The sequence below is a fragment of the Ischnura elegans genome, chromosome 11 (genome assembly GCF_921293095.1).
Source record: "Ischnura elegans chromosome 11, ioIscEleg1.1, whole genome shotgun sequence".
Lineage (NCBI taxonomy): Eukaryota > Metazoa > Arthropoda > Insecta > Odonata > Coenagrionidae > Ischnura > Ischnura elegans.
In genome coordinates this window covers 100,232,388-100,342,973 of record NC_060256.1, presented here as the reverse complement: position 1 = coordinate 100,342,973, position 110,586 = coordinate 100,232,388, and the positions used below count along the sequence as shown (strand labels likewise).

General features: G+C 38.0%; 4 protein-coding genes and 1 long non-coding RNA gene across 6 annotated transcripts; 2 read left to right on the top strand and 3 right to left on the bottom strand.

Moving 5' to 3' along the window:
* Positions 1–1,621: 1,621 nt before the first annotated feature.
* LOC124167548 (dolichol kinase-like) lies at positions 1,622–52,390 on the top strand. The gene is made up of 11 exons (XM_046545507.1): positions 1,622–1,778; positions 3,646–3,896; positions 4,030–4,250; positions 4,418–4,606; positions 17,037–17,246; positions 21,056–21,323; positions 26,101–26,178; positions 48,738–48,851; positions 48,936–49,057; positions 49,232–49,372; positions 52,129–52,390. The coding sequence occupies exons 1-11, from the start codon at positions 1,708–1,710 to the stop codon at positions 52,309–52,311; spliced, it is 1,848 nt and encodes a 615-aa protein (XP_046401463.1). The 5' UTR covers positions 1,622–1,707; the 3' UTR covers positions 52,312–52,390.
* Positions 52,391–59,149: 6,759 nt separating this feature from the next.
* LOC124167713 (mitochondrial intermembrane space import and assembly protein 40-B) lies at positions 59,150–60,227 on the bottom strand. Of its 2 annotated transcripts, none has more exons than XM_046545720.1 (2): positions 60,097–60,227; positions 59,150–60,020 (listed from the first exon to the last, which is right to left on the bottom strand). In XM_046545720.1, the coding sequence occupies exon 2, from the start codon at positions 59,852–59,854 to the stop codon at positions 59,396–59,398; it is 459 nt and encodes a 152-aa protein (XP_046401676.1). In that variant the 5' UTR covers positions 59,855–60,020; positions 60,097–60,227; the 3' UTR covers positions 59,150–59,395. The 2 variants fall into 2 exon arrangements, with proteins under 2 accessions (XP_046401676.1, XP_046401675.1); XM_046545719.1 differs by having other exon boundaries at positions 59,150–60,016; positions 60,097–60,211.
* Positions 60,228–60,371: 144 nt separating this feature from the next.
* LOC124167714 lies at positions 60,372–63,051 on the top strand. The gene is made up of 3 exons (XR_006866747.1): positions 60,372–60,673; positions 60,848–60,898; positions 62,197–63,051. It is a non-coding gene; the product is annotated as an uncharacterized LOC124167714 (long non-coding RNA).
* On the bottom strand, positions 62,792–91,049 carry LOC124167711 (abscission/NoCut checkpoint regulator). Its single transcript, XM_046545716.1, has 8 exons — positions 90,815–91,049; positions 90,543–90,715; positions 86,690–86,930; positions 84,979–85,146; positions 83,772–83,845; positions 78,554–78,644; positions 78,129–78,206; positions 62,792–63,420 (listed from the first exon to the last, which is right to left on the bottom strand). The coding sequence occupies exons 1-8, from the start codon at positions 90,860–90,862 to the stop codon at positions 63,247–63,249; spliced, it is 1,047 nt and encodes a 348-aa protein (XP_046401672.1). The 5' UTR covers positions 90,863–91,049; the 3' UTR covers positions 62,792–63,246.
* Positions 91,050–94,538: 3,489 nt separating this feature from the next.
* On the bottom strand, positions 94,539–96,256 carry LOC124167712 (testis-specific serine/threonine-protein kinase 3). Its single transcript, XM_046545718.1, has 2 exons — positions 96,147–96,256; positions 94,539–95,899 (listed from the first exon to the last, which is right to left on the bottom strand). The coding sequence occupies exon 2, from the start codon at positions 95,806–95,808 to the stop codon at positions 94,804–94,806; it is 1,005 nt and encodes a 334-aa protein (XP_046401674.1). The 5' UTR covers positions 95,809–95,899; positions 96,147–96,256; the 3' UTR covers positions 94,539–94,803.
* Positions 96,257–110,586: the final 14,330 nt, after the last annotated feature.

Genomic DNA, 110,586 nt, shown 5'->3' with positions numbered 1-110,586 from the left:
TCTAACGGATTTTTGGTATGTTCCTAAACTTGCGTGAATGTGTAACATAGTGAAAAAAAACCTCATTGTGGAGACTAATGCGGTATTGGCTTTCGATGGTGAATGATTCAGTGCATTATATTTCATCGTGTATGTTATTATACAGTATTGTATTGCAGTATCCCATGTAGCATCAAATATCTCAGAGGAATCTCACGAGATATGATCTCATAGGCATACAGACCTCATAGACAGAGTGGTCATATATGCCTCGTGAGATGTCTCTGGCATATTTGATGCTATAAGGGATACCATAATATAATAAAATACAATGATGAAAAGTAATGCATTGAATCTTTCCTCATCGAAAGCCAATTTATGTTATTACGGTTATTACATTATTTTCACGTAGTTCTCATGAATCTCGCGTGGCAGCGCAGCGATCGTACGCGAAACAGCTGCCACCTAGCGGCAATTGTACGGCGTAAGGATAGGCATATCTCCAAAAATGCGGAAGTGCATCTCCGATTTATCCCAAAAAACGGCGTGGATTATTCATACTTTATCTCTGCTTTCAGATAGGTTTCGTCACGGCATATATGTATAATATCCTCGTATTTAGGGATAAGGCAAAATCTGTGCTAGTTGGGTACAATTCAAGAAACTTTGACAGGTCTTCTTATGTCTTTCATTTTAAACTTTTGTGAATGGCTTAGTCATCAATGTATTGCTTAATTTATGGGGAATATGTTTCCTATATTTATATCATATGTTGAATAATTCTTTGAAAATGAAGTTTATTACACCTCTTCAATTATACATTTAGAAAGGGAGGATAGGTGAGGTGGTGGAGGAATTTGGATGGACTGGTAGATCCCAGGATTGGTTTATCAAATGCCTGATACTTGGTGCTGAAGCATTGTGCCATTTAAAACTAAAATACATACATTAAAACTTCCTTGCAATGAATCCAACAGGGCCGGGAAAATGATGACTTACAAGGGGAGACCACGAAACTTGCTCCTCCTTTTTCAATGCTGTATTTTTTATGGCCTTCGGAATGTTGAACACATCCCTGAACTAGTAGTGGTTCCGTTGAATGGGCCTTAGTTTGGCTGTAATTAATTAATTGTCATGCGGTACTTTTCACAAGCCGCGTATAGTTTCATGATATCGCACCACTTAGCAGAGGGGTCAGGTGGGGTGGTGGTAGCGTTTAAGGCTACCATCCAGGGGACCAGGGTTCGGGGCTTCGTAATGGCTGTATATTTTGCTGTCTTCAGTGTGATCATACGGCGTCATCTTTTTCATTAATCTTAATTGCGACAAGCATAGACTTGAGACTATTTTTTTATCATAATAACGGCGTTTAGGTATTTAAGCAGTGTCATAAGTATTTTTGGAAACAAATTCATGTTGAAATATTGACCATCGTTTATGCCACCCTTTTGAAGCCCATCCTGTAGGAAAAGGTATATCTTGACTGTAAAAAAGAGTATGGGGACGACAAGATATCCATGGTGATCCATACCAACTGAGAATGCATGAATTTGAAACGCCGCCATTATCATCAATGGCGACGTCTCGATATAATGCGATATTCGATTAAATCGATACTGGTTTGCGATTTAAATAGAAGAAGAATTTCAAATAGGGGTGTGTTTACAAGTTCCAAAGTTCGGTATTTGTATGTTATCAATGTGAGTGGTGATTGCTGAAGCACTTACTATGGGAAGAGCTCTGACCAAAATATGCCAGAATTTAGATTCATCTGTGAGGAAAAGTGGTCTTCATACCAGGTGAGATTATTGTTGATTTACAACATATGGCATTTTTTACGTTTTATATTTACCATCAGTATGAGACACCGCAACTAATTATTGAAGTTATTGGCCTTCGCACTTTGTCAGATCGCCTTTGTGGAAGATGAAGCTGTGATGCTTTAGTGTTTTGATTCTTATATCGTTGATCGACTTCGTCGTACCATAAATTCAATTACTGTTACTTGCGATATTGTTCATTAAGCCCACTATTATAACTTATTATTCCTCGTTTATAGTCATAATAATTTTCATCAAATATTCGAAGACTATTTGAGGCAATTCTGTCCTACAAGCTTGTCTCGATGTTTATTAATTTATTTCGTTCCAACTGCAAAAACGATTACATAAATTAAGCATGCAAAGATGGTTGCAGTAATTTAAAAAAAAATACATGTGCGTATAATAATCATTAATGCAAAAATTTCTATTTATATATTAAACAAAAGCATAACAGTTGTAATAATAACAAGTGCAAAAATACCTATAAATAAATATCCAATGCAAAAAGCTATAAATGAATAACATGAGTAAAAGATTTATAAATAATAGCAAGTATAAAAAGCTGCAAATAACAATAATAATTATAGACGAATGGGAACATACGTAATGATAACAAGTGCTAAAATTTATTATCGATTACAAGTGCCAAAACGCTAAAAATGAATAACAAGTGGAAAAAGATATGTAGGCAACAATGAATGCAAAATAAAACAGTAAATATTTGATTGATGCAAAAAACTGGACAAATTAATTACATGACTACATGCAAAGGAAAAATCATGTTCAAACTCATGCACAAGTCAATTAAAGAGACCACTACCCAACTATATGCTGGGGGCAGCAAGGACGTGTCTTCTAATAATTGCTGCACTGTCGTTGAAGATGTTGAACGTGTCGCAGAAACTATTTCTGAGCCTTATCATTCTTGTGAGTGGACCGTGGGAGTCATAGGGGTATTGGTAATGGCGCCTGCTGAACAAATCATGTGACCGAGTCCTTGATGGAATGCGGAAGTCCACTTGTGACGGGAGCATTGGACAATACAGCTGCCCATTTACCACCTTTGTCAGGAACAGAAGATCTGCTATACAGCGTCTCACTTGCAGATCAGGGATGAGAAACTTAGCCTGCAGTCCAGCAAGAGGGATTTCCCTGTAAGTAGTGCAGTCCTTTTTGAAGTCTCAGGAACTTCCTCTGCACAGCTTCAAGTTTCTCAATAAAACCCAGATGGTAGGGAGACAAGACAGGGCTAGCATACTCCAGGAGCTGACGAACAAAGGATGAGTATAGAGTTTTCGAGACAAGAGGATTTGCCATACCACAATTAGACCTAGTGATGAAACCCAGCATCCTTCGGCATAGGTCCTCAACATGTTCATAGAATGAGAAGTCAGAAGAGAATGTAATATCCAGGTTGCTTGGATTGCACCAGGATTGCCCCCTTTAGGGATAGGAACAATATTGCCCCCTTTAGGGATAGGAACAATATTGCCCCATTTGGAGAGTTTCAGGAAATATTCAGCAGTGTTGTAGAAAGAATAGAGCTACATTGTCTAGCCCACACCTTTCCTGACATCAATTTAAGACTTCCAAAACAGGGGAGTTGTTCATCGGCAGGGAAGAGTTGGCATTTAAGTTAAAAGATGGTGATGTTTGTCATCATGCTATTTTATCTGGTATTATGCTGCATGGTAGATCTCATTTAGTTCTGTATTAGTGAAGAACTACTACGGGAGGTCCGATTTTTCAGGATGTTAATTTCTTTGTGTCTGTAATTAGGGTGTACAGTGATTTGTGTCTTCATGTTTTACCTTTATGACTTAGGTGAACTGTTGTATTTCAGGCCTGGTGCAAGCAATGGAGCATGGCTTGCATTTCTGCTTCCATCAATTATCATTTTCACCGTATACAGGGAAAGCAATATTTCTCCATCACTCAGATTTGCAGCTGTCATTAGCTCAGGACTTTTTGGAGCCAGTGCAGTTTTCATCTCTTACCTAGCAACCACTGAGAAAAACGTCAGGAAGTTTTCTCCATTGTTTTATTTGCCTGCTGCTATCACGTCTTCTATGTTATTTTTCTTTCTGGAAGAAGGTGAGATATCGATACATATTTAAACAAATACTATATTACATTGTTGTAGTACTGTATTTATTGTCCATTGTCTACGCTTGTAAATTTATGTTATACTTTTCACTTTCATTATTTGCATGAAATTTAATTGCAGGAATCTCTGTCAGCCTTCTCTTCGGACTGGGTGCCACTTTTTCATATTTTATCGGTCTTCCAGTTTTACTGGAAAGGTTTCCTCACTCTTTCACATTTGGTGAAGCATCAATAGTTGCACAGGCAATAGTAATTTTTGTGTTGACATCAATCACCAACCTTGTGGGGTTTGTTGATGCTAAAAGTTTATCAGATTTGGAAAAGGCTACTATAATTCTTCAGGTGAGTGCCCTTGCTTTCATTATGTGATGATTGTGCTGACATCCAGTTGCCTGATTTGCAGGTTTCCTCCTCTTTGCATGCATTATGATGTTTAAACTTGTGAAGTTAAATTTATTTTCTTTAAATAAATTTTAGAATGGAACAATTTTTCTCTCGTCTTTCAATAGGTGGGACTTCTGGGCTGTGGGATCATTATTTTGGGAGCATCACATTTCAGCTTTTTAAAAGGAGCTCCAGGATTCTATGTAGCTGTTTTGGCTGTGTCATTTGGTCTCGTCGTCCCTGTCCTTCACTATCTCCTCCAAGAAAGCCCTATTCTATGGATAATTCAACTGTTATTTTCCAAACCAAAGACGGTATGTATAATTGTATGTATGGAGATATTCTTTCCTGGCATTTGTGAGTCCATTTTTCTCTAGATTCCTCTTAGGTCAAAATCTCCTTTGTCACCAACGTTTTGAGGAGCACATGGGTCATATTTTTTTTTCTGGGCAATCACACGACCGAGCTTAGATGCAATTGCCATCCAGGGGTCAAAGCAAATGTGATTGGTAGACTATGCATCTTATGATCGAGTTCCATGATTGACTGAGGTGGAACCCTAGGTCTCTGTTCAAACTATAACTTTTCATCATTTGAATTTCAATAGTTTCTTTCACCACCCTGTCTGAAAAGCCTCGGGTGTGGCAGTGCAGTTTCTTGTCTTCCCATGTAATGGCATGGTCATTCTTTTGTGGTCTAAGATGGACTGTCTTGATGTTGTATTAGGGTGCACTTAACGCGCACGAACCTGTATCTGAGCAGAAGGAGCCATCTCCACGCGACACACATTCCTCAATTCTTATCACTTTGAACTCAAACCCAAGTGTTGATCATCGCTGCCAATCTTTATGTCAGCCCTTTAATTTTGTTTATATTCTCCGCACGATGCCTGAGTGGTGCTAGGGCCGGTCACTTTCCCCCTTTGCTCAATGTGCAACGGCTGATCAGGCAAAGGGTACTGCAGCCCAAAAAGGTTGTTGTTTTTCTTCTACCTATTCAATTTCTGGATAGATTTAGTGTTATGATGCACATAATATTGATTTTTACTGGTAGGTCTGTTAAGGACCTTGGGTATTCTCTGGAATGAGACTCTCACCTTCACTTTGATGTCACTTTATTTATCACACACTTGTACAAATAAGACTTGAGCAGTCCCCGACTGCTCCAACACTCCCAGTGTTTCTCTCTAGACTCTCTCGACTCGACTCCTCCTCTGGCCCCTCGTCGTGACCCCTCGAGCTACCTCGATAGAGTTCACGCTTACTCTGGCAGGAGGCAGCATCTCCCCGGGGGGACATGCCGCCTGGCGGCGTGGCAGGTCCATTTTATGTAATTTTTACTGTTGGTGAGGCTAGATATTTATTATTATTTATTTATTATTACATATTGCTGCAAGTAGACTTTTTCCTGGTGGCAGCATTAGATGTATACACATGAATAACAAATGTACCTATCTAATACAAAGTTTAGAAACAGAATAGACACCCATGGTAAAAAATAATACATTAATTCTAATCTCATACCACTAAGAATTTAACATTGTCCCAATAAACCAATTTCAAACAATCCATTAAATACATTAATTCTAATATAATACAACTAACAAATGAACATTTACCCAATTAACCCAATTTCACACTTTCCCTTTTAAACCACTATGCAATTAACCAATAAGTGATGAGCACTTCTCCCTAAAAATTTTTGCATTTGCAGGGAAGATCTTAAAAATTACTTTATTCCTCTATGTAGGAAGGATTTTTTCAAAATGTCTGTTTTCTGTTTTTTTAACTTAATTTTAAATTTATGATCTTTCCTTCCTATGTAGCAGGGTGAGTCCAACTTCAGACCTATTTCTTTCCAACCCCGCTCATTTATAAAGGCTTTGTACACCCCGCATAGCCTATTTATGGTTCTTCTCACTTTTAGGGGTTCCCACCCTAAGCTCCCTAGCATAGCTGATACACTTTCCCCCCTTCTATTTTTCCCTAGAGTGTACCTGGCCACCTTTCGCTGAATTTTTTCAATCTTTGAAGATTCATTTTTACAGTAGGGATCCCACACCGAAGTTGCATATTCAATTATAGGTTGAACCATGGTCATGTAGGCTATTTCTTTGGTTTCCTTTTTGCTCTCTTTTATATTTCGCATGACCCAATGCAGAATTTTAAATGATTTCCCTACCACCTGACCAATATTGTGTGAGACTTCCTGGGACAAATTACTCAACATGAAGTGTATACAGGACATGTGCATGTATTTCATTAGTAATGTAAAGCTCATCTTTGAGGAATTCTTTCCCAGAAAATTAGTGCCAATGAAGTGTCATGAGAGTAACAAGGATTGGGTGACAGATGAAATAAGGGCTGCTAGCGTTAATTTTAGGGAATTATGTCAATTAAGAAAAGGGCAGAAGGGCTACGACCTCAATAGTAACTACTTTCAGAGTTACAAAAAAGCATACAGGGACCTTATAGTTCAAACCAAGAAAGCTTACTACAGCAGACTTATCAGTCAAGCTGAAAATGTGACCAAAACATCATGGCAAATAGTAAGAAAGGCAACAAACTCTAAGGTAAACAGGAGTGGAAATTTAACAATAAAAAATGGGGAAGGGATAAACTTGGCCGATCCTATGCAAGTGGCAGTTTTTGCCAATAAGTACCTCGCAACTGTACCCCTACAATTACATAGCTCAATAATAAGTAGTGACAGATTCAGTACGGGGCACTGTCAACACATGTGCTCCTCTATGGTCCTCTTTCCGGTAACAGAAAATGAGGTATTGAAGTGCATAAATAGCCTGAAAGACAAACCATCAGTTGGGATAGACGATATTCCTTCCTTCATCCTAAAAAAATGCTCTAAAGCTATAATTAAGCCCTTAGCTTTCATAATAAATGAGTCCTTTAATAAGGGTGAGTTTCCAAACTATTTAAAAATAGCTAAAATAAAACTGATCCACAAAAAAGGTGATGTGGACAACATAGGAAATTACCGGCCAGTATCCTTGCTGACTAATATATCTAAAATTTTTGAGCTAATGATGAGAGACAGGATTATGAACTTTGTCGTCCAATCCAAATTATTAAACATGGAACAGTTTGGATTCCAAAAGGGGAGAAGCACCAATGATGCGATTGCATGCTTTCTGAAAAAAATCATGACCTCATGGGACAGGAATGAATTCTCGGTGGGTATATTCAATGACCTTTCTCGTGCATTTGACACAGTAGATCACAAAATCCTTCTCATTAAATGTGAGCACTATGGGATCAGGGGAATCGTTCATAAATGGTTGCAATCATATCTAGAGGATAGGCCACAGATGGTAGAGGTTGAGGGTACAGGCATCAACAACATTGTTACAAACTACTTATCTCCCATAGAAATAATAAATGTAGGGGTACCACAGGGCAGTATTTTGGGGCCCCTCTTATTCTTACTATACATCAATGATTTGCCGAGGTTTATTAAAAACAATGATATAGTGTTATATGCTGATGATACATCTCTAGCAATGAGCCACAGGGATCCTAAGCTGCTGCAAACGAAGCTGGAGAGTTCACTACTACTCCTAGAAAAGTGGTTCAACCTTAATAAACTTTCTGTAAATGTTAAGAAAACGAATTACATTCAATTTAAAATAAAGAGGGAAGTGCCTCAGTTAGAGGTATTCTTAAATGGTCAGCCCATAGAGAGGGTAAATAGCACCAAGTTTCTAGGTCTAGCTATTGATGATTCCCTAAATTGGGAGACCCATACCAATGCCCTATGCTCAACCCTGGCTAAAAGTGGATATGTTCTGAGAAATCTGGTAGATATTGTTGATTTAAATGTTCTAAAAATGGTATATTATGGTTATTTTGAATCCCATTTGTCCTATGGAATTATTTTCTGGGGATCGTCGCCTGGATTTCGTAGAGTTTTCGCAACACAAAGAAAAAGTATAAGGTATATAGCAAAGATACCCCCGTGGAAATCTTGCAAACCCTATTTCAGGGAATTAAAACTCCTAACGTTACCATCTATGTATATATACCACTTGTGTATGCATGTCAAAGATAATATAAAAGATCTCACTACCAATGCTCAAGTGCACGGACACTCCACTCGCCATAGTGGGGATGTACACATGTACTGCCACTCCACGGCAATGTACAATAAGAGCCCTTTTCACATGGCTATCAAGGTTTATAATGCTCTGCCGTCAACCATAAAAAAAGCTTCTACAAGGGCAATTTTCAAATCTAATCTTAAACTCTTTCTAGTCAACAAAGGCTATTATAGCACAACTCAGTTTCTAGAGGAATCTGCCTACCACAGAAGTGTCTGATTCTGACTTTGATTGTGTATGTATTTATTTTTGTGTATGACGTGTCCTATATTTTACAATGTAAAGTCCTGGGACCAATAAAATTATTATTATTATTATTATTATTATATGCATTCCCCAATCAAGATTAGATGTGAAATCAACCCCCAAGTATTTTAAGTAGGGATGAGTCGATTCCAAATGTCGATTCTCGATTCCACCGATTCTCGGGCACGGAATCGGAATCGAGAATCGATCGCCTAAAGTCGATTCCGATTCCATCGATTCCAGGAAGATAAATGTTTTGAGCATAGACTATAAGTTTGGGGCATAAATGCTGCCACACACCTAAGCGGCCGCGGTGTCAGCCTTGCCCGCGCGGAGGATACGCCCCGCTCGCGGGTGCTGCGACGAACATACCTAAGTGGCCTCGGAAACATGAAAATGTCGGCAAGAGCGACAAACCGACGAACCCTGAAATACCTCGTGTTCATGAGCAACTCTCAAAGAAAAAAAAATGGAAACCACAGGATCGGGAAGCAACGCATGCGTTTTCCGTTCTTTTATTAACCTCTGGTCACGGCAAATCAAATTGTTACGATTATGAATCACATTCGGAGAATTCATCTGGACCACCAATTTTAAAGTATAATTGATCGAAATATATTTTTTTTACTTTCGAATGATATTTGAAGTCTGATGATAATAAAAACGTGCAGAGAGCGAGTTTTTCTGTGAATAAAGTTTCTTATAAATTCGCGCTGAGAGCAGGTTTTTTTACATACGTAACTTTTTTAGACTAACACGCGCCTGCGTCAATAATAAAAAAATTAGACACATTCGCGTTTGTATAGCCCAGTTTCATCAATGCAACCCTTGAGGAAGTTTATGCTTGCTTGGCATAAGCCGCCGCGGCCTCCGGGCGGACTCGACAGGTTGCGTTCGGCCGCCACCGCGCACCCCCCAGGCTGCTCTGGTATGTATCGACGCCATGAACGCAACATTACTGTTTAGTCACCGCGGCTATTGTTATTTTTAGGGATGGTCGGATCGGATACCTCGGATCCAAATACCCGCGGATATTGCCCTTCATCGGATCCAAAGTCGCGGAAGACATCGGATCTGGATCCGAAATTTTAAATAATAGCTTCAGTGAATGCAACGCCCCATAAGAGTGGAAAGATTTCCGATTCTCTCTTCGAATGCGCCGTCGCATGCGATTCTTGTCCTACTCATGGACTGTTTTGTTTGAAAGCTTTCGCAGAGGTTGCAAGTAGAATTTCAGCCGTGGCCAGGATATTCAGCATTTCAAAAGTAACTATGTCGCAGATTTCAGAAAACCACCCTCGGCCGTCCATCAGCCCGTGCCTCTGTTGTTTTTTTTTCGCATCCGAAATCACACGGACCAAAAATCATTGTCTTCTAAGGAAAATATCAAATCACACGAAAACAATTGAAGCGTGTTTCATCCCTACCTCGTCTCACCAACTGACCTTTTTTGGCCTACCTGCTTCAATTCTCCGTTTCTAGACTACAAATGCCAGGAGAGTTACTTTCTGGGAAAGTGTTAAAATTAGTTTAAAACCCATTATTTAGTGCCCGGTTTTTTCAACAATTTTCCCCCCTGGTTTTGGATCCCCCCCCCCCCCCAATTGAAATTCCTGGCTACGCCACTGCTCCTTCCCCTCCACCTCTCCTTTACACACATTTGATGCCCACTCCTTCCTCATGCTGAGCGGTTGAGCACCTCGTCGCACGTTACGTTAATACCGTTTTAAATACTTTTAATTGTGTTGCTGATTGCCCAGTTGCAATTTAATTTAATGATGCACCGATAAAAATGTCTTTCATTGTGTATAAACATTTCCATTAACAGGAGAACCAATGAATGCAGTGTGCGTGCACTATGGCGTAAATTATTGTGAGGATGTGCTAAATCCACCTCACCATACTGAAGCATTTTCGGGTGAAACACAAGTCGGTATGCAATGAGAAAGTAAAATTAGGGGGAAACGCGTGTGAGGAAAATTTGAATTCAGTCGATAGCAGGGGGGTAGCCAGGAATTTTGTTAAGGGGGGTCCAAAACCAGGGGGGAAAATTTTTAAACAACAGGGTACAAAGGAGAGGTTTTCAAACTAATTTTAATGCCCTTCATAAAAGAAAAAACTACATTTTTCAGAGATTCATTTTTTTTCATTTTTGTAAATTCATGATTTTTAATATTTTGTTTCCTTTTACGAAGGAAAGTAATTGTGTTTTTATATTTTGGGAGGTCCTATCGCTACGCTACTGGTCAGTGGTTCATCCTAAGATTTTTCCTATTTTCATTTCCAAACCTAAGCGTAACAGTTTAGGCCCTGAGTATGTAAAGATGTTTTTAAAAACAACTTGAAAGCCCATAAAATAATTTTTAATTTATAAAAATATTAAAATGTGTATGAAAATCTAAAAAGCATTCCATTGATTGTATGTACCCACAATAAACTTGAATAATGACTTTGTGAAATCGCAGGAATTTGAAAATGCATTTGGATTAGAAAATATCCGATTCAAAAGATCTGGCTCCAAAAATCCTGGATCTGTCCATCCCTAGTTATTTTATTCCATTCAATTCTTAAATTTTAATGACAGCAATACCACAGATAAATCAAAATCCCACCTGCTATAAGGAGTAAGAATCGATGGAATCGGAATCGAGAATCGGGAATCGATTTGAAGGAATCGAAATTGGAATCGGAATCGAAAAAAAGTGGAATCGACTCATCCCTAATTTTAAGTTGCTAACTTTGGAAATATTTTCCCTGAGCAAGCAGTGTGACAGATTATCCTTGTTTCTCCTTCTCGTGAATGTAATTTGCTTGCATTTTCCCGTATTCGCATCCATTTTGTTGAAGATTGTCCATGAAGATAATTTATTTAACCCGTCAACGCCCACGGGTGCCATATAGCACCCAGTGCAGTGCTGAGCCAATACTCCTGCAATGCATTTAATATGTGAATTTTAGTGTACATTTCGGTGCTCATACTTACAAGGAGACTTTGCCTAACTGATGTCAAGAAAGAAGATGAAACCTTTTTTATTCGAAAGTAGACACTTAGATAGGAATACAGTTGAAGGGTTTTGTCCAAATACGCCCGGGTTTGAGAGAAAAAAGCATTTAAAAATTGAAAAATATGGTCACGTTGAATTTAATTTTTAAAATTTCGCTAATTGTTTAAGAGCGACTTGGCCGAGTGGTAGCGTACCGCGCTTCTGATGTGAAAGTCTAGGGTTCGAGTCTCGGTGAGAGCAAATTTTTTCCAGTCTGCCACCTACTCCATTTTTTGTAATCCGTTCCATCCTCATCTAATTTGTTCATTTAGGACGTTTTACATTTTTTTACTTGACTGTTGTTTGAGAATAAGCCCTAAACTGACATTTTTGTCGCTAGCTAACCCTTACTTCGAATTAATCTTTCCGTGCCAAGATTCATGAAAGCAGGAGTGGTAAAACTGTGGTGCTGGCTTCGAAGTGAAGGGAACTCATTTCCAAAGCAAAATATTTTAAACATATTGTCTCCGGAGAGTTTCCCCGGTTACATACGGGAGAAATATATAAAATCAGGGGGAACGAAACTCGACAAGCCTGAAATGATCGACAGATGGCTATACGATCACTTTGTCGAAGCCAGGAACAGCAATGAGCCGCTGATGACTCGGACTTTACAAGAATAAGCTATTTATGCGTGATTTCAGCACATATCTCCAGGATTTGAATTCCCTGCTGGTGCTTCATGGGTTCCATCTTTTAAGAAGAGACACCGAATCGTGCAACGTAAATTAACAAAATACGTATCAGCGGGCGAGCAAGCGTGTTCTGAAGAAATATTGCAATCGGCAATGACGTTTCAGAAACAAACAAAAAGCCCAATCTCCAAATTTAATAGATTTCGTAATTAATACAGATCATACCGGGTGTCCGTAGAGGTGGATATAAAGAGAACGCGATCAAGAATGGGAGAATATTGTTCAGGTTGCTCTTTGGAGCGTGATCAGAGTAATACACTCATATACAGCGCAGGAAAGGTGCTTCCTAAAGTTTTTATTGTGCTTATCAGAACCTGGAGGTGATTTTGGTCCGCAAGTGAGCGAAGAAACTGAAGAGTGAATTTTTAAATGTTTCTGTTGTGTATTCTAAATTTGGAAAACTTACGACTGGGTTGTATTTCAAATTAAAAAAAAAATATTCTCCGGCCATGTGTTAAAAACAATACATTTTTATTGCTCATTGATTTGTGGGGGACAAAAAAATAGTGCCATTTATGATTTATCGACGAGGAATGAGAACTGATGTACAGCGTAAAAACTAAACCACCGAAGTGCACATCCGTAAGCCAACCGTGCGATGTATATTTTTACAAGAAAGTAAAGCAGTTTATTGCACGAAACTAGAACTGCACCTTCCTCCTTCAAGGGAAAAGAGAGATATTCTCACATGAGGATGGAATAAACATCCATTCAATCGTGCGTCATCAGTTGTCCTAACCAGCGTTCAATGATATGCTGAGGTATGCATGATATGCCTCAAAGTTAGTAGAGAATTGAATTGTTTAAAAAAGTTAAGGGGAATATGTTTCCTTGAAGATATAAAGAAACACAATGGCGAATGCTCAGGTAGCAGATTTATGGAAAGAGCTTGGTGCTTTTCAATCAATTGCTTTTCTTGTTTTATTACAATTATCATCCAAATTACTATAAAGAGGCGAAGTAATAAATAAATAATGAAAAATTGGAGATGGTAGTGGCAATTGCTGATTATTCAATTTTATATATTTGTGCTTTATATTACGGAGGTATTTCCTCCAATTCATGGTCCTTTACGCGACAGAGATTTCTCGTGGGCATAAAATCTAATGAAAGCAAGAGAAAACCGAATAATATCGTGCTACGGGAAAAAGCAAAAGAAGTGTAGGAAAATGGGAGTCTGGAGAGGCCATGAAAAAAGAAAAGGGAAGGGACGAGCCGACAAGCCAAACTAAAAACAGTACTATCATATCGACATCGACCTCAGCAGGTTCAGGCCATGAACCAATTTTAAGTTGGCCGAGTAGTATATTCCAGGTAATTACAAGTTCACATGTAACGACAATTCGTTCCCCAGCTTATACAGCTTGTTTAAAATCTCTAGGCACCTATATACGCGGAAATAAGGACTCTGACAATGAGAGGAGAGTAAGTTTGTGGGAGGAAAGCATACCTCGCACATCGATCGGTTAGGGCAAGAGGAGTAGGGAATAATGGTCGGCAGGGTGCCAAAAAATGGCTTTATGGAGACTTACTATTCCAACGAAAAATATAGATGGTACTTCAACCTCCTACCCAGGATACTATGTGTTGAAAAAACTTCGTTCTAATCGTCTAGCCCTTCAACTATTCAGGTGTTGAGGACAAAAATTCTTTCTTCCTTTCCAAAATCCTATTATACACAAAACTTTTAGCCTTTTAACTTTGAACTCAATATCTCCGGTAAATCAAATTCGCTTGAATAGGTTCTTGGCAACAAAATACATGCGACAAAAGTTATTTAGCAAAATAAATTAAGTTATAAGGGCATTTCCTGACGATTACCAAGGTAAAAAAAATAGACTACAGGAGAGCAACAACAGTCAGAAGAGCAATAGCGACGTTTAGCACTTGGAATACTCCAAAGTGATCATATAGGTAGGCGAGTGAAAATTGTTGTATATTCTAAATACTTCAACAGCAGGAACCTGGGAGACTCTCCGGAGACAATATGTTTAAAATATTTTGCTTTGGAAATGAGTTCCCTTCACTTCGAAGCCAGCACCACAGTTTTACCACTCCTGCTTTCATGAATCTTGGCACGGAAAGATTAATTCGAAGTAAGGGTTAGCTAGCGACAAAAATGTCAGTTTAGGGCTTATTCTCAAACAACAGTCAAGTAAAAAAATGTAAAACGTCCTAAATGAACAAATTAGATGAGGATGGAACGGATTACAAAAAATGGAGGAGGTGGCAGACTGGAAAAAATTTGCTCTCACCGAGACTCGAACCCTAGACTTCCACATCAGAAGCGCGGTACGCTACCACTCGGCCAAGTCGCTCTTAAACAATTAGCGAAATTTTAAAAATTAAATTCAACGTGACCATATTTTTCAATTTTTAAATGCTTTTTTCTCTCAAACCCGGGCGTATTTGGACAAAACCCTTCAACTGTATTTCTATCTAAGTGTCTACTTTCGAATAAAAAAGGTTTCATCTTCTTTCTTGACATCAGTTAGGCAAAGTCTCCTTGTTAGTAGAAGGTTTCCTCTATTATTCAGTCAGTTTGAATTGTGTTTATTGTGTTGAGCTCATATGTATCATATTTTTAAAAAGTGAAATATGTGTGAATTTAAAAACACTTTGGGCACTGACGGGTTAAGTCATTTTGAAGGGTACACCGGTCTTCACTGCTTTTGATCCTTCGGTAGATTATGCAATCATTCGCGAAAAGGCATATTTTTGAGTCAACTCCCTCATGGATGTCATTAATGTGTATTAAAAACAATAGCGGACCTAATACGCTTCCTTGCGGGACCTCTGATGTTACCGCTATCTCCATAGAATATCCTTCACCTACTCTTACCCTCTGAGATCTACCTTTCAAAAATTCCCTAATCCATACTTTAATCCTATCATCTATCTGTAGCTTACTTATTTTCTCTATCAATTGAACGTGTGGCACTGTATCAAAAGCTTTTTTTAAATCAATGATCACCGCATCAATTTCACTTCCTTGATCCAGGACTTCAGCAATGTCTTGCGATAACCGTAGTAATTGGTCTCACAAGAATAGCCCTTTCTGAACCTGTGTTGATATATGAATAACCAATCATTTGTGGCCCAAAATTCGCGCAAGTACCCTGCGATATTTTTTTCAATCAACTCACTCACAACTGACGTTAGTCTTACTGGTCTATAATTATCTACTTTAGTTTTATCACCCCCCTTAGAAATAGGTATGACAGTTGCCATATTCCATTCAAGGTAAGTCCCGATTATTTAGTGTGACGAAAACAAGTCCTCTAATGTAAGGAACTATTGCTTCATCCCCTAATTTCAATGCATCCATGGACACATTGATGTATTTCTCTGCTGTTTTATGTCTCTGCTGTTGCTCTGATATGGAGAGCATGGTAGCCTAGTGGGCAAATCACTTGGCTGCTGATGGAATGGTGCCAGGTGAAGCCTTGGCACACCCCCAAACTAAATCTTTGAGGTGCTTGGTGGCCCAGGGAAAGGAACTGGCCCCCTTGCCCTCTATGTGTGGAAGTCACTTACATGATTGTGGAATAAGTCTGGTGTGAACTCTACCCTCACCTATGCAAACTTCATCTTCATACTATCCCACGTGCCAACATCCTCAATAGGGGTGTGGTTCAGGAAGTCGGTGACAGAAAAGGCAAGATCGGTTCTGTCCATTGATTTCGTCACAACCCCTCCACCAGGCTCCTCCAACTTAATTACTGTCACATTGATAATAACTCTTGCTGTCTAAACCTAGGTCAGTGTAATATAGATATCTGTGGAACGTAAGGAAATGATTTTATATGTAATAACCGTCACACCTTATCCTTTCTGATATATTGTATCTTACTCCTCAGAGCAGACCCCCTCTATTACCACCTCCCAAATACCCTTTCATCGTCTCCTATATCTACTAACTGTCTTGTTAAGGACTCAATGCCATCAAAAAAAAAAATAAATATTTTTAAGTGATGATTAGGACTCGCTTTAAATGTAAGGGAGAAAGGATGTGAAAAAGGAATGATTCCTTAATTTCACGTCAGATCTCACATGGTATAGTTTCTGGAGTAGTCAGCCAACAGCTGAGGTCCTTTGCAATATTAGGGAAGCGTAGGGAAGGATGGTAGAGAGAAACGCACTGGCGACATTAGCTTGCTCTTAGTGAAAGGTGCCAAGTGGACCACGACTTAACGTCCCATCCGACGGACTGAGTGCTGTGCTTTAAGTGAACTAAGCACTCAAGCATGGAATGCCACTGCTGGGATCTAAATCATGAACCTTTGGGTGGGAAGCCATCACTCCAATGAAATTTAATTTGCTGAAATGAAATTTAAGCTCTTGCCTCAGTGTCAGCAATGAGACCCTTGCTCTTTGTTTAGAATTATTGTAATGGAGCTAAGTAGTGAAGTGTAGTCTCAGAATTCTTAGCCCAGTTGGGTGAAGTTTTTGTTCTTGAACACAAGATAGGCTTGAGAAAGTTCAAATTCTTGTAACATTTGCATGACTTATTACTGTAGATTGCAGAGAATGTATGCCTGTCTATGTCTTTAACTCTATGTTTGACTGTGTTACATAAGTTGTTGGTATGGTAATGATTTTTGTGGTCTAATTATGTTGAGAATATGTATGTATTTATTTTCAGGTAATCCTTTTTTTGTACTGGTTGATTTGTTCTGGGATTGCTGCGCTGGTTGTGAACCACCAGCTAAACATAAACGAGTCTGCTTCAACAGTGGTGAGGAAGAACTTCCACTACCTCATAGTGGCTGTTTTCATCCCTGGAATCATCACAGATATAACTGTGCTTTATTTATCGAGTGGAGTAATATTAGCACTTTTTATGATTCTTGAGGTGGGTATGTTTCTGGATGATAGCATATTTTCTAAAGTGTTTGCTGAGTATCATCTAATTGTGTAAGAACAAAAATGGAAAGGTGGCTCTGTTAAGTTATTGCTTCTAAAATAATGAACCTTATGTTGAAACAAACACATGTACACCAAACTCCACTCAATTTCAAAAAGAAGCAACCTAGGTTTGGCAACTAAGGCCCGAATTATTAGTAAATGTAGATGATGGCACAGCACCAGTTTTCCACTCTGGTTGCATTATGAGACCTAACTAAGAAAAGACGTCCGATAATTTTCGGGCGTATTGTTAGGGCAACGGCTCAAGGTAAATAAACAATCAATGTCGTCCTCCAGGTCGTGTTGGAACCTTTAATTATTGCTACAAATACTCTCATCTTGAGCCAAAAGAAGAATCATGTTGTCTTAAAATTACTTCAAAAGGGCTCTTTTCCAGGTATTGATAAGCATGGGGCAAATATGATCATTGACGTGAGAACGTACATTGCATCATCAAGGTTCGTCATTCGCTTTAACTTTGCATAGTTAAGTTCATTATGTGGCAAATGAAAATATGTTTTCTATTGTTTTACATGAACGATATTGGTTTCTCAAAAGCGTACCAAGTGCCAAAGGTGAAAAATATTGATATGCATATGTATATCCGCTGAAACAAGGTGATGTATGCCACTATATTGTACTTATTATGCTTCAGCCAATTTTATTATTTATTTCACTTGATGGGCATAATGTGGTAGCATTATTACCTTTCTGCTGTGCTACTGTACATTTTAAAATGGTTTGTGAGAGCTCGTCTCCCTTAATATCCATTGTAATGTAGATTCTTTTATAGAAGTGATCAGGAGACGAAATATGGCCGCCATGTTTTTGTAAGGTGTAGGGCTGGTTCGGGTACCCTGATTCAAATAGTGCCCGTTTAGTTTCAAAAACAGCCATATGAAGGGTGAGATCTGTTTACGTAGGGGCTGATGACGTATCCAGGGTCGGTTGGCCCTACAGGGTTGACTTAGAATACAGGCCGAAGGGTCATTCTCGCAGACTTGCATGGTGGTGTATTCATTAAAAGTTGGCAGAATAGTGAGGGCTTGTCTATAATGTGGCAAGGTTACGCAACCCGCAAAGCACAATTGTTGAATCATCCTTTTTGGCATGTGTTCTTCTCACGATTTAATCGAATACATAAATTATAATTGTTACCAGACTCAAGGCTGGTTATTGAAAAAATTGGAAAGATTAATTAATATAAATTAGATTATAGATTAGAGAATTAAATAATTATAAATCAATCATTCTTATGCAGAACTATTTTCAACAAACCGCTGCAAATAAGGTTTTGAAATTGAGTTGAGCTGTTTTGATGTCTTATCCGCAGTTTACTTCGCAATTCCACGTCCTATCCACATTATTTATCATTCCTGGGTGTCTCTTCCAGGATTCAGATTGTTAGACCTTACAAAAAACATTTGCAAGGGGTGTGAAAAAATTTGAATGCGACACTGTGTGCTCCAAAGTTTTATGCTGAATTTGCCATTAATTCAGATTGACCAAACTTGACCCTCATTCCGATGTCACCAGGTTCAGCGCTATTATTTTTCTAAGAACATTGCCATAGACTTATGGGCAGTGTAACATCATGCGAAGTGGTCTGTTTGAAGAATTTATTGCTAATTTTTTCTATAACCTGGTCTTTCTATTATCCATGAAATGGAAACAATGTTAATGCTTACCCCTTTCCTGCTGGTGCCGAACATAGGAAAACATTTTCTGTGCTGCAAGTCAATGGCAAAGCGAGGGGGGGAGTTGGGGGATGAAACCCCCCCCCTCCCAGAGCTCAGAGAAATTTCAACATTTAATCCATTTCACTTAACCGGATTAATATTACCTATAGAATAGTGTAGATATTAATAAAATATCCCTCAGAAGGCCATAAAACTCACCATTTTGAACCATTTATATGAAAAGTTTTCTAGGGGAGGGCCCCCGCACCTCCTGCTTACCCTGGTGGGTATTCCACACCCTCATACACCCCATTATCAGTTGTGCCTCAAACCCCCCATAGCCTTAATTCTTCCCTGCGCCCATGCTACAAGTAGCATAAGAGTGTTTGAAACCTCTCTTCGTGGAGTTCTTTTTTGGGGTGGCATTCTTGTCCCTCTGATTTGGGACCCAACTCAACCAGGGGTGCCAGGCTCTTACCCTGACTGCTGGACTAGACCCTCTTACCCTATCTTAGCACAAATGCACAGTCAACTTACATATTGTGATTTCAGCATTTTTTCCAACCAAATATTGCATTTGATTTTCAATAATTTACTCTTCTAAAAGAATTACTAATATTTTTATTTTTCATTGTGGAATTTTTATCAGATTTCTAGTATTAATAACAACAACGTTAGTGAACAGAAGGTACTAAGACAATAAGTCTGGAAGTCCTTCATTTTAAACACTAAAATTTTGCGTAAAAGTTGCTTACGCTCAGAACTACATGAAGAATTCATTTCAAAGTATAAAAAAATTGTAGTATGCAACAAAATATATCTTTGCAAAAACTAATGGCAATATGACCACTTTGCAATGGATTCCTGTGGTGAGGATGATCATAAATGAGTGGGAGGGTCGGGCTTAATTGCCGAGGATTGGCCCCTAGGTCTCGTAGCTGGGCCTCAGGCCGGGCCTGAATGCATCGGACAATTGCTACCTCAGCGGTCACTTCCCATCCCTTGTGACAGCTAGAGCCAACGTCCAGTTGTTTGTGTTGAAAAATCCATGACAGCTATATCCAACATCAGGTCTTCTGCATTTGAAAATGCCCGTCGGCTCTGCCCGACGTTTGGTGCAAAAGGGCTAAGGAAGAAAACTTTCTACTAATGATTTCCCAAAGCATGCTTTGCTGATTCAAAAGCAGTGGTGCTTTCTCTCTTGCATTGATTGGGGTTGCATTATCTCCACCCATGAGGGGAGAAATAGGCTTCTGCTGAGTGAGGAAGGGAACGAAATGGGAGCGTTAGGCCCTATAACCCTACTTACATTCACTTAGATAACAACCTGTTATTCCCAATTTTCAATGCAGTCATGCAATGTTGATCATGTGTCAGTATTTCGATACCATCTACGATTTTGGCACCCACAATCTTTACCTGTCTCTGTCCTTCTCTGTCTTTATCAGTGCAATTCAGATGTTCTTAGCTGGCAAATTATGTACTTTGTTGTGTTTTATTTTCTCCTTATGATTCTCTAGTGCATATTTCCTCTCTCAGAGCAAGTGCATCTTTATGCTCATTTAAGGTGTGAAAATTTGATAACATGCATTCAATTGTGCCCTTGTTTGACTACTTCTACGAGGCCCATAGAAGAGACATTAATGATACAGAACTCAGCAGACCTTCACCTGGACACCACTGTAAACTTCGGATTGTGCATTGGTGGTTAATCCGTGTTGTAGATTATACATAGTAGATTATAGAGTTCACTCTCCTTCGATGTTTTCCACGATCATTATTTAAAATAAAATAGGACACCAATACATCGATTACGGCATTTTAATGCCAGGATACACAATGCTTATTATTTCCAATAGAATTCCATAGGTAAAAATGTAATTATTTCCTTTACTTGCTGACAAGTAAAGTTTATTTGGATGTCTTTTATTGTCTCTGAAATCTTATTGTTTTGGAAGAAACAAATTTGGCATTCAAAAAAATAAGTTATTGTCATAATTAGTAGGTATCTGGAAATGTGTTACCATGTTCAGTTAATGCAGACGATCAAAATGTCGCCTTATTTTCTTTCCCTTAGACCATCAGAGTGTTAAAAGTTCCTCCCTTCAGCGACCATCTACAAAGCAGTGCCGCAATCTTCATTGATGAGAAGGACCAAGGCATATTGGTCCTCACTCCCATGTACCTGTTGGTGGGCTGTTCTCTCCCATTCTGGATTCATCCTCAGTGCTTCCAAGGCAGATCACAAGGCTTTTTGCTTGCTCTTGCTGGTATACTGAGTGTTGGAATTGGTGACACAGCTGCAAGTGTTGGTGGCGTTCGCTTTGGTAAACATAAGTGGCCAGGTAATAATTTATTTATAATTATTCAAACGATTAGACTTATGGTAATTTGGTATCAATAATTGAAAATTTATTAACTATTAATTATTCAATTAAATTATTCTAAAACAGCTGACTTGAATTTTTTTAAATTTGTCCACATGATACAATACACAAGTCACCTTCAAGGCAGGTATATATAGGACACGTTTAGATATCAAATATTAATTTAAAGTATGATTTAGACAAAGAATGTAAAATGTTATAATGTGAGACCTTACTAGTTACAGACTCAAATACTTATTAATACTATAGAAGCACTTTTCGACAAGGTAAGTAAAGACCATTTTTTTTTAACAGTGGGTTTCTGTCTTCACATTTTATACTGGCAGGCAATTGATTATATGTATAGTTTTGTTTAGTTTTGACTAGAGATGGACAGATCCAGGATTTTTTCAGATGCGGATTCGTATCGAATTTCATATCCTTGATTTTCGGAGCCGGATCTTTCGTATTGGATATTTTCGAATCCAAATGCATTTTCAAATTCCTGCTATTAAATGAAGTAATTATTCAAGTTTATTCTGGGTAATTACAATCAAAGGAATGCTTTTTAGATTTTCATACACATTTTAATATGTATTTTTATAAATTAAAAATCATTTTTATAGGCTTACAAATTGTTTTTTAATAACATCTTTACATGCTCAGGACCTAAACTGTTACGTTTGGGATTGAAAATGAAAATAGGGAAAATCTTCGGATACATCACTGACCAGTGGCGTAGAGAGAGGGGGAAGAAGAAGGGGGGTCCGTACCCCCCGAAATATAAAAATACAATTACTTTCCTTCCTAAAAGGAAACAACATATTGAAAAATCATGAATTTAGAATAGATTTCTTGGAAAAATGAAGTTTTTTTTTCGATTGTGAAGGGTGTTAAAATTAGTTTGAATCCCTCTACCTTGTACCCTGTTGTTTGAAAATTTTCCCCCCAGGTTTTGGACCCCCCTTATCAAAATTCCTGGCTACCCCACTGCCATCGACTGCATTCAAATTTTCCTCCCTCTTGTTTCCCCCGAATTTTGTCACTTTCCAATCGCAGACAGAGTTGTGTTTCACCCGAAAAGGCTTCAGTATGGTGAGATGCAATTGCTGTTTCCAATCCGTCTCTACTTGTTTGAGGGGTTAATGCTGCGCTTGTTTCTTTGAAAACTGTGCTGTTTGGACAATGTTGCATGTTAGTATAGTCTAATTGTAAATAGAAAACTTAGTGGCAATCAATTAGAGCGGAAAAATAAACAGAAATATCATCAGGAATTCGTGGCATTTGGTGTGATTCTTTTTCAAATCTCTTGCATGTCATCAAATTGTCGAAGCTATCGAGACTTCATGGGGCCCAGAAAGTCACTAACCTAGCATTTGTTGTCTAGAAACAGAGAATTGAAGCAGGTAGGCCAAAAAACGTCAGTTGGTGAGACGGGGTAGGGATGAAACACGCTTCAATTGTTCTCTTGTAATTTGATATTTTCCTTAGAAGACAATGATTTATGGTTTATGCAATTTCAGAAACAAAAAAAAAACAGAGGCACGGGCTGATGGATGGCCGAGGGTGGTTTTCTGAAATCTGCGACATAGTTACTTTTGACGTGGTTATTATCCTACGATGCTGAGATTCCCCCGATGATGGTTCAATCTCTTGGGAAGAGTCACAGTATGTGCCAGTCGTGTTTTGCCTTTTTTATTTTCCACTGCTGGAATTCTGCTACGTAACCTCTGCAAGAGCTTTCAAACACAATGGTTCTTGAGTCAGGCAATGATCCCATGCAACGGTGCATTTGAAGAGGCCCCCCCCACCTAGTTTTGATTCTGGGTACACCCATGCCTGCCCTTGTTCTTAAATGGCTTTAATCTCTAAAAATCAAGATTACTTTTTTTATCATATAACCTCTCTAGGATCATTTATCAATATAAGTTTGACAGTCATGTTTCAGTAGCCGTGAGAATGGGTAGCGAGTTGGTACCCGAAACGTCGGCGCTCTTACATAATCTTACATATTCATGTTTTAATTTATGATGATAATCTCTTTTCTTCGTTGTTATGTTATCAACAGTGTATGCTCAATATTTCTCAACAACATTATAAGTTTGTTTGCTTGCGAAATTGGCCTTGGATCTTTCATTTATAATTTTGCACAATATTTGGTGCAAGTAGAGAAAATTGATAAAAGAAACAAATATTCTCTTTGAAGCATTATTTTTCATAGTATTTAAATGTTCCATTTGTCCTAATAAATTTGTATTTCTATAAGTATGTACCTATATTTTTTGAAGGATTAGTATCCTTTACAAACTTCTACTGAGGAAAAATCATTTGAGCTACCAGGATTCAAACATGAATCTACCAAATTTGAGAGGTATGTGTTTGACTTCCGCCTAAATCATTTTTCCTCAGTGGTATATTTATGCTCTATGTGGACCTAAGGGTGAGTCTGCAGAGAAACGGCTGGGTTACTCTATATGTAGTTACAGTAGAATCCTGATTTAAGGTTTTTTATGGGGGACAAAATTTAAAACACTAAATGCGGAAAAACACTAAATGAGGACCTGCCATTTTTTTCAGGATTTAGGGTCTGCAATGATTGGAATGGCTTTTTATGAATAAAAAATATTATTTTAAGTAACTAATAGGTGCTGAATGCAGCAAAATTTTTTTTAATGAAATGTTCTCTGCCCTATGAAGTTTGGATAATACTTTTCAGGAATCAGCTAAAAAAAATGAGTAGTAAAAATAAGTAACGAGAGGATGACAATTGTTTTAATGAAATATTTTAAGATATATGTTCTCTGCCCTATGAAGGTTGGATAATACTTTTCAGGAATCAGCTAAAGAAATGGGTAGTAAAAATAAGTAATGAGAGGATGACAATTGTTTTAATGAAATATTTTAAGAAAATTCGAATAAACATCAACTTAAAAGCATTCCCACACATTATTATTATGGACATTAGTGATTCCATTCTTATGCATATTTCAGTGGTCTCGATGAAATTTAGAATTTTTTCTGTAAAAGTGACATGTAGGTGACTATAGCATTTCTAATATAATAAGAGAAGATGTAAGTAGGTACTCGAAAAATCATGAGGAATGAGTGAAATAAAGGGACAGCAGAAGATCGCTAATCCCGAATTCTCAACTACCGAATATCTAGTAAAAGTGAGGTTTTCTGGAATTTTGCCAACTTAACGTTTTCTGTTGCCTCGGCGAAACAAGGGATTTATGAGCCTTTAAAAAGCCTCCTATGCGCACATTTTAGATTTCGAGGTCATCCAAAAAAGTAGAATCATATTTTAGTATGCGTACAAGTCGACGGTGATTCAACTCGATGATAACACCAGATTCGTTGTCATGTATCCGCGGCCTTATGCAGGTTGAATGGAGCCGGGAGAAGTTGCTTACGCGGCGCGCTGATCACCTTGACTCCGGCTCGCCTTGTTTCTCGGCAGCTTTCAATAAAATTTGGTTGGACCTTGAATAACGATTAGCTTAACTCTGTTAAGTGAAAAGGTTTAATCTTCAACAGAACTGGATTTCATCCGAAAAATTGTCAGTGCCTCTGGAGTTTGGCAATTTCGTCAGGGTTATGATGTCGAAGTCAACCACCAAGGGATACCTGCCGGATTTTCGTATTTTTCCGCGCTCATCTATTCTACCTTGAGTATGCGGTGATTTTTTTTCCAGCATGAGCGATTTATTTAGAGTCATGGACCGTGATAGTTCGTCAAAACTCCGATTGTCATTCTCTTTTGACATTAATTAGCACCAGATAAATATTTTTGAATCGGCAGCGATATCAACCAGCCGCATGTCGATAAATTGGCTCCGGGATATCTAAATTACGATGTAAAATAATGTTGTTCCGTAGGGAAAGAATGCTCTCACTCACGGTCATGACAAGGGAAACACTTCCTCTGTTCTTTCGCTGTTCCTCCGTGGAAACTGACCTTGGAATGGATTACAGAAAGAATCTTCCAGTGAACTGCGCAATTGATATTGGGCCTCCTCTTTCGAACAGATAGAGTAGCCGACTGAAAAAATATTTGGCTAATAGTCGACTGCCCGTAGGGAGTAGAGTTGAAAGGGGCATAAGCCATCAATTGAAAACATAACGAGAAAACCATTATTGTAGCGGCCCTCGGAGGATAACTCGTGTCGTCAGTCGTCACGTATCATCGAAGTCAAGTTCAAGAAGTGAAGGATAAGGTAGTTCGAGGTTATTAAGGGATGACTTTGCTCCATTAGATCGGATCTGATACAAAAAGTGTCTGGTGTTTGGATCAGAAGGGGAGCGAAACGTTACGAGAAGACAAATCACCCAACTTGCGAGTTGAAGGTCGCAGCGCTGCGCTCGCGGAAGAAAGCAGTTGAAGAAGCGTTCCCCGGTAGATTCTATCGACTCTTGGTAAACTTTCATGAGACTGTACTTGTTGATGAGCATAAATTCGAAGTTTTGGATGAACCGTCATGAAAAAACGTTAAATCGGACAAAAAAATCTTGAGCGGGACAAATTTTTACGACCATAAATGCGGAAAAACGCAAAATGCGGAAACACTAAATACGGATAATTTTTACATTGTCTTAATAGGGAATGAATCGGGACCCAAAAAAATAAACGCTAAATGCAGAAAAACGTTAAATGCGAAGACCTTAAATCCGGATCCGACTGTATTTCTTTGAAAAATGACATTATTCACTAACAAGCATTTTGTATTGGTTGTAATTGATATAATTTTTATTCCAGGGAGTATTAAATCCATTGAAGGCACTGTGATAGCAATTTTCTGCCAAACACTCTGTATTGGCATTTTTGTTCTGTTTGGTGAGTATTGAGTGATTTTGTTGAGTAGAGAGCTAGTTTATTTGATATAATTATTGCCAGTCAATCATTAGACCTCATAAAAAGATGTATGCATATGATAAGGATGAGTTGGTTCTTAAATTGTTTTTGTTCTCGGTACTGGTCCGGTTTTCCCCATCCATTCTCGGTTCTCGATGCTAGTTTCCCAGGATGAACTCTTATTATCTGAATTAATCATAAATTTAAATGAGAAATCACAAGAAGTGAATGGGAAGAACTTCACTAAAGAAGTAAATTAGCATGAAAGCTCTGTAAAAAAACTTAAGATTGTCTCCACAATTTCACATATATGCGTAGTAAAAAAGTTTAAATAACACGTTGTTAAAGAATACGTACATGATTGACCAATATGTCACATTAAATCAGTACATCAGCCACTGATTCTCTCTCCAGGTTTTGATTGTAAAAAAATCCAACATTTTTACCCTATAACTTGTGAGTCAGTTCAAAATATATTCTGTATTCTGCGATGAAGCTTGAATTGTTACATTAATTGTCAACTTATTCGCATGCTTATATACTGTCATAGTTGTTATAACTTCAGCAATAAACTGCTCAACGCCATGGATAAACTGTGCAGCCATGAGCTAATGCAAAATTGTAATGCAGTGTTGCATTCTGCAGGATAACACTTTTCGATGCCGTGCATAGGTTTATCAACTTTCAGACGAGACGATTTTCCAACGGCCGCCTTTCACAGCATGGCACGGCACACGGCATTGCAGAGAGTCGTCTCGTATGAAAGCCACATTAATTTCACGTGAATGGCAGCCTCAATGTAGCATTGTCTGTATTCCACGCCTTGTATGGCGCATCGCCCAGGCCGGATTGAAATGGGTGCCGTGCCGTCAACGGCGCGATTCGACTCGTTTGACATGGTAAGTTGAAAGAACGGTGACATGCCATGGAAAGCGGCAGGAAAAAAGCCAGTTCATTTGAAAGTGGCCACGGTTACGGAAATGTTACAATGTTGGCAAGAGCGACAAAATGACGAACCCTTAAATGCGTGTGTTAGCGAGCAACTCTCAAAAGATAAAAACATGAGCACCAAGCTATTGGAAAGTAATACCTATGGTTTTTAATTATTATTTTTTTCTTTTTGACCTTGAATATGCTGCAGACCATTTCGGCTTTGGGCATCAAATTCAAATCCTTGCCACCATTCCAAGCCAGTTCCAAAGTATCGACTTTATGCGATCGGTTCTCGATACCAGTGCCACAGGCAAGAACGGGCAGTGCTGAGAACCGGGTACCCAAACCGACCCATCTCGATTGCATAACCATTCGGGCAGTTAAAGTGTGGAGTGCATTTTGACTAGCTTTTCCGTGTCGTCCAGCCTTGCATCAGCTCACCTTCCCATTCGTCGCTCCCTACTTTCCCTCCCACCATCAAGGAAAAATTCTTTAGAGTTCCTCAAAGCAGAGTGAAATTTTATTTTTGAGCCACCTTGAAACCTCAGAGAAATCGGTTGTCTGATTTCAATTCAGTATTTTAATGCCCAGCTCAATATTCTATATCCAGTACCACTTACTACATAGTAGCTTCCCGAGGATTTGATTTCAGTAATTAAAAAATAAAAATCACTAAATATTAATATCATTACTGTAATGAAAGTAATACTTTTTGTGATGCTAAAAATTGTGTAACACTGCCAAGTGTCTGGCTGGCAATTAAGTAAGAAATGCGATGTTATTTGATTTTTCTGATTATAAACGTTGGTACGTATTCAGTTTGTGTATTTGAAGCTTCAAATTTTTGGTCTAGAAAAATTCCTATTGAGTTACTGCTATATACATTAAGTGATGCCACTCAAGGTACTCTTCTTACATTTTATATTTGTGCACATGATTTTTGATTTTCTGGTAATTTTATTAAATTCCAACTTAATATTGGCAGACATGAAACAACTTTTTTTGAAATTCAAAGTTCTGCATATTATGAAACAAATGGAAATGTAATTACATATATATTTTCATGATTAAATGCTATCAAATGGTGACCCTGAGGCTATTTATGGAGAGGTTATGCATCCCAAAAAGCGCAATCAATTGATTGTTTGAGGTGTAACTTGGTGAAAGCGATTCATAATTAAATTAAAAAGAAGAACTTTGTGCTTTCACATTAATACTTATTCACGACCATGGTTTCAACGTTAGACGTCATCATCAGGTGAACTCTACAGAGGTCCATCACATCCTTTTATACCAGGCTAGGAGGGGCAGGGAGGAAGATAACTAGGTTGAATGGATTGGCCAACAGAGAAGAGGGAGGGGGAAAGTAAACTTGGTCATATGGTATGAAAGAAGTTAGGGGGAGGAGGCTCCCTTAGGGAGGGCATGGCAGGTGGTGGTCTCACCTGAACCATCCTGAATCAAGTATTGCACTGGTGCTCTCTATCTGGAAATGAACACATGAGGAGTGAAGAGAATTTTAACAGTCCAAATTTACACTAATCTCTCTTACTACTGTCCTAGATGGCCACACTGATGTTGACACCTGGTGGTTACCCCATACCAGCCCCCTACAACTCCGTATACCAGCCCATTTGAATACATGTTCCTTTTTTGAAGCCAGTTCATGCGTTCTCCACTTTGGTTTGGGGTTAGCGCCACCAGTAGAAGAGCCCAACCTCAAGAGCCCTAAGGATATGATTCAGCGTTAATTGCAATCGAGAGCACATGTGTAAAAAACTTCAATTTGAAGATTGAGCGAGCTACGGAGGCTATTTACCACAGCAATATAGTTCGTTTGTTATAGTGAACGTAGAAATCATTTTCTTTTTTTTTAATTCCGATTGTTTATCTCTTTTGGAGAGATGCCGTGGTCGTGTGTTGTGCCGAATTATTCCACCGGCTATGGCAGTTCCGAGACGGAATACTCTTTATTCAAAGTCCCGTCAAAGCCAGAAATACAGAATTTATGGCAAAAAGGTATTCCTCGAAAGGATTTTACCCTGAATTTATGTTTTGAAATTTGGCTGTTAAATAAATGTTTATGTTTGATCATGTTTTTCTTTGACAATCAAAATGTTTTGGATTTTTCGTATGGATTTTTTTCCAAGGATTTGGATTGTAAACATTTAATAATTTATACGGAAACACGGTGATTAATTAATTGTTCAGTCGTAGTTGAGTTCAGCGCTAACTTGCATTACAAGAGGTGGCATCGCTCATTTTCAGGGGCTTTGACAGTAGAAATGGATTCATATAAATTAAAGTGTTAAGGTATTTCCATGTAGTGCCATTGAAAAAATTATTTTAATTTGGAGTTTGGTCAATATTTATATCCTACAGGAGCAGTTCATGCCGAGTTCAGTGTCCCTTCCCCCTAAATAATCACACCACCAGAAATACCAAAATAACATAACGAAAAAACACACTAGAACTGAAATTTCCTGAAACACACTGGAGACAGCCAGTAGGCTGGGACTAGTGGCCACATCAAAACCAGAAATTCCGGCGAGGCGAGTTCAGTGGCGACAATCAAATTTGAATTATGTTCGGAGAAGAAATGAGGATTTCATAGCAGCATATTCAATCGATTTTTCATTTCCAGATTAAGACTCCGAAAGTTAAAATTGATGCAATTTTCGAATTGCCAGATATTGCTTTCCGAGTAACATTTGAGTCAAATATGTTTGACTGAACACCTCATCAGTCATTGTTAATTGTCTTCCTGTGGGTCACAACGGCTGTAATCCAGCATGAATTAATTTTTTGGCCATGTACTATTTAATTTCATCTCAACTGTCACGAAAAATGCCCAAAGTCTTTATTTTATGACTAAAGATCAGAAATTGGATGTTGCCTTGTAAGACGGTGTTATAGTGGGTCCCAGTAACATGGCTAATGCGAAATTTGGCCACACCCCCTTGGCTTCACTGGTAGAATTTTACTGGTTTCCTGAGCAATTGTCGCATTTCGACCTCAATTAAAGGTGGCACGTTTTCCTTCATTTATGTTGACTCCCAATTCCTTTCTTTCCTTAATTTATGTTGACTCCTAATTCCTTTCTTTCCTTAATTTAAGTTGACTCCTAATTCACCGCAGTGCTGAAGCGAACATAATAATTTCCTTCCCGGTTTCGTCGTCCTTACAACTATTCCTTTTCTCCGCTTGGTTAAATAATTGCATTCCTTAAGATACACCTTAACTCGAGCATTTAATTTGGATGTTATTTGCATAACAAATAACGTATTATATAGATGGTTTTCACCTTAAATTCAGTATCTATTGCCAACAAAATCCAATGCTTCACAATGCAACATAATGCTTCTGGTGGGCTCTTCGCCTAGTGGCACCTCTACTGGCCACAGCTCTGAACTGGCTTCAAAATGGGAACATGCCTAAAGCCCTAGTTCTGGTGGGCTGCCCCATACTTACTATACAAACCAAAATTAGAGAGATAAATAATTAAAATTACATACCTCTAAAAAAATAATTTCAATACTGGTTTCTCATGATATTCATTTGCTAATGTCGAAACAGGAGTTTAATCAATGTACTCTCTGTATGAAATAGGAATTTTTCAATTTATTTATTGTGTGAATTGTAAACAGATATCAGATTCTAAATTGAGATTTTTTCGTATTCTTCAGGGTTTATTTCTTCATCACCATTTACCCTTGCGCGGAATTTTGCTGCAATAATTGTAACATCAGTATTGGAAGCAAAGACTGATCAAGTGGATAATTTAGTGCTTCCTCTTGTTCAACTACTACTTATATTGTAAATATGCATGTCGTATTTCTATGCACTCCCTTATTTCCATGACCATTTCCATGTTTTTATTGTGAGGACTGGTTTCTCTTATTATTGGGGTTTTTTCATGTCTTTGGTTTGACATCATGTCAACTGAAATATGGTTTACCACTTCCCTCAGTGCCAAACCATATTGCATGTTGTCATTATTTAAGGCTATTATCTTGTGTAATGGTAAAAATGTCAAATAATATTTTATAGTATGAAAAATCCTAGCTATTAACACATGGACATGGGTACTGCACCAAATGACTGATATTTACCTAATGGTATATGAATATTTTATATCTTCTTTCTTTCCAGTTTGCAAGGTCAAGTAATTTTGTTTTTTTTTAATGCAAGTACTTACCATATATACTTTTGTAAGAGACACGCCTTTTTTCCCAGAATTTGCAGCCAAAAATGGGGGTGCATCTCCTACACGAATTTCTTATCTCCCTACCCCCTCACCTCGCGGTTGCAAGTCCAAAAGAGAACTGAGTGGCCTTGGTTTTCAGCTTGAGTCAGTTATATGAAAACTTAGGTGAAAAACAAGCAGGAGGCAGGAGAGTTTTTCCCTTAGTGACGTATTTTTACAATCTCCAGTTTGCGTTTCTTACTCAAAAGCATTGTGCCATTGCTTTGGTACCTCAGAAGTGAACGTGAAAAAGGTTGTGCAGGGTTTTTCACACCTAAGGGTGCGCTAAATTTACTTCCACAGGCATCCCTTGGCATTTATACTGCAAATAGTAATCGAATATCAAACGTAAAGAAACACATAGTTTTGCTGGACATTTGCTAGTTACTAGTCAACGTTTGTCTTGCCAAGTAATTTCCAATACACCAGGGGTCTGATTTTTCAACTGTCATCTTCAGATGTATTGTGAATATTACATTGAAAATTGAATTGGTGTTAAAACCTACGGTTTAAAAAATTCAAACGAATGTGTACATTGTTGGACTAAATGGCTGGTAGAAGAAATCAGAAATGCTTATAAGTTTTAAGTGGAGATGGGGATTCTTCCTGAATATTGGAACCTGTCTGCCTTTTGCTTATTTCTAATAATAATTTCTTTCTTCCTCCTCCGATACCAAATTTTAAGTTTCCAAAGCGGTATACAATTTCATTTTAGCTTTCTCAAAGGAGTCTGGAACATTATCAATTAATGTTGATTCAATTTCTTGCACTGTAGATCTTGAAGAATTTTAAATGAAAGTAATAATAATAATTTATTCGCTGGAGGCAATACAATTGCATAGTTTCGTCAAGTTACATTACATAAAGGATAAAACACAAACAAACAATGGCAATAGAACACAGTGTGTATGCAAATGACAATTAAAGATACATCAGGACAATATTTAATACATTAATTTACATTTAAGTTTTTCCTTACATACAACATAACTCATTTAAGTTTTTCTTTACATACAGCATAAAATTCATCAGTAGAATATAAAGGTTTTTGTATTAAAAATTTTTTTAGCTCAGTTTTGAATTTTAAAAAATTGTTGATTTTTTTAATATTTTGTGGAAGTGAATTGTGGAGTTTTGCTCCTTTGTGGTATGGACCCTCAGTATTTAGTGTGGTAGATCTAGTTTTGATGTGGATATCTAGGTTTGACCTGGTATGATGCTGGTGAATGTTGCAGTTTAACTCATATAAATTCATGTTATTTTTAACAAACAGAATGAGTTCAAAAATATACAAGGAGGGTAGGGGCATTATACTGGCCTTACTAAAATAAGGTCTACAGGACTCTCTATAAGATAGGTTGAAGAGAGTCCTTATGGCCTGCTTTTGCAATTTAAAAATTTTTGCACTGTGGCAGGAACTGCCCCATAAAATGAGGCCATATGCCAGTATGGATTGGAAGTTAGAAAAATATATTAGTATAAAATAAGTATTTGCCAATGTATTTATACACCATCATCAGGGATGAGGATGAATATGAGTGCATAATGTTGATTCATAAAAGGCATGAAAAGTTGTGAAAATTTTTTTTACAACTAAAAAAAAACAAGAATTTAGTCGTAAATTAATTATAAAGAAGAGACTAGACTTTAGACCTACCTTTTTTTGCAGTGAATTGGCATTATTTATTGATGATGACTGATACAAGTCAGAGTTACCTATCAATTTTGATCAATTAAATAATAATAAAATTTTGCTTAAATTGTCGATGTCTGCTAGTCTGTCACAATTATTTTTGTTTTTTGAAATATGTTACTTTTCTTTAAATAATCTTTTTGTTAAATTGCTTCCAATGTCTAAAATACTGGTATTTTTGAAGGCTAAGCAATAGTCGCACTTTCATAGAATTGACATAGTATTCTAGAAATCTAGTAGATATTTAAAAAACGAGTTTTTGTAACTTTAAATCGCTTTCATAGCCATTTTCCAGAAGAGTTGCATTTGCTTTTACAGTGCATGTGTATACAATTACTTCATCTATCCATCCACTAATTAGCATATCAGTTACACTTTTTTTCTAGATTCGTGTGTTTTTTTGGCTAATTGCACTGGGCGTATACAAAGAGAGTCGTCACTCAAAAAAGACCTATTCTAGACATCTAATAAATATTTTGTGCTAGGTGGAATCCTGCAGTGCTGAGATTCCCCTATTGTTGTTCATTCTTTTGGATCAAAATCTTCAATCACACTTTGTGACTGTCGTATTTTGGCTTAAAATTTTCCACCGCTAAAATTCTGTTGCGTAACTCATATAAGAGCTTTTGAACAAAATGGTTCATGATTAACCCTTTCAACGCTGAGGCTATTTTTTGTATGGCTTTTCCCTGACTGAATGCATTTTTTTGGGTTTTTCAGTAATACTGTACTTAAGAAACAATTATTCTTCAGGAATTAAAAAAAAAAAATTTTAATGCTAAAAATTTAAATTTTTTCAACGGACGTGAATTCACGTCCTCAGCCATATGCTTGAGGCCGCTCTGAGTTATGCAGGGTAGTATCAACGCCCCTTTACGACCATATATCTCTCCGAAGTTTTTAGCTATCCCTATTGCTGGGAAAAATGCAAAGCCTTTCAAATATAGTAATGCAATATGAAGTCTTATTTTTATTTTTATTTAAAATTCCATAGAGTCATAATTTATCAATTTTGTAATTATTTTGCAAATGCTGATATTTTTCTGCTAAAAACGCGATCTGCTAAAACTACAACGGCTAAATAGCCATTTCCCGCACTCGTTCTTATGTTCTGTGAAATAATAGAATGAAATATGTTGTATGCTATTTTGACATTTGAATCTAATATTTTTTTAAAATTTCGTTACGAAATTTGGCAGAAAGAACTAACACAGTTTCTAGCAGGATTTATAAATGAAAAAAAAAACTTTTAAAACAAGTATAATTTATTTTTACATAGCGCTAAACATATAAATAATATACACAAAATGCAATCGCACAAATTCCAAATAAACACAAAATCCTTTTACAATACTATTTACAAATTTAAAAACGTAAAAATAGAACAGAAATTACAACTTCATCAGACTGCAGAGCAAGAAAACATATTAATTATACACAAATAAAAAAATACAGTTTCCATCATTGAAATTATGTATTATGTACAAATATTTACAATCGCATATTTTCATGGAAGGCCATGAAACATGTGTCGACGCAGAGGGGAGGGTGTCCCTCGCAAGCAGGGCAAAAGAACTTTGTGTCTTTTCTTATCCCCTTCTTCTGGCATTCCTGGCACCTTCTTTGCACCGTTCTGTTCCTCTTGCTTTTTTCGTCAATTGGAAGGGTGTGAGGGAAATGCCTTGATAAGCCTACGCCTCTGGAAGGGACTGAAGGGGAAGGGCCTGAAGGGCGAGTGAAAGCAGGTGAAAGTAAAGATTTGATTGCCGAACGCCGAAAGTCATAAAATGAATATCTGGGATGTAATTTCTTATACAAATAATAGCTATTGAGGAGGAGAAGGTGGAAGATGTGAATGCCCAACTTCTTGTACCACTTGAGAGTTTTTCGCTCAATTGGATAAAGGACATCATCTGATCAGTGTGATCAATGCCCCCCATCGCCTCGTTGTATCTTGCAATTGCCTCAGGTTTGGGAATGGTTCCCCCTCCGCTTCGGCGGGGGACATCGATCATTTCGCCACTATACTGCAAACTGATCATCAGTACTTCTCTCTTGTCTTTCCACTTCATGACGCAGACACCGTCATCAGTGTAGGCATTCATAACTTCCCCCTTCTTTAATATTTTTGAATTAATTTGGGGAGGATTACCCTTCCGGTTAGTTCTCAAAGTTCCGGTACAATAGGTCTTCCGCTCCAGTAGTTGGTGGGCCAAATTGACACTGTTGTAATAATTATCCATAAATAATGAATGGCCAGCATCAAGGTGACCCTCCATTAGCTTATTCACAACAATGTCAACGTGGCCTCGGCCTCCTACATCAGCGTCACTAGATCCTGTGTAAACGATAAATCTGAGAACTAAACCGGAAGGTTCCGTTAGCATATAAATTTTGATTCCGTATTTATGTTTCTTCCCCTTCAAAAACATTCGGAAAACAAGTCGCCCCCTCCAGAGAAGCATAGACTCATCAACGCAGAGTTTTTGCGTCGGAGTCACGGCATTACTTACTGAGTCATGAAAGAGGTCTATTAGAGGGCAAATTTTATATAGTCGGTCATTTGGCTGAGGCTGACCAGGTTCTGGGTTTTTCGCAAAGTGCAAACATTGCAAAATACCCGAGAACCTGTCACGGCTCATGCATCCCCGAAATCAATCCTTGCTTTCGGGGCTACATTCTGCGCCTTCAGCTCGTCGGCAAATCTATTTGTCTCTCTCACAGTCAATTCGAGGATACTGTCAGTCAGTAAAAGATTAAAAAAGTCAGGGGGTTGGTCTCCTTGAGGTGAAGCAGTCATACCAGGGGTCTGGGTAAATGGAATGGGGTCTATTGTCGGTCTGTCAGAAGTCCAGGTGTAGGTGGTCTGTCTTAGTCTGGCAGTGGTGGCTTGTGAAGAGGTGCTTGGGAGGCCTGAATCTGGGGATAGTAAGTCATTACCCTGCGAGGGATCCTCTTCCTCCTCCGAATCATCGTCATCACTCCCGCTGTAATCCGTTTCACCGGAGAAGGTACTATCTTCTTCGTCACTATCATCTTCCTCTTCTAGCAGCCTCCGGAGTTCCTCCGTGGAGGTTATTACTCCGGAAGCTGTCATTCTCCTCGACTTCGGTGGAGGAATGTCCTCCGTAATATTCTGAGGATCAGGAGTACGCGGGGGACTGACTTGAGAAGTCGAGGGTTGAGGACTCTCCCTAAGGGTGGATTGCTCCACACCTCTTTTTTTTCCTCTCTGAGTTTTAACCATTCTGAAACATGATAAATGAAAGCATAGTATGATGGCATACTTTTATGGACTAAAAAAACATTTTGGATAATAATATAATTTTCCACTATTTATAAGATCTCGATTAAAAAAAGAAAGACCTGATTTTAGTTACATATTGGTTCAATGATGAATGAATAAATTAGCGAATATAGCAAAATGATCTTTGTTTATTTAAAAAAAACTATGGCGAGTTTGGTGTCGTTTTCCATCATTTTAAAAAAACTTTCTAAATATGGTATACATAGCATTCATTAGAAAACATTTAGCTTGTATCGCTATACTATTAAATGCCGAAGAATAACTCAGACTTACTCCACTCCCATAGTCATAGGCCTGGGTTGGGTGTTTGCCTGCGGAAGATTACAAGGGTCGGACCTACAGGTACCCGGAGACCAGCGGCCGTCCCGTTTTACACAGAGCATGGGCAGAGCTATTTACCGCCGGGAGATGACATGCATTCCGAAATATTCTCAGAGGGAATCCCCGAGCCAGTCGGTAGACCATTGAACTCTGCTTCATAATAAGAAAATAACCTCTGACGCCATCCTGCTTGAGGGTTCTTCTGCCCCAACACCCTCATCCCTAATGCTTTTCACGTGGCAATAAACCCTCTTTGTGTCTGCGAAACTTCCTAAAGCAGGGCCAAGAAGGTCGCGCGGCACCCCGGCAATTGATAAAACAAAAGAATATACGGAGAGAGTGAAAGGTATCTGAAAAGAGTGAAATGTCGAAGACTACTAAAGATATTGCTAGCGACCACTTCAACTCCAACTTTCAAAACATCCTTTCCTGAACAGCCAAATCTCTAACGGGAATGACAACACTTCCACGGATAATTCTTTTTCTTGATTTCCTGATTTCCTGATTATGCAGATACCAAGAACTCAAAGTTATTGTCATTCGTAATGAACAAAGATATTTTGTTACGCAGCAAGCGAGGACCGCAAAATTTTAACAAGAATACCAAAATGTTCTTTGATATTGTGTCTTTTTTTATGTTTCCAGCATTATGATAGTGGTAATTAATCACAAATAACAGCAACAGCACTTTCAACCTTCAGTAATGAAGGCATTATATGCTTATACTTACTAGTAATAGGTACAAGTTTACGAAGAAAAATTAACAATTTATGCATGAATTTGTAATGCACTGGTCCGAGGATTAAATATAAAAATTTAGGAGCGCATAACTGTCATTTGAAAAATAAAATAAATGAAAATGTTACTTGAGCAAAAATAGAAAATAGGTAGCTACGTTTCGCAAAAAAATATTTCGAAGCAAAAAAAGTATAACATAATTACTCATTGACTCACCCAAATTGAAGGGAGACGAAGGAAACAAAGAAGATCAAAACACAGGATCGGGATATTTACAGCTCCTGAATTCTGCAATCGATTATTTGCTGCTGCAGTATCTTGTGTAGGGAGTAATAAGAAGAAATAATGAATACACGGTACATGGGTGTTTAAAATAAAAATAGGATCTATGCACAATAAATGATAAAAAATGCATTCAATGCTTCATCGCCATATTTCATCGCTAGTTAGTGAAGAATATTCGAAGAACATTTTGGATAACGACAATTTATCACCGTAAAAGTAAAAAAAAAAAAAATTAACTGAAAATTTTCATTTTCTTTTAACTTGAAAAACATAAACCTAGTTACCAAAATACATATCTATAACACATATATCAACACACAATTAGGTAAATAAAAGGCAAATCACGCATATTTACAACAGAAAATGAAATAGAACAAGGAAAAAAAATGTTTACGTACCTCCAAGTGAAAGCGTCTTCGACCGTAATATTCACCCCAGCAAGAAGAACTGACCTTCCCCAAGCGATGGTAGGAGTGTAACTGACGGCTGTGAGCCCGCAAGAGCCCCTCCGAACGACTTGGACGCAGTGGTGCCGCTATTAAAGCCGCCGGGTATGGGACGTGAATTCACGTCGGGCCGCCATTAGCTAGGAATCACTGGACGTGAATTCACGTCCAGCCACGCGGAAAGGGTTAAGACAAGTATTGCAGTGCAATGGCGTATAAGAGGAGTGAATCGGATCTCTTTCTACATACTTTTATGGAATGTGATCCAAACATCCCCATTAAGCATCATAAGATTAGGACTACAAGTGAATATCTTATCATACTTATCTCCGAGTGCGTAAATTAAGCCGAAAACGCTGTGTAAATTTTTAGTATTGAAAGTGGAAATTTTGACAGTTGTCATAAGCCCAGGCATACATCTGCAACACCATGTGATGGGATAAAGAAACATACAGCAAAAATTATTTCTGTTGAACCGATGGTCAAAATAGAGATGCGTCTCTTACACGAGTTTATATGGTAATTGTATTGCCTTCAAGGGTGAACTCAATGGCATTCTATAAGTTATGAAACGTAGAGTATAATAGTTTTGAAACTTTCCTTCTGCAAATAGCTGACCAATGTTTTTTTATTTTTGTTGAATAATATTATTATCAAGTAATGTTATGTGGAAAAATTTGTTAATGCATAATTTTTTTCTTGTGATTCATTTGTATTTTTTGCCACATATTTTTCATCCATAACATGTATCATAGAATGAGGCTCTGTGTAATTATGCATTTCATTTTGTGATGGATTTATTTCCTATAACAATGGCTGTGATAACTTCATTGTGAATCAACTGATCACAATTAGCGTTTGACTGTGATGGTAATTATACTTCAGATGAACAATAAGAAAAAGAAACTATGTCAAGATTTGACTAATGATGATAATTTTTATTGGACATTAAACAAATTGAATTTGCTGTAGTCTTCAGCATAATCATTGGGAATACATTTGGAAAATAAACAAATAATGGAAAATGAAAAATTCATTATTTATTTCCATACCACCGAAAACAGCTCTATAAGACCTTTTATATCGGGGGTATTGACATGGTAAGAGTTTAATGTACACGTACAACCATGCCCTGGATAGGGGTGACTTACCATGGCGGGACTCTAATCCTAATGGGCAGGCAAGGACTTTACCCTGTCGCCATCGAGGCTGGCGTAAGTTCAGAAAGAGATGAAATGTATAATAATTACTCAAAAAAAATATTAAAACAACAGCAGAGTACATCATAGTGATATCGAGTTCAAGAAATTCATTTCAAGAGTGAAAAGAGTGGCTTTCAGGGTCTGTTCAATCAGTATCGGAACTGGTTCCAAAAGTCAAAATTTATTGCAGTTATCACAATAATTACTTCATAATTTTCAAAATACATTCCCCCTGCATCGATACTCTTAGTTCAGCGCATTTGCAACTCGTCAAAAGCCTGCTAGAAGTCGGTTTCCAGAATACTGTTTAGAGCCTTTGTCGTTGCCTCTTGAACCGCCTCGATGGAGTCGAATCGATGTTATAAAATATGTATGAAAATTTGAGATTTTTACAATTTGGAAGAAAATTTCTGTCAAATTTCATTGGCAACTATGAATGTATGGACCATGCAGAGTTTTAATATCTAAGTCAGAGAAAAGAGGTCCCATGGGTTTGAAAATGAAATTAATCTGACTGCCCTGTTTTGCTTCATAAATAAAATATTTGTGGATGACTAGTGGCACCATAGTTTGATGCCATGGTGAATGTGGTGTTGAAATAAGGCATATGTTGTGTGGGAATGTCAGGTAAGATGACGAACTCTGTTTTTCTCGTACGCAGTCAGTGTTAGTGGTATGATTCGTAGCTCTTCCTGGGACTCAGGCGATTTGCAACTAAGTTCACCGCAAAGCACGACGGGCCAAATTGTTTTGCGATTAGTAGCGAGCAAGATATATTTTCTTCTTTCATGATTGTAATTTTTGCAGCTTCCAAAGTAAGGAATATTTTGACTGACTTGTGTTTCGTCCGCAAATGCTTCAGTTGCGGTGAGGTGGATTTGGCACTTCCTCACGATAGTTTCACGTTGCAGGGTATGCACATGGTTCTCTTTATATCAATAAAAATGTTTCTACACAACGAAAGACATTTTTATCAGTATATCATGAAATTAAATTGCAACTGTGTAATCTGCAACACAATTAACAATGTTTAGAACAGCATTAGCATCACGCGTGACTAGTTGCGAGAACCAAACAAGACAACCACTCAGCAAGAGGAAGAGGTGGGCACCATAAGTGCATAAAGGATAGGTGGAGGGGAAGGAGCGTGCTCCCCCATCTTTCAAGCAATGAGGCTACCACATATGAGGGAGTCAAGGATGAACATGTCAGATCTTGCTATTTTTTGACGTCGTTGCCTTCAAAGCAAAGCTGGGCGACATATGTGATATTTGTACACAGTTGGTGTTTCCTGGCCGTACTGATGCCACGCCTGTTTCTTTGAAAACTGTGCTTTTTGAACAATGTTGAATATTGCTATAGTCTTGTTATAACTAGAAAAAACTTTGTTTCAATCAATTTGAGTCTCATTCTTTGGTTTGAGTTTGGTCTCATTTTTTTTAAATCTTGTGCATGTAATCCAATTGCCGAAAACTATCAAGACATCTTCGGGTCCAGTAAGTCACTCACCTAGCATTTGTTCTCCAGAAACAGAGAATAGGGTGGTTTCCTATTATTTTTTTATTGCCTTAATCGAAAGATTATTACTCCTGGAGTACGTATTTCACGCTTTTAGATTTTTAAATGACAATATCTATTTTTCGCGATTAAATGAAAAGTGAAAATTTTCAAGCGCGCGAAAACGCGACGCTCAAGTATGAATGCCGGGAAATATCTCCGTACATCGTATTTCTGGTTCCCCCTCCCGCCCGGTGAGGTGACCTTGAGGCGAGGCTTAGCGCTGATACGTCGCAGGCTGCCAGCGGGTAGCTGAGTACCCTGCTGAAAGGTAGCGCTTGGCTTAAAAAAGGTTTATTAATACCTTATCAAACGAAGAAAACTTTCCGACCTTAGCCAGTTTTAGTAGGTGATTATTAAGACATGTTTCCCTGAGCTCTGTGCCTCATGCATGCATTGGTAACCTCAGACGATGTATAACTCCTATCCTCTCGTGTAGAAACTAGGTCCCTGTGACGTCACGCGGAGTGGAATCGCATGGGCGCCAATCTGGCCTTTTTCAAATGAGGATAAAATTTGACCCTTGCCATTTGTCTAAACCGGTATTTCAAAAACCAAATAATTTGTTTATTATGAATACACTAATGGTGGGTAACGAATCGCAATCGATGCCTTTCGTTTTCTTTGATGAAGGAAAGTACCCTATTGAAGCAGGTAAGATAAAAAGGTCAGTTGGTGAGATGGGGTACCCCTACACTATGTAGCATGAAATATGCTTCCATTGTTCTCATGTAATTTAACATTTTCCCTCAAAGATTTATGGACTAAATTGTCTTGGAAAGGAAAAAAAATTTCACAGGCATGGGGTATTGGAGGGCCGAGGGTGTTTTTTTTTATCTGCGACGGACGTAGTCACTTTTGAAGTGGTGGTTATCCTATGGTGTTAAGATTCTCCCAATGGTTGTTCAATCCATTTGTAAGAGTCGCACTATGTGCCTATTGTATTTTGCAGCAAAATTTTCTGCTGCTGAAAGTGTGTTGCATAACCCCCATGAAAGCTTTTGAGCAAAATGGTTGATGAGTATAGGACAAGCATGGCTGTGCAACGGTGCGTATGAAGGTGGGATCGGAACTCTTTCCATTCCCTCGCATGAGACGCTGCATTCACTGAAGCATAAATTTAAAATATCAGATCTGGATACTATGCACTCAGCAAATTTGGATCCAAAGTATCCGATGAAGGGGAATATCCACGAATATTTGGATCCAACGTATCCGATCCAACCATCCCTATTTTTTTTAAACGTTGACTTTTTTACCTCATTTTACAGGGTAGTAAACTAAATGTTTTTCTACATTTTTAAAATAACATTTTTTTATCTTAACTTAGTACTTTTATCTATTTGTCTTTTTATCCCTCAGGTGGGGTAAGATGAAAAAAATTACTAATTATGATGAAATATTTTTCATAATTCAAGAGAAGAATAAGTGGTATTAAGTTTTTTTATTAAATATAAAGGTTGAAAGAATTTTCCTTCTAAATTTCAGGCAATAGGGTGGTTTCCTATTATTTTTTTATTGCCTAAATCAAAAGATTATTACTCCTGGAGTACGTATTTTACGCTTTTAGATTTTTAAATGGCGATATCTATTTTTCGCGATTAAATGAAAAGTGAAAAATTTCAAGCGCGCGAAAACGCGACGCGTAAGTAGGAATGATGGGAAAAAGTCCGTGCGACGCATTTCTGGTTCCCCCTCCCGCCTTGTGAGGTGACCTTGATCGAGGCTCTGGGCGCTGATAGGACGCAGGATGCTAGCGGGTAGCTGAGTACCTTGCTGGCTGGTAGCTCTTGGCTTAAAAAAGGTTTATTAATACCTTATCAAACGAAGAAAACGTGTAGAAACTAGGTCCCTGTGACGTCACCTGGAGTGGAATCACATGGGTGCCAATCTGGCCTTTTTCAAATGAGGATAAAATTTGACCCTTGCCATTTGTCTAAACCGGTATTTCAAAAACCAAATAATTTGTTTATTATGAATACACTAATGGTGGGTAACGAATCGCAGTCAATGCCTTTCGTTTTCTTTGATGAAGGAAACTACCTTATTAAACCTCTTAATAAGCTTAGGGAAAAAATCTGAAGCTTAAATTTGTCATTATATTAAAGTGTACGTGTCATATACAGGTATGTACACTGCCTTCGCCAGTATTCTAAGTGTGCCAACTTCATGGCAAGTTTTGGTCGTGTCATGCATTATTTCCAGCTTTTCTCCGTTAAAATTTTTACTATGGAAAAACTGGTAAGGCAACATGGGTGGTCACCTCCGAGGTCAAGGGGGTGACAAAAGAAAAGTAGGGCCACCAACATGTCGAAACTTCGGTTATTAGGGGTGCCCAATCAATGGCATAATCACGGTCACCCCCTGACCTCGGAGGTGACCACCCATGTTGCCTTACCAGTTTTTCCATAGTAAAAATTTTAACGGAGAAAAGCTGGAAATAATGCATGACACGACCAAAACTTGCCATGAAGTTGGCACACTTAGAATACTGGCGAAGGCAGTGTACATACCTGTATATGACACGTACACTTTAATATAATGACAAATTTAAGCTAATGAGGTTGCCAACATCATCCACTCTCTTTCTAATTCCTGGTCAGTAGGATATGATGGAGTCCCTATACCTATCATTAAATTAGTTGCTAGGATTATTTCTGCTCCCCTGTCCGACATTTTTAATTTGTCTATCTGCAATGGTCATTTTCCTACCTACCTGAAAACTGTTGTCATCATTCCAATCCATAAAAAGGGATCCACCACTGAAGCCAATAACTATCGACCTATTGCACTACTCTCAGCTTTCTCAAAAATCTTTGAGAAACTCTTCTACAATCGCATAATGAATTATTTATCCCATTTTAACTTGCTGAATTCTTCCCAACATGGCTTCATCAAGGGAAGATCTACAATATCTGCAGCTTTCCAACTCATTAATGATATCACTTGGGGTCTTTCCAATCAGAAAGAAATACTTGGGATTTTCTTCGACCTATCGAAAGCTTTTGATACCCTAAATCATAATATCCTGTTCTCTAAACTCAATCACATTGGAATAAATGGCAATGCTCTAGCCTGGATACAATCTTACTTATCCAATAGAATGCAAATGGTTCAATTAAATACAACTTTTGCTGCTGGTGCTAACACACTTCGATCCAACCCTCTCAAATCGAACTGTGGGGTCCCTCAAGGATCAATCCTGGGCCCTCTTTTATTTGTCATCTTCATCAATGATCTCAAATATCACCTACCTATGTGTAAGGTGACCCTATATGCTGATGACACTTCTACACTGAACCTTAGCGATACGCTGTTAGGAGTAACGAATGCTGCTCAAATTACTGTTTCAACTATAGGTCAATGGTGCCATAATAACAGCTTACAATTAAATGACCTCAAAACATCTTTTCTCCACTTCCATAACAAAATTTCTCCCCCGACTTCAAGCCCTTTACTCCGAACTATCAGTAATAATTCAATCAAGCAATCTAACTGTACTAAATTCTTGGGTTTAACTCTAAATGAAAATCTTGACTGGCAATTCCACGTTGATAATCTGAACAAAAAAATTTCATCTGGTATCTTCATGATTCGTAAACTTGCCCCCACCACCTCTGTGGAGATCTTAAAGCTAGTTTACTTTGCTAAAATCCACTCCTACCTGTCTTATGGTGTGATATTTTGGGGCAACACCAGTGCTGCCACAAGGGCCTTCTCCATGCAAAAGAGATCTTTGAAGGCAATTGCTGCTGTTTCCATCAGATCTCCAGGAAAGCCACTGTTTCTTAAATTCAAGATAATGACACTACCATGTCTGTTTATTTTTTATTGTGCACTATTTGTCAAAATGTATCCTGATTTGTTCTGTCCGAGCTCTACCATTCATGATTATTTCACTCGGCGCAGAAATGATGTTCACCTGAGAAGGCAACCCTGTGCCTTATCTAGAAAGGGAACTCATCACTCAGCTTCCCTTATTTTTAATAAATTACCACCGCATGTAAAAACTCAGTCCAACATTGCAACCTTCAAGCGCGAATTGAGAAGGCTGCTTTTATCCAAAGCCTATTACAATCTAGACGAATATATGTGTGATAATGTATAATTGATCTGTGTCGTTTTTTGTGTGTTTGGTATCTCTTTTTATCTGTAATATTCTCTTGACCATGTTCTATGTTCTATTCCTTGGACCAACAGAACAATAAAAATTATTATTATTATTATTATTATTAAAATTCCTGTATCGTCAACCTGTTTACCTCTTGGGGTCAAATGTTAGCAAGGTTTGTTCTGCACTATCTGGGAAATCAGTGTGTGTAAGCATAAGGTTTTAAGAGGTGTAGAGAGGTGGAAATAAAATTGAGCAAAGGGTTGCTCTAGTTTTCAGAAAGGATAAGGCAGTAGTATGTATGGGTCTGTTGCATTGCAGAATTCTGGATGAAACTAGAGTGCTGCTGTAATATGTATAGGGGAGGGATGGAAATGATATGTACTAGGGAATATGGGTTAGGAATGAGAAACAACCAGATTCACAGTAAATATACCAAGAATGTATGTAAAGGAATCAATCAAAAAACATCCACCTTGAAAACAATATGTACCTTCATCACCTCCATCCACAAAAAACCCACCAACCATGAACAATACCTACACTACACCAGTTGCCATCCACCTCACACCAAACACGCAATTCCCTACTCCCTCTCATCCGTGCCCATCGCATCTGCAACAATTCACCATCTCTTCAACGAGCCACACGGACCTCCACCATGCTCTTCTCATATGTTAGTATCCAGAACACCTGCTTAAAAAGAGAATACTTTCTCCCTCCGAACAGTACACCCCACGCATCAAAAAATAAATTACTGGCAAACTTAATCTCACCACCACATTCTTCCCGGGCACTCAAAAAATTAAAATAATATTGAAAGATCTGTACCCCATCATCAGTAAAATCAAACCGCAGCCACTCTTCTTCCATCCTGCCCTTCCATTGCCTGCAGAAGAGCACCTAACTTAGGTAACATTCTAAGATCCACCCGCCCCCTTCTTTGGCACACACCTTCCTCCCTGTCTCCATGCAACCGCCCCCGTTGTAAGTGCTGCCCCCTGCTACGCCCCACCACCTCACCAGTCATCAATAGATCCTCCTCCACACCGTCTTGTACTTCCTTCAACGTTGTCTACAAGCTGTTTTGTAATTTTTGCCCCTCGTATTACATAGGAGAATGTACCACACCCGTATCCATCAGAATGAATAACCACAGACACTCTTGCAAAACTCCCCCCTTTCATGAACCCATCCCCATTCACACAACAGTTGTTTCGACAAATGTTTTTCTCTAACCTTCATCGAAGTTCTGCCGGAGAGGGCAACTACCATCGAGGTGAGAACTAGGGAGATGGCCTACATCTGGGTCAAAAAGGCGATTGAAACGCCCGGGCTAAATATTGCCCATTAACCACCAGAACAAACCCATGGCCACCTCTAATACTAAATTGTATAAAAGGATGCCATGAGCAAACCCTATTCCCCTAATCCCTTCCCCCTTCTTCCACTCCCACTACTTCACCAAGGAGGACTACTGGAGGAATTTCCCCTGCCTGCAGCAGTTTACCTTCGGCTCCGAAGATAGCGGGTCAACCCGTTGAAACGTCTACTAGTTTTTGTGATTGTCCCCTTTTTATGTGTTTCTGTGTTTTTTAATTGTCAATTGACGTCCGTTCTCTTCGATCGGCCATTTATATACATATATATAGGTACCTATATCTTTATTCATCCACGGCGAGGATTGGCCCTCGCGGATGTTGTATACAACACATTTATAAAAACATTCGATACAACTAAACATACAAAACATGTACATTGGATCAAAACATTAGAAACACATACATTACAAAGATTACATTTAAAATAAAAGAGAAGAAAAGTCCAGCTCAAAATATTCATGAATTGAGTACAGTGGATAATTGCAAAGCCACTTGTCCAGCACATTTTTCAGTCTAGTGATGCTCACTGATCTGGCTTTGCTGGGTAATTTATTAAATAATTTTACTCCCAAATTGTCAGACTGGTTGTTGGTCTTAAACAGCCTACAGTAGGTAATTAATATTTAGGCTATTTTTAGCCCTAGTGTCATGAGAGTGGATGGTGGATCGTATGGGGTAGGTTTCTAAGTTATCTTTAATGTGCATAATGCTGCGAAACACAAAGAGGCTGTAGATGGTGAGGATATGAAAGTTTTTAAAAATTGGCCTGCAGTGGTCACGGGGCCCAGCACCACTCAGAATCCTCACTGCTTTTTTTTTGCAGTTTTAGAATTTCTTTGGTTTCATTTGCATGTCCCCAGAGTCGAACACCATAGGCAAGAATACTATGAAAAAAAGCAAAATAGGCTAATCTCATGTACTTTTCATTGACACAGGTTTTAAGTTTCCTCAATAAGTACAAAACCCGAGAGAGTTTTTTGCTAACTAGGAAAACATGTGAATTCCATGTCAATTTAGCATCAATATTAAAGCCTAGAAGCCTGACAGGATCATTGTTTAGCTCAGTGCTTTTAAGACAGCATGTAAGATGTTGTGTCTTGCCATTGTTCAGAAAGAGATTATTGGCTGTAAACCAGAGTTGAGATTATTGCCTTTTTTGTAAGAAGTCTGACTTGGCTAGGAGTATTGCATTTCTGCACCAGAGTGGTGTCATCAGCATATATCATGCAGTCCATAGAAAGATTGTAAGGTAGGTCGTTGATTAGAATAAGGAACAAGAGAGGACCAAGGACGGACCCCTGAGGAACTCCATGTTTCACTGGAAGAAAATCAGATTGGTTACAATTTACTTGTACCATCTGCTTTCGATCAGTGAGGTAAGAGGTCATGAATTTCAGCTCACTGTTAGGAAAGCCATAGTATTGGAGTTTTTGCAGGAGGGTAGCATGATTGACGCAGTCAAAGGCAGAGGTTAAATCACAAAGTGTGAGTGAGACACATTGCTTGTCTTCAAATGCCCTTGATAAATTTTTTACCACTGTCGACTCAACTGCCAATTCAGTGGATTTCCCAGGGCGAAATCCAAACTGGGAAGGGGTGAAGAGATTGTGTTTCTCAAAGTGTACTAGAATTTGTGTATAGGCAATAGTTTCTATTATTTTAGCGATCACTGATATAATGCATAGGTACATGCATGTCACAAAAACACGATCTGAAACCAAGAATAACCTAGAACAAGAATAGGACTTTTTGGCAAAAGTTGCCTCTTATGGGATTTAAAAGATGTATAAGAATACTGACGACATGTTTTGAGTCAGTGGATGGATGATTTATAAAATACAGAAAGACTTTTTAGCAGGGAGAGGGAGTAAATGCGAAGTAACAGGAAATAGTTGCTCAAATCCGATGAAGGGTGCTTAATGGGTTGATGCAGTGCCATTGTGTTGAAATTCATATTATGAAATGCTTATGTACTTACATAGAAGAATATTTTCGTAAAAATTAAACATATGAATTTGAATGAAACATATGAGTATGAATTTTGAATTCACCGCCGTCAAAATCAACAAATGAATCAGGATTTCCGTGTGGAGAAGAGCGAGTGTGAAACCCGGTAATACAAACTCATGTGTGCAAACTGGTGTTTACAAACAAAAAATGGGAGAAATAGAACATAAACTCCGTACGATGAACTGCGAATTAGATGTTCTTTCTAGGCCAGATGGATCAACTATGTTAACATGCGGTATGTTTCCAAGAAAAGAACTTGTGCTATAAAATATATTCAATGTGATGACATGCTTGTCGTTTTTCTTGGTAGGCGAGACTGCCGTGACAGCAGCAGTATACGGACCCATTGAAGTTAAACCAAATAAGTTGGTAATTGACAGAGCCTGTGTGGAAACAATTTATCGACCTAAGACGGGGCAAGCAAGTACGTGAATAGGCCTTTTTGTGTGGGTATATACTCTATTGGCACATCAATTGTGTTTCTAACATTTTACTTTGTTATTTACAGGAGTTGCCGATAAAACTCGGGAAAATTTGATTGGGAACACGTGTTCCTCTGCAATTCTTGCCGCATTGTATCCTCGCACATCCGTGTCCATCATCATTCAGGAAATGCACAGTGCTGGCGGTGTAAGTTATCCACTTTAAAGTCGTTTATGCCTTCCGGAGAAACCAGTGTAAACGTCAATGACTCCGAAATAAGACGGATGCTTATTTCTCTCAAATCACCATGCATAGCTTTGTAGGTTTGCAGATTGGGTGAAACATGTTTTGATAAGTAATTTTGGTTTCTTGTTCTTGCAGCTTATGGCGTGCGCTATCAATGCAGCCTGTCTAGCCCTCATTAGATCTGGGATTGCCATGAAGTTTTTAATTGCTGCTGTGAGTTGTGCCATTACAAAAGAAGATGAAATACTCTTGGATCCCGATTTGAAAAACTGTAAGGTAAGTTCATGTCCATTTAGAAGTAATGGTATTTTGTTTTTCTTCTACATTTTATCGTGCCATTTAATGCTCTAATACTTTCTCTTGATCCTTTTTTTGTCCACAATGGTAGTCATTCGTGCTCTAATGATACATAATTCGAACAGACAGTATATGTTTAATTGATTTGGAATTGATTGTTCTAGTGAATTAACTTAAATGATGCTTGTAGGTTACATTGTTAGACATAATTTGTGAGGGAACCTGCTGTTTTCATTGAGTATAATGTGCATGTAGAGCATTAGCCCCTCCACCAATCTGTTCAAGCCCAGTTGGGCGTGCAACCTTTTGGTGAATTATCACATAAAAAAATGTACTGCCTCACGTAGGTCAAAGGAAATGCAACAATGCAAAATTAATTACCAATAGGTTGCATGCTTTGGATTGTTCATTGATTGCATTTGTATGGCCTGTGTACAGTTTGAAGATTACTGTATTCAGCATTCAGGAATGTGTCTCAGGTAGTTATTAAAAATTGAGCTTCCAGCATTTAGGAATGAAAAGGCTGCTGGCCCGTGCCCTAATTCGGCTGTCATTTCCCCTGTTCAGGAGCATGCCTTGGTATTCATCCTTTGTAACACAGAATGGGAAACTCTTCATTAAGGGCAGGGATCATGGAAGCCACATCTTATTGCCAAGGTGCCCTATCTCGCTTGAAGCAAAGGAAAAAAAATAGCATCGTACATCTATAGAAAAAGGGAACGTGGTAGAGACCTGAAAGTGATGGGAAAAACTAACTCTCTGTGGCCTCCTCTGTGAGAGAATGCGAGAGATAGAGAGAGGGCATATCCCAAATGTTCCTCACTGTATTTCGCGAATATTTCAGAAGGTCTCCGACTGCCTCGGATACTGAATGCTAGCAAACTGAGGTGACCAGCCATGTGACCGCTAAGCAGTCCGCAGGTAGAATAGGTTTCACCCTAGGGAAAACCCATCTGCCAGCTTACATACCTGCTGCCACCCACCATTTTTTTCAGATTGTGTTGTTTGAAGGGGTTACGGCAGAGAGCCAAATGCCGGCTAGAAATAGGAACACCAGAGTAACGGCCACAGTGGTCACCTCTTTGTTCCTGTTGCCTCCGGACACTTAACTCAGATGCCTGAAGGGGGAGAGTTTGGGTTTTGTGTTAATTGCTTGCAGGCCTCTTGATCATGGTGGCCTCGTGGGTAGAGTGCTTGGCTGCTGACGGGAGGGTGTGTTTAAAAATCGTGGTGAAGCCTTTAAACACCCCAAACTGAAAATACCCGTCAAGAATATTACTTGCAATATAGGATTCTTCTGTTCACTGAGTTTTCTGTCACCCAATGCACATTTAAATGGATTTTTAATATGGGATCACACCTGTTGTGGGCAGAGCAATCCGAATTTCATGGGAAAATGATGGGGTTGTTATCTGAAATTAATATACGTGATGATATAATCGAAGTTATAACTGTACGATGTCATTCCTCGCGATTGCAAATTCTCCATTAAAAATATTGGGAGTAAATGTCTCACAGCAGATATGCTTGATTCGGGTGTGCCCAGAGCAAGTAGCAACACAAATGGATCTTCTTTGAGTTGTACAGTAATTGCCGAGGGATAAAATACCTGTGGACCAGGAACTGAACCATGGACCTTTATCTTTACTGGGTGGCAGCTCAGGCCGCTACTCAGCTGTTCCTTGATTCCAATGGCAGTTTACCAAGATTCATGGTGCCGGGTGTTTCACCCATCACGGATGGCAATGCAAGGGAATGTGGGTTTCAAGGATACTCACCACTACCAATGGTGAACCCCATGCCCGAGTGGTGGCTGTGGGGTATATTTTGAACCTGCCGCATTAATGGTGGTGAAATTCAGGATTATTTACATGGGGAAATATTCGGTAAGATGGAGTGGGGCCTCCTCCATGTATTTCCCTTTGAAATTTCACTGCTGTGTGACCTAGGGAAAGAAACCGGTACCCTACCTTGAATGCATGGAAATTTTCACAGTTTTGACTGACACTGGTGAGCTCCAATTGCATGTATTCCAACTAACCAATTGCTTTTGGCTGGTACTTTGGCAGGATCATCCACTTAGGAATATATACGTCTGTTCACACAAATTTCTTGGCGTACGTCAATCAGTACAGCCGTAATGGGAATTTAGCAAATTATTTCAAAAGGCAATGAGTACATAACAAGTAATAGTTATACAAGAATTGCCATGAGAAAAAATTCCCCTGGACCGGGAATCGAACCACGGACCTTTGGCTTTCCGGGCCACTGCGCAGACCACTACGCTATCCAGGTTCTTTAATTCTCATGGCAATTATACCGAGGCTCAATGGCAATTATACCAAGTACCATGAGCCTCGGTATAATTGCCATGAGAATTAAAGAACCTGGATAGCGTAGTGGTCTGCGCAGTGGCCCGGAAAGCCAAAGGTCCGTGGTTCGATTCCCGGTCCAGGGGAATTTTATCTCATGGCAATTCTTGTATGTTTCACCGCCGTTCACGCGGCAGGGTTCGAAATATTACACAAGTAATAGTTATGTTTTTTGAATGTAGTGATCACTAGTGAAAAATTACATAAATCTTTGTAATTTTACTGGTAACTGAGTTACTTTTACTCAAGTCACTCCCCATCTCTGGTTATCGATTTACTGTTAGTTTTGATATCAATCAAGTTGCTTAATTAAATGTGTACCTGGCCATTTTTTTAAAATTTGTTTTCTCATCTGTCTTTCAGGATGTGAAGTCTGAGCTCATGTTTGCTTTTGATAACATTGACCACAGGATAGTCGCCGTACATTCCACAGGGCAGTTTTCTGATGACCAGTACAAGCAAGCTCTTCATTTGTGTGCTGAAGCAAGCGAAAAGATATTTGACTTTTATAGAGATATTGTGAAAAAATATGCTGTTTGTATATAGGTACACTGGGTAAATACTTTATTCAGGCTTTTTTGATTTGTAACAAATCAGTTATAAATATAAAATTTTTCAAAACCAACAGCAACATTTTATGCCATGTGTAATTCATCCCTTGGCCTATGGTTCATTGGTGACTGTTTTACAAATAAGGTGTCAGAAGATTAATTTTTTCCAACTGCATATAATGGTTGTTGCCTAGAAAAACTTTTTTTTTGGCAATTTGATGGTTGTTTATTGTGCTTGGTTTACACTTGGTACTCTCTAATAGGGTAGTTTCCTTCATCAAAGAAAACGAAAGGGATTGATTGCGATTCGTTACCCACCATTAGTGTATTCATAATATGCAAGTTATTTGGTTTTAGAAATCCCAGTTCAGACAAATGTCAATGGTCAATTTTAACCGCGTTTGAAAAAGGCCAGATTGGCGCCCATGTGATGCCACTCCATGTGACGTCACAGGGACCTAGTTTCTATACGAGTAGATAGGAGTTTTACATCGTCTGAGATTACCAATGCATGCATGAGGCACAGAGCACAGGGAAACATCACTTAATAATCACCTATTAAAATTGCCTAAGGACGGAAAGTTTCCTTCGTTTGATAGGGTATTAATAATCCTTAGTTAAGCCAAGCACTACCAGCTAGCAGGGTACTCTGCTACCTGCTAGCAGCCTGCATTGTATCAGTGCTCAAAGCCTCGCCCCAAGGTCATCTCACACGCCGACAGCGGGAACCAGAATGATGCCACACGGCGTTTTCCCAGCATTCATACTTAGCTGTTGCGTTTTCTTGCGCTTGAAATTTTTCTATTTTCATTTAATCGCTAACAATAGATATCGTCATTTAAAAATCTAAAAGCGTGAAATGCGTACTCCAGGAGTAATAATCTTTCGATTTAGGCAATAAAAAATTAATAGGAAACCACCCTATTGTATATGTTGGGTGGACTGAGCCAATTCAATCAAGTACATATATACATCTGCTATTAAAATGTAGAGCAAGTGCTGTAGTTTGGGATTTTGCTTGAGTGATGCATAATTGAAAGCTGAATTTTCCCACAGCTAAATGATACATCACAGTTTTTTCCTTGAATATCTAATGCCAATGGTGAACACCCATTTCTGTCGAAGTTTGTGGCTTCAGCCTTGGAATTGTGGTTCACAAATATGCTGCCCTTCAATATTCTTTGCCTGACACCATTTACCATCTTGTCTTCTAAAGTCAAATTTCTCTGCAGAGGAATAAGATGCCTTTTTAGTTCTAGTGGTGGTACTCTTGTGAAAAATTGGGAGACCAGGGTTCAAATCCTGGTCAAGCCAAATGACTTTTCTTCTGTGGAATTTTTGCCATGCCAGTCGGGAGCCGGACTCAAAATGTGTTGCTCCTTGGTCAGGGCCCTTGCTTGCCAGAGCTTACCCAGGTCCATCTGACCATGAGTGAAGCATATGCCCAACCATTTCTGTTTTCTCTCAGGGGGGTTATTCAGTATGTATTTCCAAATTTGAGCTCAAATTTGGATGACATCGCCGATTTAGTCAATTAGTCAAAGGGGCATTGTTTGGAAGGTCATTAGGTGACCACCTACAGCACATGAGTAAGGGCCAACTTCCATGGAAATTTCCGTCATGCCATTGTTGTTTTATAGAGAAATTGATTCATTAGAAGAGCAAAGAGGTCTCCAAATGTTGCAATTTCCCCACAAAAAAATAAATAACCCACTAGTGCTGTACAGGCCAGGGGAATAAAAATCAGTACTGGGATTCATGGATATTTTGAGGGCATTAGATTAGAGTTGTTGAAGAGCTCGAGAGGCACTGCGTGATGAAAAGCTGTGGTTAAAATCATGGAGCATTGTTGTTACTGTCTCCTTAATCCCTGCATTCATCTGCTTTGTCGTTGATATGAGGTCATGGAATTTTTTTTTAAATTTTGATTGGAAATCAAGGAAATTGAAGGTGGGAGATTGGTACGAATCCTGGTCCCTATCTTCCTTGCTGAGCGATCATCTCTCTCTTCCTCAACAGACATTAACCCCTTCTAAGTTAAGTAGGTGGCATGTGGGTTTCCCATTTTGCCTCCAGCTAATGCCTTATTTGGGCCATTGGGATTATAGGCCAAGTGACAAGTAAAATTTATGTCATTATGGGCAAATCAAAAGAACCAGCACAACATCCACTGGCTGAAGGCTTGCCTCTTTGACACCGAAATATGTTGTAAGTGTGCCTATAGAGGGGCCTTAATTTGATATAAAACCATTTGAATTGTTGTTTTAGGAGAGGTTAAGTTCTAATAACATTGTGCTCTGGTATGTAGACTTCCTAGGTTATTTAATGACTGTATTTTCTTTGTTTTTTCATTGATTCAATTTGTGGGGACAAAAGGTTTGCCAGCCTTCAAGCTAGAAGCATCAGGCCCTGAATGAAATCCAGGTCATTTCCTTACGTGGTACACATTAGGCAGGCAAGGCTGCTGCACTAATAAAATGAGCCAATGCAGCCAAAACCCAAAGAGAGTATGGTCAACAGCACTTTAAATTTATTACATTTTCTTTGAAAGGGAGTAGGCTTTATAGGGAAGTGCTTGATGGAAGGGGAGGCTCCCAGAATTCTTCATAAGTACTCCACGGAAACCTACCTTAATCGGTAGAATACTTTAATAATAATAATTCATTGTAGAAGCAGATTCCTTGCTCACCTTCATGTTTCTCTCGTAGAAAATTTGACCTCTGTATGAGCTAATAATAATAATAATAATATATTTATTAACTCCGTCGGGTTACAATTATCCATGGGTTTCGTCAAGATACAGAGAGACATAAAAGAATCACAAAACACAGCTTACAAAATATTAAAAAAAATCTGGAACACTAATAACATTTATAAAATATCATTAAAAAATTCTTGGACACTATAATAACCTTTGTTACACAGCAAGTTTCTCAATCTATTCTTAAAAACCTTTTTTGAGGAAAGGTATTTCATATCAGAGGGAAGCCTATTGTAGATTGCAGCAATAGAGTGATATGGTCCCTTCTGACATTGTCTAAATGAATACAGATAACTGTGAATGTCACTTTTTGATCTAGTGTTGTGACTGTGTAACACGGAAGTAATACGGATAGCACTTCACAAACATGGCACATGAGAGAATGTAAACACATGGAAGTGTGAGGATCTTGAGGGACACAAACAGTGGCCGACCACTTGTTCGTATTGGAACTTTACAGATGGCCTTAATGGCTTGTTTCTGTAAAGAGAAGGCTTTAGCTGCAGTAGGGGAGTTACCCCAAAACATGATACCATATGACAATAGTGAGTGTACTTTGGCAAAGTACACAGCTTTTAGAATATATATGGAAACATGAGGAGAGAGTTTCCTTATCATATAAATACCTACTGAAAGTTTCTTATTAATTTCAAAAACATGAGTTGACCAGTCAAGAGTGTCATCAAGCTGTAGACCTAATAATTTCACGGTGAACGAGGTGGAGAAATCCGAATGAGGAGGCAGAGTAGGAATCTCATGAGAGAACTTGTTGCGAAAGAGAATACAAGTGGTTTTAGCCTCATTCAGAACAATTCTGTTAAGGTGGCACCACTGCAACATCTCATCTTTTGTAGTCGAGGCCAAATGATCCAAGAGAGGTAAAGTACTAGCGGATAAGAGATTAGAAGTATCGTCAGCATACATAACAGTGGAGCAATATGAGAAGTGTTTAGGAAGATCATTAATGAAGAGGAGAAACAGTAGAGGACCAAGGATAGAACCTTGAGGTACTCCAACCGGTACTTTCAAGGGACTGGATTTAATTTCCACCACTCCTGCGAGTGATTGATGAGTGTAACTCACAAACTGCGATCTGTCACTAAGGAATGATTATATCCAATTATAAGAGTTATTAGTGATTCCCAAGCACTGAAGTTTGGACTTGAGAACTTCATGATCCACACTGTTAAAAGCGTTTTTGAAGTCAAAAGAGATGCCTAAAATGTGATGTTTATTGTTCAGTCCAAGAATAACATTATTTAGGAACTCGAAAATAGCAGAATTAGTGGACCGGCCAGCTCTAAAACCATGCTGAGAGTCAGAAATTAAATTAAATCTCTGGAGGTACTTAATTAATCTATGATGGAAGAGTTTTTCAAAGATCTTTGAAAATGTTGATAGAATGGAAATAGGTCTGTAATTAATAGACTCTGAAGGGCAGCCTTTCTTGGGAATTGGAATTACCCTGGCCAGCTTTAGGGCAGAGGGAAAGACACCAGAGCTTACCCATGAATACCCATACGAATGACCCATGAAAACTACATTGTTTACTTCCTGGAAAAACTTGATCACAGGTGAAGTTAGCATTGATTAGTCAAGGATGATTAATAGAAGGTTGGGAAAAAGTGAAGGGAGATGAAGATATTTGTGAGGGAATTTGAATTTGGGACTCCTACAACCCTCTGTGAACTGTCTCTGGTGTGAATACAAATATCTCTCTTCATTCGTTCTAGCAAGAGCTCCTGTAGACAACCATTTGCAGTGGAACTGCCCTTTGTATTGCTCTGTGGGCATACATCCATCCATGTGCTGATTACTCTTGTGTCACAAAAGTGGAAAATTTCAAACCCTGGCTGATTTGTAAGGTATTGGAGGAAAGGAAATGCAAAGACCATTTTAGCTTTGACCGTGGCCTCAAAATCAGTCGTGCATGGGATCCTGCATTGAAGTCCAATAAAATGAAATCTCCACCCAACATTCCTTTTCCACTTCTTCCCCTCCATAAACCATTATAAACACCCTCTACTGTAAAGTTATTCCCTTGAAAAAAAAAGTGACAAGCAACAGCCACAAAATGTTGGGCAATAACCGAATTAGTACATGAATACAGCCAAATATAACGATTGGTTTTAATTCTGACAGGGATTAATGGTGCTCTGCTGTAGTTATTTTATGGTTGAAGAATGAAACAGCCATTACCTGACGAGGCAGACTTTGGGATGAGATCATGCTAGGGACCAGTTTCTTGTGTATGCCTAAAGGCTCATACACAAAGTTTGTCCACAGGCCCGAGATTTCTCTGGACAGGCCTGGCTGAATTAGATTCATGAAAATAGGAAGAACAAGCTGTTGAAGCAGTTGACATTCAGATTTCTATTCTTGAGATGCAAAAAGGATTTTTTTGTTTGGCTGATTGGATGGTGATTTCATTGAAGTCATCTCATGAAAAAAGTGATGCTGCCTTGTCAATGTGTTAAAATGTACTGAATTAGTAGTTATTTGGATGACTGATGACCTGTGCAGCTTTGGAACACTGACTTACATAGAAAGCAAAGAGTGAGAACTCGGAATAAAATCATTGTTCAATAAGTCTCAGGTCTGATGTATTAGGAGGGTTTTTCATTTATCTTTAAATCTTGAAATAAAGTGGCTGTAAAGATGTTCACAATATGTACATACATATATGAAAATACTGATGCAATGCTTACATTGACGACCACTTGGATTCCTGAAAGAAATTTCTTCATAAGACACTCAAGACATTTCTTTCAGTGACCCTGTTGGACATATTTTCGACTCTTGTGAAACCTTCATAAAATCCTGTTGAAAACCTATTTCTAGCATTTAAAGATACTTAAGAACGCATCCTGATTTGGATGACTGATGACCTGTGGAGTATAGAAACATTTGCATGGAAAGCAAAAGAAAACCTCTAGCTATTTATTACACTGGAAACCCCCCTGGGAGGTATTCAAAATCCTCCTTCAAATTCCATATGAAGTGACTGTTGTGAAATCTTTACATATAAAACCTGTTCGTCGCATTCGAGAAACAGTGATCACATTGCTAGGTCGACTGGAACATTTGAATGGGGTTCATGGAGGTTTCACACTATGATATCCTCTTCTGTTGGGGAATTTAATTTCCATGGAGAATTTAAATGAGATTCATAAAACCCATTCTATCTACTAATGGAAATTTTCAGGAGTACATTGAAATCTATTCATTTTCTTCAAGGCAGTGAAGGTGAATGGTTGACATTATGGAAGAAAAGCACTTTCGTTCAGAATAAGAGCAATACAACACATGAATGAAAAGCGACAGAAAGATACAAAAATATGAGTCAGTATGAGGTCGGAAGAGGCACATTTGAGAGCTGTTTTGATTATAGCCCAGAATTATTATGATTTACTTCCAATCTCCATCTGACTTGTGAAGAAGTATGACTACAGGGAATTTCCATCACAATGGCGGAATTAAGTTCACTCCGTTGTTGCCTTTAAACTGCTGGTTCATACATACTGGTGTGTGGCATTTGCATTATGCATGGCTTTAGCATGCAAAATTGATGGCCATTAAAAAATGGCTGGTTAATTCCCAAAAGTATAAAATTGCAGCAATTACTGAAAAAAGTTCATAGAAGACAACTAGTATTGTTTATCTTCATTTTCAGTACAGCTCCTTTTCTCATGATGGGCAGTTAGAACCTATATTGCTCTCAAATTAATCAACGTTTTTTCTACTTGCATGAAATAAGGAAAACAGTATGATTCCATAAAATCTTATGGAAATGAGACTCGTAAAGAGCCAGAACATAAGTTTGCCTACTCCCAGGACTAGGAAATTTAAGCTAAGTGTTTGGAAATAACTCGAATGCAATGTAAAAAGCGAATGGAGGCTACTGGGCTTCCACTTACCTATTTACAGCTATTATTCATCACACATATACACACACGACACAATGATAAGCATTTATATCATGTGACTAACAAACCAAATAGCTTTACAATTCCTCCATGAGAAGATACTCATTTTGGTGAAACTAGCATGAAAGATGAATTGAAGAAGAGAATTTGTTCACGGTTTACTCCACTAAGGCGTAAACAACTTTATTCATGAAACAATGAGTTTTTCTTAATGAGTATAATACATAACAACTTCAGAGTAAATTCGTGACTACATCTACTAACATGAAATAACATTAACACTACGGAGAAATGACAATTCGCTCATTTCTAAACACAGATTAGCAATAACAGATGCCTTTGTGCCAGACTTTACTAGTAACATGAATTTGAACTCTAAAGGAAATCCAAGATTATTTTTTACTATCACTTTCACTGAATTTACTGTCTCTCTCCTCCGTTTCCTCCGGGCTCACGGAGTCAACAGCTCCCTCACTGTTAGCATCACGAGATGACTCTAAAGCTTCCATTAATTGATCATTATCATCACTATCGTCATCAGTCATTGCTTTGTACAAAGTAGGATATTTAGACATACACTCCTGCATTGCCTGAAAGGTTGACACGCAGTCGGAACCTTTTGGCTCCGCAGTACTGTAATGAAAACATGAAAATGCCTCACGGAACTCCACTCCACATGGGCCTGTAGCAATTCCACCCAAACACGGACAGTTCCAGTTTATTTCACCGTTCGGTAAAATGAGGCCTGGAGAATTCTCTGGCGCACTAAGAGTCACTGTACTTGGTACTGCATGATCTTCTGCGGTAGCGAAGATAATTTTGTCCTTTCCATCAGTGCGACAATAAGACATGTTGGCTGTATTTTCTAATTTTCACAACCTAAATCTTCAGAGGAGTGCTGTTGCCTAAATTCTATACACTAACCACTCCCAAATGTACACTTCTCCAATTTTCAGTCAAGCAGTTGAAATTGTAGCCGGTAGCAAACTGGTATATGAAGCCATATTTAATGACTACCTCAAAAGAAAAAGTAAACAATTGGTGTAATTCCACTCCTACTTCAAATTACGAAATAGTAAACAATGAAACTTACCAATTAGTTATCTTATTCAAATTCTGCACTAATGTTTACAACAATTGAAAAAAAGGTCGACGACAGTGCAAGAGGGCCTTGCATCATCCCCCTCTCTCATGCAATTCACCGAACGGACAAGCCGAGCAAACTTCGCTTGCGCATGGTCTGCTTGAATTCTTAGGGCGGAGTGCGGACTTCTTTTTGACATGAAAAATTGATAAGTCCCGCTTACTCCAATAATTTTTCATACTTTCAAAAGAGTTACTGTAATTCATGCTCATAAATTATGGCGATTAGAAAAAAGTAGTAGCTCGACATGTGCGTGTAAATTATTTAATACGTCGAAAGAAACTTCGCCTAGTATTACCGAACGAAGAACGGGAATGGTACCGTAATATCAAGACATGTGACATGGGTGAGACATATGGTTACAAAAATCAAAGCAAAATATTTAAGCAAGATGTGTCTGTAAAAACAGACACATCTTGCTTAAAAACATGCTACTCTAATCGTGCATCAGAGTGCAGTAGAGGTACTTTTTATCGCCTTCATATTTTTTGCTTAGCATCAAAGAGAGTGAATCGAGATTGACAAGGTATTATTAATGAAAGTTTTAACATGGTAATGTTTTAAATTATAATTTTATTTTCTAGCAAAGTTGTGGGCCAAATTCACGACTTCTGAAACTGACTAATGGTGAAAAATCAAACAGAATGGAAAAATCCCCTCCTAAATTTCATTTTCAAGCTACATTTAATTTCATTTTCAGATTACAAGGCTGGATAGAAAAAGAAATCCCAGTTCGAGTACGTCCATTCACGTATGTATTCATGCTGAGATTTGCTAACTTAAGGCCTGTTTACACGATACATTAACACGTACGAGTTTATGTGCGTTTGCGTGAATGATTTTTGTGGACCGGAACATGTACGAATGCATGAACCAAATTAGAACAGGTTCTATTTTCTGTGCATCCATTCGCACAAGTTGGGTGGTTACACGGTGAATTTGTGCGTTCATACCATTAGATATTAACCCGTACATGTTAATGTACCGTGTAAACAGGCCTATAGATAAAGTACCATGGACCGATATTTCTTGCAGTATAGATTGAATTATGAAATTTGTGCCACTTAAGCATATTCCCCTTTTCAAATAAAGATTACGCTAGTAAAAATTCCAGTTAGAATAGTTGGCAGGATCCAGTTAGGTCCAGCAAGGTTTTGGAGTAACCTATAGTGGACTTCAGGAAGATTTAGTAGGAAACAGCATGTAGGTGGAGTATACAAGCCAGGATAAGACATAAATGCCCTATTGGAAATATTCAATTCTGTTCAATTGAAAAGTGACAAATTTCAATTGAACCTATTGAAATTCAATTGAAGTTTGTCACTTTTCAATTGAACAGAATTGAATATTTCCAATAGGGTGTTTCTCGATCAAGAGTTTAATAGCTTCCAAAGTTCATGAATCTTGTTTTAAACAACATTTTTAGAGATACATTGGTGCTCATCAATCAATTCCACTTGGAATATTTTCAATGAAAGCATCAAAAACTATGTCCAAAAATCATCTGGATAAGCGACCTAAACAATGCTCCACAATTAGGAGTTCAATCGCTTCCAAAGTTCACGAAGTGCAATTTAAGCATTTTTGGAGATGCAGCTAGATCCTACCGGAGGTTTCCAATTTCTAGGTGGAATATTTATTTTAGGGAAGTTAGCCATCATCACAGGTATAGCTCTTTGCAACAAAATAATTGCTGTGCAGCATTAAGTCATCAGTGCTTACAGCAAATGCAAACCAAAAATTATGCTTTGAAAGTGATTATTGTTTGTAGAGGAGCATTGTGTTTATTTCAATGGGAAGTGTTACACTAGTGAAATGCATCTCTATGTCTGTGTTAAAAAAATTGTATCTGTAGGTATTGGGTACAGTGTTTTGTATGTATGAACAGTAGGGTGCATCAGAAAGAGATTTTTTTTCGGGTTGTCAAACAAAACGGTTCATGAGTAGGACAAGAATCGCATGCGACGGCACATTCGAAGATAGAATCAGACCTCTTTCCACCCTTATTCATTGTGTTGCATTCACTGAAGCTACTATTCAAAATTTCAGATCCAGATCCGATGGCTTCCGCAACTTTGGATCCGATGTGGGGCGTATCCGCAGATATTTGGATCCGACATCTGACCATCCCTATTTATAATGAATGGAATTATAGGAATGACTGCCATTTATTAAAAAAAAAAAATAAATAAGTCATTCCTAATGGATTTAGGCAAGTTGCAGCTCACTAAGGCAAACATTTTTCTATTGCATGCCATCTTTGAACCACAACTTGAATATTTAGACTTCATAACGTATTGCTCAGTTCAAATCAATCATTAGTTGTTGGTAGCAATCAGTGTTAATGGTTTCACCAGGTTTTATAGTAGCTCAAAATATAATATACCCTTTTGATTCCACAAAACATTGCCTTCTTTAATGCAGAGCATTGTCTTCTTTCCAAAACAATTTTGTCTGGCATTGGATGTCAATGGTTTGCCTGGATTCAGCCATGATTTATGACACACAAGATTCTGAAAATATCCACTTTCCATCACCAGTCACTATTCACTTTGAGAGGCTTCAAATTGATGGCAGCTGACTCACAACATTCAGTGTGGAGCAGATATTTCTGCATCTTATGGTATCAAGAAAAATTGTTATGTCCAATTCATGCACAGGCAGTCTTTATTGTCTGGGAATGTAAGCACATAATAACTTACAAAATATACAGTAGGCTATACAAAATTAACCCAGTTAAAGTGGGTAATAATAAATTAATGATGTAAAATTTCTAAAGAATAAGTTTTAAAATGGGCAACTCTCCTGCAGTAATTTGCAGTCAAACTGGTTGAGTAATATACAAATCAATACAATAATATTCAGTTGAGATTCCCAAAGGTATTGTCACAACGAAAAACCTCCAAAAGATAAGACTTATTTACTATTATGTGAAAATAAATACATATATACATACATAATAAAGTACAGGGCACAAAGCTTTTCTTTTCGTAAAACTGATAATTCATAATCACCATATTGGTTACAGTAAAAAAATATTATGCTTAAAATTTTCCAAAGGGCTGGACATCAATTCAAAAACCACACAGTGTGATATTGCTATGCTTCTGGAGTCTCACTTTGGAGAGGTTCACTTTGGAAAGGTTCACTTAAATGATCCTCAGGCTTGCAGCATTCAGTAAAGCATGAATTGCAGTACAAATCTTCACATTCAAGGCACTTCACTGTCGCATCTTCATTGCAAATGACACACCAGGGGAATTTCTTTGATTCCTAGAGGTGAAATTGAAAAGAAACAGTAGAAAACATGCCACCATGGACTTTTCCAGCAATTTATTTCTTGAAAAAAATAGATACATTTGGAAAGCTTTTGTTTTTCATTAGGTTAATGTAGAATTAATGAGAATTTCAAAATGTTAGAATCATTTGAAAATTTCCACGATTTTTACGAGTAAAAATATTTGATAATTCAAAAAAATTGACACGATGCAAAATTTGGCTCTCATTGGTCATTTTTTCCAAAATATCCATTCTAGGAATGGAGTGTGCCTTCACATACATCCCACATGCCATTAGTACAGGACATTTCCGCTTCTTAATTGAGGTTGCAGATGTTTTGGATATTTATATTACGCTTCAAATTTTAATGAACACCCTCAACACTACCTCTGCCTCTTTTACAACCCTCTCCACTGAAGTACATAATGAAATTTGTAAGAACGTCCCACCCTCCCCAAACAACCTCCAATTCACTTCAGCTCAATACGACTCCTAACCTACTTCAAACTATCCATGGCTTATGCAAACCTCCCCATGAATCAATGCAAATTTTCATGGTACACAATATGTACCCCTAAACCACCACCCCAACGATATGCTACTCCAAACCCAAGCGCTACAACGCAAGAAAAGTCCCAAGCAACAACAAAGGAGCAACTCGCTTATCTCTGGGCAATCTGATGCGCAATGATGAAATCTCCCTCTATTGCGTGCATGGCCTACAGCAAAAATTGCAGTTGATACATTGAAACGGTCTCCACATAGCCAAAAATTTTGGGCACTTAGTGCTGTTGGAATTTTTGAGTGATAACGCAGAAGAAAACCTCATGGGTGCATGTCTACCAAAAAATACAATAAATTGCCGAACCTGATTCTATGTCAGCTACCCTTACTTGTACAGCCATATACAGGTTATGGATGAGTCTCCTATCTCTTCACTCTACACACATTACCTTAACACATTTACGGCCAACGTTGCGAAAACGCAACATTATTGAGGAATGCAAAAAAAATATTTTAATTGAATTTTATTCATGTAGAATTCGCTTTTTTCGATAAAAATAAGTTTAAACTGATTTTTAGTGATATTATTATGACATTTAATAAGTATTTCGATATTTATGAAAACACTCAAAATGTGTCAATTTTCGAGTCTCCTGTTAAGCAAGATAAATAATTTTTCCTAAGAGTAACTATTCCCTTTATTAAGTTTTTTATTCGTCCATGTGGACGTAAAAATTTCAATTAATAGATATTAAAGCTTATATTTCGTCAGGGAGTCAACATTAAGCGAAAATCAGATCCGGAAAATAATGTTGCGTTTTCGCAACGTTGGCAGAATCCGGTATCTATAGGCAGTTATGCAACCAGCATTACCACATATTTCCGTCTCGTAGGATTATGCCGTTTTTACTGTCGGATATAATCCTACGCCTTTTTATGCCTCGTATTTGACAGATATCGTCATATTTGACAATTAAAATTATTAGATATTATATTTCCAATGAGATGCTGCATTATTTTACCTAAATCCAATATAAATCAGAGATGCATTACGGCTCGGAAGAAATGAGCCAAAGTGAATATTTTTACAGAAGATAACGTATTTTTCAGTTTTTAATTGACATTTTTATCACAACAGATAGAATTACAACAAATAATGACTATTTATGAATTCCATGAAAGCATTTTGGGTGCAATGGAACACAAAACTTCGTACATTCAATCCGAATTAGTCCTTCCTTACTTCACGATTCAGCGATATCACAGACTTCCACAACAAGATTTTGGGTGAAAGAAGACGATAAGGCGTAGATTTGGGTCGGAAATGATTAAAACAAAACATATTTAGATTGATGAAAAATAATCTACACTTTTCAGATTTTTCCTGTCTGGACAAAAGTGACAGATTTGTAAATTATGACCTCAATTTGACGACTTGAATTAAAAATTATTACAAATCGGAATATTTGTGCATAAATTTTGAAATAATGAGAAAATGGTACCTTACTTTGGTCACTACAGTGCATAAATGTTCTTTTAAAACAAGCCTTTCAGATTTTGCTCTTTACTTTGGTGCTTATGTTATTCAGACGGTTTTAGGGTTCAACCAGGCGATAGAAAATTACTTCCATCGAAATTTAGGCTTGGAAGCAAGTGTTATTCTGGAATTCCTCAAGCTTATCCCTGAGACCTCGAATCTTCGTATGTTTTTCGATAACTTCTTTTCATCTTGAAGACTATTTATTGTTTTGAAAGAAAAAGGATTATTTGTCACTGGAGCCATCCATGAAAATATAACGGAGGAGTGCCTGATAGAATATAATAAAACCATCGACGTGAAACCGAGAGGAACATGAAAACAAACATTTGATAAAGCCGAAGGTCTTAGTATTGTTCGATGGAATGATAACTAGATTGTCCCTTTAGACAGCAATACAAGGTTTTTGCTTCCATTGGGCACAGGGAAAAGTTTCAGCAGAAAAAAGAAAATACTATTTCACATACTATTCCATGTTAATAAAAGAAAATACTATTCGTGTTATTGGGGAGTATAGTAAATACATGGGAGGTGTGGACCTACTTGATAATGCAAATTACCGCACTAGAATTCAGGGGAAAAAAGGTCCTAGCTTATCAACTTACTGGACAGCGTTTGCACTAACGCCAGGAGATTGTACAGGTTATGCAACGGAAGTAAATTTCACTGGTAGACTTCAAATCGTATCTAGCAGGGAGGCATCTAAAATGTGAAGTGAATCAGTCAGTAGATGACGTACCCCTATACAATTCGCGTCCTTAAACATAGAAAAAGTTAGGCCATCGCGGATTCATGAAGCATGAAAGGACGAACTTGGCCATAGAGTTAAAAAAAATTCAGTAGTTGCCGAAACAGTGTAAAAGCCAAACCATATATGAATGTACGACATTTTGGGCCGGTTTTATAATGTCTGGTTAAACCTCACGTTAATTTGACGGAGATTACGGTAACGTGGAGTTTAACGAGAGGTTGTGTTTTATAAAGCAAATCCTACCGCCGGTTGGCTGATGGGAACTTTAACGAGAGGAAAGCGCAGCTACTGTAATTCTCATACCAACAATTGATCGCGAAAAGTGAAACAGACGAAAGTCAAAATTGAAAAAAATCGAGTTGGAGAGTGGTGAAAGAATTGTTTACGTTTGTTTTGAAGTGATGGTTAGCTTTGAAAACGAAGATGACGCCAATATTTTCGGTTTTAATCGTTGACGATCTTATGGTCAATCATCAGTGTGTCGTTAAAATAAAAATACTCGCCTCGATTTGTGAATATTTGGCAAGTAGAAGTGTTAATTGTATGAGTGCAAGAAATAGTGGTAAATTAACCTTGTTTGTGCTTATTATTCGAGAACGAAGATTCTCATTTGTATAATGAAACCAATTGAAATGGTTTTCTATTGAGTACGCCACCAGAGCGATTTTAGGAGCATTTTAAGGCTACAATTTAATCATAATGACGATAAATTTTAATCATACTTTTGCAGTAAGATATATCTTCTTAGCGTTAGTATGGCCCCTACGCTAATTTATTATCATCTCTGTGTTCCCTACGGAATTGGGAACAACTTGCAATTTGTGAATAATCAAAGCCTTTCCCGTTTTCAAAGTACTCACCATGGCCATAATTTAAATAACAGAATTTATAACCAACCACCGTCTAATAGAAAAATTCATCAGTGTTCATTAAAACGATAACGAGGCTTCTGTCACAATGATGTCATTGTTATGATCAATTCATGGTAATTCCTTTGATGATTTTTGTGTTTATATAGAGCATTTTCAGTTTTATTAAAATTTTCACAATGAGGAGGTATATTCAGCCATGTGCCACTCGTGTTACAGACACGAAAAGAATTGAGCCATATAATTGTCAGCTAGCAGCAGATATTTCATAACTTTAAATTATCTCATCTTTTTTATGATTATATATATATATATATGGAGGTTCTGGGTTCGAGTCCCAGTCAGGCCGCAATTTTTACCCTCTGATTTCTGGCGTTTTCCATCTACCACAGCACCGTTGTCCTTGTCCTTTTTCTATTCCATGTTCCTTTCCCTTTCTTTCCTTACCTGTGAATTTATATGCATATTTGCGCTTAAGGCGTCGTGTGAATGAATGAAGTAGTATATATATATATATATATATATATAAATAAATGCCATGATAGGCCACAAAAACACAGACACAAATAAAAGAGGACTCACATGTTAGTTTCTTTCAAATTTTCGACCTCTTAGGGTCTTCGTCGGGAGGGAGGCAAGAAGAGACTGAGGAGAAGGACAGAGGATGCCTAAAGGCTGAGGAGATTAGGATAAGATAGGGGAAGGGAGAGGATGGGGAATGGGGGATGGGAGAGAGGAGAAGGCTATGGAGATCAGTGGGCCCTGTTAAGGCCAGGCGGGTTGAATGCTTGGTGTAGCCAAATGGAAGACAATTCAAGAGTTTTTAATTCTAGTGGTGAGGCGGAGGGTGGGAGAGAGGCAAGTATTCCTATGTGAAAGCAGTCATCAAATTCTAAATTATGGGAAAAGGCGTGGGTAGGGACAGGAAGCGAAGCAGATTGGGAAGTGGGTTTGCAAGAAGCTCGATGGTTGTTAATCCGTAGGTTGAGTGAGGTGGTGGTTAAACCAATGTAGAAGGCGGGGCAGGAATTACATAAAAGGATATAAATTACATTACTGGTTGTACAGGTGGGGGATGGAGTGGAAGGAAGCGGAAAAGTGAGAAATTTGTTAGGAAGTGACTGGGTAATGAGGATAGCACACGTTTTGCAACGGGGTCGTTGGCAAGGGATAGGTAAAGAGCTAGTACGGGTGGTGAAGTGTTTGAGTGGTTTAGTCGTTTTGAGAATGGAAGATAGATTTGGCGGCCGACGGAAGGATAAGGATGGACAGCTAGAGAAGATTTTTCCAGTAGTGACATTGTTAGAAAGAATCGGAAAAAGGCTTTTGATGATTCTGTTCAAAGCCTGCACGCCCGGGAAGTAAGTGGTGGAAAGGGAGAGATGTGTGGTTGCGCCATGGGAAGCAGATTCAGCCCTTCATACGCAAATTTATTTCTTGGTCTCCTTGAAGAATCCTTCCTATCATCCTACCCACTTCAACCGTCACTTTGGCTTCGCTATATAGATGATATCTTCCTTCTCTGGCCTCATGGAGAAGACTCACTGAGCTCTTTCATTTCAGCACTCAATGAATTCTCCGAACTATCTTTTACCTCTAACCATTCCCCCTCCCGAATAACATTTCTCGATGTTACCATTTCCCTAGAAAATAAAAGTTTCATCACTTCAGTCCACATTAAACCTACTAACAAACAACAATATCTTCACTTCAACAGCTGTCACCCCTCACACACTAAACAATCCCTTCCTTACTCTCTCTCAGTAAGAGGCCACAGAATTTGCAATAATCCCGAATCCTTGGACATTTTTCTTAATAATCTTCACCACTCCCTTCTTCGTAGAGGATATCCTGAGAACCTTCTGCGCAAGAAAATCCTACACAATACTTACAAACCCAAAATTCATACCAAGAAACAAACCACACATCTCTCCCTTTCCACCACTTACTTCCCGGGCGTGCAGGCTTTGAACAGAATCATCAAAAGCCTTTTTCCGATTCTTTCTAACAATGTCACTACTGGAAAAATCTTCTCTAGCTGTCCATCCTTATCCTTCCGTCGGCCGCCAAATCTATCTTCCATTCTCAAAACGACTAAACCACTCTCAAGGTTCACCACCCGTACTAGCTCTTTACCTATCCCTTGCCAACGACCCCGTTGCAAAACGTGTGCTATCCTCATTACCCAGTCACTTCCTAACAAATTTCTCACTTTTCCGCTTCCTTCCACTCCATCCCCCACCTGTACAACCAGTAATGTAATTTATATCCTTTTATGTAATTCCTGCCCCGCCTTCTACATTGGTTTAACCACCACCTCACTCAACCTACGGATTAACAACCATCGAGCTTCTTGCAAACCCACTTCCCAATCTGCTTCGCTTCCTGTCCCTACCCACGCCTTTTCCCATAATTTAGAATTTGATGACTGCTTTCACATAGGAATACTTGCCTCTCTCCCACCCTCCGCCTCACCACTAGAATTAAAAACTCTTGAATTGTCTTCCATTTGGCTACACCAAGCATTCAACCCGCCTGGCCTTAACAGGGCCCACTGATCTCCATAGCCTTCTCCTCTCTCCCATCCCCCATTCCCCATCCTCTCCCTTCCCCTATCTTATCCTAATCTCCTCAGCCTTTAGGCATCCTCTGTCCTTCTCCTCAGTCTCTTCTTGCCTCCCTCCCGACGAAGACCCTAAGAGGTCCAAAATTTGAAAGAAACTAACGTGTGAGTCCTCTTTTATTTGTGTCTGTGTTTTTGTGGCCTATCATGGCATTTATTTATATTCATATCACCTGTGGTGTATTTCATAAGTAACATATATATATATATATATATATAGTAGTATATAGTATACCAATAGAATAAATATATATATATATATTTATTCTATTGGTTACTCTTGTGGGCCAAAGCAAAGGGAGTTTACTGTATATAAACCCCCGCCGAAATCATGGTAAATCTAAGCGTCCTGGTAGCGCAACTGGTAGAGCACCTGGCCGGCAACCAGGAGGTTCTGGGTTCGAGTCCCAGTCAGGCCGCATTTTTACCCTCTGATTTCTGGCCTTTTCCATCTACCACAGCACCATTGTCCTCGTCCTTTTTCTGTTCCATGTTCCTATCCCTTTCTTTCCTTACCACTGAATTTATATGTATGTTTGCGCTTAAGGCGCCGTGTGAATGAATGAAGTAGTATATATATATATATATACTGTTAAGAAGCAATATGTTTCATGAAATCCATAATCTCTGGCAAATAAATTTTCAATGAGGGACAGAACTAAGTTTAAATTTCTTCATTAGAGAGACCAAAATCTATTGCATGACACCAAGTAGACCTTACCATTGAAGTATAAAGTGAAACATATTTTGATACTGGCTGTCAATAGTGTAGTTGATATTGTAATAGGGATGACTGTGAGTCTTTATGGTAATGCCATTGAGAATGTATTCATTGCCATTTTAAATTGAATGGATGTTCAGAAATCACTGATTATGAACATAGCTTCACAGTCTAAAATTAAAATTAGAGAAGAATGAATAATGTTTGAATAACTTATGCATAACCCTACCACAGTTAATTCAAGGGCTCCTGCTATCCAATTATTAAATAAATGTACAGTTTGCAGCAAACCTTTCATACTTTACCAGCAGGCTGCATGTTGTTATAAAAATATGCATCTGTAACAAATATTGCAACTCTTTTTGGCTCATAGCTTGGGATGGGGGATCTATTCTTTATGTTAATACTATTTTTGCAAACCTTGTGTAAGAATAAGTTTTAAGTGCTAACATAACTAACTTCATATCTAATCAACAGCAATGGCTTGTATTGTATTTAAGATTTAAGGAAAGGAGATGGGGTGCAAAGATATTAAAGTTGCTGGGTTCAATTTATAAAAAATCTGTCGAAAAACATATCTAATCAGAATGAAAGCATTAAATTTCAACTCTCAGTGGTGTTTATGAATACTATACTATGTATACATGTGATAGATATTTTCTTTTATTTTCAGCGCACAAAATATGAAGCTTTCATTGAACATGTTTTAAATATTTAGCAGATTACTAAATTATACAAAGACAGTAGTGGATCCAGGATAGGGACAAGGGGGTTGGACTAGGTGAGGTTAAAATTCCAGCTGTAGTGGGGGTTGGAAATAAACCACCATTCTATCTAGTGTAAAGTGGATGGTACCCAAGGGGAGCAAATTGGATACCCTCCTTAGCCCCCCCCCATGTATCCGTCACTGTACAAATATACTGTTATTTATATAGCATTTAAAGAATTTATTTGTATCAAATGCAAAGCGTAAGGATTCCATCATGATGACTCCTTCATTGCAACTGTCTTTTTGGGATATGGGTTTTCAATGGAATTATGTTGTTACATGTTGTCACAGTAAGTAATTTTTTTTACTACCTACTTCTGGGGTAATCCTTATGAATGCTGTACCAAGTAATCTCTGAATGCACCACACTGACATCACTCACTTATAATTAATATATGTGCTTCCATTATCATAAATGCAATAATATGACTTCCTCACAGAATTTTATCGTACCATGTTCTATTTATGAAGTTATTATAGGAGCAATTTCCCTTACATCCACTCCACTTTCACAAATCTATTAAGAAAATTTGCCTTTGTGACATGAACATAGACTGTTTCTCATTACATATGTTGCAGCTATGCATGTTAAAATATATCTCTAGTGATGCAGATCGGAGCGAGACAGATGAGACAGAGATAATCCTTGGAATAAATAAAAAGAGGAGAATTAAAGGGATAATCACAGTACCAAAGTGCAAATAGAAGTCTGGTTAAGACATATGGAGTAAGGTTTGCTATGGAAATGGTATTTTTGACCCAGAAGGAGGATAAGAATAGAGGTATACAGGAATGTATAGATAATATTGACAGGAAGAGGAAGTAGGAAGTGCTAGCTAGACCTGATAAGTGAGGTGAGGGAATAATTGCAGGAGATGAATTAGATATAAATTATGTAGCTGAAGTGTATATCAAGCTTGAAATGCTGACAACAGTGATTAAGGTAAGGATTTTGAGTAACAAGCAAGGGCAGGGAGACAATGGTTCTGGAATAAATGGAATAACCATGTATGTTACAAAAAACTATGTCAACCTTAATGAGTAGATCACTTCTAACAGTAAGTAATGGAATGAGATATCTAGTCATGCATTATTATAAGTGTTGATGATATTATACCTAATAGATTTTTTGAACGTATGTACTCATTAGTGACAGTTCAATGGATGGAGCATGAAAAAATTAATAAAAGCTACGTATGGGATTGACATCCCAAGAAACTAACGAGTGTACCAGATATGTGATATAAATTGGCTGATGGAGCATGAAAAAATTAATAAAAGCTACGTTTGGGATTGACATCCCAAGAAACTAACGAGTGTACCAGATATGTGATATAAATTGGCTGTTATAGGAATATGTCTTCACTTATCCTTTGAAGACTTATTAAACATATTAGTTAGTTAAACGTTGACAAGTAGTAGTAAGGGTTAATATTTTAGGAAGAAACCATACCAAGGATCCCACTTAAGACTTTGAAAGAGTTATTGGTAAAATTAGACATTGCAATATTTCCACTGATTTTATTATAATAAAACTCAGTGGAAATACTGCAATGTCTAATTTTACTAATATGAAGAACTTCACCATATCTTGCTCAATATCATACAAGATACTTTGAAAGAGCTTATCGATGAAAAAATTTCAGTAGTTAATGATAAGCATGGAAAATAATGAATGTAATGGTGGTGAATGCAGTCATTTCCTGTAAATTCAACCTCATGAGCAAATACATATGTACACAGACAACAGCTTTCCCCAATTGCAAGCAAGAGTAGCCCAGCTGGCTCAATATTGTAAGAAATACAACTGACTCTGATTGTTTCAAACATTCCCTTAGCAGACTATGCTTGAGAACCTCAATAAATATATTCCCTTAGCAGACAATGCTTAAGAACCTTAAAATAATATTTCTTTGATTAATCTGACTTTGATGTTCCATGAGTCTTCAGGTGCAAGGGTCCAAATTCTCTCCTTGAATTAAGGCTCAAATGTGTGGAATAAAATCAAACTTTTTCAGGATAAAGTATCGAATTGTTTACTTTCACCATATTAAAATATTCAAACCTGAAATAAGATAAGTATTGGTAACCAAATTGGCACTCTTATATTTTAACATGAGGTATCTAGATGGGCACCACTGATTCTATAGCTCTGAAGCTACTTTTGATGGCAGATGCACCACTGATTCTATAGCTCTGAAGCTACTTTTGATGGTAGATAATTTGCTAGGAGGTTTTAGTAGTACATAACCCATGTTTGGCTACGAACTGCACTTAGGCAATAAAGTCGCATTTTTTTTCGTTGAAGGCTACACATTAGAACACTCAGAGACGAGAAGACTTCTCTTGCTTACGGTGCCTTTCCAAATCTTTTTCTATCAAAATAATGAGAGGTCATTACTTAGTCACAAAAAGTACAATAATTAGTAAACTTCCACACTCTAAAGGCTCATTTGCCTAACAAATTCCTTAATATGTCATACCATCTCATGAGCAAATCAGTCATTCTTACTTTTTTACCCACACGAGCTGTATTGGTTGCATCAATTTGCCTTTCTCAGCCTCCAAAGAAAACTCAAACAGTATCTTGTATACATTACGTACGAAACGTGCAAAATCCTTTCTTTTTCACGCAATCTTTCACTTGCCTCACTTATTCCTACATATTTATCTCCAAGAAATACCAAGCCGTACACCAGATATTGTTAATGGACTTACCTACAATTTTTTTTGTAGTACTTTGACAAACATATCTTTTGGAAAAAGAAATACGAAAATACTTTCACCTCATAACATATATCCTCACAATTAATTATAAATTCTATAGTGACATCAAATGCTAGTAAATCAGAATGCAATCAGTAAGTACGATCTTTTTCTCTCTTTCGATTGCCAAATACGAAACTTGGCTGTTCTTCTAATTCAAACTGTCTTTGTAAACACCGACACATTTTTAATTCGTTGATGAAGTCAGCAAAACCAGGTAATAACAGATTTCTATACCTACACTCCCGTTACACCTCCTTCTTTCTCTCCGATATGTAATTCTAATATTTTTCATCATCTCACTTGGCTGGCACAAATCATAACAAACTCCTACACCGGCACAAATATTGCATAACTTCAACATTTTCAGGGGTTTGGCACACGATCTCCGACTGCAGTCCATAGAATAGACAATATTATTTATTGGATGGTGATTATTATCAAACTTGAGATGTTTGTAAGGATTTCGTAGCGTATACCGTAGAATACGTCGAATAGCATGAAAACAGTGGTCCGTTCCGGATATATCACCGGTCTTATGGAAATATTTCACTTATTAAATTGCTAGTATGGTGCTAAAAATATTGGAAATTGATTGCTGATATCGTAGATACGGATAAAAACGGAGGATGCTGCGCTTGGTCGATTATTTCTTCCGTATATTATCGTAGGGTACTTCAGCATTTCAAAACATCCGCCATTTTCAACAATTTAAACTTCACGTTAACCTTTTACCCAAGGGAAATCCATGGTTTAGCTTGACTACCACTTTAACGCTCAGATTTGGCTTAACCATCGATTATAAAACAGAATTCTGGGACTTAACCGATGCTTAGGTTAAACTCCAGTTTAACCAGACATTATAAAACCGGCCCTTTAAGTTCTATTGCACCCAAAATGCTTGAGTATTTCATAACTAGCCAGTTACTGTTGTAATTCAATTTGCAATGATAAAATTAAAGTCAATGAAAAAATTTGAAATGCATGCTCTTCTGAGAAAATTTTCGCTTTGACTTACTTCTTTCAAACCGTAAAGCATGTCTATTTTATAGTGGATTTAGGTCAAATAACAACAACATCTCATTAAAAACATAATATCTAAGGATTTCATTTATCCAATATGACGATAGTTGTCATATACGTGGCATAAAAAAAGGTATAGAGTTATATCCGACAGTAAAAACAGCATATTCCTATGAGACGGCAATGTATTGTAATGCGGGTAGCATAAATGCATACAGATTCCGGATTCGGCCAATGTTGCGAAAACGCAACATTTTTTTTTTACCATAAGCAAATTTTTTTGAAGGCCCATATTTTCAATTTACCTTCTTTAGCATGTTATTAGGTAAAATGAAGAGAAAAAATTATATATTTTCAAGTATTTCTTTACTCGGCCGGTAATGGGTTAATTTACCTATAATCTTTAGCTATTTCACTTTGTCAAATCCTTTTTCTAAAATCACCAAGGAAGCATACATGTCCTGATCACATTCAAGGGTCCTCTATGGGTTAAATCACTGTAATAAGTGAAACTTAATTGTGTAAAATGCTGTACCACAAAAATCTCACTCGACACAATTGATTTCATCATTAACTTAATCACATTATGGTTTCACCTTCCTTTCCTGTGACCAAACTGTTCGTTGGTGCTTGCTTTCCTTCAACTCCATGTGCCCGTTGAAAATCCTCAGCATAACTTTCACTACATGCAATATTAAAGTTAATCGTCCTTCAGTCTCTGCATTTCATAGCTACCTTCTTTTTCAGTAGCAGAATAACATGTCTTCATGAAATCATCAGGCCAGTTTATGTCACACTTTCATGAACTAATCATGCGGATGAGTTTGAAAAACCATGTTATGGTAAAATACAGAATGTCATCAATACCCCCTGCCTCCATATCCTGGAGATAACTACGTTTGCAACAAATGAATACGCATGGAATCAAATGTATGTTCATGGACCATTTTATCCCAATTGGACAGGATCTGCCTCTGATGGCCGCTGGTCGGAGAATGTATCAGAACAGTGAAAATTTTGAATAAGAAAACTGTTTCAACCAACAATCAGTTTCAATGGCAATGGTAGGCGCAATATCCAGTTTTGCAACTCGATAAAGTAAAATATTTTAGTAGCACGTCACATGAATCATAGCATATACACCCATGTCTCGTATAGCGCAATTTCGATTAGCGCAATTTCGATATAGCGCAAATTCGTTCCTTGGGGAAACATTGCCTAATCAAAAATCTTAAATGCTCTCGCGATAAAACGTGAACTTGTGCTAATTACACACGAAATTTCTATCATTTTACGCATATTAATATTATTGCTTGCCTCAAATCTTCTTTTTTGTTTATATATTAATCAAAATCCATTGCTGTGCAATGGCCAAAAGTATTACTCGTCATTGGGTCCAGATAGCCGGCCTACCGAAGTAATTTATCTCGTCTCCTTAACAGAATGAGTTAATTTAGATCATTAATTAAGCGTGGGGCTAGTGGAAATGACTTTTTTTTTAGCAATACTGGTTGAGATGTAATTTTTGCCATTATAGGTTATCGGGCGATTGACTTCCAGGTTGAGGGTCTACGCTAAAGCCTTCAAGGTCATTGGTATTCACGGGGGAGAAATGGAGCGGTGGCCGAGTTGCGCATGAATAGCATCAACATATAAGAGGGTCCCCTATAGAGTCTCAAACATAACAGCTTCGTTCCCTCCCCGCAGTCATAGGCCCTCTGCGTCTCAAGAATACAGTTCAGAAGTAGAAGGTGATTTCGATAGAGCCATGCAGAGTAAAAGCCAAGAGAAAATGGCAAAAAATAGGAATGCGGGTAGAAAAATCAAGAATTTATCAAGAAAAACCATAAACCTAGAAGAGAAATTGATATAAGTCAATTGCTTTGAAAATGGAGAACGTCAAAGCGATATTGCGCGGAAGTTTAAACGCACGATGCCTTATTCTGAATAAAGACAAAGTTAAAACATCAGTGACCTCAGCCGGACCAACTTCAACCAAGCGGTCTACACATACGGAAAGTTCATAGTGAATCAGTACAAAAAGACGAGAGTGGTAATCGCTCCGAGACATTTAGTGAAAGCTCCGGTTGGTTCCAGAATTTAAACGTCAAGCAGGTATTTTCAGTGCGGCGATATCGGGTGAATCTGCAAGTGTTGATAGCGTAGTCACTGCAACATTTTCTGATGAACTCCAAGCTGTGATTGAAAGTGGCTCCTTTCCCCCCTCAAATAGTTTTTAGTGTTGACGAGACGATATTCTTTTGGAAAAGAATGCATTCTCGTACATTCATTTTCAGGGAAGGAAAACCTGGGTCAGGTTTCAAGGCATTTAAAGACTGTTTCACGTAGCTCCTAATGACTCTGAGGACTTCAAATTAAAATGATTTATCATTCATAAACTCTGCTAGCTATGAAATGGCATTCAAAGTAGCATTTGCCTGTCACTTTGATGCGCGACAAAAGGGCCTGGGTGACACAATAGTTGTTTTTAGACTGGTTCGAAAAATCGTCAACTGCCGGCAATGCATTACGAACCCCTGAGATAGCAGATGTTAGCCTACCCGCACGACAGGAGGGAATTTCAAAAGGACGTAAGAATTTTTTTAAACGTGAATAAAAGTCTTCAAATGTGTGAACACATCCCTATCCTCCCAATGTTAAAACGCTCTCGTATAACGCAAATTTGTATAGCGCAAAGACCCCAAGGAACACATCCTTTGCGCTATACGAGACATGGGTGTATATGTATATAACTCTAGAAATCACTAAAACTTATTTCCTTCTCATAAGAAAAGTGCATCACATAAAAAAAATAGACATCCACATGAGCGATAACATTCCTTACATGTGTGTGCTAGGAAAAATGCTATTATAATGGTTAGCCCTATCTACAGGTGGGTTCAACTGACAAAAACGAATTTCCTAATCACCTCTCTTTTAAATGTATGTAATACTTAACAGTATAATTTGGAATTCATTTTTAGACTTCCTATTCTATTCTCAATTATGTAGCTACCAAAAGATTTGCTGAGAACAAAATTTCAAATAAATCTTTTCCATGTTTCGTGAGGTCTAGCCAGATTCATATAACAGGGTTAAGAGAACTTCACTCTACACAAAGGGAGAGAAAAATACTTACCAAATCTTCATCCTCATTTTCCTCCAATTCTTCATCTCCACTCACATTTAATTTTTCTAATTCTGCATCAAGAAGGGCCTGGTATGGAATTACAACAAATATTATTAAATATGGATATTTTGAGTGAAATGAAGGCTTTAAAACCCCCAAACTCAGAGATAGATGTTAAGTCTAGAGCAAGCATTTCATACCCCATACACTGGAGTACTTCTGGAATAAAATTATAAATAATGAGTTATATTTTTAGTAATATAATAAAAAAACCATTAATATATAACATTCAGCATAATTAAAAATCAGGTCTCAAATTAAAATACTGAATAGAGAGAAAAATGCCCTCAGAAAGACATCGCACAAATGCGAGGATGCAAATGTTTATGGATCAAGTCACACCCGATACAAGAGAATCCATCAACACAGCTGACCTTTTTGATGATGGCTTGAGCAGCTAATTCGTCATCATCCTCCGAGGGCATGCTGCTCGGCAAATCAAGACCCCAAATTCCTTTTGTTGGCCTGAAATGAGCAAAAGCCAGAGGGAAATTAAACTACAAGAAATAATTAAGATTAGTATATATACCGTATTTGCACGAATCTAAGACGAACACCATTCTAAGACGACCCCCCCTTTTTTGGAACTCCACTAAGGGAAAAAATTTTCTAGGGGAAAACGTTCGATGCAGGGATGTTTGGCGCGTAATGACAGGAATAGTGGTACTTTATCGAGACACTTAGGTCTTATTGTTGATTCGACTAATAGTTTCTTCGGAGGGGCTATGGTCCGAATACGAATAAAATTAAACTAGTGAAAATGAAACCTGACTTCATTAAACCCACACGGAAAACACTCGGTGGTATGAAGGCAAGCCACCCTGGAAAGTACGGAACCACTCGTACGAGCTATGCTTTCGCGTTCGGCGTACGCCGAGCATACTGCTGAGGGTGAAGCATGACCATATGACTGCGCCATGAAATTTTTTGTCCCAAAGATACCCATTCTTTTCTAATTAGCGTAGCGCTAGATGGGCGGATGAATTCGGATTGTTAGTAGGGAGGAACAAAATATCCTGAGAAAATATCCCTTTGTCAGTAACTCTGACAAGTGAGACTTATGGTATAACTCGTAAATTGACAACTGATAATAACCTGATAACCTGTTTTCGGAAAAAAATGCCGCATTAACTGCCGAGAAGCTCAGCTACGAGGATATAGAGTTTCCCCAAAAATTACCATCGTATTTTTCCAGCTAGTTCCTTGCTTAAAAATACTTATATAACGTTAGAAATATGTCGTGTTTGGTCTCGTTCTTTTTTGAATTACGAGCACATTGCAAATATTCCAGCCTAATAAAAGTGTAATACCAATTGCCGAAATTCATTGTTTGACACCTTTTGAGCTAATAGGTGATTCAAGCAGCGGTTGACCTCCAGAAACTGGGAACTTTGAAGCAAGTAGGCTGAAAAAGGTCAGTGGGTGAGAAAAGGGGGGGCGTGAAACGCGTTTCTATTGTTATCGTGTAACTTGATATTTTTTTCGAAGCTAAGGTCTTCGTAATACGATCCCTGCGCTAGCTGGGACCTTATGTTTGATTTTGGAGAAGAGGAAAGCGTCAGTGGGGGGAGGCGAGTGCTGAATGGAGGGGGATAGCGGATCTTGGGAAATGCGCTTATGTTACTATCCCGCGGCTTTGAGCTTCTCCCAATGGTAGTTTCATTTCGTGGGGAAGATTTAATCTATGTGCCTAATGTTATTAGCCATAAATGACACGTTGTATTTATTTCGTCTCATTTTCGTCAAAAGATGGATGCGGGAAAATTATACGTCGGGACCACGATCTTCAAACGATCAATGCGGGACAATGATACTTCGGAGATGCGGGAAAAAATTACACTGTCTATATGGAACTTTATTTGGGACCAGAAACGGCGAACGATGAATGCGGGAAAATGATCAATACGGGTACAATAGATCGGGGTTCCACTGAATAACTTTTGTTTTCATTTATTTATTTATTTAAGGAGTAGCTCACATACAGCATTTTTGCCAATTTAAAGTGACGCAGTAACAAACATAAAATTTTAACATAAAAAATTTGAACAGAGAGCAGTGGCATAAGATAGTAAAGAACAAAATAGAAGGCACGAGGAAAGGGAGGTGGAGAGGGAGGTTTATTTATTAGCCGAGGAATGGGACATGGCAAGTTTGATAAATGAGTTTAAGGGCAGAAAAAACAGATCAATATTGTCTGGTAATGAATTGAGCAAGGAGCAAAGGCGGTGTTGGAGTGAGCGCTTAACGAGGGATAGTCTAGGGATAGGCGTATGGAGTAAGGAATGTGTACGAGTGGGTCGGCAAGGCACTCTGAAATTAATGGATGAAAGCAAATCAGGACAATCAATGTGTGAATTTAGAATATTGTGAATAAGTTTTAAGTCTGTTTTAATCCTTTGTTGGGAGAGATCAGTCATTAATAGGGAAGATAAGAGTGAGCTGGTGGACATGTCACGCAAGTGGGGAACTCTGCGTCTTACGATTCTGGCGAAGAAGCTTGTTATACTGTGAAGAGAGGTGAGGTTAGAGGGGGCTGCGATGGACCATATGGGAGAGCAATATCCGGTGACTGGAAGGATAAATGCCGAGAAATATGATTTTAAAGCTGTGGGATCGGCTATTTCTGTGTAGCGGTAGAGGAGACCTAAAAGTGATTAAATGAATGTGTTCCGAGAAGTTAAGTTTGGTGTCAGTAATGAAGCCTAAATCCTTCACAGCCGAAACACGTTGAAGAGGCTCGGAATTAATTGAATATTGAAAAATAATAGGGGATTTTTTAAGAGAAATCGAAAGGGAGTTGCATTTACTGAAATTTAAATTTGGGTTCCAAGTATTGCACCATTTTGCAGTCAGGTTTAAAGAATCTTGAAGGACTTTGCAGTCCGAGGGGGTTTGAATTTGCTTAAATAGCTTACAGTCATCCGCGTAAAAGAGAGTATGTGTCTGGGATGGAGGCAAAAGTGTGGCTAGGTCATCAATAAATAGGCTAAATAAATATGGCCCCAGGACACTTTTCTTTTGAAAGCGGCAGTGTAATATCTTCTTTTCTCTGCCATCGTAATACTCTGAAAGGCACGGAATCACAACTGAATCATCTCTCTAATCAGAGGCAAATCATGTTGCCTTCTTACCGTTGCTCTGAGAAAAATGCAATGACTTTGTAGCAATTTATTCCGCGATGGTGTTAAGGCTTTAACGTTACAATTTAGATAAATTTTAACCAATCACACGAACATTGTGCGAGTTGATCGAGCTTTAACTTGAATGGAGCCGAACCCAGGGTAAAGCAGGCGATCTCGCGGATACGGCAGAAGTGCACCCGGCGGCTGATCGGCACGCACCGAATCTTTGCCTGCTGCCCAAAAATGGAAAATGTTTTTTTTTTACTTGAACGCAAAATTAAATATGCTAAATTACTGTTAAGCTATTTTTGGCGTTGATTTTTCGTTGTATAGCTATCAGGTGGCAAACTCAGGCGTCCATAATTTTTCCGACGTAAATTATGCAACCCGATTGACATAGAGAATTTTGCATCCGATTGTAAGACGACCCCTCTTTTCTGCAGGAGCTAGGAGGGAAAAAAAACCTCGTCTTACATTCGTGCAAATACGGTATGAACCATTTTTTTGGCAATAGATGGATAGGTGAGTCTCAATATAATTATACAGTAGCAGATCGATAATCCAGATATCTAAATAACAGAAGGATCTAAACAATGGAAGGCTTTCCAGAGTTTTTAAAAATTTCTATGCTTTTAAAGTTGCCTCACTGAAAATACGGCTATCTAAGTGGTTTACCTGCCATCTCAGATTGTGGCTGTCCCACGCTAATCCCATGAGTGTTACATAGTTGACTAATTTACAATTTTCTTCCGCATAGTATTTCATTGCATGATTTAGGATGCCAAGATGTGGTGATTTTGCAATCACGATGCACGATGCTTATCCTTCAAACTTTCCCACACACCCAAAATTTCTTAAAATCTATTTGAAAAGATTTGCAGTTTTATAAAAAAAGTGTGGTGTAGGAATGATAACTGTTTATTTTCCTCCTCGACAGACAATTATCTACTTTTTCATTCATTAAGCTCCAACCGTCATGAAGAATAATTCTACCGATGTCTTTAATCTATATGCACTCATTTTGCAGCAGTGAGAATTATTAGCATTTTGTTTAAATTACATTTCTTCAGATGGCGATTCCCCTAGTGAAAGCACTAGTTCATAGTAAAGTAGAGGTTCTCAAAACATTTTTAACCCTTCCTGAAACCTGGAATTGAGATAAGCAGTTCCAAGAGAGGGGTCAAAGGCTACCCTGCATTACTTTCTTGAGTTGGTCATTAGTTGGGTGACCCCCACCGTGAAACCCCAACTCTGAAGGGCCTCTCTCTGTGTGGGTCATGCAGACTAGTATAAGATTGTTTTTAAGGTCAATGCCAAGTAGTTATTCCAAAATACATACTTGCATTCTCCACACTTATACAGCTGCCCGTATTAATATTAAATTTAAGGGTTAAAATTCACAATCATTTTTAATCATGGCAACGTAATTAAAGAGGGATTACCTCAGATCGGAGGATTTGATGACTACCAATAAGTTTACAGTTGTTGTCGCGACATGAAATTTATCTCAGGTGGATGTTGAGAAATATGGAGGGGCAAAATGTTGATGTTCTAGTCGGATTGTGAAAATGTACCATTTCCTTTCATTTATTGATGGTCTCATCTGGATAACTACAGGGACTATCTACCTTTGCGATTTATGGACGAAGAACTTTTTCAAATGTTTTGAATCTATTTTTAATTGCATCAATAATCATAAATTGTATGAAATTGATTGTTTTTTCTCATTGTTTGACCCCTTATCGTCAACAATGCATCATTTCCGCTGACACCAATGAACCCACAAAAAAATACATATTCCATGATGCAGTGTTGCCAACATCCAGGTGACTGATCTATTCATTGGAAATATCGTTAATCTGGAATACTGGAATATTTTTAGTGTGGTCTCAAGCATTCCAGATTGTTGATCTTCTACAGCATATTGTTTCTTATTACCATGTAACTGTTCTGTCCTTCCTCTATTCTCACATTCTTGTACTTTCTCCTTACTTCAATGAGATCTAAGACTGCGTGTAATCCATAGTTTTTTCTTAAAGAGTTTTCTTCTATCAAGACCTTCTTCAGCTGCTGACAATGGTCCACTACTAATTTTTTTTCCAGCTCTCTTCCATTGATTTGTTAGTCACAACCTCTCCTATTTTGTTTTCCACAACTTCTTTAAAAGCAAGTACATACATGGATGTTGAGCCTCCTTCAATGTTTCAACTTTTCAAATGTTTTTCACTGCTGTATTCACTTTTTTTCACATATTGGTACATATTCCAAATATATATTTGTTAATACACTGCAAGACTCATTTCTTTGGAAAGTACTCCCTAGAAGTGAATAACAAAGTTTTGACACACTCACTCACACAGCATTTTAACCCAAAGATTGGTTTGAATATGTGAGGGTAGAGCTCACCCTAAACTAAGCTACGTGTGTGTGAAGTAAAGGTTGACAGAGGGGATACTACATATGTACTTACTTTTTGCTGGATGTCTGAGATTCAGTTTCAACACTCCTCTGCAAGTTCTTTCTACTGCTAGATGCATCTGCTCCCTGCACAAAATGAACGTAGTTATTTCAGATCAAGATATGACCATGAAATTGGGCTAGAGCAGAAGTTGTACAATGTGAAAATAGGGTGGTCCAAAAATGAAAACCTTAATTAGTCTTTTTTTTTACCATTTTACAGAAAGCTTATGAGGTGGTTTAGGACCGAGTAATACACTAGAAAAGTATTCAGACTCATTCATTCTAAAACGTGGACTTCATTGTGTACAGAGGGGATGGGAATTAAAATTTTGTAGGATGTACTGGGACTAATGGGAGTAATTCGAAATGATAGATTTATCTTCACCTCTCTACAGCGCAGGTTTAACATTTCATTGAAGCCTGAATTACAAGATCACATTTTCTGTCCCTTCTGGTGATTGCAGAAAAATGACCATTTCACCCAATATTTTTTCCTCAATGTCTCCAGGGATGGGAATTGCATGCCATTTCCGTCACTCAGCTAGACTTTTTTCTGATGCTGAAATCATCACCTCCTTACTTCAACAATGTCTTTCAGCCAATCAGAACCACTCACACCAAAGGTACAGAGGTATACCAAAACTCATCCCAACAGGCCAATTGACAAATGTAATTAAAAAATGGTTCATAGGTTTCTGCAGTCAGTGTGAGTGAAATATTTGTGTAAAATATCAAAACAGGTGAAAGCAATGTTAACAATTAATATTTAAATTAAGCAGTTCACTGATTTTGCATAATACTGGAAGCACTTTAATTCTTTTCATTGTTACCTTATTTTTTAGCATTCTTATTGCCCCAAGTAGCATATATTTTTATCTCTCTTATTTTTCTTTTCTACTTGGTTTGCATTGCTTTGACAATAATAATAATAATACTCATGAGGCATCAGGCCAGAAAGATGTAAGAAAGACTCATGGGCACACGATTAAATTCTTGTCTGTTATTGTCAACATCAATACCGTTGTTAAGTGTAAAAACCTTTGACGTTGGCCTGGACATCTGTTGCAAACAGAGATGGAAGAAGCAAGGCAAATGAATTTTCTGCAGTGGAATTTTGAACTTCAAGAGCACATATGGGTGACTCTTTATAGGTACACTTTATGCTAGAATGTGATTAATTCCATAAATGAGAGTGTGTGTAAAAATTGGCTGATTACCTCTTTGGAAGGCCTGACAACAGGTCCACCCCTGAGGCGAGCTAGTCTTTCTTCCAACTCCAGTTCAGGTTTAGGAATTTCCTCATCTATTTCCGTCTCTTCAATGAACTGCTGCATCAGTTGATCTGCATGTTCAGTCTCTGTCCTCCTGTCTGGTGGATGGTAGGCCTGATAGCAATAATAAAAACTGTATTTAATTACGTGCTTGATGGGAGTTTAAAACTTGAGTTATGACGGGAATGTACAATCATTTCCAGCTTTTTAGATATTTCCATAGAAACCCATTTTTCCATTCTTTAAATTTAGAATATGTAAAGGAGTTTAAAGAAATTATCATTTGAATATTATTTTTCAGCAAGTAAAAGACAAAAGTGTGAAATCCACCAGACCCCAGAGTGCAATTTTACAATCAAGCACAATGTAGTCTAGAAAAGTTGATTCTAATCTAAAGGTGAAAACTATTACACAGTCAAAACAATTCTATGATCAATTTACGTACAATATCATTCCTCAACAGCATTATTAATTTGGATCAACACTGTGCTACACCTTGATTGGATCAAAAGAAACTGTCGTGGAAAGTATCTATACATATAAATAGAGGCACTCCTTACAGGTTAATTGTTAAACAAAAGCTTTAATAGACCTCACCTGTTTGATGAAGGAGAAATATCAAATCACTGCATATTATCCATTAAAAATACATTTTGCTGTAAAGTGTACAGTGCTTGAAGATAGTATCTAATTTTGCAACCAAATTTAACTTTGTCTCAAAAAGTAGGATGGATACTACGCTTAGAAAAGAAAAACTTAACAATGTTCTTTTAAGCACAGAAATGTCATATTTTCATGGGTTATTGGTTTTATCTCATTGATGACATTACATATTAGTTTTGGGGCATCAGCTTAAGGGCACAGAGATTTCTGTTTGTTTCAATGACCAGAATGGCTTATTTATCTTGTATGTACTTACCTCATTTTCATTATTCAGAACAAAAATTACTCAAACTAAAACAGAACTTAGCTTGATGTGATTCACATAATCCTAATAAGTACATTTATACACACATATATATTTTTATGAAAGTAGTAAAAAATAAATGAGGACTCCATGCATGATTTTAATCCATTTTATTTTGACTGGAAAAACATGTTATATTTTTTTAAGGATTAAAATTGATATCTTACAATAAATTATCCCGTCACAATGAGGTCTTGTTCTTGCTAAGCTGTATTTCATCACAAGTTACAAGGAAGATCACTTTTCAGCTTGAAAGACATCTATTTCACATTTCTGACCTCAGTCATTGCAAACTAAGTGATATGATGATACCACAGATGGCAGTGAGGAGCTGTTGCTCATTGTATTAATGCTTTTTAACTGAGGGAGGGAAGAATTATGTTAACCCATAGGTTGATTTATAAGGGAATGGACCTCTTACAGCAAATGAATTCACAATGTTTCCCCATTGGCCATCATGGCAAATTAGAAAGAACTGAACTGCTTCACCTACTAATTTTCAGGTATTTCAAATGAAGTTCTTAATGGTTTTTCAGACATCTGTTGAAAAATAAATGTGAAATTCTTGGGGTAAATTACAGGGAAAAAGTAAAGGTCCATTCATGTTACTATGAGATGTAAATTTGATGAAGGTAAATAATTCACAATTGTAAGAATAACATGCAATGTGCTAGGACTAGTTAGGCTTACATCACTTGGACGTTTACTTGAAGATGGCTTGTCTTGAATCTTATCCAACCATTGTGAGAGCTCTTCCTCTGTTTTCAGTTTAGGTTTATTTTTTTTATGATCCTCTTCCAGTGCTTCAAGTCTCGCTTGTAATTTCTCTGTTTCGTGATCAAAGCCCTCACGTACACTGGAAAATTTCCCCTTCCTATCCTTGAAATCGAACTTGACTTTATCATCAGATTCACACATTGTTTCGATACACCTTTGAAAGCAAAAGGAAAAACCAGTGAGTACATATTAATTTAACATTCTACTGAGAATGCATTAAGTTTATTTATAATGGCCACATGAATATTATTGAAATCTATTATGATAATTACAATAATAAAATATTTTTATTTTGGAAAATGAAAGAATAATCTTTTTAAGGTTCACTGATGCATTGGAAAAGCACAACCCGAGTTCCGTAACATGATTACATCTTCTTCAGGTGCATCGATCATGCATCCATCTCCTAAATATCAAGTCCAGTGCAGCAGCAAGGATCTCTATCTGACTATTTTAAATATACTAATTAGTGAATCTCACAAAGTTCATTCTTTCATTTTTCATAATGGGAAGGCTTGACAAAGTAAATCCTGAAGTCATCAATTATATTTTTATTTGCCTAATTGACACAAAATTATGAACTTAGCAAGGGTACAAGACATGTCAATAAAAAGAAAACGTTACAGTTCGTGTAAATATTCCCTGATACTGTAAAAACACTTCTGCACCAGGTATAATAAGACAGCTTTTTAAAAAAAGTTTTCAGTTTTGTCAGTTTTTCAATACTATCCATGGTGGCTTGCAAGTTATTATGCAGTTTCGTGGACATGGAATGAGGGCCATTGATGTAAGGGCTAACTTCGGTAACTTTCCATATTTTGCTTACATAAACAACAATACAGTTCACATTTCTAAACTCTTAAATAGAGGATGAGAATGGGCTGGATATTTTATGTTGCATACTGTTTTATTATCTTTTTGTATTATAAATATGTGCATCTTTTGATGAAGGGGGCAATCCTCAGATACTAATACCATAGCAAAGTCTGAGTAAAACATGCCATAATGCACAGTTAGCATAACTCTTGAGCTTACTCTGAACATTAGTGCAGAGACTAAGTTGAACAATAAATTTAATTTTTTCCTTAGGTACATGATGGGTAGATGTCATCTCAGGACCCATGCAATCATTAATTTGACACTGAACAAAACTAGAGTTCTCGCTTGTATACACTTTCAAGGCAAACCTTACTTTGAGGGAAGATATTGCTCTTAAAAGTGTACTTACATACACAACAATGAACCATGCGAAACATGGAAGAGTAGCTGAGAAGTGAAGACCAACAAGACATGATTTTGTGACATCATCAAGTTAACTGATAAAGGATAAAGATCATAAATTCTACGCCAGGAACAGCTCGAAAATTAGGCGATGGATTGAAAACAAAAATGTGTTTCTTCCATTTCCAAAAACTACCTTAATGGACAATATAAAAAAAGTGAACATGGCTAATAGAAAGTATGTACTCTATAGAGTGAACTAGGCCCCCAACATAGCTTAGAGGCCCCCAGATCATTATAAATTTGTATAAGTAGGTGTATTTTACATGTATTAATACAGTAAAATATTCTTGAGAAGGTGAAAGTTTTAATGGAAAAGGAAAGATCTTGGGTGGGTACTCTAGACAGGCTTTCTAGGGGCTCAGGGCCTTAATGTGAATGAGATACACCAGCTAACAGCCAAATTTATACTCAACATCATTAGTTTTTATAGGGCAGACACTCAAACAGAATTTCACTTTAAACACATTCTATATTATGTCTGAGTGGCTCTCAGGCTGGCCAATTCCCACCTGTGCCAATCAGGGTGGGGTCCCTGGCTATTGTAGCCCTTATGTTGCAGCTTCTAGTGGACCCACTCATTTTGGGATAGATTTTGGTGTTATTGCAATGAATACATCTCTTTTTAATGGCATATTCATATTATATAGTTTTAATGATTCAGAAAACAACAGTTTAATATTTCATACTTCAGTCTTGCATTAGCATCCATCTTCCAGGTTAATGTCAAGTCAGTTCACAACAGTTTTGTCCCATATCCTGGAGACATCCTCAGATTGAATTGACTGTTGTTGGACAATGGCTTATATATATATACTGTTAGCTGGCTGATGTTTTTCCCCACCCTTACTCCTGATAGGTTGGTAGTTTCAGTGAATGTTGTCACACTGACGAAAGATTGTATCCATTCTCTCTGAAGTTCCTCATTTTTGATTACTACTGCATCGGTTGCTCTGGCAAAGACTAAAGATTAACTGGCATACTCAGGTTGAAGGTGCTAGTTCACAATTTTTGTTCTCATTTATATAGGGCACCATTATCGCCAGTTCTTGTCTACCATCAGTCCACTCGAGTCATCTACTCCAATGGGTGTCTAGATGGTATCCATCATTGAGGTTAAATTGCCAGTCCCGGCAATTTCAATGGATTCTCTTACTATTCTGGGGTAATATCTGCTCACTGATTATCTTAGCTTCGCTAAATTTCACTTCATGTCCCCAGGGTCTAGGCAATGCCCCGGGGTCTAGGCATGCTCCAAAATGGCAGATAGTTGAAACTGTTTATTCTTTGTAGCTCTCAGGTGTTCCTGCATGTGAACTTTCAATGAACAGCAAGTATCACCAATATATGACTTCTTGCATGAGCTGGGCACCTTGACTCCTTCATATCTGTCCTGGTGAATCTTGTCTTTGGCTGAAGGTAAATGTCACCAATTCTCGTGACACAGTTGAATCTCGTGGTGACACTGTGTTTCTTCAAAGCTCTTGCAGTCATTTATATGGTTCAAGCAATGTATGGAATGATGGCCCACTCTTTCCTGCCTTCATTTCCATTGTAGACACTGGTATTTCACATCAACATACGATTTTGTGGACACCTTCTCGCCATATAGGGATACAGTCCTTGGGTGCTGGTAGTATGTTATTAATCTGGTTTGTCAAAGAAAATCTACTGTTATGTTTCTTAAGTAGCCTGTACCAATCATCTCTCAATTCCTTGCATCATTGGTATGTAGTAATATTTAGTACATTCTGACTGGCTCAAGTACCCACAAAATCTCAGTTGACTGGGCCATGGCATGCATAAGACCCACAGTTCGGAAAGTGCTAAATAGTAATTTAGCACGGATATCCATGCAAATGGTACATGTTCTTGAATTAAAAATTCTTTAACTGGTGAAGGAATGAAGGAAAATGCAAAAAACTAGAGACTTGGCTCTACTTCATTTTGTGACAAGCAAAATATAGCATTTAATTTTTGCTCTTCATTGGTGACCGTAAGAATATTATTACCTATAATTTGAAAATGAAACTGGTAACAACATTACGTAAAGAGTACCAAACTCTTACAATGAAGAAACATTTTAGCCTGTTTTTATGTGCCATTGTGTTTGTATCCATTTCAGAAATTCCGAGAGATAGTAGAGGAGCATTAGAGGAACCTCTGATTAACTGGGAAGAGTTCCAGATGAATTGGGAAGTAGGTCATTCGAATGAAAACGTTAGAGGAGAGATTTTGTGGAACATAATGGTGTAAAATGAAAGACACAAGAAATTAATATATGACCAATTTATGCTGAGTCGTACAGCTAGTTTTGTCACATTCATGCGTCATCTGCGGGTAGGTACTCTTCATGGTTCAGGTTTATGGAAGGTTTTTATACCTGGAGTAAGCATAAACAGGAGGAACTGCCGATTCTTATACAAGATGTCAGTCGAATAGTTAGTACTCTTGACACACGCATAGATTTAATCCACCTACTTACTTTCGAAATTTTCTCGCGAACTCATCCATAGGTTCTAAAGGAGGTTCCATTTGAACATGCTTTAAATGGCATTTTGAGCATACGTATCGAGTCCCATCTTCTTTGTTGGGATCCTTCGCTTCGTATTTTAAGCATTTTTTACAGTACGAAAATCCACACTCCGGGCAGCCCAACTGCGAGGTGCAAGAAAAATGATTCAAGGTTGAGTCAATGAAAACTGTACTGTTATTATTCCTTACAGGGGAACATAAGTATACGACAGTAAAACTTACTTCCTTCACCAGGAGTCCGAACTTTTTTGTACAAGTATTACAAGACATTTCGTCCGCTGCCGCAGCCGTAAGCCACCTTTAACTGATAGGAGGATCACTATGGTAACTTAAATTCACATTCAAAACCAAAACTATTTCATTAATCGTTGTCATCCAATCAGACGCATGTTTTCCCCCATGATTAATATAATGTATTCTCCATGTTTTCCCCTTTGTCACCCACTCTCAATTTAAGGGGTAAACAAAGGGAATGACGTCACTAAAAGTGAGCAGCGTAATGCAAACGATGTTCGGCGGGTTTTTAAGTAGCCCAAAATCAGCTGGATTATAAGTGGGGCACGAATTTGAATGAATAAAGTCTAATATGCTATCCGAATACTGGAATTAGCGATTAAATTGCTTGATTTATACGAGTAATTACATTTGAAACATGTGTGAAAGTTTTCCTCGCGCAAGTCAGACGTACTTTCAGCTGTATTTTTTGTTGTGAAAATTTTATGACGCATTCTGTGAAAGTGGCGTATTATTTTTACTTAGCTCAGGACTACTTAATAGTGAGTTTCTTCGTGGTTGCTGAATTCCTTGTGATTAAGGATTTCGTTCTTGACGTATTGAATTGACAATTTATAAAGTTGCAGTGAATGTAGCTGATTTTAGAGAAACAAAGAGGTAATTTAAAAAATTTTAATGTACCCCAGGTAAGTAAGATCTTTCCTCTCCAGAACATCTCTTCTAATGATCTATTCTCTTGTTTCATAATCATAGCATGTCCATATGCATCTTCTAACGAGATTGTGTGTGGGTTAAGAAGATGATATTATGTTGCATTTATTCTCTCCCATCTCATATGGCTTTTTCAAAATAACATTAATGAACTTGATGTATCTATAGACGAATAGTAGGTATCTATAGTATATGGAAACGAAAAGAAGAGCATCTGCTCTTTCACTGCAAATTTAAATAGGTAGCATTACTTGATGAAGAATAGCCTTATGTGGTCTGATTCATAAGTATAGTCAAGTTATATCGAGTTAAGCTATTTTGAAAGGGGTTCTGAACTTGAGCTATTTAATCCTTTACTTTTACCTAGATGTCTTTTGTTGTTGAGAATACGTGACTACTCTTTGAAGAAGCATTAGCACTTCAGTGATAGGTGTCAGCAATGCCTTTCAATAAAATAGAAATTGCAGAAAATATCCCATGCAAAATAAAGGGACATGAAATTTATTGAACTGATTAAATCTTTTGTAAGAGAGTAAGTAATTGTCATTTTCTGTGGAATGAGGGATTTTAATTATGTAGTAGTAGGTATGTTGTAAACATACAGCTTGTGGCAGATGACTAAAACTGCTGGAGATATTGAAGCCTTATGTGATGGAGAATCTTTCAATATAGGATTATGCTGATAAGCAGTGACTTAGGCTTGTTCACCAATTTCATTTTATATTCGATTGTGATAGAGTTTGAAAAATAAGCAGACATGCATTTTTCAATCCATCTCATACTTCTTCACTTATTTTTGGCAGCTATTTCCTTGGGTGGATGTCATCAACACATGCCTACCATGCCACCTTTTCTCAGCTACCTACTCCTTGACCTTGGGCATGGGCTCTGCTTGAATAATTGTTGTTCAAGACTCTTGAGTGATTTTTTTCCCTCAATGAAAGATTCTACCTGAGTGAGAAAATGAACCAGAACTCTACTGACGTCACCAACTCATGAAAAGTGGGCGGGGAAATTACTTTCAGGGCAGCTCCTAGGGGAGCATAGGCAATATGCACTACAAGTATCCCTTGCTTACTAATACCATTTTTGCTGTAACACGACTGAGACTCAAGAAATTCAAACTCTCTATTTGTTCAAACAATCTTCCTGCTTTACTTCTACTAAAGAACTTGCCAAAACTCTTAAGTCACCTCTTTATAAGCATGGGAAAAGCAAGTAACACCATTTACCACAATATATTCATGAAGTAATTGAGAAATAGAAAGATAGAAATTCCTTCGGTTTTCAATTACTGTCTTACAACTGTTTTGTTGCTCATGGATGTGAAACAGCCCCATGGCCCTAATATACTGGTTACTAATCTCCGGCTCTGGATTGTTGCCTGAGATTCTGCTTCCACCCCTCAAACCCCTCACATGCCTCCCCTCAAACACAACTATGGGCACAGTGCGCTGTCACTAGGGGAAATATGGAAATATGGTGGAAGCGGAATCTCAGGCAACACTCCCGAGCCTGAATATGTCGGGAGATTAGCAACCAGTATATAAGGACCATGAACAGCCCTAAGAAAAATCAGCATATGGCGTACAAAGTGTAAATTATACTACCTGATGTACAACTTTCATGCATTATGAAAATTTTTAGGAACATCAATAGTACTAAGTGTAATACCTGTATATAATTAAGAGCTAAATGAAGAGTGGCCAAAGTCTACTTTATATGAATTTTGGTTTGAAAGTGTCCACAAAGGAAACCAAACTAATATCTAATGGTTCAGGAATGATCTGTAAATAAGGAGTGACTATCATTCATCTCAATTTACAATACCTCAGGAAAATAAACAATTCTATCTTGCTAACAAACTTGATCCACTATTGTATGTTGATGTACTTTGTTTGAGTGAATATTGGATCAATGTTGTTGCAATTATCAGTGTTAATGCTCTTGAAAGTGAAGGGATTCAGCTTGGATTGTTTGGAGAAGTTGGAAATTTGGAAGAAAAAAATCGGCTGAGTGTTAAATACTATCCAGGGATACTGACTTACAAAAAATATTTGGGGGGCCCAAACCGGGGATCTTGCCCCGGGAAATTTTATAAGTTGTGAGTTTTAGGTATTTTAAAGCATTTTAGAGGAGTCATATGATCAACATTAGAACCCTGATCACTCAAATCTCAGCATCTTGACACTCTGGGGAAAATCGACAAGCCTAACACAATTTTTCCTCACGCCCATAATGAATTTTTGAGGGGGCTCGGGCCTCCTCAAGCTCCATGTAGTTGGCGCCTCTGATAATACCCTTCCTAAAAAATTTCTTTCCCCATGCCATTCCCTTCTATTGAGCACAGAATAGTTCCTACAATGTAATGACAATGGTTGCCCACATCCCAAGCTGCCCAACCCATCCTCCCTTGCCTTTTCAACAGTCAATGGTATTCGCTCCCAGCCTAGAACTCTCATTCTGTTACCCCTCCCACTATCCCCAGCTAAATTACAGTGGTACACTTTGCACTATCAACCTTCCTGTGTGTACCCCTCAATATATTAATTATGCATCAATAGATTGCAGATTGGGTTGCAGTGTTGTCCTCTTGTTACATGGGTATGGGTGCAACTGCGATTGGTGGCTGAGATTTTTCAGGCTCCCTAGTCCTTGCTTGAAAGCTCCTTGATAACAGATCTCTGCATGATGAATGGGATGTTGAGCATGATCCCTATGGTGCCTTTCATTAGGAGCAGGATAATGCTGATGCTGGTTTTTTTTCCACCCTTGCTTCCCTGAGGCGTAAATTATGAAATCTGTTGGTTACGCCCTCCCAGGCCTACCTGCCTTAAAATATCCAGCGGTTTTGCAAAAGGTCTTGCAGAGATAACACATAAAATAATGGTAACAACTTGGAAATGGAAAATGTGGGATGGGAAATTTTTGGCTAAAGAATTCAAATGGACTGGAAAAGTTACCACAAATCCACCAACTAATGCCTAAAATAATGAGCATATTTGGTCTGTAAATTGAGATATGTTGTCTTTAATATTCTTGATCAAGCTTAGTATTTCTTCTTTATATGCACCAGGAGACACTTGCCTTATCGGAATATGGCATCATGCCAACTGCTGAAATATCAACTATGATGTCGTGCATTAAACATTTAAAACAGCCGAAGTTGAAGTAACATGGAAAAAGAGATTTCTCAGATGTACCTGTTTTTACGAGTTTAATTTTGAATCTAGTTGAGATGCATTAAGCGAAATTAGTGAACATAATCAACTGTGGGCTTCCGTTCTTTTCTCGTAACTGGCGGAGGCTTTCCTTTCCTGGGTGCTGGTTCGTTGGTGATCTTCTATGATGAAAGGCGTCTTGGATATCCTGTGATCGTTGCACTGCACGTTGTCTTCGCCGACTTCGCGGTTCAGCCACGAGTCGCTCAGGATCATTTCCAAGTTTGGACGAAGGGTAATATCAGGCTCTAGGATTTGCCGCACCAAGGTTTTGGCGAATGAGGAGATGACGCCCCGCATTTTGGTGCGAAAGTCCCAATTCCTTGTTGTTTGGTCTTTGAGCAGAAGGTGCAGGTTGCTGTCGTCGAATGGCATCGAAGCGTTGAGCATGATGTAGAGGATGATCCCCAGTGACCACACATCAGCGAGTTTCGGATTGTAAGGAATGCCGCTGACGACTTCCGGTGCGGCGTAGGCTGCCGATCCGCAGTAAGTGTGACTCAGTACCCTCCGGTTGTCTTTGTCGGTGCAGAACCGCGCAAACCCAAAATCGGCGAGCTTGACGTTGTATCGCTGGGAGAGCAGCACATTCTCGCATTTGAGGTCGCGATGCGCAATGTTCTGCCGGTGAAGATATTGCAGTCCTTCTGTCATTTGTCGGAACCATATTCGAGCCTGGGCTTCGGGAACGGGTCCATTCCCTTTCACGAAATCGAGCAAGTCTCCGTTCTCAGCGTGTCGCATAAAAATGAAGACTCGTGGTCCTCGTTGCAGGATACTATGTACTTGAATTAGATTCGGATGCACTATTTTTGTGATTATTTGAAGTTCTCTGGGGAAAAACTTCTCGAGGAAGTCATTTGGGGCCCTCTCCTTGTCGATGATTTTGCACGCCAATTTAGTTTTTTCACGTCTTTGTGATCCATCGATGTATTCTGCCAGGTGAACTGTAGCGTATGCTCCTTGTCCGATCTTTTTTCCAATGACGTAGCCACGTTGTTGTAAAGCTTCGATTTCGGAATTCCTTGTCACGAGGGCTGTCCCTGGCATATTAAGGCATATGCAAGTTTATTTGTTTACTTTTTTGGCGGTCATAGCATTTTAGTAGTCAGAAGTAAAATAAGGAAGTGATAGAGATTGCCTGTAACAACAAGGGATGAAATCGATAAGTTTAATAGCCCTATCCAGTGTCATGCATATTCGTTGCCGAGCTCGAGAGATTTAATTTTATATTAATTATAGATACTACTACATTTCACGGTTTATTGAATAAATAGCGCGATGACGCCAGTGTTCCGCATTACATATTGATACATTTAATAATAGAAGTCTGTAATTCCGATAACCTTAAGCGTGCAAGCTCAACTAAGCAATAAAAGGGCACTTACATGTTTTAATGACTCGTCATGTGGGTTTTCACTTTAAATTTTGATGATGTTTTTCTTCATTTCAGTATGTACACAACTAATGATTTCGGCCTTAAATAAAAATTGCCTAGCAACTGAGTTTTGGTAACATACCCGGAATTTCGTTCATTGCGGATGACATTCCTTGGGCACAGCCCTAACTTATCCCATGTAATGAGTAATTTAATTTATTTTCATTATTTCGATAGTCCACATAGGGTTATTTGACATTATTTTAAGTATTTTTATTCTGACATTACTGTTTTAAAACTAGTTAACTTTTTATTTTAATTTTACCACATTTTTTAATCACACAGTTGAATGAGCTTGAGGATATGTTTATGTATTCCCATTTATCAACTGGTGGGTATTGTGTGAGTTGTTAGCACTTTATAGCCTTCACTCTGGTGCGCCTGGGCGAATTAAAGATTCGAAAACTGGCCCAGATAATCGTTGACACCTTTCGACATTTGAAGCTGGTACGTATTGGTTACTTTTTTTTACGAGTTGAAGGCTGTTAATTTTAGCACAAAAATGTGAAATACTTAAGCATAAAAATATCTGTGATCGATGCATCCTCGTCTTTGTGTATTTTCCATTTAATTTGAGAATCAGTAGTTAGTTATTCACATAAAAGTCGCTTAATGATCGTCTCCTTATCTTTATTAAGGATTTATAAATCTTCATTTTTTTCCTAATTGAAATATTTCTCTCCGTACGTTTTTCTATGTTTGCTTGCATCTCCATCACTATATTTATATAGGGTTTCAAAGTATCTTTATCCATGCCGAAAAAGAAATAATGTTTTCACACGCTTTCCAATCATGATTTTTGTGATTATTTGAAGTTCTCTGGGGAAAAACTTCTCGAGGAAGTCATTTGGGGCCCTCTCCTAGTCGATGATTTTGCACGCCAATTTAGTTTTTTCACGTCTTTGTGATCCATCGATGTATTCTGCCAGGTGAACTGTAGCGTATGCTCCTTATCCGATCTTTTTTCCAATGACGTAGCCACGTCTGAATTAATACACGCCATTTTCAGCTGATAAATCTGCTATAAAGCCTCTCACCCTTATAACTTACACAAGATAAAGGGGGATTCATGGATGCCTGGGAATACGCTAGTCGGCGCAAGCCAAGTCTGAAAGTGAGCGCACTCGAGACTGCCGGCGCATTTCCAGAGTGCAGTAAAATAAACCTCCAATTTTAGAATTCTAAATCATATCAGCTTTTACTTCTAGTGGAGTTCCATCAACTGGTAATAGAATAGATAATCAATTCTGTAAAAAAGTCAATGTTATAAAACGCGTAGCAATCGAAATTTATTTTTTTACGTCAAAATGACAACGTAAATTACCGAAAGTGAAATGTAATCAGTTGGGAAAATAGCCGTGCACTTTCACCTACATCTTCCTTTGCAAGGAAACTAATTTAGATTATTCTGCATAGTAAAAGCGATAAAATGAATGTTTGATAGCGCGCAGAAGTTTGTGGATGCAAAATAAATGCTTGAAAAATGAAGGCGACCTCCAGCCCATCTCCTGCTTATTCTGCATCATGCGACTGTAGCCATTACAAATAAATCGAAAGAAGGATTTTTTTAGCATGTAGCTGATATATCTTTAGCAGGTAATTATTGTAATCATGATTGATATTGATTAAGAAACATTTGTTGGTACGACTAGAATTCATTGAACATATCTAATTCTATTTAGAATATTTTTATAGTTGAATATACTATTGATAATATCATGTGGTTGAAAATATAATTTGATAATATATTATAATTTAATAACTTGGAAATTATATAGTGTGTACAGAAGACTGTAGTCTATGTATACCTGTATGGTAAACGTGAAAATTTTAGCGTAGTATTTTCTCGTAGGTAACTTTTTTTATACTTAAGGTTACCTTAATTTTGAATTGGGTTCTCTCTATACAATCCTGAAATCTTCAGTATGATAGCTCTGTTTTGAAACGAGTAATATGCCGTAAAAAGGACAAAATTCGACCGGTCGATTGATTTTTGGGAGTTATTCCTTTACCACGTCTCATATTATCCTGATGGGTATATGTTCTTTACAGGCATAACTATTGCACGTGTTGCATGTTCCCAGGCGCTTGTTATTTTGGATGCTATCCATCGATGGTCTGTCTTTTCCACCAATTTTTAAAAAATTGTCGACTGTGATAGAGTTTGAAGAATGAAGAGATCCGTTTTTTGTTCCAGAGTCCTCTAGATTGCTCTCTCAACACTACTCTCTCATAGTTATTATATGGCAATATAGAGGACTCTGTTTTGTTCCATCCTCCAGAGTCCTCTGGATGGCAGTTCTCTACACTACTCCCTCATAGGGTCGAGTCGTTCCATACACTTCCACCAGCCCCATGACACTTCCTATCCCACTCCATTGGGAACCCATGGTCTTTTATTGAAGTCGTTTCCTCAACGTTTGCCGGGGCGGCGCCACGTATTCTGGAGGGCAAGAATAGGGTTGTTCACCATATTTTTTTTATTTAAGAAATCGAAAGATCGTGCTTCAGAAGGAGCAATGACAATAATATTATGCTATTTTCTTCATTGTACATGTTTAGAGAAGGCTTTAAACAGTGACAAATTTTACGTTACGCCAAAAAGCCCTACTTCCATCTTGAATTGGTGGGTGACGTCACAAGCCTGTAGATGCCCTACTGCAGTGTTTGAAGTGGCTCAGCAGGGTTATTCCACTTTTTTTTAAAGATCTCCAGCGTCTGCCGCCAGATCAGTGTTTAAAGAAAATCCAATTTTATCCTTTAATAAGAGCAATAATAAGCAAAATTACCCTTACTTGTACATATTTATTGCTCATCATATCACAAATAGCACTACAACGCACACATTTCACGAGCTGTCTTTTTGTTACGTATAATCAGTATATTCCAAATCAACTGATTCAATAAAAAACTTGGCTCACAATAAATATAAAACACCATTATGTAACACTAATAAAACATGACAATCGGTTTTCCAATCACTCTGCACACACAAAAGAATTTGCACTCCTTGAAGTTCGTAAGGATTCTCCTTACCTCACTTACCACTCATCACTAACGACTTAGAATCAGTTTACGTTATTTTACATTGACATTACGAAGACAATGAAATGAATAGGCTGAAACAAATTAATAAACTAGCTAAACCAGTTATTGTAACATCAAAAAACTCCGAATTTCACTTTCACTATTACCGTAACCAAAATATGACCAAAACAAACAACAGCGCAACGAAATTCGTGAAATGTAAACACTGACGAATGCTCCAAATGAATTGGCAATAGGTAATAAAATCAAACAGAACTTAGAGGCGAACAAACGAATGAAAATTAATATACGTTCGATGTATCCTCTAAGTACAACTAGCTCAAATATGAAACATATCCTTCGCAATAGTTAGATACCTTAGATCGAAATGTATAGGGTTGATTGAACCAGCATGGAAGAAATAAATAGTTTCGTCGAAGATGTTACATTCACAACTCACTTCACTTGTCGCTTCACTCTTTACTTCATCGTCTATATGCAATCAATTCACTCAGGGGTACATTAAGGGCACAAATTTTGTTCACTTGCACTAGCGGCAAAATGAAAGTTCACTGCACGTAGGTAGTTTCCTTGCAAATGCAGCTATACAAAACTTTCAATTCCTGTCAACAATTACACTACATACGTTGCCTGCCTAACTTGAAGAATGGATTTTATGTCGCCTTGATCCATCCGGAAGCTTCATGCACAACATAGGCCATTTCAAAATAAGGAATAACCTTGGCAAATGTCCAGTCGGCATGCAGAGTGCCCAGCTTGGCATCGAGCGATCGAGGGTACAGGCCAGCCGTACAGGCTTGTTTCGTCATCACCTCTATTTCAAGATGGCCGACCGTTTTTGGCGGCGTTTAAAATTGTTCGAATTTTGATTGCTAATAACTCCATCATTACTTTTTCAACGCATCTGTCATTCATCCCAATCAAAATTAAATTACATCAGAAGTGATATACATTCGCTTTTTTAGACCGTTCTGATAGGCTTGAACAACCCTATTAGCGGGTAAGTTAATTTCCGTATTGTTGAGCGCATACTACAGGTGAGTGGAAATAGTCATTTTTGAAATTAATTAAGATTTAGTTTTCATTTATTTTCGAATGTTAGTCTTCTGCATTATTTCCTTATTGTTCTACATTAATATTTCGTGGATATATTTCGCGGATTTACTGAAAAAAGGAAAATGCCGTGGACGTGTGTGGTACCGCGTTGCACCACTGGTTATGGCCACAAGACTTCGGGGATTTCGCTTTTTAGTGTCCCCAAGGACCCTGAGAAGCGATGAAATAGCTGTACGATTCCTTTTTTTGGTGTGCTAAAGCTCCAAAATTTATACATATTTTAAATTACAGGTTCTGCTGTTCCAGTGGTCAATGTCATTCACAGTGGAGGAATGAAGTAACACTGAGACAATGCAAGATGTGCGACGGCTTTCATCAACTATTCATCATTCTCTCCTACTTAATTGAATCTCTTAGAATGATTAGTAATTAGAAATAGAAATTAGTAATAGAAAGAATTAATAGAAATGCTAAATTGTGAGTACTTAAAATTTATTTTTCATGACATTACCTTGCATTAATTGTATAAATAATCTCAGTTTCAGTAGCATTGTGTAATCATTCTGGAAATGTAGATTTGATGTGTGTGTACTTTATATAAGTTGGAAAAATGTGAATCGTTTTCATTCTTAATACCTCTTTCGATGATTTCTTTTAATGCAGCTGTTATCGATGGTGCGTGCAACTCTCATGAAAAGTACATTTACCGCGTATTAGCAGTATTAGCTTGTGGTTTCTGTCGTACTACTCATCTTATTTTTGGGCGAGGGATAATATTTCAGATTTACCAGCACCTGAAAGTGATCAGACATCCGCAAATCCCTCGGATTATATCCATTGCACTGTTTTCGTGGAAGTTTATTCGGAAATTATTTGCAAAATCTCTTTCGTTTTTATCTTTCATATGGTATTTTACTTCCTTAAATCTCAAATTATTCCTTTGGTGAGCAGGCAAGCATCGTTATAAAATAGCCTTTAACGGTAATAATGGTACTTCCGGAAATTATTCACCCTGTTCAACGATTAAATATGCCTATTCTATACCCGCACAACGTCCGTAGGATAGAATCATTTTTTTAGGTTTGCTGTGCCCTGCCATTATTATTATCACTTGATCGAGACTCAGGAGATTAAAAACATTAACATACGTCACTTCATAAGAAGTATTTCACTTCGGCCTTGGTAAGAAGCCGTTTGAGTTTCTGATATTATATTTGTTAATAGTGTTTGAAAGCAAGGAATAAGATCTATATTCTTATAAGGCCGTGGAAACATATGCCGATGGGCTCAGAGGCAATGGTGCGTACGTAGCTTCTATGACAACTTATATTAACGTTTACCACAAGATAGCTATAAATAATTATTTCCTTAAAAATACCTTTCCTCACTACATAAGGTTTTAACTGCTGACAATCTTTCGTTATGGCTGTAACTGATTTTACAAAGGTATGGAAGCAGACGAAGCTGAAATCCAACGCCTTCCATTTGATTAATACTCACGTATGAGAACGATTTCTAGGTATTTTTCGTTATAAGATGTTAAGTGCATATGAACTTGTTAACTAGTAACCACTGTCGATGTGTTTATATTCATTTTTTCCATAAATTAGTTCATAATTACTGAAATATCGTATACAGATACGTAGGAAATTTGCCCTTCAGGATAGGTGGCGCCCCTACCGGCCTCAACGGGAAACGGCTTCATTAAATGACCATGCCTGAACGGAGAGTGTCCAGACCTTCTCATATTCTAAGACCGTGACTTCCACTATGGGAATTGAGACGTCCGCCATTTTAGTTCTTCCGTCTCTATAGAGTCTAATGGGGGAAAGTGATATAATGCCAGTTTTTTCATAAATACGCGATTCCTGTCGCATTTTCGGTAATTATAAATTATAATATATTCAGTTTTGAGGTACTAGTAACACTTTACTATCAATTTGTAAATTTTAAATCGTGAAAAATAACAAATATTCGCGCTTCAGTTAAGTTTTGATTCTTTTCACAGGACGTTTTTCTAGATATGAAACTCTCATATTTATGTCTGAAACAGGGTTAATTATTTCCAAAACTACTATTACTGCTCTCAGGGCTACTTTGTAGTGTATTATCAACAATCCAGAGGACTCTGCCATCCTCTAGCGCTATTCGCGGCGTAAACTCACCTACATACTTATACTCATTACCCCGCAAGTCGCCTCATTAGGCGTGTGGTGGGTGGTGTTAGGACACCAGCAGTTAGAAAAAAGGAAATGCTCTGATAATATTCCGCCCAACATTCATTAAAGTCATTTATTGCTCAGGGAAAAACGAATCCCCATACCTATCCGTTCCGCAAAATGTCTCCTTTAATTTATCATTTCTGTCGGACTTAAGAATATAGTTGAGTTCCAATATGATGTTCTTTGTGACGATTTGACGGATATCAATTCTTAATTGCTCAAGCAGTCTAAGCATAGCGCGCAGCCTCCGAGTCTAGAATATTATTAAATGAAACTTTTAATTTATGGCAGTATTTATCCATCTGTTTGATGCATGCATGCAACCCTGACTTCACCATTACGGCGTGCTTTACGTAATGTTTTTGTTTTTTAGTTCGTTTGGAGCTGGATCTGCGTACGTGCGCTACGGTCACATGTCAAATTGGTCCGTGCGTGTTAATACTTCCAAGTACTCTGACAATCATTTTGAAACCCCGTGTGGGTAATTTAGCTGCAATCAAAATTTTCCCTATATTTGGCCAAGCTTAGCTATAAGGGTCAATGTGAAAATGGGCATTTTCAAATGCATTTTTCAAAAGTTTTCGCTTGGAGAGTCAATTCTTTCGATGAAGTGCGAGTAGTCGTATGAAACCGGTGAAATATAACTCTTTGATCTCTTATTTTCGATAATTCTATAATGCATGCTCTGATACTTCCATGTCGCTATTTGGTTGAGGTCAGCTCATAATACTGAATAAGTACTTCAAAATACAGCCAATAACACACGGGGGAATGTAAAAAAATCCTATTGCCGCAATATGTACAAGGAAAAATATACTGAAGGATAAATATGATAAAAAATATTGTTTCGTGGACGACAGTGGACAGTGGACGAAATCTTCGTGCCACTATAAAAGCTTCGACAGTTAGTCCGGAGAAAAAAACAGGATCCACTATCTACTTCAAGTTTTATTCTTCAACCATTTTTAAAGAGTCACAACAAAGTAACACAACAAACCCTTGACTACAAAAAAGTACATAGATACTTTTTTCTGTTGATAAAAAATGGCATTTTCGTCTGAAGACTTTCACAGCTTCTTTTATCTATGTTGCTGTTGGTTTTCGGGTATTGCTGTGTAGAAAACATTTTAACTCGACGTTTCACTCCTCCTACTGGGAGCGTTATCAAGAGAATGGAAGGAATTTATACTCGTCCCGAGCTTATATATGTTTTTTTTCCGCTACCCATTGTTGTGCCGGATTTGAATTTTAGCCGATAGCCGTTGGCCATTATATTGTGCTAGGAACCCTCTCCATATACGGCTGAGGTTATACCCATCCTCCCTATTAAAGTTATTAGGTCTTTTCGCAATCTCGATGGATTCACGTATAAGACGCGGATGGTATTCTTCCGTCTTCGCTAACACCCGTGTAGCGTCAAACATTATTCTATGCCCAGGGCTGGAGGCAAAATGTTCAGCAACAGCTGATGCGTCCCACTGATGTAATTTTAACGAAGAAGGAGGTTGTCTTCCCTTCTTAGATGTACTGGTTAAAAGAAAAATGGATGGAAGCCTAGGCCATTCAGTGTACAGAAAGAAGACCCACACAGACAGGTATCTGAATTCATCATCGCATCACCACCCACAACAAAAGGCCTGCGTCATTAAAACGCTAACCCACCGAGCCAAAATCGTGTGTGATGCTGAGCATATCAGTGATGAAATGCAACACCTTATGTGGGCACTGAAAGGCAATGGTTATAGTGTCTCTTTCATTAAAAGAGCAATGAAAGAAAAACACCCTTCTCAAGATGACGGCCACAAGGGGAAGAAGCCACTTACATACGCTAAAATTCCATACATCTCCGGGGTCACCGATAGAATCGCCAGAATCCTCCATAAAGGCAACATTAAGACTCGCTTCTGCACCGTGAAGAAGATTCAGAATATCCTACCTTCACCGAAGGATAGCCATCCTCCCCTTCAATCTATGGGAGTGTATGAGGTTCCCTGCTGCTGCGGCAGAAGCTACGTGGGACAGAGCAAGCGTTCAATCTCCCAAAGGCTTAAGGAGCACGAAAGGGCGTTAAGTGCGCCTTATCTGTAAGTAACAATTGTTTATTTTTTGGTGACCGAATTATTGTGCCTAAGAGTTTAAGACAGAAAGTATTAGAGATAATGCATTTTCATCATGCGGGTGTTGTACGATCCAAATTATTGGCACGTTCATATGTGTGGTGGCCTGGATTAGATAATGATATTTATAATAAAATAGCATCCTGTGACATTTGTCAGTCAACAAGGAATAGAACAAATAACAAGTACCGTCAATCGTGGCCATTGGCTCATTTTCCTTGGGAAAGGGTTCATTTGGATCTATTTGATTTTTGTGGAAATAAATATTTGATAGTGTGTGATGCATATTCGAAATGGATCGAATGCTTTATTTTGAGGTATAGGTGTGATTTCAATGCGGTATTGTCCAAGTTGGCTGAAGTTTTTTCAAGATTTTCCTTTCCAAAGACTATTGTATGTGATAATGGACCGCCATTCAGTTCTCATTACATGAAGAATTTTTGCTACAATAAGGGGATTAAACTGATTTTCACTCCTCCATATTCTCCTCAATCAAATGGGCTGGCTGAGCGTAGTGTCCAGACCTTCAAAAATTTGTTATCAAAATTTCATTTACAAAAGAGACACAGAAACGAAAATGTTATCACTGAAGAACTGTTACTTGACTGTCTATTTGCTTATAGGTCTACACCGTCCTCGGCGACGGGAAAATCACCGATGTCGATGTTGTTAACATATGAGCCAAATGTTCCTTTGTCGGGTCTCAAAAAAAAAGTTACATTTAAGAGTGGTTTAATTGATGAAAAGGTCACAGAACACAGGAAATCATTCAAAATATTTGAGGTAGGCCAAGTAGTATGGGTTAACCCTAATAAAAAGCAAGAATTTGGTGTCAAATTCGAATTGGGAAAGGTTATAGAGAAGGTTAGCAATTTTGTTTATATAGTAAAATTGTCCAATGATGTTGTGGTTAAAGTACATGTAAATCAGCTCAGAGAATTTTATGATAATGCCCAGCTACGCAATTCTCTGGCGGCTAAAGTTCGCAATTTGCAAACTAGTAGTGGTGAGAGTGAGCAATGTGAGGTGAATGATTATAAGGAGACACAAAACGAATTGCGGAGGTCTGGACGAGTCATAAGGAAACCGAATAGGTATTCCGACTCGAACTTTGCTTAAATTTGTATTAGCTTGAATCTGGGATATGCCCATTATTATTGTAGTAATGTCTTTTGTTAAGTATTCGGTGTTAAGTCATTTCTTATCTAGTCAGTCTGTTAAAATATAAACCAATCTTGTCATTTGTTTTATTGTATCTTTTGTCAGGTTGACAGTTATCATGTCGATTGTCATTTTGCTATTGTTTTATTATTTGTCAACTAAGAGGGGAGAGTAGTGTTATGTTGGCAGCCTGCGCGCTGTGAGTAGTGTTATGTTGGCAGCCTGCGCGCTGTGAGTCATGTGGGCAGCCTGCGCGCTGCCGAGTGTTACGTCCGGGCGGAGTGCTGTTCGGGCGGTTGACGAGTTGAGAGAGGTCGCAGTCTTTCGTTACTCATGTCTGTGAGACCCAAAGTGAAATAAAGTCTAAAAGCCAAAGTGTAAGATTGTTCTTCTTGTAGACAGCTTCCTTCGACATAATACTCCAAAACTGCAACACGAGGCGCTGCCTCCTCTGGTATCTCAGGCACTGCTCCCCCTGAAACTGAATCTGGGACCACTGGAGTCAGACCTGGGATCACCACCGGGTGTGATGAAATTTGGTTTGATTTAGTCTCCTCAGCTTTTCTATCGCCTGTGAAAACATAGCCTTGTTCCACAATGTCTTCTCCTAGATCAGGTTCGCCATCGCTGTCTAGATCGGGAATCTTGATATCATCTCGGCTCATCTTGAAAGGAAATTTTGATTCGTTGAACCTGACATCTCTGCTGATTATTACTTTCTTCTTTTTCAGACTCCAAAGTCGATATCCTTTGATGCCTTCTTCATATCCTAACATGATGCTTTCTTCTCCTCTGGGACTCAATTTTCCATCTCTTGTCTCTCTTGGCTGCCATGCCCATGCCTGGCATCCAAAAACTCTTAGATAGTTATAATCTATCTCTTTTAGTTCCCGTCCTTTCCACAAACTCATTGGAATATTGCTATTTCGTGCAGAAGTAGGAGACAAATTTCTGAGATGTACAGCAGTCATGAGAGCTTCTCCCCAAAATCTTTTATGAAGACCAGATTTTATCAGTAAACATCTCGTTGTATTCAGAATAGTTTCGTTGTACCTCTCAGATACCCCATTTTGCTTTGAAGTATATGCCACTGAGAAACGATGTAAGATTCCACATTCTTCCAGGTGTACTGAGAATTTTTTATCTGTGTATTCTCCACCATTGTCACTCTGGAATTCCTTAATTTTCCTATCGTGCAGGCACTGCACTCTACGTTGAAATTTCTTGAAATTTTCAAATACTTCTGACTTCTTTTTCAATAAGTAGACCATAGAATACCTTGTAAAATCATCAATAAATGTGACAAAGTACTTAGCTCCATTGAAAGTCTTGGGTGTAAATGGACCTGCTACATCAGAATGGATTCTATCCAAGACCTTGCATGTATCTTCTCCACCTATGTTAGGAAATTTTAACCTTTTCATTTTCCCAGCATTACAAGTGTCACAATCAAAATGGTTAATTCCACATTTTTTATCCAAAGGAATTCTCTTCATATCATCTTCATTTAGATGCCCCAGTCTATCATGCCATATTATGGTAGATACTATGGATGCTTTCTTTGTCTCAGAAATAATCTTGACATCTTCAATGCTGACTCCTCCTACTGTAGTGATGTAATATAAATTATTTACGAGAAATGCCTTTAAGAAAACTTCTCCTTCATCTGATATCTCGTTCACCCCTTGATAACATGAGAACTTCATTCCCTTCTTGTCCAATACTCCTTGTGGAAGCAAATTATCTTTCAAATCAGGGATGTACAGTACATCTGAGAAGTCTACAGTAAATCCACCACATTCAGTGGAGATCTCCAATTTTATGGTGCCAATTCCTCTGACTTCAAAAGCATATCCATCACCCACAACAACTTGACCAGTAATAGGATGAAGATTTATGAATAAATCTTTCCTATTGGTCATGTGGTCTGATGCTCCACCGTCCAGTATCCATAATCCCCCACCTCCTATACTTTTCTCTTGGTGAGTACACAATGCTTTATATCCTCTTGTGATGACAGAAGCTCGCCCCTTCTTCACAGATTCAAAATTCTGATTCTTCTCTATAGAATTTTGTTTCTTATCGGGGCACTGGAAAGATAGATGTCCCTCTGTTCCACATACATAACAGATGGGAGGATGGCTTTTTCTTCCATCTTTACCTTTGTTCTTTCCTTTCCCTTTAAATCTGTTCACTCCATGCTCAGAAAACTCTGATTCCTTTGTGACCTTGTAAACTTGATGTGCATCGCTATTATCTTCAGATTTGAGCTCTTTCTTTTCTCTTGACATGCATAGCATCTTCTGCTCTTCCACAAGCATGTCACCCAATACTTCTCTTGAGACTAATTTCCCTTTCCGATAACTCTGGACAAAAAACTTCCAGTCAGATGGAAGGCCGTTTAGATATACATTAGCTAGCATATCATCATCAATTTCCATACCACATTTCTTGATTTTCCTGCGATAATCGTTTATTATGGCAACATATTGATGAATACTCATCTCCTTAGTCTTCTGTAGTGATGGGGAAAAACTTTCCGTAATCGATTAATCGTATCATATGATAAAATTCAAGCATAATCGATTCAGGGAAAAAATCGGGCCGAAATAATCGATTACGCAGAGAATCGGTGAATAATCGAATCCAGCGCACGATTCTTGAGACGATTATGCACCGATTATCATCATACGATTATGGGGCGATTCTTTGGGCAAAATAATCGTGTGCTGAAGGTTAGGCGCTCCCGATTCTTTTGTCCATTATCGTCAACAATAACAATGCGATTCTGTGGGTGAGGAGAACTCACCCACCCACAGAATCGCAATAATGGACAAAATAATCGGAAGCGCCTAACCTTCAGCACACGATTATTTTGCCCAAAGAATCGGCCCATAATCATATGATGATAATCGGTGCATAATCGTCTCAAGAATCGTGTGCTGGCTAAGTATTCGATTATTCACCGATTCTTTGCGTAAGCTAGGAAGATTGTTATTCTGTCCTGTAGGGGCTTTCTCTAACTCGATAGCAAGTCTTATCGACGTTGCTGCGTCGTTAGCTTATCGAAAATCTTCACTAACGACAATTGGTTTTCTCTACGCTCGCTTAACGATATTTTCTCGATAGCACTAACGAAAAATGCCGATAGCTTATCCGGGGGCTCGGGAGCCCGTCTTAAGCTTATCGACGCCCGCTATAATGTTTTTAGGCATCGGTTGCTCAGTGCGTGGCAAAGTTATAATTCTGCTACCACAAAGCGATAAAGGTATTTTTACTTGAAAAATTATAGATACACTTTTGCAAAGGAGATGGAAAGCATTAAAACGTTTTGCAGCAATCATATGATTATAAAAAGTGGCAACAGAGACATTAGTTTTTGCGGGGGAGTAAACATGTTGTTTGAAGTAGATTTAAGGAAGTTATTTACCTCGTGAAAATAATATTTACACATTCCAATGATAGTGCTCCAATTATTTTCAGTCGGTAGTTTATTTAGGCTCGATTGATGGGTCTTAACTTTTTAGGTAGGGATCTATAACCACAGCTTGAGGAGAGAGCAAATGTAATTACGCATCTAGTGCAGAGAAGACGACTTAGGAATGTTCAGAATACTAATTTTCGCCGCATTTTTAATTCAAAATAACCTTTTGAATAACCCCCAATGTGGCCGTAACACTGACGGATTTTTTGACGCCTTTTTTTGGCTGGCTAAAGCCACCGTTCACGAAAATAATTACGGTTTCCCTCATTTACTCAGAACACATTAGTCGTCACTTTTAACTTTTGCAATGCTGTTAAACTAAGTCCCAACGAAAAATATGCCTGTGTTTTGATGGGTACAGGCATACACTTATTTTAGTATCATTTTCAGCTGCTGATTGCAGTGATTTCCTATGCCTAATTGTGGCTACCAACGACAAGCCTATGCTACGCTTCGCTTTTGTGTGAATTTAATCAGTAACTCGATGCCTCAACATGGTGGGCGACTATGAAAATATTTATATTACTTCCTTAAATGCGCATTTTTTTCTATGTTTACTTTATTGTGTTTATCTTCGCTTTGCGTAGAATATAATTATAAGTAACAACAACACCAACAACATTAACACTTCCGTAATCTTTACTCAAGAAATTGACACTAAAAAACGTTAAGTTTGTGGCACGAGTTCACAATCACAACACTCGCGATGATACCTTCCATGACATCCGCGTAATCTCGGTATTTTTTACCAACGAATTGATTTCAAACATCCCAAAATATGATGAAAGCGTCAATAAGTTTTTCTAATTCAATAACTACCTCTGTGGAAGTTGTGGACTTAGAGCGGAAATAAGGCAAACGATGTAAACAAGCCGTGGCTGAAGATGCACTCCGAAATTTACATCGTTATAATACTATAATAAAAATAATTTTGTCACTACTATAACCACGAGAGTAAAATTATTATTGGCGTAGGTGAACGAGTAAGTAGCAGACAAAGTCCTCTTCAAGATAATTATACTTGAAAATTGCGATACATAATGCACCAAAAGTTGCCGATATTCTTCCATCGACGACTGTTGAATCCTTGAATATACACGCTTACTTACACTAATTTCCCCCTTATTTTATTTTGTTCTTCATGGAAATATATTACGACACATTATAAAAACAGTATATGAATCCACTACTAAAATGATACTCATCAGTTTTCTCCATCATTTATTATTCTTTTCCAAATCGACCGGTGCGTTCTTTAGCAGCTTCTTGTTTATTTATGGTGACTATTTATCGTTTACTAGT

Excerpts from the sequence above, each read along its gene's own strand:
- LOC124167712 (XM_046545718.1), bottom strand. The coding sequence starts at position 95,808 with ATGCCAGGGACAGCCCTCGTGACAAGGAATTCCGAAATCGAAGCTTTA.
- LOC124167548 (XM_046545507.1), top strand. The coding sequence starts at position 1,708 with ATGGGAAGAGCTCTGACCAAAATATGCCAGAATTTAGATTCATCTGTG. Across the intron at positions 1,779-3,645 it reads AAAAGTGGTCTTCATACCAG|GCCTGGTGCAAGCAATGGAG; the intron begins GTGAGATTATTG and ends GTTGTATTTCAG. Across the intron at positions 48,852-48,935 it reads ACCTAAGACGGGGCAAGCAA|GAGTTGCCGATAAAACTCGG; the intron begins GTACGTGAATAG and ends TGTTATTTACAG.
- LOC124167711 (XM_046545716.1), bottom strand. The coding sequence starts at position 90,862 with ATGTCTTGTAATACTTGTACAAAAAAGTTCGGACTCCTGGTGAAGGAA. Across the intron at positions 83,846-84,978 it reads TTGTCAGGCCTTCCAAAGAG|GGAGCAGATGCATCTAGCAG; the intron begins GTAATCAGCCAA and ends CATTTTGTGCAG. Across the intron at positions 78,207-78,553 it reads CTCAAGCCATCATCAAAAAG|GCCCTTCTTGATGCAGAATT; the intron begins GTCAGCTGTGTT and ends ATTCCATACCAG.
- LOC124167713 (XM_046545720.1), bottom strand. The coding sequence starts at position 59,854 with ATGTCTTATTGTCGCACTGATGGAAAGGACAAAATTATCTTCGCTACC.